At 35.4% G+C, this 121896-nt stretch overlaps 2 protein-coding genes and 1 pseudogene across 5 annotated transcripts; all 3 read right to left on the bottom strand.

Annotated features, from left to right (window-relative positions):
* Positions 1-3168: 3168 nt before the first annotated feature.
* Ccnb2 (cyclin B2) lies at positions 3169-21596 on the bottom strand. The gene is made up of 9 exons (XM_026384871.2): positions 21532-21596; positions 19039-19167; positions 18825-18938; positions 12119-12289; positions 11872-12030; positions 9287-9523; positions 8849-8989; positions 4417-4527; positions 3169-3367 (listed from the first exon to the last, which is right to left on the bottom strand). Exons 1-9 carry the CDS (start codon positions 21553-21555, stop codon positions 3257-3259), a joined length of 1197 nt encoding a protein of 398 aa, XP_026240656.1. The 5' UTR covers positions 21556-21596; the 3' UTR covers positions 3169-3256.
* A 219-nt stretch (positions 21597-21815) lies between these two features.
* Positions 21816-100241, bottom strand: Rnf111 (ring finger protein 111). Of its 4 annotated transcripts, XR_003300412.2 has the most exons (15): positions 99882-100241; positions 64582-65480; positions 61347-61473; positions 59305-59468; positions 57707-57901; positions 51958-52277; positions 47320-47578; positions 41283-41631; positions 39118-39243; positions 37612-37738; positions 33771-33863; positions 32796-32891; positions 31459-31586; positions 28081-29697; positions 21816-21882 (listed from the first exon to the last, which is right to left on the bottom strand). XR_003300412.2 is itself a non-coding variant. In XM_026384863.2 (14 exons), exons 2-14 carry the CDS (start codon positions 65459-65461, stop codon positions 29580-29582), a joined length of 2982 nt encoding a protein of 993 aa, XP_026240648.1. In that variant the 5' UTR covers positions 65462-65480; positions 99547-99600; the 3' UTR covers positions 27502-29579. The 4 variants fall into 4 exon arrangements, 3 of the variants coding, with proteins under 3 accessions (XP_026240648.1, XP_026240647.1, XP_026240649.1); XM_026384863.2 differs by lacking the exons at positions 21816-21882; positions 99882-100241 and adding an exon at positions 99547-99600 and having other exon boundaries at positions 27502-29697; XM_026384862.2 differs by lacking the exon at positions 21816-21882 and having other exon boundaries at positions 27503-29697.
* LOC113180091 (U6 spliceosomal RNA) lies at positions 84461-84559 on the bottom strand (annotated as a pseudogene).
* Positions 100242-121896: the final 21655 nt, after the last annotated feature.

Below are 121896 nucleotides of genomic sequence, written 5' to 3'. Positions count from 1 at the left end.
AGATAGATAGAACAAGAATTGGGACTGGACTTCCAATAGCCACTAGCACAGCACACAGGCTGTTTTCTTGCAGGCAGAAGTGCCAAGGTGGTCCTTCCTTGTTTTCCTTTGACTGGCATTTTAAATTTGTGTGTAACTGGGAACTCTCAGGCTCTAGGTAACAAAACAGGAACCAAGTTAATACCCTACACACCTGAAAAAAGGAACATACAAGGAGATGACAGATGCAGCCCTCATCACTGTAGCCATTGCCTAGGTTGAGGCTCAAAGCTCTTGACTGATTTTGCTTGAATAGGCAAATGGATTCACGTTTACACATGAAGATAGCTTAGATCCTGAAATGGAGAGACTGAAATTCTAGAAAGATTTATTAGAAAGAAAAGTTTGGAGAAAATTGGTTTATTCTTGAAGTTATTTCTACATATTTAGAAATTTAATATGGGGGATACTGGAAAGATCAGTGAGAGATAACCTTTCCCCTTTTTTTCCCTCCCTAATTAAAAAGTCTTCAGAAAAATGCTTTCTTTCCCTTTAGGGTCTTTAATTCATTAACAGGTTTCCTATTGTCTCTGATCTAGTCAGGCCTGCCATTTTGCTCACTGTCTAGTTCAGTAATTGGTTCAGGAATCTCTTACCCTGAGATCATATGGCCATCCATACCTCTCATCTGCAAACTGCCATCCTGTGTAAGTACAGGGTGTCCATGTGCACACACAACCCCAGGATACAACAGTATCAAACATCAGGTGGAGATGCATCAGATCCCTCCAACCAAAGGCCTAAAGTACCAAGAACCCAATGAGCAATGGCCACCCTTGGGTGGCCATGGTGTTCAAACTTCACAGTCTTTGGTCTAAGAACCCTCTTACATTTCTCAATATCATTAAGGACCCCAAAGAGTTAGGCTTTTGTTAGTTACAGCTATCAATATTTACCATATTAAAAATTAAAACTTGGGCTGGGGATGTGGCTCAAGCGGTAGTGCGCTCGCCTGGCATGCATGGGGCACTGGGTTCGATCCTCAGCACCACATAAAAATAAAATAAAGATGTTGTGTCCACTGAAAATTGAAAAATAAATATTAAAAAATTCTCTCAAAAAAAATTAAAAGAAAAAAAATTTGAACACACACACACACAAAAATCACTAGCCACAAGTAATGACATCACATTCTGTAGCCAGCCCATCTGCCCAAACCTGACTCTCTGCTATTACCAAGTCCAGCCTGTGTTAAAAGATGATGATGAGAGTCCTTTCCCTTTAAAAGGCCATTCCCTGGGAATTGTACACATCGTGTCCACTCACGTTCTACTAGTAAGTATGTAGTCATGTGGTCTCAACTGAAGTGGGGCTGAGAGATGAACACTGAGCTATGGAAGCCACTTACCCAGAGCACCAAAGTTATAGCCTTCTCATAGTCACCGCTCCTTCCAGGCAGAGATGCACACAAGAACAAATGAGAAACGTGGATGTGCATCAGTATGACTTACAAACTACTGAATGTCACAGAACACAGCTTAACATATAATCCACATACTTTCTCTCCATAACTCCATCCCAAACTCCTGCCCAGACCTTCCCTGAGTAACACTAGTCAGACCACCTGGCTGTGCCTCTAGGCACATGTTTCACTACCTCAACAAGGCTATCTATAAAACCCTCCAATTTCAATACATAAAGATACTCCACGCCTCTAAATGCTCAAAACTATAGTTAAAAGCATCCTAGTCAGGCAGCACTGGCCTGCTCAAGAAAGGGGAGCGAAACCATTCTCCCAGGCCAAGGGGATTCATCACAGCTGGGTCATAGGACCTGACCAACACTGCAGTTTTGTGTGGGGCAAAAGGAAGCTTTCACTGCACCCTAGGCTAGGGAAGTGTTGAGTTAAAAAAGTTTATTGTGAAGTTCAGAGCCTGTATGAATCTTCAAATTTTGCAATGTTTCCCAATTTTATTTGACTAACATATTTCTGTCAAAAACACCAATTTACATTTATGTACCACTTGAGGAAATTCACATTTATGATTTTTCTTTGTTTTTAGTAGTGGTTGGAGATTGAGGATTCATTCCCCCTTAAAAAACATTAAGCAGGGCATAGTGGTGCGTGCCTGTAACCCCAGTGACTCAGGAAGCTGAGGCAGGAGGATTATGGGTTCAAAGCCAGCCTCAGCAACTTAGCAAGGTTCTAAGCAACTCATTGAGACCCTGTCTGTAATAAAATGTAAAAACAGGCTAGGGATGTGCCTTGGTGATTAAGCGCACCCTGGGTTCAATTAAAAAAAAAATGTGCATATGTGTGCGTGTGTATAATTAAACACATATCCCCTGCCCAAAACAAAAACCCTCACGTTTAAACCATATGTTAGCTAAAGCAGCATAATAGGAAAATGCATTCCAAGTTTTAACTTTAACAGGACTCACTGACACATTTCCTTCCTCTACCTGTGGGCTCCCAGGACTCTGTATCCAACCATGCCTTTGAGAAAGAGATCCATTATGACTAGTGGGCCAGCTGTTCCTATGTAGGAATTAGAGAGCAATTGAGGAGTTTCCAGAAAGGAAATTATCATGCTAATCCCATTTTAAATTTTTTAATGAATCAATGTATTCATATCAAAGTTTAGAAGTGATTTAGTGTTTAGCAAAACCAAATTCAGGGGCCAGGGCTGTAGCTCAGTGGTAAGAGTGCTTGCCTAGCACATGTGAGGACCTGGATTCAATTCTCAGCACCACATGAAAATAAATAAATGGAATAAAGGTATTGTGGAAAAAAAATTCAGGGGCTTGGGGTTGTGACTCACTGGAAGAGCGCCTGCTTAGCATGTGTGAGGCACTGGGTTCAATCCTCAGCACCATATAAAGATAAATAAAGATAATAAAAACTGTGTCCATTTTTTAGTCTACAACTAAAAAATTAAATAAATAAAAACAAATTCAGTTCTTTCCATTTGAGTAAATAGTGTAGGAATTTCTTTCCCAAACCCATGAAGTCAATAATGTACATGCTATTCATAATGGCTCAAAAAAAAAAAAAAAAAAAAAGTCAAAGCAAGCATCCACTGATTTCTTCACTGTAGAATACACAAGTAAATACACACAAAATAGCTTAAGAAAAATCAATAGCTTTATTTTTCTTCAATATACGTTTAGAAAATTTGTGTGAGAAGAGGTTTCTTGAAATAGACCAGAGAACTATGTACAAAAATCAAGAGTTTCACACCAGTAACAAAAAGTGCATGGATGAAGGTGCAGCAGCCTAGGACCTCTCCATCAGAGGGGAGGCGAGGTCTTTGATGGTTTTGGAATTCAGCTGAGGGATTGTGCTGATCTTCAGGAGTTTGCTGCTGGCATACTTATTCTTGATGGCCTGTAGAAGTCATTTGTGATTAAGCACATGTCAGGACCCCAACTTCAGACCTCACTCCTAGCTTAATTCACAAGCATTGAAGGGCTAGAACTGTAATCTCCAGATTGTCTGATGATGTCCAATCACTGAAGCCAGCCAGAGCTGACCACTTCTTTCCATCCCTGGTCACACAGGTGATGGGTCAAGGAAGCAGCTCTCTCTCATGAGCTAACACTGGGATGGGAGGTATGAGCTCTTTATTGTGTCATCACAACTGGGCAATAATAATGAGTGGTATCTAGTGCTTAGCAAATCCCAGATAATACCTTCAGGACTAACAACACTTTACACTTCCAAACCATGCTAAGTCATGCTGAAATTTTGGCAGAAAGCCAGAAAGCAAATCAGATTGTGACGTCACTTGAGATTCTTCTATTGTACAAACACCTTGCAGTTTATCACCAGACTACTGGTTTGCACTGGTATTTAGTGTCACACAGGCACAGGACAACCCCAAAACTCCTTCCATTCCTCCTCATAGGTGGGCTACACAGACATATACCAGGCCCCCAGGAGGCTTCCTCTAGGGGCTTCTTGCCCTCTTGTTTCATCATGCCTACTCATCAAGTGCCTTTTAGTCACTGCTCCAAGAACCTGGAAACAAGGCCCTGAGTAATACTATCTGCTTACGTAAGACCTCCACATAGCCATTCAAGGTGGGCCCTTGCTCTCTCTTCCTGATCATAGGCCAACCAGCCTTCCCTGCTTGCTGCCTCCCCTAGCCAAGATGCTTGTACAAGGATGGAGTAAAAACATAATACTGATCAACTGACTAACTATACCTGGGGCCTACCTAGACAAGAATAGCCTATCTATCTTGTTTCAAAGAAAGTCTTCATCTAGGGTTTATCACTGGTTTCATCTCCTGCTATGCTAGAAAAAAATAAAGAATTTATGCTAAAATAAGATTCTCACATATGCCAATAATACATTTACATGAAAACATAAACACACACACACAAAATCCATAATCTGATGCTTTCCAGAACTTCAGAAACAAAAGTACTTACGATGAATTTAGTTAAGTTTTCATTTACTTTCACCACATTTTTGGCCATGTGCTGCATGACTTCCAGTACTTCATTCTCTGTGTATCCTGTGTAATACTGCTGTTTTAAGTTCTGAAACATAAGACAAACAAAAAGAATACGTGACTGAGGGGCTAGATTAATTCTGTCCCTTAGGAGATCACATCTTACACATACTGACATCACCTATATAAAAGCTGTGAAAGAAAATTCTTACCTTTCAAAACATTCATGGACTAATAATCACTTCATGGTACCAGCAGAGCTAAAATAGCCACAAAATGCAGGATGATTCTAGCCCTGAGACAGGACTAAATCATGATATTGAGGGACTCCTAATTAAATTGAATATGAAAGGCCTCAAATTATTATTAATTTTTTTTTAAAAAAAAAGACAGAGATAATTTTTTTAATATTTATTTTTTTTTAGTTTTCGGTGGACACAACATCTTTATTTTATTTTTATGTGATGCTGAGGATCGAACCCAGCACCCCATGCATGCCAGGCAAGCACACTACCTCTTGAGCCATATCCCCAGCCCCAAATTATTATTTTTTAAAGAGCCTGCACAGGTTAAAAAAAAAAAATGCAAAGTAAGCTTTCAATCTTACTTCTATCCCCTTACTGAAAGAGAAAAATGAAAGTGAAAAATAAAACCAAACAGAAAAGTGCCCCCTTAATCAGGCGTAGTGATGCCTGCCTGTAATCCCAGTGACTTGGGAGGCTTAGGTAGGAGGATCACAAGCTCAAGGCCAGCCTCAGCAACTTAGTGAGGCTATAAGCAATTTAGTGAGACCCTGTCTCAAATAAAAAAGGGCTGGGGATGTAGCTCAGTGGCTAAGTGTCCCTTGGTTCAATCCCCTACTGCCCAAAAAAGTGTCCCCTTTACAGTGTTTAGCACATCTCAAATATCCTTCCATCAAAATCCTACCCAGCAGTAGATGCTCTGTGCTTGAGAGTCCAGTCACACTGTTAGGCAGGGAAGAACTAAAACCACCAGGATTCTCTGCTGGGCCCAGTGTAGTTAAGCACTAGAGACAGAACTCAGAGAAGCCAACACATAGCCTTCCCAAGAAGAAAATTCAAGCAAAAGGATGACTGTTTGTTGATTGATAATAAGACTACCACATGTGAAGATGTACAAACTTTTTAATTTCAAATTCTGTTGTACAAATCTACATGCTTACCTAATTCCTTTTATATGCAGAGTATAACTGGCAAAATCAACCAAATAGTTTTGAGTGGGAAAAAAATGAGCAAGCGTAAACATGAAAATAATGCACAACTATTGGTATTTTGGATGAGCCATTTGAAAGTGAGTTGTAGACATCGTGACATATCACTTCAAAATGTTTCAGAAGCATCCCTTAAAAGAACATTTTTCTTACCTATCCAAAACAGCATTCTCACATAAAAACATTATCAACAATTCCATAACATCATCTAATTAATTTCTCCAAATACCTTTGGAGATATCTTTTATGGATTCTTTTTAGATCCAGAGTCCTATCAAGGCACATGCAGTACACTGGACTGTTGGATCTTTAGTCTTTTTAAATTTAAAAGAACCCTTACTTTCTTGGCTTGAAATAACTTTTTTTAAGTATCCAGGCAAGTTTTAGAATGTCTCACATTCTGGATTTGTCTGAGTGTTTCCTCATAACTGAATTCATGTCAAACCTCTTGGACATGAACACTAAATATGAGAGTGTGTACCTCTTGCTGCACCAGAAAAGCTAGTCCCAAAAAATGGTTAATGACAAACTTATTCACTAATATAAGGTATAACCATCAGACCCTCTATCAGAAAGGTTCATCTTTTTTCTTCAAAATTAGAAATATCTATGAGATGATTTTTTTGAGACCATGTAAATCATGTTTTCTATAATTAGTTTATCTAATGCTTTATGTACCCACTGATAATCCTTGCTTAAATCAATATTCCATTGGGGGTTAAAATATAGAGAAGTTTAAGCTGGGTGCAGTGGTATGTACCTGTAATCCTGGCTACTCAGGAGTCTAAGGCAGAAACCTTAGCCCAAGAGTTCAAGACATAGCGAGACCATCTCTCTCTCTCTCCACCTTGTCTTTTAAAAAACAAAACCTGTTAGCCATGGTGGTACAGGCTTGTAATCCCTGCTACTTGGGAGGCTAAGGCAGGGATCACAAGTTCAAGGCTTGCCTTGACAACTTAGTGAGAGATCCTATCTCAAAAAAATAAAGTGCTGTGGATGCAGCGCAGTGGTAGAGCACTTGCATTCCATATGCAAGGACCTGGAATCCCCAGAACTATAAGCATATAAATGAATGAATGAATGAATATTAAATGAAAAACCATTTAATATTCATTCATTAAACAAAAGCACACATAGCAGATTTCTAAGTCTAGCATTCTTCCTACTTTAATTCACTACTCTCCTGATCTTAAAAACAAACAAACAAAAAAAGAAAACACTAGGGATGTAAGTCAGTGGTAGAGCATTTGTGTAGCACTTGTGAGGCTCTAGGTTCAATCCCCACTACCAAAAAATAGATAAATAAAAGAAAGCTTCCTTTTTACTTTACTTGTTGTAATATTATGGACTCAGATTTTAGATGTTTTGTTTGCCTGTTTTTTTTTTTTTTTTTTTGCAGTACTGGAGATTAAAACTAGTACCTCACACATACTAGGCAAGTGCTCTATCACTGAACTACATTTCCTAGCCCTCAATATATATATATATATTTTTTTGATGTTCAAATTTAGTCAATTAGAGCCTTTTAAGCCAGTTTTTCCTGTCCTTTTGATGTCACCTCAATGGTCTTTAAGAACTTGCTTGCTCTCTTGGCACAAACTAGGCTGTGTCCTTCTCATGACACAGTCCTGAACTCAGCTATTGCTAACTTCTTGTGGGTAATAGTATTTAGTATCTGAAATGTGGGTACCAGATATACTCATTGTACTGAGTTGTCAGTTTCCTTTTTTTAATGAATTTACCATATTTCCAGATTTAACATTACACGATTTTTATTTTTATTTTATTATTTTTTAATTTTTATTTATTTTTAGTACCAGGGATTGAACTCAGGGGCACCTGACTATTCAGCAATATCCCCAGTCCTACTTTATATTTTATTTAGAGTCGTCTCACTGAGTTGCTCAGCACCTTTTGCTGAGGCTGACTTTGAACTCGTGATCCTCCTGCCTTAGCCTCTTTAGCTGCTGGGATTACAGGAGTGCGCCCCCAAGCCTGGCAGGAGATAAAATATTTTTAACAATTAAAAGCAAAAGTAAAAGAGGGTGGGCACAGTGGGACATGCCTGTAATCCCAGTGGCTCAGGAGGCTGAGGCAGGAGGACTACAAGTTCAAAGACAGCCTCAGCAAAAGTGAGGTGCTGAGCAACTCAGTAAGACCCTATCTCTAAATAAAATATAAAGTAGGGCCAGGGAAGTGGCTCAGTGATCGAGTACCCCTGAGTTCAATCCCTGACACCCCCAAAAGAGAAAAGTCAAATTTTACATTGTACTACACCAAAGTCAATAAATAGTTACAACCAAAAGTCCTCCCACTCTCAATCTTCTATCCTGTTCTCCTGGAACCCCATAGTATCTTTCTTTCTTGGTTTCTGGTTGATTCCTCTGAATCTTTTTTAAAATTAGCAAATATACAAATACTCAGGTACACACATTCTTTCTTGTGTAAAATGTGAACTGCTACCTGTAACAGTAGCAAAATAGCTCCAACATGCTGCTCTAGCAACTTCACCTGTATCCAGATAGACCTCAATGGTCAAGGCTTGGATCACATCTGATACACCTAGACAAAAGGCCTTATGGAACAGGAGGGGATGGCAGCCTTAGAAGGAGCTGGCTTCCATCTCCCACTCCTTATCTCCCCTGGGAAACTGTTATGAGATATTCCTCATCACCTCCTATGTTCTGATGATGCTTTCTGCTCTGCTACTATAAAATTGCTGAGTGGTAGTCTAAAATTGGTGCCTCCATGAGAGTATCCCTCAACTCACACTGCAGTCATTGGCTCCTTTTGTTTCCTTGTCATCCTGTTTTGTTGTGAGAGAAGGACTGGGGAGCTGGCATCTTTGTCTACTCATCTGAATCCAAAAGTGGTTAATTCTGTCTTCACTAGCTGAACTGGTAGGCCTGGCCCTTGCTTAGTCTGGTGTGCCTGACAACTTGCCAAAATACCCAAGAAATCTTACATAGCAGTCCTGTGGCCTTCCTCAACGTTACAACTCTGATACATTTGTATATCATGGCATAGTCAGCAGTCTCTGAATTGTTCCATGCAGCTTTCTTTTAGGCCTTTGGACTTTCAACAAATGCCTCAATGATAGAATTGTGAAAATGCTATGGTGTTTCATATCATGAAGTCCTAAAATAAAGACTAATTTCTTCCTGAATCTACCACTTACCCATTTTCCTTGGCCTAGAACCTTCTGAGACAAGCAGGAAGCAGCTGCAGCTACCTTAGAAGGGTGATAATGCACCATGTCATAATCAATGAGAGTCAGCTCCATCAAATATTTGGCTAATGTGTGCTGTTCAACATCAACCTATGAAAGAATAGCCAGGGACAGGAAGAATTACAGTTATTACTATCTTGCAAAATTCTGGGTGAAGACCTAGAAATTCAAATTTACTTATCTCACATCTTTCTCAAGACTCACTCTATTCCACAATGTTACAAATACAGAGCCTAAAGACTTTTCTCAGAAGAATTAACATAATAAGCATAAAGACTTATCTAAAGGAAGTTTCCTATATATTCATAACATTCCCTTAATTAGATCAATGTTTCTGGATAAGACAAAAAAAAAAAAATCATCTCCTATAAAGTTGGAGGCACTTACTTCCCCAGCTTTTGATGCTCGCCTTAAAAAGTGAAGTGGCAAGGGTCGACCCAACTCAAACTTCAGTTCTTTCAAAATTAGAGTTTCCATTTCTCGGATTTGAGAACTGGTATAAGCATTATCTGTGATGTAGACAAAGTCTTCTATATTTGGAGAAAACATCTCCTCATACTTGGAAGCCAAGAGCAGAGCTGTAATCCCAACCAACTGAAGTTTCTTACGAGAGACTGGCTGAACCTAATTGAAAACAAGTGTCAGAAGTTACATTAACAAGAGGTTTGGAACTCTGGGTGGGAGAAGGTGAAAAGAAACCAAGTCCTGGAGAAGTAAGCACCTGTTGTTTCTGCTCATGACCTTCTTGAGGACACAGGAGACCTGTATGTTAGTAGGAACCACCAGTGAGCTTGGTCAATCTGTTCTTGAGTACTGACTATGTACCAAGCACAATGCTTAAAATTCTAACATAACATCTCATCCAATCCACATGAAAATCCTAGAAAGTACTTGCTTTTATCCTCAATTACAATCACAAATAGATGACCTGAGAAGAGATTCAGATACTAGCTCAAGATCACTCAATTGCTGAAAAGGGGAAGAATCTAAGCCTGATGAATAAGGTGCTCATCACTCTTCCTCCCACACTGTCCTGACTTAAGTGTCTGCAGCAGCCTTGACCTGGGCTCAGCATGGTCTAAACTGAGATATAAATAAAAAAATAAAAAGAGAGGGGGGGGGGAGGGAGGGAGGGAGAGGGAGAGAATTTAATGGGTGGCTCAAATATTTCCTTAATCCTCATCAAAACCATGCCCATTGTTCAGCTTAAAAAATATTCAACAATGTTTTAGTTATGAAAAATCTCAATCTATAGTATAAGGTTTCCTTTAATTTCCCTTCTTCCTTCTTCTTCTTCTAACTGGGACTTTGCTTTAACTCTCATTATTCAAAATCTACCTAAAATATTACTGTGTTTTCTGGTCCAATAAGAATTTTATAGTGAGAATAACGGAATCTATGTTTAGTTAGAATTTTGCAGTATTCTCAGGGCCATTATTATAAACATAATTATTACTACATTGTTTGGACAGAATTGATACTGGTCCTAAACCCATATCATGAATGCTGACTTTAAATAAACAAATCTTTATCATGGGGCTATTTGGTAGATAACACACTAGCAGTTAATATCTGGCACCTCGTCTCACCATTCAGTGTCTGTGCATTAAACATTGATAGGTATTTTGAAAATCATCTTTGCTTCTCAGCTTATTTTTTATTTCCTCTTTATGTCTCACATTCTCAGTCCACTCCACACACACTTTTTTTTTTTTTTTTATTATTTTGTTTTTTAAATTCTGCTTTGTCCCTGTTATTTCTATGGTGATTCAATGCCACAGCTAACTGAAACTTTTAAGATTCTCTAGCCAAACTCCTCATGCCTCAGATGAGGAAACACTAAATAGCACCAAGCTTCGGAAATGGTGCATGAAGGTCTGGAAAACCAATATAGAAGACCAGTGATTTCAGATAAATTTCTACACCACTATATTCCCTTTGATAAATGACTGACTACTAAGGAATGGGCTAAGCATCCCTAATCTACAAAATATGAAAACCTGAAATGCTCCAAAATTTAAGACTTTTTGAGTGCTGGTATGACACAAGTACAACATTCCACACCTAACGTTCTGTGTGACAAGTTACAGTCAAAACACATATACACTAAAAAATACTGTATAAAACTACCTCAGGCTGAGCTCAGGTTGTGGCTCTGTGGTAAGAGCGCTCACCTGGCACATGCAAGGCCCTGGCTTCTAACCTCAGCAACACATAAAAATAAATCAATAAAATAAGGTATTATGTCTAACTACAATTAATTATGTATGTATGTGTATATATATATATGTGTGTGTGTGTATGTATGTGTGTGTGTGTGTGAGTGTGAGTGTGAGTGTGTATATATATCTCCATCCTCAGGCTATGTGTAAAAGGTATACATGAAACAAACAACTTTGGGTTTAGATTTGGGCCCTATTTCTAAGATATTTCTTATTTATTTGCTTATGGTACTGGGGATTGAACCCATGGGCACTTTGCCACTAAGCTACATCCCAGTCCTTTTATTTTGACACAGGATCTTGCTAAATTGCTAAACTTGGCCTAGAACTTGAGCTTCTTCTGCCTCAGCCTCCCAAACTGCTGGAATTACAGGTGTATGCCACTATACCCAGCCCATTTCCAAATTATTTTAGTGTGTATGTGCAAATATTAAAAAAAAAAAAAAAAGTGTTTGTGTGTCTGTATAAAGTTTCTCAAACACTTAGAATAAGGAAGACTCAACCTGTATGCTATGGAGTCCTAAAAAGAACTCAGGCACAACTAATAAAATTGCCCAGAGCTGGTTGGCATCACCAAAGATTTGATACATTTGGACTACTTTCCATTTTAGCACTTGAAGTTTTTTTGGCTTCCCTATTAATTTGACTTTTGGCCTTTTCTTCAGAGGAACCCCAACTTAGCTTTCTATCCCAGAAGCTTAAATACACTGTTCAATAAGTCTTGGGCACTAGTCCCTGAAGTAGACTGACCTGTAAAAATCGATCCATGACAGCAATGCACATGTACAGAGTTTCCTGCAGAAGCCTAAACTTGGAGTGGACTTGAACCAGCCAGTCCACCAGGATGGCACGCATACGTCCATTTATATCTCTTCCATCCAAGAAATGTGGGTTTATGGATTGCAAAACCTGTTGGTGAAATTTAAAAGTTTAAAAAATTGACTTCATTTATAAATTCCACATTGCTTATAGAACCCAAACACAAAGGCCTACCCACCTCAAGCTGTCTTAGATACTGGTAGATATCTTTAACATAGTCACTGCAGAGCTGAGGGTTCTCCCAATCCTCATTATCAATGTCCTCAATTTTGCAGAGCAAGGCATCAGAAAAAGCTTGGCAGAGGTTCTCTTCCTTCATGGAGACATCCTCAGGTGTGGGAGAAGGACCCTACAACAACAAATTTAAAAGCATATTATTGTAGCTCAGTGGTAGAGCACTTGCCTCACTTGTGTGAGGCACTGGGTTTGATCTTAAGCACCACTTAAAAAAACAAATAAAATAAAGGTATTGTGTCTACAATTAAAAAAATTTTTTTAAAGCACATTACTGTTTTTCTGTTTTTTTCTTATAGAATATATAATCTACTATATTATACCTATAAGTTATGTATAATATTTTCTATCTCTGCTAGAATGTAAACTCTATATGCTTACATTTATTTAGTTAGCTTTGTCCACTGAAGTATCTCAAATACCTATTTTAGCACTCATACATAGTAGGCACTCAATAAATAAAAGAAACTTGACCTCCTGGGGTCAGAGATTACTGGTGCTGATCATTCACTTTAGCAGTATCCTCTTCCACAAGCATGTTTTCTTCAACTAATTTGCTCTAAACTGAGAAACTGGCAAATAAAAAGCAGAAAAGCATGCCTATGAATCATAAAACAGAAAATAGAATAGGAAAAGTAAGTAAAGACTGAGCAAGTAAATGGACCAGTATTTTATTTTCTTATGCTGACTGGGTGATTGTTATAAAAATTACACAAATTAAAAATTTATAAAGTCAAAACAAGTATTTAGCAATGAAGTATAAAGAAACCATTACTTTTAAAAAGAATAAGAGGTACTTGCAAAGTAAAGCCTAGCAGAATTTTTAGTCTACAAAAGAGTATATTTTAAAGTAAAAAAAAATATATATAAAAGAAGGAACCCATATAATAAAACAGATAAGCAATTTTAATTTACATTGAAATTCAATCATAATTTCTAGTCTTAGAGGAGGATCCAATAAGGGAAAAAACAGTTCAAACCATGCCCTTCCCTCTTAAATCAAAGATCTTAAACTGGGAAGGGTCAAGTGAACAGAGAAGGCAGGAATGCATGCCATTTATTCAAGCATTTGCAATCCTCAAGGATCTGGAATGAATGAGAGGGCTGCATGAAGAACCAGGGCGTGTAAGATCTGAAGGAAAATAGCTAGGCAAAAAAAAAAAAAAAAAAAATCAATTATAAAGTGCCCAAGGAAACAAAGAAAATAAAGGTGGAACTGGGAACTGATTTGGGAAGTGGGAGAAAAGCATGTAAGGTGTGAGAAGATGAGCTGGAAAGGAAAAAAAACCTTGCCAAGGAGCTTAGCTTTTATCCAAAGGAAAAGTGAGACCATGAAAAGGTCAACAGTGACTGGAAAAATATGTGCATTTTAATAAATACACATAGTTCCAGTTTCAGGTTAGCTTTTCCAAGTTTGAGCATTATTACACTTTTCCCATGAAGGCAGCCAGTAGTGGGAGATCTGGATGAAGGAGTCAGAGGTTAGCATCATGAGCTTCATGTGCTGTCTTAACAGCTTAGCACATTTATCTGTTTCCTACTTAGAAGCCTGAGTTTAACCAGGTCCAAACACTACCAGGATAAGACAAGATACTTGCTCTGGCTCTTAATTTTAAATTGCTTGAAAGGAAGCCAATATAATTTAATTTAATTCTTCTAAGAATTTACATGTCTGTATAGGTCATCTGAGTCTGATAGACTGACTGTGCAATCCTCTATCCAGTGTGTCTGCATGCATATAATCAAAACTGAATCAGTTAATTCACTATCAAGACTTTTAAATAAGCCACACATGGAAAGACAAGTACCTCATGATCTCACTCACATGTGAGATCTAAAAATGCTGATCTCATAAGAGTTAAGATTAGAATGATGGTCAGAGGTTGGGGGAGAGAAGGATGAGGACAGCTTGGTCAATGAATTAGAGAGAAGTGAGAAGTTCTGGTGTGCTACTCTGCACAGTGGAATGACAATCGATAATGATACTGCATTATACCTTTAAATACACGACAAGAAAGAATTTTTAATGTTTTTACCATAAATACATGATAAAACATTTAAGGAAATTAATCTGATTTGAATATTATACAATGTATACAGGTTTTTAAATGATATATATAGGTCCCAACTAATAAGCACAATTTGTATGTATCAGTTAAAAAATAAAATTGTGAAAAAAGAAACTGTATGTACCATATAGTCATGCTACATCTTCCCTAAAAGTAGTTATCAGAAACCATAATGATGTAAAGTCTGGCTTAACTGGAAAAGCTTCTATTGTCAGAATAAGAAGCTGGTAGAGGTAAGTGAGGGCCACTCAAGTTCCAGTACCAACATCAACTGAGATGGACCTGTTGACAGGATTGGTTAATTTAACATGCAAATACACAAGTATATTCTTGTAAGTTTTGATTAAACAGTTCCTTTACTGAATTTATGATAATTCAATTAAGTACACAGGGGAAAGACTGTAAGAACTATTGATTCTGGTCAGACAGTCCATGATTGGTAGCAACATAGGCACACACAATTGTAGAAAGGCAAAATCGGTAACTTCATTATTTTCAGAAATGCAACGGATTTGAAATTGGGGAATAGTAACAATGAACTCAACTTTTATTAAACATGTTCTATATACATCTGAATTGTTTTTGCTATTTTACAGCAGTTTCAAATGTAACTAAAAGAAAAAGCTGGGAATAGTGGTTCACACTTGTAATCCCAGCCACTAGGGAGGCAAAGGCAGGAGGTCCACAAGTTTGAGGCCAGTCTTAGCAAATCAGAAAGACCCTGTGTAAGGTAATAATAAAAAAGGGGGAACAGAGGGGTAGTAGTTAAGTGATAGAGTGCCCTCAGTTCAATCCCTAGTACCACAAAAAATAAATATAAAAATCACTCTTTAAAAAAAAAAAAGATGCGAATAGTTGTGCTTATCCCTTTCACATGTAGTTTTTGTGTTAGGGAAAATTAGGCCATAAAACATTCTTAAACTTGAAAAATGACTATAACTGACAGTGAATCATCTGAATTTCTAGCTGTTTACTCCCCAGTATATCTCCTAAACTTGGATCTAGCCTCTGTGATAGCATCTACCCTTTTACTTCTAGACCCCCCAACTTGACTGGAAGCTACATGGGAGCTAAGACGATGATTTATACAACTTGTTTGTTTGCCCAGAGCCCAGCAAACAAGGTACTGGTATTAGTCCTTCTCCTTCTTTTCATACTACTCAGTGTTTACCAAGGTCTCATCAATCAGCAAAACACAGTTTTCTCCAAAAATTACAGAAATAACTTCTGTTAATGATTGGAATTTTAGTCTCAGGGCCCTTTGTGATTCAGTTGTCTCACCTGCTACAAAGCAAGAAGTCTGCCTTCCAGGTTTGCAGAAAGGAAAAAATAGCAATCAGGTTACACTTTTGAGAACATCTGCTTTCAGGGACACATGGTTTATGTTATAAGCTTTCTAGGAAAGTTGCTAGAAACTCATGCTCAACTGGCATTTGCACAACTCCAGGGATTGGCTATAAAGGAATAGTGATGACTCTGCAAAGAGAGCAGGTGAAAAAGCAAAAGCTATAGACAGGCAAGTAGAAGGACTCACTTGCCAGAAGGTGGGGAACTCCACATAAATTGTGGACTTAGTGGTCCCTTCACTGTTTCTAAGACAAATTATTTGAATTGGAAAGAACTGTTGTTCATTAATCCCTGATAACTTCTATTACCAGAACATCCAGGTATATCTTTTAACCACAGAAGTGACTTTCATATGAAATAAGCTCTAGTCCATAAAGGTTTATCTAAAACATGTCATCCCCAATATTGTCAGGAAGTTTAAGATAAAGGAACCTCCCAGGCACTGTGGTACATGCTTATAATCCCAGTGGCTACGGAGATTGAGACAGGAGTATGAGTTCAAAGCCAGCCACAGCAACTCAGCAAGACCCCATTTCTAAATAAAATACAAAAAGGGCTGAGGATATGGCTCAATGGTTGAGCGCCCCTGGGTTCAATCCCTGGTACCAAAAAAAAAAAAAAAAAAAAGGATAAAGTAGCCAGTCAAGGAGATATAGAATAAAGAGACCTGAGAAGATGAAGTTGTAAAAGTCACAGGAAGAAACAATTTTTCCTTTCTTTCTTCTTTCAAAAATAAAAATTTATTTATTCGGTACTAGGGATTGAACTCAGGGCCTTATGCATGCTAAGCACCAGCTCTACCACTGAACTATACCCCAAGCCCTGGTATAGCTGGCCTTTTTTGTTGTTGTCAAATATATCTTTTTTTTTGTTTATTTATTTATATGCGGTGCTGAAAAAAATCGAACCCAGTGCCTCACACATGCTAGGCAAGCACTTTACCACTGAGTTACAACTTTGGTCCATAGTGGGCCTTTTATAATTCACCTTTCTTCTTCTCTGATTTGAATAATTATGTACCTATGTAACTATTTTAAGGCAATAGTTTAAGGAAAATAAAAATCTTAAGCCCAATACTTAAAAGGAACTCCCATAAATATTTCATATATAAATGCACACTTTAAAAAAGCAAGTCTGCTTTGTATTGTACATATTGTTATAATCTGATTTTCCCACTTGATGTTACAAGCATTTTGACATCTAAATGCTTTACTAAAACATGATATTTGTAATACTTCATTAAATACTTCATTTAACTGATTTCCTAATAGAGGATACTTCTCTATCAGGTAAGAGATATTTATTCATTACAGCACTACTTAAAATCCCTCTAGACATTTTCTTGGGACATACTGTAAAAACAGACTTACTGGATATATAGAATAACCATCTGAAATATACTGCCAAATCATTCTTCTGCATTCAAAAAGTCACCCATGTAAAATGCTATCTCATATAAACAGCACTTTTTCCAACCATGGCCCCTAGATAAAAACCCAGAAACCTTCAAGGAAAGGCCTCCTAAAGGAAGGTCAATCTTGAATATTTGCTCTGAGCTCTAGTTCTCAATTTGAAGCCTTTATCTCTTGTCTAAAGGCTTCTTCTTTTTCCAACCATGGCCCCAGGTAGATGCTGGCAAGTCTGTCTCTCCTTCAGATACTGCAGGCACATTTCCAACTGCATTTCAAGGCAGATATCCCTCTGTTGAGGTTCTAATTCTTTTCAAAATAATTTATCTAAAGTATTCTTTCTCCATACTAAATGATATCCTTGAAGTCCTAACACATCTGACGTTTCCTAGAACTTTCATAGATACCAGGATGCAGGCAGGTATTTAGAGGAAACCCAGACTAGTTCAAGATGCATACCAACTTCTTGCTTGGACAATTGTTAATACCTCCCAACACTGCTTCCATCACTTCTCTCCTCCTCAAAACTTTTCAGAGACCTCACTACCTAATAAGATAAAATCTAAATTTTGATGATTTCAAATTCAATTGCAACCTTCTTCTGCTTCCTCAAACAACCTTCCTGACTCAATTTAAACCTGCGGACTCCTTGAACAAAAGACATGACTACAGACCAATTTTCACTTTGGTGCCTTGATTTTTGTTGCTGCCTTGGTTCCCCAAAACATGCTGTTTACTATCAGCTTTTCTGTATTCTTAAAAATCAACTAAGAGCCAAGAACAGGGACACATGCTTATAACCCCAGCTACACAGGAGGATGAGCAGGAGGATCACAATTTGGAGGCCAACTTGGGTAACACTGCAAGGCTTCATCTTAGAAGGGGGGTAAAAATCTACACTAAAGGATGAAGTTACCTCTGACCACTTCATTGCTTAGTGTTCTCTCCCACCTTTAGGTGCTCCTTCTTAAAGACAATAAAAAGGGCTACCCCAGTCATTTGACATTCATTCAGGCATATATTTCCCAAAGTTATCTAGTATCACATATGCCCATTCTAGATAAATCTCCTGAAAATAAGAGGTCTCTTTAGCAGTCTTAATACTATTCGATACGTACAGTAAGTGTTTACTATAGATATTTGTCAAATATATCCAATGTTTAATATTGAAAAGTCTCAAACATACAATAATATGTATTTTCTGAACTGGAAATAGTGAAGTAGTTTTTGTTATACTTCAGCACCTATGATGGTGCCTATAAATGCATAAGTAATCTATAAATGAAAGTGTACATAAACTTGAATGTGGTGAAAGGAGAGCAGGTTGATAGATCCGTTAGCATTGTGGATGATTGAACTAATTAGTCATAGAGAATATAATTTATCAACATAGAATTTCAGTATTCCCTTGCTCTTACATGAATTTGGGTCTCAGAACCGTGGGCCTCCGATTGTGAGCCAGGTCCTCCTCCTTTTCTTTTTTTTTTTAATTGTAGATGGACACAATACCTTTATTTTATTTATTTATGTGGTGCTAAAGATCAAACCCAGTGCTCCACACATGTGAGGCAAGTGCTCTACCACTGAGCCACAATCCCACCCCTACAAGATCATTCTTTTAGGGAATTATTTTAATAAAATCCACCAAATTTCACTAAGACCACTAGATATATTTGGGTATTAAAGTAATAAACATTATTCAAGATCATAATATTAAATTGGGATACCAAGGCAGAGATCTACCTGTGAATGTTCTTCAAAAATTGCAGTCTAACTTAGACTAGGCTACTCCACTAAGTGTGTTTGTAAATTCAGAACTTCCTACCTTTGGAGCCAACATTTCCATCTGTACTGGTTTCACAGAAGCAGTGGGTTTCAGTTGTTTGTTGACATTTGTTGCTTTGGTGGGCTGAACTGATACTTTGGTGTTTTGAGTTTTCTACAAGGAAAATACAGGATAGAGCAAGACAGTTACATGTTGTCCCTCAGGTCTATACAAAATCAGCCTCTAATGCACATTTTTGCCTTATGGTTGTTACCTTCACTACTTGTGCTGCTCTGGTTGTAACTCTATTTCCAATTTCTTCTAAAACCCCACGCCTGATAGTCACATGACTCTTGGCTTTAGGATTAACTCCTATGTCAATATTCTCCAAATCAGTGGACAACTAAAAAAAAGAAAAAAAGTTAATCAGGCATTAAAATGATTGAAAATATTTAACTAATATCAGATATTCAATTTTAGAATTGCTCTGGGAAAGGTGAATATGCTGGGATCCATTTGCAAAAGGGAAAAGGTACATGTTAGGAAGCCTAAATATGCTATTTGAGATTAATAACATCACTCTAAATTAGGCACCATCATTATACATCTTTTTTTTTTTTTTTTTTTTTTTGAAAAGCAAGTTTATTTAAGCTACATCAGTCCAGAGGGGCTAACAAAATCTCTGGACCCCAGGTCTGGAAATTCTTTTGAGATTTATACTCAGTGGGTGGTTACACAACAGGGTGGTTAACATAACAATAGTTACTTTTTGTTCCACATACATCTCATTTATAATAGAGATCCTTCACTAACCTCGAAAAAACTATTTTGAGTATTCAAGTGGGTCTGTAAGAGAACTTCAAAGCTTCACAAATAAAATTATTATTTCTCATGTAGCATCCATGTCACATGCTAGAGATCCCTGTAGATTAAAAACCTATATTTATTTAGTTAAAATTCTTCCTTTACAGAGATGAATAATAAGTGCATTCAAGATGAATTATTAAAAGCTGTAACATCAGTATTTAATAGTAGTTCCGGCTGTTTAAAATCCCAATGCTTAAATCCTAACCTTTAATTAGTATACCATTCTAGAAATAAGAAATGTTTCTGTAGAAATGATCTCTTAGAAATACAGCTATGCTGGGCACAGTGGCACATGCCTGTAATCCCAGTGGCTCAGGAGGCTGTGGCAGGAGGATTGTGAGTTCGAAGCCAGCCTCAGCAAAATCAAGGTGCTAAGCAACTCAGTGAAACCCTGTCTCTAAACAAAATACAAAATAGGACTGGGGATGTAGCTCAGCAGTCCTGTGTCCCTGAATTTAATCCCCAGTACAAAAAAAAAGAAGAAGAAATATAGCTTTCAAAAATATGGTGGTCATAAAGTAGATTTTCTCTTATATTAAGGATATTTAAAATGGAAATAGTTTCCTTGGGTATAACACTTTTAGCTCTCAAATTCTCAGCTTAGGGGCTGGGGTTATGGCTCAGCGGTAGAGTGCTCCCCTAGCATGTGCGAGGCCCTGGGTTTGATCCTCAGCACCACATAAAAATCAATAAATAAAGGGATAAAAAATTATTTTTAAAATTGGGAAAATTTTAAAAAATTATCAGCTTAACCAGCTTTATTCAGAACATACTTAGAAACAAAATTTGCTAGGAAAAGCAGTTCATACCACTTTTATTGTAAAAATGATAAATATTTCATGAGGAGAAAAAAAAAAAAAAAAAACCCTGAGAGTTGGAAATCCTATAGGTTTGAGTGGACCTACCAGGGTAGACAGAAAGGCCAGGGAAAACAATAGCCCTTCCTGAGCAGAAAGAACCTGATTATAAGTTTATAGGATAAAGTAGACCCCCCCACAAAAAAAATTATTGGTTCAGTTTTTCCAGCATCGATTGACAATTTAAAAAAGTGTTTTAAAATTTAATGCTCGTGGATTGAAGCCCGGTAATGTGACTAAGTTTAAATTCATCTGGAAGGGAAAACTGGCAGCTTTTAACTAGAGCCTTGTAGCCAGGAGGATGGAACTCAGCTGTGTCAGGTCCCTCTAGTTTTCAGCAAAGCAAAAGTAAATCCAGGTACAATTCAAGCCCACAGGAGCAATATTAAACACTAATAATACTTTGATTTGTGCAAATATAAATAAATGATTTGGACTCTTTCAGTATGTAATACTGGTTCAAATTATATGAGAAATTTCTACACTTAAGAAATTATTGTTTTAAGAGGACAAAACCATACATCAGTGAAATGGGAAATTCATACAAAGCAAAAGGTGAAAAATCTGAAAAACAGTCATGGCATAACCCTTGACCAACTATGGAATTTCTTCCAGTTCTCCCCACCCCCACCAAAGACTAGCCTTAGTTGGCAAAGCGTTTTGAGAAAAGGGGAAGGAAATCCCAAGAACTTGTATTTAGACATCTCTCTAACAACAAAGACCACTCGCTGAGTAACAGGCCCAATAATGGGGAGGTTCCCCTGACAGATGGCACCTCCCAGGAGCTTTCCTACACCTCCTCCACCAAGGAGGAAGCGGAAACCAGAAAGCTTAATTGAGACCGAGAGGCCCTCCAGAAAGGACCTGCTATATGGACAGGAACGCCAGGGGTTCCGTGAGCCCCGGAGAAAGGAAATGCAGCCCCAGTTGGAATGAAGAAGCAAGAAACAGAAGAGGGAAGCGAGAGGCGGATGGAAGAGGAGGGATGGGGGCTGCAAGTCACAAGCTGCAGTCCCTGTTGAGAGGTGACCGGGCACACTCACCGTCGGGCGTCGGAGCAGCGCCATGAGGGAAGAGAAAGACAAGTGTGCCAGCCCGGCCCAGGGAGGGACACGGACGGAAGCAGAATGGAGCTAGCGTCTGCGGCGCCGTTGGGCCTGCACTCCAGGCCCGCACCGCTGGAATCTTCGGCGAGGTCTCCTTGTTCTAGGATTCAAATACCGCACCTCTCGCGTCCCCATTGGGTGGCCTTACGCACCGCGCGCTCTTCTCATTGGTTAAACCAGGAGACGTTCCCGCACACTGATTGGATGAATTTTCCCAGCCTGTTTGGTTGTCGTAACAACTGGGAAGGGGGATGTGCGTGCTCCGTTGTGGACCTGTTTTAGCCTAGTCTTTAAAAAAAAAATTCTTTAGTACTATGCATTAAACTCAGGGGCACTTTCCAACTGAGCCACAACCCTACTATTTATTTATGGGTAGAATCTCACTAAAATGCTTAGGGCCTCGGTAAATTGCTAAGGCTGGCCTCAGCCTCCCCAGTCGTTCGGATTACAGGCAAAAGCCACCACGCTGGGCTCTTCCTCATTCTCTCCTTCCCTCCCTCCCTTTGTCCCACAAGATCTCACCCTGGATATGTTGAGGTTGGTACTGAGTGGGCAGAAGTAGGATCTAGGAAGATGCCCTTGGCATTCCACATCTGACCCTCATTCCTCTTAAGAAATATCAAGTCCAAGTAGAGATTGGGTTGGCCTGGGAACAGGCACTTCTAGGTTGCTTAGCGCTGTTGTTTTGAGTTGAGACTCAAACTTGTAAATTGGCGTAAATTAGATTATGACTCCCATGAGACACAAATTAAAAACAATACAGGTTGAAATGATTTGTCCGTTGTATTCCCAGCATCCAGTATTGTTTGATAACTGGTCAGGGCCGATAAATATTAACTGAATAAAAAATCCTGTGATAGGCTAGGGTTGTGACTCAGTGGTAGAGTGTTTACCTGGCACATGTGAGGCACTGGGTTCAATTCTCAGCACCACATTAAAATAAATAAATAAATAAATAAATAAATAAAATTAAGGTATGTGTCCATCTAAAACTAAAAAAAAAGAAAATGTACTTAAAAAAAATCCTGTGAGGTGTGTTAAGATTTTTAAATGAAAAACAATACGTGTCCCAGTCTTCAGCATTAGAGTGGGAGAACAAAAATCCCAAGGGATTATTGTTTGTCCTGGAAAAGACAAGAGGGACAGGAAAAGAAGGCTGGAGGTGTGGCTCAGTACTGAAGCCACATGCAAGAGGCCCCGAGTTGACTCCTTAGCATCCCAAAAACAAACCAGGAAAAGGCAGCTGGGCGCCATGGAAAATGCCTGTAATCCCAGCAGCTCCGGATGGAGGATCTCAGTTCAAAGCCGGCCTCAGCAACAGCGAGGAACTAAGCAGCTCCAGGAGACCCTGTCTCTAAATAAAATACAAAATAGGGCTGGGATGTGGATCAGTGGTCGAGTGCCCTTGAGTTCCATCCCTAGTCCCCTCCACTGCCCCTGGCCCCCCCTCCCCCAAAAAAATCAGGAAAAGAAAAACCCAATGCTCACAGCAAAGGCAATGGAATGTGACTAGATAGAAGGATCCAAGAATTTGAACAAAATTTCTCACAATTTTTGGCTCATTTCTCATGTACTTGGTTAATAATAATATAACTACTCAGAATTAAATTCCTTCCTTTGCCCCAATCCTAACTGCTGGCCATCACACATTTCCAATCCCAATCTGAAGGCAGGAAAAAAAGGCAATGTCTCAGCGGGAAAGCTGTCCAGCAGAAATTCCCCCTTACTCAAAGGAGGACTAGAACTTTTGTCTATTCAGGCCTTCAACTGACTGGAGGCGGCTCACCCACACTGGGGAAGGCAAAATGCTTTACTCAATTTCTTTAAGACACAATTTCACTATGTTGCCAAGGCTGGACTCAAACAATTGGGCTCAAGCATTCTTCTCACCTTGAGGATGGGATTACAGGTGCACAACACCACACACAACTAATTCAAATTTTCATCTCATCTAGAAACATCCTCACAGACATACCCAGAATTTCTAATCAAAATGTCTGGTCACCCCATGGCCAGTCAAGTTGGCACATAAGCATTATCACAATACTCAACTATCAAGAAAACTGCAGGAAAAAATCTAAATTGCACAAAGATATAGAAAAGGACCAGAAATACCTATTTTCATCCCATGAATTTCTTTTTCTCAAATATCAGCCTGAGGAAATGATGAAGTTTTTTCACTGCTGATTCCTCTGACAATTATCTTTGAGAACAAAGATCAATTTTTGTATATAGGCTTCTCTCCTCATGGTAAGTATTGGTTTAGGAGCGGGGAAACTAAATGTGTTCAGAAATCTGTGCTAAGCATTCTAATAAAATAATGGAGCTCCTTTTACAAAACTTACTTTGGTGGATTAAAAATGACTACAACTTGGACAGGGGATATAGCTCAGTTAGTAGAATGTTTGCCTAGCATGCTCAAAGCCCTGGGTTTGATCCCCAGCACCACAAATAATAATTATAAAATAATAATAACAACAACTTGTTTATACAGCACCCTTTATTAACAGGTGTATTTTCTATCTCCTTAAATCTGGACTTTGTTGTTCTGACCAACAGAGTGGCAGACGTGATGTTGCTCTGGACATTTCTCTTAAAGGTCTGGCAGTTTCTGCTTTCTCCTTTGAAGCACTTAGCCACCACTGTGTAAATAGGTCTAGTTATCCCTTGCTAGAGAGATGACATTGAAATGCCCAGCAAATCATCAGCTGTTTCTACAATCCCAACCCAAGCATTAGGTATGTAAGGGAGGCCATACTGGGGCATTCTATTCCAGTAGAATTCCCAACCTGAATGTAGGTAGCTACATGAGCAACACCAGTCTTACTATAGTGAGAGATGAGCTGTGTCCACCCAGTCCTGCACAAATTGCATGTATGTGGGCAAATAAATTTTTTTAAGGCAACTAAGTTTTGCAGTTGTTACAAAATAGGTAACAGATACACTTACTTGGGGAACACCTGATCCCTATACACCAAATAAGCCTTTTGTTTTCTAGTATAGTCTTGTCATGTTGGCTTCTCATAGGCTCTTAGTTTAGGAAAACAGTATAGTATTTGAAATGTACAATCATTTGTAAACTCTTGAATTCTCAATAATGCCATCCTAGTATATTTTGCATGGGAAAATTGAGCACATTCCATTTCCAGACATTTAGGCATTTGGTTATCTCCCAAGGGCACAAGAAACCATGTTTATCTGGTATGGAACTATGATTCATATGTAATTCAGAGCCTTGGGAAGCGCTGAGGCCAGTCTGATAGAATTTTTTTCTACAGAAAACCAGTTGTCTGAAGCAGAGTCTTGACACAGGGGATTAAAAAAGTTACTATTTTAAAAATACATACCCAAATCCTTGGCTGAACCTTCCATCAAATGGTAAAACCTAGTTTTACTTCCTCAAGTATACACTGTAGTCAGTGACTTTTGCTTCTAATAGAATGGTGCAGAAGTGACAGAGTATAACTTCTGAGTCTGGTCATAAAAAGGCTTCCTCCTGGCAATCTTTCTGGAAACACTCATTGTGGGAAAACCAGCCATCCTGTCATGAAAACATTCAAGTAACCCTAAGGAGGCCCACATAACAAGTAAATAAGGTCTCTTAGCCAAAAACCTGCAAGGGACAGAGGCCGACTAAACAGCTTTGTGAGCAAGCCATCTTAAAAACAGCTTTACCAGACCAGTGCAATCCTTCAGACAGCTGCAGCTCCAACTATCACATTAATTATAATTTCATGAGAGACTCTGAGCTACAGTTTAGCTCCTGTAGCTTGTTCCTGAGTGTCTGTTCCTGAATGCCTGATCCACAGAAACCGATGGTTCAGTGTTTAAGCTGCTGGCCTTTGGGTCATCCCTGAACTGGCAGGCTGGAAATGTAAGTACCATGAGTTATGCTTTTTCAAACCTTGGCAGAAACCAAGTTCTTACTTTCTGAATCAGTAATAATCTCTAGAATTTTATACTCCCAAGAGTTCCCACCCCCGTGACTCCATATCAAGTATTACTACCTAAAGCAAAACTGATATAGCAGAGCCCACAATGAAAATCATTTAGTTAATCTAATCCATTCTCTGGTGATGACAAAGGATTCCAGCAATGTGTTTGGGCTAAACAAAACTGCTCCTGGAAGCCCACAGCTTCCATGTGCTCTTAGTGATGACTATCACCTAAGAGGGAGCTTACAAGCAACTAAAATACAACATAAGCAGTTCAGTAATATGTATTTTTTTAAACCTTAATAGACTGGGCACAGTGGCAAATGCCTGTAGTCCCAGCTACCTGAGAGGCTAAGGAAAAAAGATCACAAGTTTGAGGCCAGCCTGGGCAACTAAGTGAGAACCTGTCTCAAAAGAAAAAATAAAAAGGACCGGGGATGGATTTGTCGCTGTGGTAAAGCATCCCTCAGAGTTCAATCCCCAGACAAACTCTAATGGTACCAGGTCCCCACATAACAGAGGTTAGTGGAGTGAAAAATTAGAAAAGAACAGGAAACTCTAGATGTTAACTTCTCCATTTAAAAAATAATTTTAGGGAAGAGAGAGTAAATGGTTGCATATCCTATGCCAATTCTGATGCACTGGCAGTAGCTACCTAAATTACAGGAATGAACAATATTGATGGGCAATTGCATATCCTCTTACTGTGATTATGAGAGGAAGAGGAAGAAAAAGCACATAGCTGGAAATCTTTCATCCTAATAGAAAAGAAAAACTCCAACCCCTGAGGTAAGGGCCAAGGAGGATTATTTCTTCTTATTTGGTAATCAGACAGTTATACTCAATACAAGAAAAATGTTAGCACCAAAAATTTGTCTATTGTTCATTACTTTGCAAATGTTACCATCTGTTATCAAAGATGAAAGTATTTGTGTGATGAGGTGAGATAAAGCAAGTATAGGAAGAACTTATATGTATATATACTATGAGCAAACCCCTTCACACTCGTTATCTCATTTAATCCTAAGAGCAATTCTAAAAAGTAGTTCTTATTTCTATTTTGTGGATAAGAAACTTTAGGCTCAGAAAGCTTACATTGTTGAAAGCTGCACAATTCAAAACCCAAATCTGACTAACTCCAAAGTCTATGTTTATTTCGACTATTTATTCCAAAAAAACTCATGTGGCTTATAAATTTATAAAGAATACAGGAGAGAGGAAAGATGGTTCTCAGTATGCCCAATGCCAAAATATAATAACATTTATTTTTCTTACTAAACAATGATTATTTTGAATCTAATTCTTAACTGAAGAAAATGCCTAAAACCTGAGAAAATACTTCAACCTTGAAATATCCAATATTAACATGAAATTTTCAATAAATAAAAATATACTGCATTCCCAGAACTTTTGGAAGTTAGAAATTTGATTGTGTTTTCTATAGATTTAAACTTTCCCATTCATGAACATTAATAATGAAATGTCCATGAGAATTTAAATAATTTCAGTGTTAGAAGTACTTACAAATAACATTTATTATAAAAACAAAACTAGTTTTCTCTGTCAGTTGTTATGGTTCGAATGCTAAAGGGCACTGGTAGCTAAGATAAAGTAACCAGAGTAAAAATAAAGTTTCAAATATTAGTTTATCACTTGCAATATTAACAATAATAAAAATAAGGATTTGCTGACAAAAGAATTTTAGTTTTAAAAGAGTTGGACAGCTATCATTGAAATGTTTGTTTTGACAAGATGCAGCAAAATATGGAAGACACCAAAACAAAGTACAAAAGTAAAAAATGTTCATAATCATTTTCTTCCTTATTTATTTCATCACTAATCATGTTTTTCTGTAATTAGCAGCAGTAGCTTAATGATCTCCTGTGTTAACAATTCAGGTTTATACCACAATTACTTGCATTAAATAAATTAGGTATATATATATATATGCTTTATCAGGATTTAAAAGATCAGTAACTATTATAAAATGGGTCAACAGGCAGTTGTGCATCTAGATCTCAAGTAATATTTAAAAATAGAGAAATGTATTTCTGGCTTGTCTTGTGTTTGGGGGAATATTGAGAGGATTCCAAGGTATAAAATTCTTCCCATCTTTCTTATATGTCTTCAATCCCTTGGTACAGACCCAGCATTTGCCAGTGGATCACAGGCTACTTGAAGAATGACAGGAATAACGACAGGCAACTTGCTCCTTTCTTCAATAAGACATCAGACCTGCATCACTCTGTCTCTCACTCTTCCCTTTCTATAAATGTATCTTAATCATCAAGTATACTATAAAAGATAACATTTTTATTCCTATTTCCTAACAATAATCTACATCTTCCATCTGCTGAATCATATTGATACTGACAATTACTACTATGTAACATTTACTAATATAAAAGGGCATAATTGAATACAAACACCAAATTACACAAATATCAATGAGACCACTATTTTTGAATTCAAAGACATATATTGTTTAAAAACTAATTATGAAACACAAAGACAATAGAAATATAAGTTATTTATTAATCAATCCACTTACAAAGCAGGTGGCTTAATGCAAGCTTATTGACATCTTCACATATGATCCATGGGAACATGTCTTCCACATACAGACAGTGATATTACTGACTGGATGCATTTGCAATCTGGGGCATATTAAGCATATTTAAACAAATAAAATTAGGCTATCCTGTATATGAAAAGTATCTCAATAATATGCATCTTGAAGTGGATTAAAATTCCTCCAAAGGAGAAATGTTAGTATGTTAACTTAACTTTATACTCTATATTATGCAGTAAATCTTAACTATAGAAATTAAAAATTTTAAATCAGTGATCGACTCTTGGTAATGTATGAAGTGGGAGTCTATAACCATAGCAACAGTAGGTTGACAGTATAATTTGTGCCTCACAGTATTTGCAGATTTATTGTTTTCAAGTTTAGAGAGAAATAAAACAAGAGACATGTAGATTCAGCTCACTTTATTTACCTTTAAACTAATAAAAATCCCTTAAAAGTGATCCTGGGACCTTTAGAAGTTCTATGAATGCATAGATACCTGCCATTGACTTGAAATTCTAAATCTTGACTGAAATGTGTTTACAAAATTAATGTAAGCAGATATCTTAACTATTCGTGCTTAGTAGAAGACTGAACAAAATTCTACATGTCTTTTTCAATTTCCCTAAAATTTTGTTAAATCTGCAATTATGTACAATCCAGCTAATTGAAATTAATATTTAGTGTTCATCAAAGCTGTTTCACAGCAGCAAAAAAATCAATCAGGGAAATAAAGTTCTAAACAATGTAGAAAAAGATAAATATAATCAGAACAGCAGTCTAAATGTATGATATCAATATTCAACTCTATCTGCACTGTGCTGGAAGGAAAAGATACACCAAGAAAATTTATATTGATCACTCTGGTGATGCGAATACCACCTGCATCTGATTTGAATATGGGTTGTATTCTGTTCCCCAGTATTAAGGATGGTATTTAATTCAGAACTCCATGTTGTAAATATACAGCAGCCATTTTGTCCTAATTAAGGAATGTCTTAATACACAATATTATCATTTTCTAGAGGATCTTTATACATTAAACTAAAGCACATGATTGATTAAATTAAAGGTTAGTAATGGATAAAAAAAAGTCATAATTTTCAAGGCTTGGTACTACGTAAAAAACAAAAAGACCACAAAATTCTACTTACTAAAGCAGCTAATCTTGCCTGCAAGTTTAGGGTCACAAGCCCATAATATGTGCAAAGAAATGCAATACAAGGAACCATGCAAAAATACAGTAAAATGATACAGGAAAAATGTCAAATCTAGAAAAAAAAATGCTTTTATAAATACATCAAAATCAACTGTATACATAAATTGTAGGTCTAGCATTAGTTGTACCATATAGCAGAGCCAGCACTCTAAGTTCAATGCTTCCAAATCTGCGCAGGTAAGTCATGCCATCTTTGGTTGACTGCAGTACCAGGAAGGATGGGAATGAGAAGGAGGGCAAGAGTTTCTGAAACATGGTGTCAACTTTCACTTGGCAGCTGGGCCTCAATGTCCACTCGGCAAATTGGGCACTTCTTATTGGTAATCAACCATTGGTCAACACATACTTGGTGGAAAAGGTGCATACATGGAAGACGCCTAACGTTGGCAAAAAAGACAAAGCAAAAATTAATTTAATGATGACTACATGTGAAATTTATTTTTAAAGAAATTATAAATGCAATAATTCAGCATTTTGAAATTAGTGGGTCTCAAAAAAAAAAAAAAAGAAGGCATAACCAGACCTCCTCCTCTTTTGAAAAAACAAACAAACAAACAAACAAACAAACACCCTAAGGAGTTACATGTAAATTAAATTAGTACTCTGTCAATATAATGCATAAGTGACCAAGATAATTAAGTATCGCAGCTAAGGAAACAAAATTATATAAGATCATAAAAACCATAAAACAAAAATTACATTGGCAATTATTACAGTTTTGGTTTTTTGTATGAGTGACCAATGTACTATATTATCTCATTTAATGGCCTTTCAAAAACATTAGATCTTATGCTATAAATATACAGTAGCTATTTTGTCCTCATTAAAGAATGTCTTAATATAAAATTATTTTCTGCCTACAGGATCTTTATACCCCTTACTTAAATACATGATTCACTGGAGTCAATAATATTGTTTTTATGGAATAACTTTATATCTACTTAATACTAAACTACTGTTTCATAGGTAGGTTAAAAAAATGTTCACTTTTGGACATCATACCAAATTATTAATTACAAATTGGGAAAGAAAGCTTCCAGATGACATAGGACAACATTAAATCTAAGTGTAAGAATGGGATAAAGGTTACTAATTCAAATGTCCATTTCTACTTCTATTATCATTCATACCTTCAAATTTCCTTACATTTTGTAAAAATAGTAGGTTAAAAAGAGGTGCTCCATGGCTGGGCAAGGTGGTATACACCTGTGAACCCAGCAGCTTGGGAGGCTAAAGATAGGAGAAGTGCAAGTTCAAAGCTAGCCTCAGCAACACCAAGGTGCTAAGCAACTCAGTGATACCCTGTCTCTAAATAAAATACAAAGTAGGGCTAGGGATGTGGCTCAGTGGTTGAGTGCCCCTGAGTTCAATCCTGGTACCAACCAAAAAAAAAAAAAAAAAAACAGGTGCTCCAATTGCTCCTTGAACAGTTATCAATACAATAAGCAATTAACTTTCATATCTATACACCTTCATTGGAAATAGTGTACAGAAAACCTTATTGTGTGATACAGTAGACAATAGTTCATTGTTTTTTTCCTCTCAGTTGAAGAGGTATGATAAACAGACTTTATAAAAACTAGGGCAACAATACGCTATATGATTCGGTTATACGTGTTGAAGAACCTGTTTTGTATGACATTATATTACAGGTTGATAAAACAGAATAAGAATAAAACAATTACTTCAGAGATTATACAATGAAAATATGTATAAGTAATACTGGGTTAGCAAAAGTTGAGAAGGGTGTAATCCTTTGAGTTAAGAAGAAATTCTAGGGGGAAAAAATCAATTTTTAAAAGATTATAAAGCAAGCACCACAGAACTAATGTTAGCCCCTCTTTAAACTATAGAGAAAATATTACTAAGTCTCAAAACCTTCTCATTTCTTCAAGATTTTCAGAAGACAATTCTGACCATAAAATTTCTCCAGCCAAACTTTGGTGCATCCCTAAAATATATTTCCCACCCCCACCCTTTTGTTGGTAATATAAAGCCTTTAATTTCTTTGATTCACTATAAGAAGTCAGTCAGAAGGTAATAACAGAGTATGCCAGGAGTAACCTAAATTTAATTTTTTTTAAATAAAATCCCTTGTACATTTTGACATGTATTCTAAATAATTAATATCTAGTTACCTCACATCTTCACCTTCCTCTAAAATAGACAAACAGATAGTACACTTTTCCTCTGTGTCTTCCTCAGTCCCTTCTTCCCCATCTTGTTTGCAGTGCAGTTTCCTCTGTGAGAACCAATCAGTTGTTACCTTATTAGCAGAGATGACATTATTGAACAACTGAGTAATGTCTGCATTTATTTAAAAACAAAACAAAACAATACCACATATTCACACACAACTTATTTCCCAGGTAAAACTGTCATAAATTAACAGATGCATTAAGTGACTATCAATTATTCTTTTAAGACCTTCTACATATAATCAGCATCAAAAGCAAAATCAAATTAACAGAAATTCGTTAAGTCTGAAATCTAATATTTTTAATCCACAATGAGAATGATACACCACATAAAATTTATTTCAATCCTACCATGAGCAGAGGTAAAGAAATTTTCATTTACTAACAAATGTTTCAAATAACATCCATATAAATTAAAGTTAATTATACAATTTAGCTTAGATGGCTGAAATGACTTAAATTGAAGAGTAATACTTCATTGACACTCTTGGAAAACATGAAAAGGGAAAAAAAACAGTAATTTTCACAATTTATTATTACTTTATAACATAAAGCATTGTTTGTTGTTTATTGTAAGAAACTTATTTGATATTTCTACTCTGTAATTTACAGCTATAATACTACAAACAAAGGTTGGAGGGTAGAGTATAAGAAATACAGATAATTAAATGTCCATCAAAATGAATGACTAATTTAAAAAATTATTATACCATATGATGAAATTTTATGTTAGTAAAAAGAATATGGGTTGGGGCTGAGGTTGGGGCTCAGTGGTAGAACACTTGTCTTGCATGTGTGAGACCCTGAGTTCGATCCTCAGCACCACATAAAAATATAAATAAGTAAAATAAAGGTACTGTGTCCATCTACAACTAAAAAAATAAAAAAAAAAAAAAAGAAGAATATGGGTGGATCTGTGAGCACTAACATTCAATGAATGGCAACATGCAAACTGTGCCTATCATTCCTCTTGCATTCTTTTTAAAAATGGAGGAAAAATACATACATATGTATATTACTATGAAATGCACAAAAATATCTAGGAGAATATCTATGAAATCTTATGATTTCATTTCTGGGAAGAAAGACTAAGGTACACAAGGTAAGAAACTGCAAAGTGTATGTTTTCAGTTTACATTTTTTTTAACCATATGTATGTAATCGTTTTAATAATTAATAATGTAGCTTTTTGACTCTACAAATTCAAAGAAGGTCTATAATACTAAATTTTATGTGATTCAATAACATTCTAGAAGTCTCACAGAATAAATCCTTACCTTTTTGTATTTATGTGGATATGTACACCTTTCAATTGTCCCCTGGGATGCTCCACGATTGACATTTCCTAATCTTTCTTCCAAATGAATCAGTTCCTAAAAATGAAGAAAACTAGTATTAAAAGCCAGGATGATTATTCTTTGAATAATATGTATTATCAATCTTACAAAAGTAATAAACTTCCATATTTATAAATCTATAATACAAATACGATTTAAAAAATGACAAGACAAATAATTTATATATAAAATAGCTTTATATGTATCTTTTCTCATTCAACTGATATATATATATATATATATATATATTATACACACACACACACACACACACACACCCCTCATATGTATATATATTATATCCTTGTATATAAGGATATATATTAGGACACCAATATTACCAGCTGGTACTATAAATCTATGTATGTATACATGTAGAAAATGAAATCACTCTATTAAATTAAGAAAACATATAAATTGGTAATTCTAAATCATACCACTTTCAACCTTCCAAACTGAAACACCACAAACTTTAAACAATATTTAAATGATTTGTTCTTCCTGAAAGTTCAAATGAGAAGAAATTTAGCTACAAACTAAATTACTTAGGTTTCTTTTTCTCGGCAATGTTTTTCTAAAAATTAAGCTCATTCAAAAGCATTAAGCACTTCCATTTAATAGTACAGCTCTTTCTGATATTTATTATGAATTTAATGGATTTTTTAAAAGTCTTTCATATTAACTATTTTCACCAACTCTTTTTCTAAATACTTGGGAAACTTCTGAAACTAAGATTAACTTTGCTTATATATATTTCTGCAACCCCAGAAGTAATATCAAAAAAAATCAGACATTGTACTGCTGACTCCTGACCACTGCAGCAGTCCTATACAACTTCGATTATTAATTGTGTATGTATGCTTTCTCTGCACTAAAGGTACTATATAAAATATCTTCATCGATTTTACTGCATACCTCAAAATTTCCCCTGAAAGGACCTCTGAATGAAGTTCCATCCAATCCTGATGAAATGTAACGGATATGAGGATAGCCTGCCATGTCAGGAACCTATTTTAATACAAGGGATAGGCTAAATCAATTAAGAATAGACTCGTGTTTCACTGTTAATACTGAATAATTCAAGTTCTGCATTTAACTCATAAAATTCAGCTTTAATAAGTACACATAACACCAGCTAAGCATTCTGTAATAAGGTTAGGATCCTCTAAAAATACAATCTCATAAAATAACTTATAGTCAGAAGAAATAAAAGAAACATAGCTGTTTCAAGAGATTAACAAGTTTCTTCTATTTGATTACACTAAAAATTCTATATTAGAGCTGAGTGTGCTGGTTCAAGCCCACCTTCCCAGCTACTCAGAAGGCTGAGGCAGGGGGATTGCTTGATCCCAGAAGTTCAAGCCAGCCAGGGCAACACAGCAAGACACTGTCTCAAAATAAAGAAAAAAAAAAGAACTCTATGTAGAAAATATTCAAACTTAAGCTTAATGCTCTTAGTAGCATAAACTGGAATAAAATTTTCATAAAATCTTCCAACTTCAGAAAGCTTTGTTAAACAGTATTAAAAATACATAGAAATACTGGGCATGACTGACACTACCGTAACCCCCAGACACTCAGGAGGCCGAGGTAGGAGTATCGCAATTTCAAGGCCAGCCTTAGCAACTTACCAACTAGGCCCTAAGCAACTTAGCAAGAGCCTGTCTCAAAGTAAAAAATAAAAAGGGTGGGGATGTAGCTCAATGGCTAAGTACCCCCCTAGGTTCAATCCCCGCATGCTCCCTCCCCCAAATGTATAATAGATATACAGAATATTCCCACAAAATTTAACTCCAAGATAAATTTTATTTCCCTCACTTCCTCATAGTTCCTGACCAAAGGAATCATATCCCCTTCTCTCCATCTTTTTATCTTAATTCTGTCCACGAAAGTATTAATTTTTTGTTAGAATCATTTGTAGATTTCATTATTTGTGAATTGGCCTACAATCTAAAAACTTACTTATGACCCCAAATCAACACTTGAGCTTCAGAGTCATTTGTAGACATGCTCTACCTTCCTGTTGCAGTTCAATTACAAACAAGTATCTTTCTTGTAGTCTATTTAGTATCATGCTTTTCATATTTTTGTTCTTTTTGTTCATGATTTCATTGTTTAATGGCACCCAAAGATAGTGTTCCAGTGCTATCTATAGTGTTCCAAAACAAGGAACCTGTGATATGACTTATGGAGAAAACATGTATTAAGTAAGTTTTGCTCAGACACTATTAGTTTTAGTGTTATTGGCTAAGCAATTCGATGTTAATGAACCGACAATATTAAATAAATTGTCTTTAAACAAAAACACACATAAAACAAGGTTATACACAGATCAGCTGTCAACTGATCAGGCATGGTGGCACATGCCTATAATCCCTGTCACTAAGAAGATCACAAATATGAGGTCAGTCTCAGCAACTTCGCAAGATCCTGTCTCAAAATAAAAATAAAAAGAGCTAGAGATGTAACTCAGTAGTCAAGTACCCCCAGTTTCAATTTCTAGTACCAAAAAAAAAAAAAAAGGCTAACTATATTAGGAAAGGGAGATTATGGGATACACCACTACCATCTTCATAAACAAACCTCCAACATGGCTTCCATTCTCCCCAACCTGGATTATGCTTAATTAACTATTCCTCACTTCTCTCTTTGAAAGAACAAGCACCCTCTCTAACTAATTTGTTTCTCCAAACTTAAATTTTCTCCTTAATACTGGAATTATTATCAATCCTATTTCTCATTTTCCCTTCACAGGCAAGATATAAATCAAGTAGTCAATATTCATGGTCTTCAAATTTCCACCATTCTTAACAGTAATATATGAAATGCCCCAAGAGTTGGGAGTGTATCTCAGTGGTAGAGCACTTGCCTAGCATGCAAGAGGCCCTGGGTTCAATCCCATATAGTAAGGAAGAAGAAAAGAAAGAAATGGGGGGGTGGAAATGCCTCATCTCCATTTCTGACCATTATTTAAACCACTCTGACAAAAGCCATCAATAAATGCATTCAACACTTTCCAAACTTCTTTTAATAATGAGACACTAATGGTATATCTCATTATATATAAGACACTATATGCCATAATATATGGTCAATATTAATTTCTGACATTATTCTAACTTTTTCAACATTTTGAGCCAATTCTCAGTATCATTTGTAGTATAATATTTTCATTTAAATATCCATATTGTATTCTCCATTCCACTCTCTTGTCATTTACTATACCTTTTCCCTCAAAATCTAATCCTCTTCCTTATATTTATTACCACTAGATTTGCCAGATCACAAACATGTCCTTAACCCAGATACTTGTAGAGGTCCAGACCATAAACTTAATTTTCCATTGGACATTCAGCTTTAACAGTTATCTCAGATTCAATATGTCCAAGACCTATTTCACTGAACTACTACTCCAAACCATTTACTCTTTTCCAATACAGTGCACATTACTATACACCTTTTTACTCAAGCTAGAAATCTGGTAATCACGGGTTGGGGATGTGGTTCAAGTGGTAGCGTGCTCACCTAGCACGTGTGAGGCACTGGGTTTGATTCTCAGAACCACATAGAAAAAAAATAAAGATATTGTGTTCACCTAAAACTAAAAATAAATAAATAAATATTTTTTAAAAAAGAAATTTGGTAATCAGCCTAAGTATCATTCAAATGTGGCCTATCATTTTTATGATAACTGCCATTGCTTTTGTTCAAGCATTTATCAACATTTACCTCTTCTACAAAAAGCCCACATTAGTTTCCTTCTCCCTGCCTATAAAATCTATTTTTCATTTAACTCATGACGTATGGTTTTTCTAACTACCATCTAATTAAATCACTCTAAAGCATAAACATTAACAAGACTCTCCCCCTTCAACAGTTCCTAAGTTCTAGTTTCTCTTTATTCTTTTCTTTTCTAGCACTGGGGATGCAACCAAGGCCTCAGCCCCACAGCCTACAGTTTAATTTTTTAGGGTTTCTATCCTCACCCCTGAGATCAAAAAAAACACCAACTTACTTGGAGTTCCTAGGGCTTATACTGTTTGATAACTCTTTACATGATGCAATCTCTTCAACAGTACCATGCCAAAGTCCATAGCCTGGTTAGCAGTCTCATGTACAATAAGCTTCTCTGAAACCTCTATAGAATTTATTCCTTCACCAAGATAAAATCACTCCCTTTTCTGTACCACATCTATAACTGGTATGTATTACAAAGAGCAAACTCAATAAATATTTGCTAAACTTTTTTTAGCACACAACTTATCAACAAAACCTAAATCAGAAGTAGAGAGAAGTACTGTTCTTCCAGAGATTAGAGAAGGAAAAAAAAAGTGTAAATGCAGCAGAACAGAGTCATTACCACTCATGGCAGGTTAACTAAAGCACACATCCTAGTGACAGTAGATCATGATTTTACTGATAGATAAAAGCAAACCCACTTTTTAGAATTTTTTATTTTTTTATTTTTTGTGGTGCTGGGGATTGAACCCAGGGCCTTGTGCATGCAAGGGAAGCACTCTACCAACTGAACTACATTTCCAGCCCCAAAACCACTTTTTATATTTAATTTGTATATTAAGAGTACAATGCACATTATAAACACAAATTTTAGCATATCTAATAACTTTTTATAGCACAATTTCATCTAGAATCATTCTCAAATTCTACTAAAACATAATTAACAATATATTAAAAAATTTTTCAAAATATTTAGTTTAGAAGAACATGTCAGAATTTTGAAAAATTTCCATTTTACCATTAAAGGAAGAGCTCCTAATTGTAAGTGATGAAGTCGAGGAGGTGCATGGTAATGGGCCAAATGAGGATGCAATGCACCAGGTGTATAAGTAGCTGCAGTCACTCCAGCTTCAATTCCCAATTCCCTGACAAAGGACACAAACAGTTTGTCTTTTTCTAATCAACAGAAATGAGTGGATACATTTACATTTTAAAAATAATCTAAAGTTTCTTAACTAATAAAGGCCAGAAAAAAGATAATTTAGCCCCAAAGATATTACCAATAATTTCAAATTCGTTATAGAAATGAAAGTTCAAAAACTCAATTTTGTGACCACCATGAGAAGCAAAGCATCTGTACTTGGTTTGACATCTTACAAAGTAAGATGGCTCCTGGGGTCCCTTCCAATCCAAAAATCTGATTCTGTTGAAGGAGCATACAAAACAGTTTACTTTTTTGGTTTATCTGAATGCTACAGATGCTCCTGGGGCTTTTGTTTGTTGGGTTATCACCTCTGGGTTGTTGGCATCAAAGATAATTAGAATAGCAAACTCTTCTATACCTTATAAAACAAGAGTAAACAAATTTTAGAAAGAGTAAAAATTTAACATTCTAAATCTTCATTATTTAGTCTAATTTATGTTCTGCTTCTAAAAGTTTTTGTTATTAATTATGATCTCAATGACTGCCTACACTAAATGGATTCAGAAGAAAAATTTACTGCAAATCTACTTCCATTTCTTTAGGAAAGACCTTAAGCCTAGGGAAATGCAGGTTGGATTCTCCCTTGGCAGAAGCTGGGGATATTAGAGCAAATCTGAGTACAAAGGTAAGGAATAAAGAAATTGGGGAAAGTAGGATGTAATTATGTAGTTAACCTTGGTGACAGGCACTCATGAAAAAACAAAGAAAGCTCTACTCCTTTCATTTACATGTGAGATCCAAAATAGTCAAACTATACAAAGAGAAAGCCACAGGCTTCAGATGGAGAGAGGAAGGTAGATGAAGAAAATGGGTTTGTACCTTGGTCAACAGGTACAAACTCAGGACTAAGTGCTGGCATTCTATTGCATAGCATGGCAACTGCAGTTAAAAATAACACACTGTATATTTCAAAATTGCTAAAAGAGAGGGTCTGAAATGTTCTCACCACAAAAAATGGCATTTGAGGTAATGGATGGGCTAATTAATTAGCCTGATCTGATCATTCTGCAATGCATACGTTATTAAAACATTACACAGTCCATAAACATACACAATTATTTTGTCTATTAAGAATTAACTAAAACATTAAGCAAACAAAAAAACTTTACTCCTGCTTGTGGTAGTTCCTTGCCCCAGACCTCAAGCTCTTATTCTTTCTTCTTTAGGACTCCACTCACATAGGGGCAGTGCCTCACAATTAAACTTAAATCCTGTTTTCCCACACTACCCTTCTAACATGGCATTCCTCTACAAAACATCTTTTCCCATAGCTTTACCACAAGCTGCCAGGCATATCTTTGAAATAAACAAGATACTAACCAGGCAGATCTCTCTGGAGCCTGACGAGGATGTGAGGACATAGTTTGAGGCACATGAATATGATGCCCATGACCATAATTTGGGTGCATCCTGTGTGGATGGGGTGGGGGGCGTTCATGTGCCCGCCTGGAAACACAGAACACAAAAAGACCACTGGAAATAATTGAATAATTGGTTACTTCTTAATATAGAAAAAAATTCTACTATTCATATTTGAACATTTACAGATCAGTCATAAAATTTATAGCAATAAATTATAAACATGATATAAAATTATTTAATAATAAGTCAAGAAACCATAATCACCTCCACAAATTCTACCTACTCATTTATTCCCATACCTCCAATTCAAATATTCCAGGAAAAGGGCAATTTTATTATCTTGTAAACCTATTTTACAGCATGTATTTTAACTGGGAGAACAATAGGAATTGAATGGAAACAAAATTTTTAAAAATTATCCCAGCAAATGTTGCATGCACAAACTATTTTATAATAAGCATAAAGCAAGAAAAAAGAAACTTTTATTTTGCTTCACTTACATTATAAAACATTCAACCACTTTAATGGATAAAATCTTAAGAGAGAAGTTATTAACCTCGTGTATTTTTTTTTCTAAAACACATTGTGTTTAAGAAACATTTTCTAAAACACATCTTTTACAACACATTGAAATTTAGATCACTATATTCTGCATCTCAGTTACTGTATTTTCACTTCCTATCAAATTGACAAATACAAATGAACATAAATTCTTAAACAAAGGACACTCATTTAAAAAAAAGAGTTCATTCTCAGGATTCATCTTTATAGTGTATTTCAAAAACGATCTCTAACAGACTTGCAAATTTTCAATGTTTACTCTTAATGCATTCAAATAATTCTCTAGGTCCTGGAGGATATAACTGTTAAGTGAGCAATTTTCTACATCAAGGGTTATATTACAATAACAGCAATACTGTTATTGTAATACAAATTCTGGATAACATCTTGAATTATTGAACCAAAGGAAGAATTCACATGAATGCTAACCCACTGGTTAAATTAAGAGCTTTATAAATATTTTTTATATAAAGGAACAAATGGTACTTTTTTTTTTTCTTTTTGGTTCTACAAGCCATATGGTCTCAACTAGACCTTCATTGTGTGAAGGCTGCCATAGACAATATATAAATGAACAAATGTAGCTATTTTTCAATAAAATCTTATTTATGAAAACAGGCAGGGAGAAGTAAATCAACAGAGTTTGCTGTCCTGAAATTAGAAACTCAGATTCAGAATTCTCAAAAGAAAAGCAGTTCATTGTAGTCTTTTCATTAATTCTCAAAGTCTTAACTTTATATAAAAGATTTATAAATATAATTTCTATAAGAAATTTATGTTTATAAAGAAGACTTTTTCAATATAGATTTTTAAAAATTTTTATTTTTTTCTTCTCTTCCACATATAGTAAATCAAATTAAATTTTTGATATCTTTAGATCTTGTTCCTATGGATCAATTTTAACATCAGCCTTTACCATGATATATTATAGAAACAGACAAATTAGAGATTGGCCTGCTTAAAGAATGACGAGTCATACACTGAAAGTGGTCTGATTTCATTCAGTAAGACTGATATATAGGGGCTGGGGATGTGGCTCAAGCGGTAGCGCGCTCGCCTGGTATGCGTGCGACCCGGGTTCGATCCTCAGCACCACATACCAACAAAGATGTTGTGTCCGCCGAGAACTAAAAAATAAATATTAAAAATTCTTTAAAAAAAAAAAAAAAAAAAAAAAAGACTGATATATAAAGTCATTTTTTTGTCAATAAATAAAATTCAGGATAAAGCAGAGAAAGATTACTATTGGTAAAAAAATTAATTCCTGGGCTGGTGATGCAGCTCAGTGATATTGCATTTTGCAAGGTCCTGGGTTCAATCTCCAGAAACTAAAAAAAAGACCAAAAAGAATTAATTTCCAAATGAAATGAGGATTTAACATAATTATATCATTTCTAAAGATTTCATAGTTTAGGCAGGAATGTAACTCAGTGATAGAGTTACTTGCCTAACAGATGCAAGACCCTGGTTTTGATTCTCAGCTCCATGGGGGAAATTTTTCATAGTTTTAAAGACCAATGGAGGAAAAGCAAACATGATTTTTTAAAAAACATAGAACATACGTTGGATGCTGCATCATTCTCCTCCTTTGAACTTCCATCCTCTGCATCACTTCATGAGGATGCAATCTCTGTGCTGGAGGTGCTGTGGCTGGAATATGGTGTGAAATTGGTTGGTGTGTAGGAGGAAGATGCTGAGGGATCGGCGCAGCTGTACTGGCTAAATGAGTTGGGGGTGGGGGTGCCACAGGATGAGATGTTGCATGAGAAGATATTTGAGAATGGAAAGCATGTACAGGATGAGGAATAACATAATCCACTTGAGGTGGAGGCTGCGTCTGAGGAGGAGGGTTTCCATGAGAATGAGGGCAAGCAGAAGCTTGATGGTGAAGTGGTCTTGTCAAAGAAGCATCTGCAAGAAAAACATTCAGGTATGTTACAAAGGCTATGCAGAAGAACTTGCATTGCTATTTTATGAACACATTAACACATAGCTAATTTTTCTGAATATTTTTATCAGAGGCCAAGTCTATTATTCATGCAACAGACTTTTATCTTCTTCATGAATACTTTATCGGTCACTTAAGTCTATTCACAAAATAGACTGTTTTCATCTTTGAATAATCTTGGATATCTTCTCATGTCAATACATACAAAGGGTTTTTCTTTCTTTTCTAGTAGTACTGGAGATGAAACCCAATGCCCCGTACATGCTGAGCAAGTTGCTCTACCACTGAGCTACCTCCCCAGGCCTTTTACTTGGGTAGTGTCCCCATAAATTTGTGAGGCTCTCTTCAAACTTTCACTCTTCCTGCCTCAGCCTCCTGAGCAATTATGATTATAAGCATGCACCACTATGCTTGGCCATATAATTGTACTTTCATTCACAGCTCTGATACACTAATCACAGGAATATATCAAAACTTTCTGAAGAAATCCCATTGATGAAAACTGGAAGGACCAGAATACTGCAGTAGGCCTCTATTCATCTTGTGCTCACTCTTTCATATACAGGCACATATACATACAAATGCGCTCACAGACCATTTTTATAGCATAAAATACTGTAAGTAGTGATGGGTCTGAGAAAATATCAAATTCAGATGCCTGCTGACAAAATATCACTCCTTAAGGTTACACAATTAATATATTCATCAACCACAAGAATGTATTACTATCTCTGCACTATCATTAAATTTTTAAATAAATGTGAATCTGAGAAAAATCTTTTATGGACCACTTACATTTCTTCTTCTCAGCTTTACCTATACATATATTCTTAGTCTTTGGTGTTATTCACCCTTTCTTAGTCCATTTATTAGTATTCTCTGTATGTATGAAAGCTTTGTCAGAAAAAGTGTAAACATTTTTTACAAACTACCTTTTACTTTTTTTTGCCACACACAAATTTTTTGGTTTTCCATAGTCAAATTGTGGGATTGGGAAATAGCTTAGTGATAGATATGCACTCGCCTAACATGTACAAGTCCTGGGTTTGATTCCCAGAACAGAGAGAGAGAGAGAGAGAGAGAGAGAGAGAGAGGGAAGAAGAGGAGAGAAGAGAGAGAGAGACACACACAGAGACACACAGAGGGAGGGAGGGAGAGAGGGAGGGAGAGAGGGAGGGAAGCAGGCAGGCAGGCAGGCAGAGGGAGGGAGGGAAGGAGGAAACCATAAAATCCACAAATAAAAAAAAAATTTAACAACTGTTATTTTATAAAAATACATGAGTTATTGGTTATAGGGTGATGCAGAGAAGAACCCAAAAACTCTTGGGTATATCTATAAAAAGAATTCTTTAATTGCTACTCCAATATTTCCCTGTCCCATGCCACTCCATGTCATTTTTCCTGAGCTCTATATTAAGATGGAGGAGGCATATTTGCCAGGAAACTGCTATGGAAGTTACATCTTAAATACAATGGTTCCTAAGGATGTTGGGGAAAAGCTAAATTCATGTATTGTGCCTGGGACTACAAATTAATACAACCACTTTAGAAAGTAGTATATACCCATACCATATGACCCAGTTATCCCACTCCTCATTATTTCTCCAAAAGAATTAAAATCAGCATATGATAGGGATACATGCATACCAATGTTTGAAGCAGTACAATTCCCAACAACCAATTTATGGAACCAGCCTAGGAATCCGTCAATAAATGAACAGATTAAGAAAATGTGATATATATACACAATGGAGTTTTACTTGGCCATAAGAATGAAATGTCACTTGCTGGTAAATAAATGGAACTAAAGAACATCATGCTGAGTGACATAAGCCAGACTCAGAAAGTTAAGAGCAGAATGTTCTTTCTCTTTCATATGGAGAAGCTAGAGAGAAATAAGGAATTTAAAAATGGGGGTAGGGAGGCACAAGAAGGTTTCATGAAAAATAGAAGGAAGTACAGTGGAGTACATAAAGGAAACTGATAGGGGAGGAGAGGAATAGGAAAGGGGAGAAACATATGAATGAAACTGACCAAACTATGTGATATGCATATATAAATATATCACAATAATTCCACTTTTATGTATAACTATATTGTACTGATTAAAAACTTTTTTTAAAAAATAGATAGTTCCTCTCATTTCTTCATTCTAAATCTTTATATTTTCAGAGACTATTAAAAGATTTCTGAGAAATAGTCATCTCTTTTAACTTAAGAGATCTCCAACTATATGACATGTTAAAAAAAATGTTTGTTGGATCTCACTGGGAAACATTCTTGATAGTCTGATACAGAGGGATGGCAATTTTCTACTTTTATACAAAAGGGTTTTCTGAAATTTTTAATGCTTCTATTTCACTCAGCAGAGGCAAAAGTTAGGTAACCATAACTCAACCATATCTTCAAAGGAAGCCTTGTTAGCATGCATTATAAAAGAAAACTTTCATTAATTTGAATCCAACTTGTAAGGCTAATTTTTAAACCAATTTTCTAAAAATTATGTTTTCAAATCATTGCTTTTCTCTTCAGGAATGCACAATGCTCAATAACTATGATCATAAAAACAGAAGTCACTGTTTTATTAAATTCACAGCATTTTTTCCAACTTAACTTCAACATGAACTTTTATATCTCTATAATCATAATAAACAAGACACAATATTCATAAATATTGCACAAACTTAAAGTTTTGATTCAGATTGAATAGATTTATTTAACTCCAGTCAACATTTTAATTCACTTTTCATTTAAACAAAACAGACTGGTAACCAGCAGAGAATTGACACATTCTATATTCTCACTGACCACTTTTCTTCCCTTTCAATTTTGTGAAGGCTCTTGCTAGTTTTTTAAAAACTGAATAAGGGCTGGGGATGTGGCTCAAGCGGTAGCTCGATCGCCTGGCATGCATGCGGCCCGGGTTCGATCCTCAGCACCACATACAAACAAAGATGTTGTGTCCGCCGAAAACTAAAAAATAAATATTAAAAAATTCTGTCTCTCTCTCTTTAATAAATAAAAATAAAAATAATAAAAATTAAAACTGAATAAAATATACAATTGTCAATTACACATAAAATTTTTTTAAATGGTCTTGATATTGTTCATAAAAGTTCATCATGTCACTTGCAAAAGCATTATTATGATCTGTTCCAACATTACAGTCACTAAATTCTTACAACTTTACAGCACACACTAATCACTTAATGATAAATAATAAGTAGTCTTATTAATATATCTTCTCAGTTCACCTTAATAAGATTCAAAACTTTAAAAGATACCATTTCAAGGACAGTAGCTTTATCACTTCATCAAGATCATACATTTTTCAAAAGCAAGAAAACATTTTCTTATGACACTAGTACTACTGGTATGAATGTAAATGTACTTCTGAAATAGAGAACTTTTCACTTGGGTCAAAGCTTCACAAGTCATAGCCAATTAGAATGATTCCTGTTTTATCAATGTGAAGAAACAGAGGAGCTGCAAGGTCATCTCAGATTTATTTAATTTTAAAGCTAGTTCTCTAAAACCTCACTGTCTACCCCAGTTTAATTTAAATGAACTATATGTTGTTTCACACAAGAATTAAAGCATATTGGAAAGGTTTAGGAAAGGAAATATGGGGAGAGGAATATATATGTATATGTAAAAATAAACTTAAGAAAAGAACTCTAGAGGGTTATCAGTCAATTGTCCCTAACAAAAGGGAATACAATTCAAATTTCTACCTTCACGCTCATTCACAGATTCCCAATGAGGACTATAAACTGGTATAACCCCTTGAAGAGAAATTTAACAGTACTTATTTGGAAGTGTATTTCTTTGACACATCAATCTCATTCCTAGAAGTTAATCCTATAGACGAACAACTACAAACAATTTAAATATCCATTAACAGAGGACTGATTTAATACATGGTAAAATATTATGAGGATATTAAAAAAAAACAATAAGGGAAAGGGGATGAAAAAAGAATGAATACCAGTGAGCTCAATTATTATTTTGGGGGTGGGGGTACAGGGGATTGAACTCAGGAGCACTTAACACTGAGTCACATCCCCAGCCATTTTTATTTTTTTACTTTTGAGACTAGGTCTCACTAAGTTGCTTAGGGCCTAGTTGCTAAACTGCTGAGGCTGGCCTCGAATTTGTGATCCTCCTATCTCAGCCTCCCAAGTTGCTGGAATTATAAACATGTGCCACCCATGCTCAGCTAAGCCTGACTTTTAGGTGCTAATATGGGATATATCCAAGACATACTGTTAAATTTAAAAACAAAAAAAGCAGAATAATATGCTTGATATGGTTCTGTGAGGTTTTTGTTAGAAGAGACATGTATATTCATATTTACAAAGAAAAATTTCTGGAATTTTTGTAAGCTATAAAGGTTGCTACCTCTAAAAAACACAAATTCATGAGGTAGGGAGAAAGGTCATTTGTCATTTTACAACATTCTGCAATATTTGAACTTTTTAGAATGTATACAAGTTACTTTAAAAGTTAAAAAAAAGCTTAAGTCTGAAATATTTATTTTTTATGGAGACATTTAAAAAGGAATGTATTTATATATTGCTTCAGTGTTATCATTTTTTAGAGGGAGAAAAAGGAAATCACATATAACATTCTTAATAAAAGAGGATTCATCCAATTAAAGATAAATAATTATAACAAAACAGCACCTGTATTATCACACCAGTGTTCATACACAGAATTTGCCCATTGGTCAATGCTTTGCACTGTTTCTAAACCTATTTTCCAACTTACACTTTATATTTTAAGAAGAGGTAAATAAATATATCAACAGTTTCACTGTATAAATTCTGGGCTGATTCCAGCTGTGTCTACAGATCTTTAAAGTTATTGGAGTGGAAGAAGAAATTCAAAAATATACATAATTGAAAAATTATTGCTGGCAATATAATTAGAACAAAAGACAAATTTTCTTGTCTACTTCTTGGTTCATTTATCAAAGTATTTATTAAGCTTACATTTGACTATTTAGCTTATGATATAACAAAATATTAAATAGCCTAAGGTTATTTATAATTTCTTAAGATATCTAATAAACTTCAATTTCTATAGAAAAGCTGTGCCCAGTTCTGTTTTAATTGCCTACACCAAACAACCCTTTCTCAGGGGCAGGGGCTGGGACTGTAGCTCAGTGGCCGAGTGCTTGCTTAGTATGTGTGAGGCACTGGGTTCGAACAGAAAAATAAACAAATAAAATAAAGGCATATTGTCCATCTACAACTACAATTTTTTTTTTTTTTTTCAAAAAACCCTTTTCCAAATGGCAAAGCACTCTGTCAAGGAATTCTCTCATATGCCTTAGTTAACCATTGAGAATTTTTTTGTACTTTATAGTGCCTAGAAATACTACCTAACTTTCACATTTCTTCAGTTGCTCCTATAGAATAAATCTAAATTCATTAAAACTTCCTTTATAAGAATCTAAGGTTGTCATTCAATGTACCTTCAGTTTCAGAATTATTAAAATGGGAAAAATAACACCCCACTCTTAAGTCAAATAAATATTTAAAATTATAAATTAGGATTTATGAAAGATGAAAGATTATTTCACAGAGGAATGTACAATGCTTCCTTTATATGCCTCTAGGTTCTTTGCCCACTAAATTTATACTTACAAGGAGGTGGCATATAATGTCGACATGATGAGAGAGAGGGTTGTGGAGGGGGCTGGGGCTGGGGCTGTGCAACCATGCTTGATCCATAACCATCTATTGATAATGGCTGACTTGGGGCAGCAGCAGCAGCCTGATGGCCAAAGATTGCAGCTCGGGAAGAAGAAACAGGGCAGCAGGGGTCAAATGCAGATGCTCCGTGAAAACCACCACTTCCATGACTTCTGATACCACTGTTGCTCAGGTCTACTGGCAATGCCTGCTATATAAAGAGGAACTACATTTTATCTTTCTAAAGTTTTGTCAAAACATTATTTCATGTTATAATTTAAAAGTACTCCTAAAACAACCTAGAAAAATAAAATCTTTGAATTTATTTGAAAATGGTAATTCTAAGTGTAAGGACCTACTGAACACCAAGAAAAATACAGCATAACTCGGACTGTGCAAATAGTGGGTTTATACCCAAAATCTAAAATCGAGTTTTAAAAATCAAGCATAAAATTACCACAAGATGAACAAAAGTTTAGTATATTATTTTAAGATCTATTTCTCTTATATTATCCACATCTTAGAAAAAGAGAAACTTTAAAAATCTTATGTATATATTCTCCTTTACCTTCACATTCTGACCAGTAATTTAGAAAACATATCTTTAGAAAACATATCCTTTCATTAAAAACATTAAGGTACTAGATTAAAAACTCATATGTCCCAAGTTTATAAACTGTCTGATAGCAAGCTTATTCAACTGAAACTATTAATAGTACAAACAAATCTACATTATCCCAAAGAAACAAAGGGCATAAGATTATCCAGGCTAAATCTTGAATTAGCTTTGCCTCACTTGACAAACAATTATAAATTAGCTAGGTGTGATGGTGCACACCTGTAATCCCAGCTACTTGGGAGGCTGAGGCAGGAGGATCACAGGTTCAAAACCAGCCTGGGCAATTTAGCACTCCTCTCAAAATAAAAAGGGCTGGGGATGTAGCTCAGTAGTAGAGTACCCCTGGGTTTCATCCCCAATACCACAAAAAATAACAATTAATTAATTTATTTAATTAAAATTAAACCAATGCTTCTTTTTATCAGGAGTATAATTTTGTGGGAAAGTCTTGATTACTAAATTGGAAAATTAAACTAGAGTACAGAACCCATCTTCATTAATCACTATAAGTTTTTTCCCCAAAAAGCACTTGGAAAAACACAAATAATTCTAGTCTATAACAATCTAAGTTATACTTCAAAATAGAAAGTAGAAGAATCTATAGATTCCCAACAAGTACAAATGAATGTTTCAGGAAATGGAAATGCTTATTATCTTGATTTGATCATTTCACACTGAATACATTTATCAAAATTATTGTAGTACATGCCATAAATATGTACAAATATGTATGCATTAAAATTTTTAATCCTAATTATTACACTTTTAACCTTAATCTAAAGAAGATTATAAAAAAAACAATTGTTTCTTTGTATTTTTAAATATATGCCTACTCTTAGGTTTAGTATTGCTGTGGTTTTCAAAATGTGATCAAAAGATTCAGGACCGGATTTGTGGCTCGGTAGTAGAGTGCATGTGTGAGGCACTGGGTTCCATCCTCAGCACTACATAAAAATAAATAAATAAAATAAAGGTATTGTGTCCATCTAGAACTAAAAACAATATTAAAATAAATAAAGATTCAATGTTACATATGAATTATATATGAACTGTTCAATACTGGAAGCTGAGGTACTAGAGATAAAAGCTGTCAGAGGCCGAGGTCACCCAACAGTCCTCAGAGGAATGATAAAGGTCTTTTCACTTTAAAAGGGCTCCAGAATCACGGACAACAAAAACAAAAATGCTAAAAGGGAAGGGGGAGTGAAGGTGCAAGCAGAAGCTGTATGAAGGAGAAAAGGAAAAGACTCTCTCCTCCATATTATGTGCACACAGTCTATTAAGTAAATGTCTGACTCACTGTATTTACCAATGAGTTGGCAAATGCAATTTATGTCCTCAATTCAGGTAAATAGGGTTTAAGAATAATATTGTGTGACAGTGAATTTGTTTATGACTTACATCTTTTACCTACTGCCCTACTACTTAGATTAAAATTGGCAAATGAAATGGAATATTATCATCCTAAGAAAGTGACGAATATTTTGTCACCAAGAGCTTGTCTTAATCTCTGTTCAAACATTAAGATAATCCCTCAAAAATAAAGTAGGGTGAAGGTCGTCCTCCAAGGGAACTTGGGGTAAAGTTAAAAGTAAAGTCTAAAAGAAGGGGGCTGAGGATGTGGCTCAAGCGGTAGCGCACTCGTCTGGCATGCGTGGAGCGCTGGGTTCGATCCTTAACACCATATAAAAATAAAGATATTGTGTCCACCTAAAACTAAAAAAATAAATATTTTTTAAAAAAGACTAAAAGAAGGAAAAAAACAATAGTGAGAATCCTCTTCTTCACAATTCTTATTCTAGAAAGAAAAAGAGGGTACACAAGATGGGTTCAGAGATGGGAAATATTATTTTACACTGATTATAAAGGATGTATCATACCAATTATTGCTCAAAAGAGAAAGCCATATGTAAGAGAGTAGTAAATTCTCTCAATAGAGTCACAGCCTAAATTTTCGTTGCCTGACCATAATCTGGCACTCAGTCATAAGACATCTTCACAATCACAAGTCCTCAGATTGCCTGTTAGCTTCTTCTATTTCTTAACTAAGCGTCAACTGGATACTATATGAAGTTGTATCTCATGAGGACATGGCTAATTTCAGAAGCTATCCTACATATATTTTGAGCTTTCAAACTGGTTATCTTCAAAATCTCACTCTGTTTACCATAATACCCATTATATCCACCGAATAACTGGGATCCTGCTAATTCTTCTCAAGCTTTATTTGCAGTCCATCTAACCTCTATTTAGAGATGGCCAGATAGGTTATATCTATTAAACAGAACTGAAAGAGATTCTACCCATAATAATTATCTCATGCTGAAAGAAAACATTTTGTATGCAACGGATCTCTCAAACCAACTCTATTATTTATTAACTGAACAACAGAAACTTCTGTGACAGACTCATCTTTTAACAGTTCTTTAACAAATGCAGGAGAAACTAAACTAGTATACCCATGTTTCAATAATTTTTCTGCAATTCTTATAAAACATTCTTTGAACCCAAATTTTCTAGTAAAAGTAAGCTTTACTTTTCAACAGACCCCTTCATTCAGTTCACTGAAGTTTTTCCTGATGCTACCAATCACATATCCAAGAATGGAACAGTCCAGATTATTAGTTAATACTTAAACTGTAACCACAACCAAAAACATCTAACATAGGGGCTGGGGATGTGGCTCAAGCGGTAACACGCTTGCCTGGCATACTCGGGGTGATGGGTTCGATCCTCAACACCACATAAAATAAAAATGGAGATGTTGTGTCCACCGAAGACTGAAAAATAAATATTGAAAAATTCTCTCTCTCTCCTCTCTTTCCTGGTCTCTCGTAAAAAAAAAAAAAAAAAAAATCAATCTAACATCTCAATCATATTTTCTTTTGCTAAACACTTCCAAATGAAGGTAGCTTCATTTAAGGGAAAAACCTCCTTCTTATTTATTTTTAATTGGTCAGACCCAAAACAGACAGCCATCAAAATTTAAAGAGATGAATCGGGTATGGTAAGAAAGGTCAGTATACAGAAAAGCAATTGCTCTGAATTTTCTTTTTGACTTTTTTCCCACCATATTACATGTCGAAGTTACAACTATTCCCTAAAATTACATCTTTTGTTTTTTCACAGCATGTAATACCCACAATTTATAAAACATTATACAGAAATAACCCAGCAAAAGCTAAAGTAGCAATATAATACCTGGCTTCATTTACTCATGTTACCATCAATACTAATTTAATATCATTTGACGTTTTAAGCACTCAACTAATAATATCAACCAATTGACTTAATTATAATTTTTTGCTAGGGACATATTTTAGTTCTCTAAAACTAAGAACTTCATCTGCTTCTGAGAAACTTTGCTACATGTTTGCACCTGAGAAAGTTGTTTATTTCTAGTTGCTTGGAAGTTATAGTGAGCTCTAGAATAGGAGGTACAAAAAAAAAAAAAAAACCTTAAGACTTTTCCAATTTCTCATTAATTAGGGACATTATATCTCAAGACTTTATTTGAAATAAAATGCCAAAGATGTTTTACCTATACTCTAAAAATATCAAAAATCATTTCAGGCAGGCTGGGGTTGTAGGTGAGTGGTACAGTGCTTGCCTAGCACATGTGAGGCACTGGGTTCAATTCTCAGCACCACATATAAATAAATAAATACAAATAAAGGTGCATTGGCAACCAAAAAAAATATATTTTTTAAACATTTCACAATTTAAAAAGTGATTTTTACATTATCACTTCTAATTTTCCATTTTCTTATTCCCCTCAATTATGTTCAACAATTTAGATCACATTAAAAAAATTAAACTTTAAAGTATTTCACAGACCACTAAATTAGGCCATTTCTGCATGCAAAAGTTATCATTAGGGGATTTTTCTACCTCCTGTTGAAAGCATCATGCTATATAAAAGAGAAGAAAGGAGGGAGAGGAAAGAAAGATTAATTCATCAGATTCCATACCTGGTCATGGTAGCTGGTACCAGAACTACTATTTGCTCCACAGGGTGCTTGTACTTGTGGAGGTCTTTCCACAGGGCAAGTAGGATCACTAAAAGAAGGAGAAACTGGGACAGCAGGATGGGGAGTGTGGTGGTGGTGGTGATGATGCTGAAAATGATGACCATGCTGCTGAAAACAACTTGTGTGCGGATGTCCTAATGCGTGGTGATTCTGTGATGACCCTCCACATGGTGAATGCTGAGGACAGCAGGAAGGTAACCTTGGCATTGCAGGAGGGCCAGTTTCTGTTACAGCACTAGATGTAGTTCTCCTCGAGTCATCTTGAAACAGAAAATGCAAAGAATAATTGAATCACTAAATATCACTGTGTAAAAATAAGTACTATGTATACATAATTAACAAATATTTGGTAAATTAAATCTTTATAAATAAGAATGCTATCATGTCACATTCTTAATATATACTTGATATAATTTTGAGCAATGGATTCACTGGGATTTTCCTAAATGTCTATAAATTCTTGAGAAGATTCATATTTACAATTTACCATGATGTATAAATCTGGCAATAGATCATTTTTTTCTAGGTCATAGTGAATTATTAGTTACCAATAAAACTGCATTGTAAAAATTCCAAAATATCATGTGAATTCTTCCATTAAATGCTACAAAGCAAAGAGTCTTCTGAATCCCAGGAATACCTAAAACCACATCATTCTCACGTAATACATACTGTTATGTACTTAAAATGTCTCCAGACAGTAAACCAGAACCCAAAATCTGGCTGAGTCTTATTAACTGCCAACATTCTTTCCTTTCCTTTTGGCCTATAAAGTTAGAACCAATAGAAGACTAACAGTATTAAAAAAATGATATTAGTGTGTGTCTTATAATAATCTAGAAAACTAGTGTCAAATGGTGGAGGTAATTGCATGGAGTCAAGTGGACTTGGGTACTAATTCTGAGGCTAAACATGTATTTAAGGGGTAAAATGATTAACAGTATGGCTTCAAAATGAAGACTGGGCTTAAAAGCTCTGCCTCCTAGGATTCAACTTTGGCAAGGGGAAAAAGACCTGCTCTTTGGCCTGTAAGGAGCTCATTATCAACCATGGAAAAAATTTAAAATATAAATCAACCAGTTGTAAAGATGTACTGGGTTCTAGCATAGTATAGAGGAACGTTGCAAAAAATATCATTCACTAGAATGTAAGCTCTAATGAGACAAAAATTTATGCTTTATTCCCAATGCTTGGAGCAATGCCTGATAACATAATATGTAAATATTTGTTATATAAATGAAAATAAACCTACACATGCATAATTCAAAAAGTACATGCAGAGGTCACAAAATGAGCAGTTTTGAGCCTGATGAGTCTGAGATAAGTGCACTATGGTCCAAGGTGATATTCGAGAGGTAGTTAGATATGAAAATTTAAAACACAGTGACAAATGGAGGATCATCACATCAGCATGTTGGTGATAGTTTGTAAAATCACCTGCAGTTATGAGATGGGCCAATGAAAAAAAGGGATGAGAACACAACTGAGAAGAAAATGAATATGAAACAGAGATTATTACCAGAATTTAAAGACCATGTTTGTTCATTCAGAAAGGAGTCAGAAGCACAAAGCAAAGAGTTTTGGTAAAGAAAATCCACTTCAAATGTACGCAGACATAATACAAGTATACCTTTACATGCAATAAAAATGGAATCAGTGAAGATGCTAAAGACACAGAGAATATAATTGTTAAAGCAATGACAAGAGAAGGGCTAAGAGATAGAGCACAGCTAAAAGAAGGACCAAGAAAGGAGTTGGTAGACCAGGAGTTAGGAAAGAATAGGTATAGATATACAAAAGTTATTATGGAGGAATTGGAAGTTGCATAGTTCATGTTTGATAACCTTCATTTTTTCTTTCTTTCTTCCTGGAGGATGAAAGCCTTGAGAAAAAGAAGAGAGTTTTGGAAAAGCCACTGAGGGGAAGGAAAGGGAACTGATCAAGAAATATTTACCACTGAAAGTCCAAGACTAGATACTATAAATTGATAGAGGTACCTCTCTGCTTGGACGTTTTTATGGGAATCATTTAGGACTTTGGATAATGGCAAAACTAAATGGCATAAGTGATTCAAAGTTGAAAATATGTAAAAAGTGGGAGAGGGTAAGTTTTAGGAGAACATAGTTAAACTGATGCATATGGTATTGGAAGGAAACGAAGAAAGCTGTATTGAGTATATTTAATGTAGTCTGACAACTTATATTGACTTGTACCAGGTTTATGCAGCCTACCAATCTGGCTTGGGACAATGCTGTCCTGATGTAAAAATACAACATGAACAAGTCTATCTCAAAGACAGTCATCAGCATGGAGCAATATCAAGAAAGGGTCATTCCGGGACTGTAGTTCTGGCTCAGTGGCAGAGCACTTGCATGTGTGAGGCACTGGGTTCAATTCTCAGCACCACATATAAACAAACATCAACTTAGAAAAAAATCCAATTTAAAAATTTTTTTTCAAAAAAAAAAGTCATTTATTTAGAACTTAGGTAGAGAAATTATTACCTAAAAAATTAAATGTGAGTTGTAAGTAAACAGATATCTTGAAATAAATTAAGACATATGTAAATGAAAGCTTTGGGACTATTTTGAAATAAAGTTGGGTCTATGTGACATAAAAAGTAGATAAGAATAAAGTTACATAAAACTACCAGGAGACAGAATGAATGAGAAAAGTTCAAATCCTTGTCTCGGAGATTACTGTCCTCCGTCAAGGTATTCAAATTTCTAGATTTCTTCATTTGTAAAATGAGAAGAGTAATGCCAATACCAAGAAATTTTAAAGGATTAAATGATAACATGTAAAATAACATCTAAGTACTGAGGGAAAGAATATATACTCAATAAAAGAAATAAAAGCCCATTTTCATTTCTGCCTACATTTTTCTTTACAGAGTATAGTATTTAAAAGATATCCCTAGGAAATCTAAATTCTGCTATTAGTTTTTCAGAGAAAGGAGTACTTCCCTAATCCAGCCACAAGTAATTTTCCAACTTACTGAATGCAAGTTATAAGAATAGCATAAAATTAAATGAGATATTATTAAAAGAAGAGAAATCATAAATCATAAGGTAGTTTCATCAACAATGGTGATTCAGTCAATCTGAATTGCTACAGGGTCTATGTTGACCCTCTTTTATATATATACATATACATATATATATGTAAATGGACACAATAACTTTATTTTGCTTATTTAGATTTTTTTAGTGGTGCTGGGGAATCAAACTCAATGCCTCATGCATGCTAGGCAAGCGCTCTACCACTGAGCCACAACCCCAGCCCTATGTTGTCTCTCTTAATAAGCAGCTAACAAATTCCTATCTCTATACTATTGTCCAAAAGAGAGTTACCTTGAGGTTCAGTTAAACAGCTAATAAAGAGGGCTAGAAATATAACTCTAAGTAAAAATCAAGAAATAACTTGCAATAGACATAAAATTATAAAACTTTTCAGGGGTAGTATAGCTCTCAATGATAAGAGTGTATACTTAGCATGTAAAAGGCCCTGGGTTCAAAACCCAGCAGCAAAACGAAACAAAGGAATAAATCTTTGTGACCTTGGATTAGACAATCATTTCTCTTTTTTTAATTTGTATTTAATTTTGTTTATTGCATTTACAGCTGTATCAAGTTTTTTGTTGTTGTTGTCTTTTTTTTTTTTTTAAGTTAAGGTATGGGGCTGGGGTGGTAGCTCAGTGGTAGAACGTTTGCCTAGCATGTGTGAGACACTGCATTCGATTCTCAGCACCAAATATAAATAAATAAAATAAAGGCCCATCAACAACTAAAAAAATATTAAAAAAAAAAAAGTTAAGATATGGGGGCTAGGGTTGTGGCTCAGTGGTAGAGCACGTGCCTAGCATGTGTGAGGCCCTGAGTTCAATTCTCAGCACCTCATATAAATAAAAATAAAGGTCCATTGACAACTAAAAAAGATATTTTTAAAAAAATGAGAAAACTTTCTAAAAATAAATAAATAAATAAAGTTCAGGTAAGCATACATATAGATATATACAAACACAGTAGGCACAAATATTAAGCACACAAATATTTAGATCAAAATATAAATTTTTTTTAGTACCTGGGAAGTTTCTCACATTCTCCTCTCAAGCCACATTTGTCTAAATAACCCCCACTCCAGTCTTTATTGCCATAGTTTTTTCTGTTGTTGTTTTTAACAAAGAACTCTTTTTTTTTAATCTGTTCTTTGTAGACATACTTGACAGTTGAGTGTATTTTGACATATCATACATACATGGAGTATAACTTTCCATTCTTGTGGTTGTACACAATGTGGAGTTACACTGGTTGTGTATTCATACATGAACACAGGAAAGCTATGTCCAATTCATTCTACTTAGATAACAGATTCTTAGATACAATGCCAAAACAACAACAGAGAGAAAATGGGCATCATCAAAATACTAAAACTTCCACCCTCATTTTCAATTATTTTGATTGTATACCTTGGAGTGAAATTGATGAGTCATATGTTATCTCTATTTGTTTCTGGGGGTTGAACCAGGGGTGCTCTATATTCTTGAGCTATATCTGCAATTCGTCTACCTATCTATGGAGAGAGGGTCTCACTCAGTTGCCTGAGCCGACCTCCAACCTGTGATCTTCCTGCTTCAGCCTTCTTTATAGTTGGAATTACAAGCAAGTAGCATTACAAACATGAACCATTGCACCAGGCTATGTTGTTCCTGTTTTTGTTTACTTTTTGTTTTGTTTTGTTTTGTTGTGTTTTGTTACCAGGGATTGAACCCAGGGTTTCTTAACTACTAGAGACATCACCAGTCTGTTTATTTTGAGACAGGGTCTCGCTGATTTGCTGACACTGGTTTTACAGGCTTGCACCATCATGCCTGTCTGCTAGGTTAAACTTTTTGAGGAACTGCCCAAGTGTTTTCCTCAGCAGCTATGCCATTTATATTCTTTAGATGCATTTTGCAAGGGTTCCAATTTCTCTGCATCATACCAGCTCTGGTTATTCTAGTTTTTACATTACAATCATCCTAGTAGGTGTTAAGTGATATCTCACTATGGTTTTGATTTGTATTTCACTAATAACTAGCGATGCTAAACACTTTTACATGTGATTCTTTGGAAAAAATATCTACTCAAGTCTTTTGCCCATTTTTAAACTAGATAGTTTTTGTTTAATTTTCATAGTTCTTTACATATTCTCGATATTAGAACCCTTATTCAGATATGATTTGCAAGTATTTTTCTTGCATTCAATACAATGTTTTTCACAAACTTGATAGTCCTTTGATGGATCAAAATTTTTAAATTCTGATGAAGTTCAATTTACCTAGTTTTCTTTTGTTGCTCATTCATGTGTTTGGGTGTCAGTCATTTACTTTTCCCTAAGCTCATTTAGTTATGCTATAATACTTTGGTCACATACAGTACACAAATTCAAATATGAAATCATAGTCTAATTCTAATAAATACTATTTTGCTCACATATGGAAGTTTATTAAAATACAAGAATATGCTAAAGATGTAGCTCAGTGATAAAGTGCTCCTAGGTTCAAATCCCAGTACTAAAAGAAAAGGATATATAACATGTACTTGCTAATATAGCTAAAAACTTAAATTTAAAACAATGTTTTCCCTAACAAAAACAAAACGACAAAAGTCCTCCCCCACCATGCCACCACACACTTTTTATTACATACCTACTATAGAAGTACCAGTTGCACTATTGCTTGTAAGAGTAGTTGAAGTCTCTGATACTGTGGAAGGCTGACTACTGGTGACAGCTGATGTAGTATCAGAGGCCTGCTCAGAGGTAGATGGATTTGAATTGTTAATGGAAGCACTAGTAGTTTGTGACTCCATTCTTGCAGAAGTGGTTGGTACTACAGTAGGTTCTATAAAATAAAATTTTTTGTCTATTTAACATTTTGCAACAAATTAGTAATGGTTATATTTTAATCCATGCTAACATCTTTTTGTTAATTACTAAAGTAAAACAGATTAAAAACATAAACTCTCTTGGAATATATTTTTTAAAAAACATTTTATGTAGAAAAAGCTTTCATAAAGAAAACATTCATAGGGGCTGAGGTGGTGGCTCAGTGATAGACTAGCATGTGCAAGGCACTGGGTTCGATTCCCAGCACCGCATAAAAATAAATAAAATAAAAGTCTATTGACAACTAAAAAATATTTTTAAAAATTCACAAACAAGGAAAAGAGTAAATGAAAAACAAGAGTTCTTCTGCCATGCCTGTACACTTGGTCATAGGCTGTCAAAACACAAACTGCACTTCCCCTGGCACAGTAAATTCCAAGGTCAGACAGTTTGGACTGCAATTCTGATTTCACCACCATAGTATGACTGTAGATAATTTATTTTTACTAGTCTCCACTTCCTCATCTGTAAAACTAGAAAAGTAATAGAATTTTCTTCCTTTTAGAAATGTTAGGATGACCTGAGATCACACATATAATACCCTTTATATAATGCTTTAACATACATAATCCCTTAATAAACGTTAGCTATGGGTTTTAATATCTATTTTAATCTTACTTTCCATGCCTGTTTATATATTTTCAAGTTTTTATAAATGTAAAAAAAAACACAGATAAAAGGTAAATTAAAATCTTTACTAATATTAATATTCATTAAGACTTTTTAATAAAACTTAAAACACAAATGAGTTAAATTTCAAACATAAATATAAAATGGTTGCTTATTTCATTTTGAGCCAGACACAGTGGCATGAACTTAAAATCCTAGCATCTTGAAAGGCCAAGGCAGGAGGATCGCAAGTTCAAAGCCAGCTTTAGTAACTTAGTGAGGACCTGAGCAACTTAGCAAGACCCTGTCTGAAAATAAAAAATTAAAAAGGGCTGGGGATGGGCCAGGGTTGTGGCTCATTGATAGAGTGCTTGCCTAGCATGCATGAGGCAGTGGGTTCAATCCCTGGCACCACATTTAAAAAAAAAAAAAAGGTATTTAAAAAGTAGGGGCGTTGCTGGGATGTGTCTCAGTGATAAAGCCAAAAAATTAAGATATTTCATTTTGCCAGGCATGGTGGTAATCCCATCAGTTTGGGAGGCTAAGGCAGGAGGATCATAAATTCAAAGCCAGCTTCAGCAACTCAGCAAGGCCTGCCTAAGCAGTAACTTAGAAAAACTCTATCTCAAAATTAAAAGTAAAGAGCTGGGGCATAGCTCAGGAGGAAAGCCCCTGAGTTCAGTGCCCAATATTCCCACTCAAAAACAATTAATAATTCTTCATAATTCTACAGTTACTATTCCAACTTACCATCTTCATCAACAGTAAGGTCCACAACTTCTGCAGCATTCTGCCTCAAGGGCTGTATAACAGTAGAAATCCTACTTCGGTTCCGTGGCTCCTGTGGTCGACCTGTATGAGAACTTGAACCTTGGCTCCAATGAGATCTGGAGTGTCCAAGGGTTGAACGAGACCTTAAATGACATCAATATTAAATTATAAATAAATAATTTAGTCACCCCAGAAATCACTTGTTCTTAATGCAAGAATTCTTCAAAGTAATAACGGAAATAGAACAAAAAATTATGACTAGGATAATGCCTGGCACTCTAGTAAACTTTGCTGAATGAATACATCACCAATTGACCAAAAAAAAGTAAAAAATGCTATGTTAGAGCCAGGCACACACCTGTAATCACAGCTACTCAGGAGGCTGAGGCAGCCTCAGCAGTTTAGGCAGACCCTGTCTCAAAATTAAAAAAAAAAAAACTAATAATAACAAGGGCTAGGATGAAGCACTGTGCTTTAATCCCCAATAACAGGGTAGGGAAAAAAAGAAAAATACTATATTGGACCAATAGTATAATATACAGGATTCTGTTTCAAGAACATTGCTCTCTTCAACTATTATTATTGACTATTCACCTTGATTATAATTAACTATTTACATTTTATGGTTAACTCAAAATTACTTACCATAAATAAAGAAATTTAATTTTAAAAAAATACACACTTATGTCCACAATATCTTATATGTTTAGCCCAGGCTGGGTTTGTAAAACACAATTTTGGTAACCCTAAACGATGCTAAGCTTCTGGTATTGTCCTAAGAGAATATAACCGACACCAGAGAGATATCCTGGGGTTAGCATAAGAAAGACACTGTGTGGCTAGTTTATAGTTTGATAGCCATAAGAGCATCACTTGTCTGAGCTGCTTTATCCTTATAAAGTATCTGATCACAAACCCTAAACCTTTTTTGTTTTTCACCTTTTAATTATATGGTACAGTATTCTTCTTAATTACTTATAGGTACACTTACATTTTAAGGATTGACTATGATTCTAGACTGAATATATACATGTATAGTATGTAGATGATGCAATCCTAAGGCCCAGAAGAAAAAATAAATTGCTTTTAGAAAGGTGGGGCCAATAGAACACAAGTGCTTATGCAGTTTGTTTTTTGTCTCCTGCCCAAATTGAATGTAAAACTAATAAAAGCATTTGATCAGCATGTATGGAAAAGTTGAACCAACTCCATTAACACACAATGTCATCAAGGGTGGTGAGTTTGCATACTCAGGAAACAACCCCGAACTTCAAACTGGGATGAAAAATGCCCTTAAAAATTATACAGCCCAGGGGCTGGGGATGTGGCTCAAGCGGTAGCGTGCTCGCCTGGAATGCGTGCGGCCCGGGTTCGATCCTCAGCACCACATACAAACAAAGATGTGTCCGCCGAGAACTAAAAAATAAATATTAAAAATTCTCTCTCTCTCTCTCCTCCCTCACTCTCTCTTAAAAAAAAAAAAAAGAAAAAGAAAGACAGACCTTTTAAAAAAAAAAAAAAAAAATTATACAGCCCAGGAGTTAAAAATTTGAGTTCAAATTTTAAAATGAATCAATCCCCAATACCACAAAAGTTTTTAAAAAAAAATTAGTCCATCTCCAATATTTGTGTATTATTCACATTTAAATTTCAAAGGAATTCACTACTTCTTTTTATCATAAAATAAATCAAATTTTATAAAGCATTAAGTTAAATTATTGGTTACCTACAGCAATGACTCTTAGGCTCTCACTGCTTACTTTAAAAAATTCTGAGCACCAAATTCTAGCTCTGTTGGTCTAGGACAAGGTGTAGGCAACAATATATCTTTATTTTATAATCTTCCCAAGTGAGTCAAACACAGCCTGGTTTGAAAACAACTGATCTAGTATAAGCATGCTTAAATTAGGTCTCTAAGAAAAAAATTATCTGTAGCACAAGTTTAAATAGTAAGTTTATTAATCAAGTTTAAGTAATTATTTTGATAACTTCAAATATACAACTAGGAATTAAAATCTCACCTATAGCTTTCTCCAACTGTTACAATCTCCACTTCACTGTCAGTTGAGGTAACATTAATTTCTTCATTGGCAGTGACCTGGGGAGTGAAGGAAGCTTCTATCACCACAACATCTTCATCAATACTTCCTGAAAACAAACAAAATATTTAAAGAACATCCATTTGTTAACAAATTACAAGGCAGAAATTTTCATTTTTACCTGAAGACTATGAAATTCATGATGAAAGGAGAATTGTATAGTAATTTATTTTGGATAGTTACTCAAAAGAAGAGACAATTTCTGCTATGACTTCAGAAATTTTAAGCATGACTACAAATGCAAGGAGCAGAAACAAAAGCAACTGGCTGCAAAAAGATACTTTTGATAGTTAACTAGCACCTACATGTTGAGTAGTTACAGTACTGTACTTAATATATGTAAAAAATATGAACTCTGAATTGGAATTAGGTCTGAATTACAAATATTGTTTACTGTGTGCCTGGGCAAGTCTTTAGAATTATTGAAGAAGCTTCAGTTTCTTAATAGGGCTTAACATTCAGGATATTGTACATGACAGAGTTTGTGCTTGCAAACCAGAAATATACACTTTAAATAAAGTGGGTGAATTTGTTTTCTACTCTTAATATTCTTATTGTGGGAACATTCTTATCAAGACATTTGTATTATCAGCATTTGATATAACATTTGTATATAACAGAGGATGTTTTTTAAAAAAATCATCAGGTGATAATCCTTTCAGATTTGTGAAAAATCCAGTAAGAAAAAACACAACTTTTATTTTTTAACATTTTAACCATTTTTAAGTTTAGCAACATTAAGTATATTTGAAATGTTATGAAACATCTCTAGTACCTTTTCATCATGCCAATCTGAAGCTATACCCATTATGCCCACCCATCCCCCCATAGCACCATCATCATTCTACTGTTTCAGAGAATATGACTACATTAGATGGCACATAATAGAATTACATAGTATGTGTCATTTTGTGAATAGCTTTTAATGGTTGCATAGTTCCCTTTGTATGGATAATTCCACATGCTGAAAGACCTACAATATTCACTTATCCTTGCATATGTTTCCACGTTTTCTGAGGGAAATGAAAAACTGCCCACACAGATTACTTCTGGATAATAAAGACTGGACCCTTTGAAAAGGAGATAAGTTTTATATCTTACTTTCTCAGTACTTTAAAATTCCACACCATGTGAATGCTATTATTAAATCTTTATTTAAAAAAAAAAAAAAAAGCTTTCAAAACAAAATACTTGTCTAGAAATCAGAAAACATCAAGGGTACTTCATTTAAACTTTTTAGATTTATGTTTCCAGAAATAAACATTTAAGGGTAATGTCTAAAAAATAATGTAGTTGAGCCTGGCACAGTGGTGCACACCTATAATCCCAGCAGCTTGGAAGGCTGAGGCAGGAGCATCACAAGTTTAAGCCCAGCCTCAGCAACTTAGTGAGACTCTTAAAATAAAAATAAAAAAAGGGTTTGGTGGTGGTGGTGTGGGGGGGGAGGTGTTGAGGATATAGCTCAATTGGTAGAGTGCTTGCTTAGCAAGCACAAGGCCCTTGGTTCAATCCCCAGCACAACCAAAAAAAAAGGGAGGGGGGGGCTGGATGTAGCTCAGTAGTTAAACGCCTCTGAGTTCAATTCCCAAAAACCAAAACATAAATAAAAATAATGTAATTGAAATACTTTAATTCTACCAAGAAACATGATTTTTAAATGCTATAATAAGTATTAAACAAGATTTTAAAATGCAAATCTTAAAATTTTAATTTGTACTAAACTTGAATACTTAAGAATATAAAAACCCTTTCCTTCCCAGAAACAGACCTTCATTTACTATATTCTCACTCCTCTACAAATATCAACTCCTTAGAAACTTCTATTCCAATTATCAACCACTCTGCCTCACTAATTTCAAGAAATTGGGCTCTAATGCTCCCTCCCCTAACACTAGAGTCTTCGGATCCTGACCATAGGAAAAAAATGTGACAACTAAGCAAGACAAGTCCTTTTTTTCACCTCCCTCTTTCTCAAGAGACCTCAAGAAGCAATTGCTATACATTTCTCCCAGTTACAAGTGATCTCAATGAAGTCTTCTTAAAACAAATATTCAAATAGTTTTTTTAAAAAAAAATAAACTAAATATGGCCAAATAAGAACAAGGTTACGGATTTTAGGGTTCTGGAAAAAATAGAAAAACAAAAATGAAAAAGGAAGATACTCATATGGAAGGAGAGAGAGACAAGAAAAGGAAAATGGCACATATGGATAGTAGACTAATAGGCTTTGACCCTGACAAACAGAACATCAGGCAAAAACTGGGACAGCTTTGCATCAGTCTTAGAAAACGTATTCCTAGTCCTTTGAAAAGCTCTCCCTATGACCCAATTCCCTTATTCCCTAAATTCAAAAGAAATTAATCTAGTTCCCTCAGTGAAGACTTAGCTCTTTAATATTCATTCCAATACAACTCTTTAAATTACAAGTACAGAAATGATGCATTCTTTTGGGATGGTCTGTATACATGAAAAATACTTATACTTCAGAATTATCTGCACATTCTTAGTGCACTTAAATATAATATCTATTCTGTATGCAAGAGTGCATGAAAGCACATATGCAAGTGCTATTCCTCCATCATCTGCTTTGCTGAGCACTGTCATAATCAAAAGTTTATAAGTCCTAATATTTAAATAAGCTACCAAAAACTTCAAAGTATTTTTCGGCTTGACATGACAAAGTGACAATGGATAATAAAAACAATGTACTTAAAAGAACTATTAAACAGTCTTTTTTAGTAACTAAAGTTTTTGCATGATTAAATGAGAAAAAAATCCATCATACAGTTTCTGGAAAAATATTCACATAAGTTAAACATACTAAAGTACTACAGGGAAAAAATATTAGTACCATAAATCAACAACTCACCTAAAATATAATCTAATTCTATCCAAAATGGTATAAGTAATTAATCTAAAAAGAAAAAAGCAACCAATTCTGATTTTATTTTTGTCATAGAAATATTTTTTATTTTTTTCTTGGAATTAGATAATATTATAGTTGGTAATTTATGTGGTTTTAAAAAATAAGTCAATAGAACTTTATATTCTCTTTAAAGATGATAAAAGCTGTAAGTCATAACCCTAAGTCATAAAACCAAGAAAATAAGTATAAATACAATGCAATACTTTTCATGTTTTACCAAAACATTCTTACCTGAGGGAGCAGCTGGATTGTTTTGGTGGTTTTCACTAGCAGAAACAAACAAATCCTCCTCTCCTTCAGTTGAAGAGCTGGAAGAGGATTCACTGCTGAGGTCATTCTCACTGGAACTACTAGAACTGGGTAGTAATGCGTATTTTCTTCGGGCTAACACTTCTCGTTTTTTCCTCTGCATTAATATCCTCTCTTTTTGTTTCTGTGTCCTCTGTGAGGAATTATTTTTTACAAATCTCTTTCTGCATGGAAGTCTCCTTAATGAACTGCTATGAAAACAAGGTCTTTTCATTAACAATCCCGACACAGATTCTGTCTCAGTTCGAGGCCACTTTTGGGAACGTGCACTATGACTTCTACTTTTAGCACTCAAAATGGTCTGGGAATGTCTTACAGAGACTTCTTTATCCTCATCCGAAGTCACAGTATCAGAGTCTCCAAAATGCAGACTAGATGAAGGAGAAGAAAGACAATCACTGAAGGAGGAATCATTATCTTCATCACTTGGTGTTTCTAGGTGTTGCCTCAATCCTAATATTCCCTGATTCTCTTTCACACAATTCTGCATATATGAAGGGCCAGCCTGCTGGCTTTTGCGTTTTTTTCTCACAACAACACTTTTTTCTTGTTCTTGCTGGTTACCATTCCTGTCCTTTTCTTGTTTTTGCGAATCATCACACAAGTGAGAGAATTCATTCCCCACTTTACTATTAATCATCTCAACTTCTGCAGGAAAACTTTTGGCTGCCCCAATGGGCTCTGGATGTAGAAGGACCCCTTTCAGACTCTCCTGTGTCTTTGGTGCATCAGAAGGAATCTCACTCTTCATATCCACTTTTAAGGTATAAAGCTTGTTATATTCAGGAGTCCATTGAGACATGGGAAACTTTAAGGTAGGCCTAGAAGAAACAATAAGATATTTTAAAGACTTTTAACAGGTTTTATCACACTACTTATTTGAAGAGTTCTTGAATTCCATTAAGAACATCCCTTATAATACAGCAGAATTGTCTTTTCCTTATCAGGATTCAATATGGCCATCACGAGTCATTTTACTGTTCCTATAAAACATTTTTCTGTGATACTTCTGCTTGTGGCCCCAATTTTTAGAAATGCAGAAGCTATCACAGAACATTGGCATACCTGGAAAAGTTGTATTAACAAAAAAACTAATCTTACTGTATGATTTGGTTATAATCAAATACTTTCTTCAAAACTTACATAATAAAAGTAGAAAAAAAGGATTAGAATTCAAAACAGGACCATATGATTCAGCAATTCCACTACTGGGTATAAATCCAAAGGAAACAAAATTGGTTTGTCAAAGAGACATCTGTACTATTATGTTTACTGCAGCACTATATTTGCACCATGGAATATTATTCAGCCATAAAAAATGAAATTCCATCACTTGTGACAACACAGATGAAACAGGAGATTATGTTAAGTGAAATAAACCAGACAGAAAGACAAGTTCTTCATGATCTCATTCATATGTGGAATCCAAAAAAAGAGCTTCTCTCACAGAAGTTGAGAGAAGAATATTGGTCACCAGAAGCTGGGGAAGGAAGAATAGGGAGAGGTTAATCATCAATGGGTACAGTTATAGTTAGATAGGAATAAGGAGTTCTGTTGTGCTAATGCACAAGGTAACTGTAGACAATGATAATGTAATGTATATTTCAAAAAGCTGGAAAAGATTTTGAAGATTTACACCATAAAAAATGATGAATGTTTGAGGAGATACGTTTAACCTTATTTAATCATTATGTAATGTATACATGTATCAGAACATCACAATTTTTAAAAATTAAATTTTAAAAAAGTATAAAAAAGAATTCAGAAGACTGATTATGCCAAGTGTGGTGGCGCACAACTATAATCCCAGTAGCTTGAGAGGCTGAGGCAGGAGGGTTGAGAGTTTCAAAGCCAGTCTCAGCAACTTAGCAAGGCCCTAAGCAACTAAGTGAGACCCGGTCTCTAAATAAAATATAAAAAAGGGTTGGGGATGTGGCTCAGTGGTTAAGCCCCCTGGATTCAATCCCCAGTACGGAAAAAAAAAAAGACTGCTTACACAACATGTTTTTCTCTTGGTATAACTTTTTAAGGGGTGATTTTAAAAGTATTATATTTTTTAAAAATATTAATTTTTGTACATCTGAATGTAACATTAGATGGATTGCTATAAATAATAAACTAATATTAATAAGTTATCTTTCCTATAGTTCTTCTCTTCATGCTACTTTATTCTCTAATAAGAATCTTAATTCTGATAGACCATAGGGCACAACTATTGCATTTCAATTTTAGATAAGGACTAGAGCCTTATGTTGCTGAAGATCATTTAGTTAAGCAAATTACAGGAGGCAGACTGTAAGATAAGAATCATCAACACACTCAAAGGCAAGAAAACCCAAATCTCAATGACAAGGCACATGGCTACAATAAAAAAAAAAAACATATATAGGGGCTGGGGATGTGGCTCAAGCGGTAGCGCTCGCCTGGCATGCGTGCGGCCTGGGTTCGATCCTCAGCACCACATACCAACAAAGATGTTGTGTCCGCCAACTAAAAAATAAATATTAAAAATTCTCTCTCTCTCTCTCTCTCTCTCTCTCTCTCTCTCTCTCTCTCTCTCTCTCTCTCCTCTCTCACTCTCTTTAAAAAAAAAAAAGATCAGCTGAGGCAATTTAGCAAGACCTTCATTTAAAAAAAAAAACATATATATGTGGTAGAAAAAAATGTAAAGGAACTGCAATCCTCATAAATTGCTGATGAGAATGGAAAATGGTGCAGATACTTTGGAAACCAGTTAGGCAGTACCTCAAAAGACTAAACTAAGAGTTGGGGATGTAGTTCAGTGGTAGTACATTAGCTTAGCATGCACAAGGACCTGACTTCAATCTCCAGCACCAAAGGGGAAAAGAGAGATTAAAGAATTATCACAGGACCCAGCAAATCTACTCCTAGACCTACAAACAAGAGAAATGAGAAGATACAGTACAAAATCATAACTGCAAAAAAGTGGCAACAACATGAATTCCATCAAAATGATGAATGAACAAATCCATACAAAGAATTATAATTTAGTTTGCTGTGGGTGTGCCTCTGTGGTTAAGTAGCCTTGGGTTCAATCCCTAGTACCAAAAAAGGGGCAGAGGGGCTGGGGTTGTGGCTCAGTGGTAGAGTGCTCCCCTAGCATGAGGCACTAGATTCAAACCTCAGCACCACATAAAAATAAAAAATAAATATATTGTGTCCATCTAAAACTAAAAAATAAATATTTTTTAAAAAGAATTATAATTTAGTAATCTAAAGAAATAAAATAATGATCCAAGTTATAACATGGATGAACATTTACATAGTTCATTTTAATGGGAGAACATTATATTAACTAATCATAAAAGACTATGCCGGGTAAGATTCCTTTTATATGAAATGTCCAGAATAGGCAAATCTATAGAGCTATATAGAGAGCTATAAAGTAGATTAGTGGTTGCTTAAAACTGAGGATGAAGGGAGATAGGGTGTGATAACCAAAAACTATAAGGATTCTTCTTGATGAACTGACAATGTACTAAAATTGTGGTAATGACTATTCAATTCATGAATATACTCAAATAGAGTAATCTCAAAAAGCTGTAGTCAAAAAGTCAAGAGGAATCCTTTCATATCCCATAATTATGGACCCCATCAGGAACAAAAGAGTCATGATCTTTTGGAAAGATCTAGGATTCATCCAGAAGTTCAAGTCTCCCAGGAGTTTTAGTAGGTTGGATCTCTGAGGTGATAGTCTTTATTTGCTAAAGAAAAAAATGGCTATTTTAGACTCTTCATCATTAATTACTGAGTCACTCTCGAGGTCTTGGAATAGAGACCCTCAGAGGCAATGGAAATTTGCAAAAAGGATAAAGTCTAAGAACACGGATCCATAAATGAATTTGCAAAGAGTTGATTCACAACATAATTTACTAAGCTCAATTTCCTTTCTATCACTTTATGCACAAAACAATGAACTCTTTGTGATTAATTCTGCTCTGGTCTTTGGTCAGTTCTGGTCTTTCCAACAAGACAGGGTTGAGGGGTAGTTAAAAGGAAGGGTGGTTTGGTGTATGATGTGCTGTATGTCTGTAAACCAGTAATTTTTCTCTGAGTTACCAAGACACTCAGTCATTAATAGCAAAATTAACATTCCCATTAACTAAGAGGTTCTCACTAAGGTAATACAAATTTATGTTCTATTTTGTACTGAGAAAATGTAAGTTAGTTCATGAAAATAAATACCAGTAATGCATTTGTAAACTCAAAAGCCATCCAAAATAACAAAGGAGCAATAAAAGATGTCCTGAGCTATTTGTTATTTAATAAAATCATAGCCTAGAGTCTTTTAATTTCTATAAAAAATTACTGGCTGATTTAAGTTACGAATAAGGAGACAAATATTATGAAATATAGCAAATCGAATATTAGTTCTAATAATAAAACCATAAAATACCTGTCCCTCTTTTGTGTTGATTTGATCCCATCCACATATTATTTACTCCCGAATAACTAATTATTCCCTAGTAAACTTTGTTCTAAAAATACATGAAAGCTAAAAATTGCTAATTTTCAACAGTCACTAATATGGCATTATGTAAAAATGTGGATGTGTAACCGATGTGATTCTCTAATCTGTATTTGGGGTAAAAATGGGAGTTCATAACCCACTTGAATCTAATGTATGAAAGATGATATGTCAAGAGCTTTGTAATGTTTTGAACAACCAATAAAAAAAAAAAAAGACTGAAAATTAGTTAGGATTTGCCAAGTTTACAAATAAACTTATGTGGGCCAAAGGAAGGAATCCATTAAGAATACTCCTACAATTTTGAGGAATTCTACTTATAAATTGGCATACGCTATTACTAGTATGACCTTTCACCACCAACAATAAATGTAAAATTTTGTCCCCCCACTCTCTTTTATGGGGGAAGGGGAGACCTAAACTCCTGGGCTCAAACAATCCTAAATAAGTTTGGGATGACAGGTACATGCCACTTCACTCTGCTAAATACTTGTTTCAAGTTTAAATAAAAATTTGATTATTTATTTTACTTGACTATAAAAACAAGATTTTTAAAAAGGGATAGTTGATTTGACAATTTTTCCATAAAAGTTTCAGAAATCACCAGAAAATTAACTAGCAATATGTTTAACCTTTATCTTTTTTCATATAATTAGGTGAAAACATTTTTAACCTAAGTATATTAAATCAATTGCCTGATGCCAATACTCCCTCTGCTACTACCTGAACGCTTTAAAACTACCAGCATTCATATCTAGATGAAGGAGACAAAATGCTTTGTTATACATTCTAAATAGTCAAATTTCCTAGTCAAAATTTCCTTATCAAGGATGGCATTTCCAGGCTAGGGTTGTGGCTCAGTGGTAGGGTGCTTGAATATCATGCATGAGGCACTGGGTTCGATTCTCAGTACTACATACAAATAAGTAAAATAAAGGTCCATCAACAACTAAACAATATTTAAAAATAAAAGAATGGCATTTCCCCTTAAAAGTCATCACTATGGACTCTTACCTACATTAGCAAAAATTAAATCAGACCTAAATCTAATTATTCTCTATTTTGAAGAGGGAGAGAACCCTGCTAAGCTTATTAGCAAATAATTAACTTGCAGTCTAATACCAGGTTAAAAAAAGAAAAAGAGGAAGTGATATTCAGAAACCTGTTTATTTATAGGTTACATAAAAAATTAAAACATAAAAACAGATCAATGATCTTGGCAACCTACCCTGAACAGACAATAAAATTCAGAAAACATACTGTTAGCTAGAATCAAGACTCATTTGGCCTGGCCACTTGAAGGCTCAGGTAAGAGGAGGATGGAAACTTAGCAAGATCCTGTCTCAAAAGAAAAAATTATAAAGGGATGGTCAGGCATGGTGGCACACTCTTGTTAATTCCAGTGGCTCAGGAGGCTAAAGTAGGAGGATTGCAAGTTCAAAGCCTTCCTTAGCAATTTAGTCCCAAAATTTTAAAAAATTATATAAATACTAAAAGGGCTGGAGGCATGGCTCAGTGATTAAAGCACCTCTGGGTTCAATCCCTGGTGCCCCAAAAATAAATAATAAATTTTAAAAATTTTTAAATAAAAAAAAATAAAAAGAGGTTGGGGATGTAGCTCTGTAGTAAAGTTCCCTGGGGTTTTTTGGTACTGTGGAGTACCAAAAAATTAAGAAAAAAACATGCAGATCATATTGGCCACAAAAATCAAACAAATAAACAATTATAGATATTTTACTTATAATAATTTTTTTTAAACTTTAGATAAAATAGTTTCACAACACAGAAACCAACAGAACAAAGAGACTTCCAAGATAAATCACAAAACACACAAAAAAACTGCACTTGAAGCAAAAGTTCTAGCAGGGGTACTACAGTGCATAAAAAGAACTACAAGAGACACTCATCAACTTACCAACATTCTAATGCAAAAAAAACCCAAAAGAGCTCCACAGGACTAAACTTCAAAGAACAGCCTAAGGAGAGAAACAAATGCAGACTACAAGGCACCAAAGGGAAGATACTGCAAGGATATAGGAGAGATGGCTACTGGGAAGGCCCTGAGAAGAAATCCATAGTTTGAAAGATACCTGTAATTAAGAGTCAGGAAGAGGACAACAGTACAAGTAGAGGACAGATGAAGCAGAGGAGGCAAATAATTCTAGAATTTTTTTTAAAATCTTAAACTAGAAAATTAAATCATTAATGAATAAATCATGTGATAATATGAAAAAGGATCCAAAGTAGCTAAAACTGGAGGCATAAAAAAAAGTTAAAAGGGGCTGGGGATGTGGCTTAAGCTGTAGCGTGCTCGCCTGGCATGCGTGCGGCCCGAGTTTGATCCTCAGCACCACGTACAAACAGAGATGTTGTGTCCACCGAAAAAAACTAAAATAAATAAATAAATTCTCTCTCTCTCTCTCCCCCCCCCTTTAAAAAAAATATTGAAAAAAAAAAGTTAAAAGGTTACTACTATATAAAGTGAGGAAATAAAATGATAAGCAATAAGAAATCAATTAGAAGAGAAAGCATAAAATCCAAAGATAATGAATGCATCAACAGGATTTTGGTAACCTTTGGATAGCAAATATATGTTATCATCTTAGTTCAAATTATTATAATCTTTTGCCTGTACTACTGCAACAGACACCTATGTTAGTTTTCTTATTTCTTAATAATCCCTTTTTATATACTTGAGCTTACCCTAAAAATACAAATCAGATCATATCACGTCTCTATTCAAAATCCTCCAGTGGTTTCCAAATGTTCCAAAAATAAAATCCCAATTCTTTGGCATACCTTATAGGATCCTTTCTGATGTCATGTCCCTATCTATATCTCTTACCATGAGAGACTACAGCCAAACTGACTTTCTGTTTTTTTACCATGGTTCAGAGGTCTCTATCTCAGGACCTCTGAACTTTGTGTTCACCATGACTACAAGGATCTTCCCAAAGATTTCTGAAAGGCCACCTAGCTTCTCAAGATCCAGGTCTTGGCTTAAGTGTCATCTTTTAGAGAGGTCTTTCCTGACTCCTCAATGGTAGCTACAAGAATGTGCCTTATAGACTTCCAACCAAAGGGAGCTTAACTGATCAAGGGCTCCAAAGGGAGCTTAACTGATCAAGGTTCTGAAATCCATCACTGCCTTTACCCAAGGTCACACTTCCCCACTGGCTGTTCTGTCCAAAACTGACACAAGGATACTAAATTAGGCCTGTCCCTTGGAAACACAGGACTCCTTTGATGTAATACTGGCTCTAAAACTCTTGATGACCTTGCTGAAACTTACTTATTTGACTTCACCAACTCCACTTACCTCTTTTCCTTCACTCAGGATTGGACTTACAATATGATCTGAAAGCCTCTCATGTCTTCTCTGGCTCCCTTCTCATTTTCTCTCCCAGACATTTCCCCTAATAAAATCCTTACACACTGTACATGAGAGAACACTATGAAGTGAAAAAGCACCTCAAGAAATGATAGAAAATATCTGTACATCATTTATCTGATAAAGGATTAATATCCAGGATACATAAAGAACTTCTAGAAATCAACAAGACAACCTGATCAAAAAGTGGCAAAGGACTTGAATTATCATTTCTCCAAAGAAGATGTACAAATAACTAAAAAGTACAAGAAAAGATGCTCAATAGCATCGCTTATCATTAAGAAATGCAAATAAAAAATATAATATGCTACTTCACACCCATTAGGATAGCCATTATCAAAAAATAAAACAAGTCAGGCATGATGGCACACACCTATAACCACAGCAGCTCAGGAAGCTGAGGCAGGAAGATCACAAGTTCAAAGCCAGCCCTAGCAACTTAGAGAGGCCCTAAGCAACTCAGTGAGGCCATGTCTCAAAATACAAAAAAGGGTGGGGATATGGTTCAGTGGTTAAATGCTCCTGTATTCAATCCCCAGTAACCACTGCCTCACCCCCAAAGAAAATGTTGAAAAGATCATGGAGAAACTAGAAACCTTGTTCACTGCTGATGGGACTGTACATATGTACATATGTACATATGTGAAAGAATTAGCACATAATCCAGTGATTTCAATTTTGGACCTATATCTAAAATGAATGAAAGCAGGTCCATAGCAGATATTTGTACATTCATGACCACGGCAGAATTATTCACAATAGCCAAAAGGTGGAAGCAATCAAAATGTCCATCAACAGATAATGGACAAACAAACAAAATGTGATACACATCAAAAATGGAATATAATTCAGCCTTAAAGGGAAATCCTGATACATGCTACAATATGGGTGAAATCTTGAAGGCATTATGTTAAGTGAAATAAAACAAACATACAAAAATAAATATTGTGTGTTTCCACCTACATGAAGTACTCAAGAGTGATCAAATTCGTATACAGAAAGTAGAATGGTGGCTGCAATGGGCTGGGGAAGAAGAGGATGGGAGTTAGTGTTTAATGAGAACAATTTCAGTAGAGGATAATGAAAAACTTCCAGAGATAAATGGTGGTGATGGCTACACAACAATGCAAATGAACTTAAATGCCAAATTGTGCACTTAAAAATAGTTAAAATAAGCCAGCTGCAGTGGTACATGCCAGTACTCCCCACTACTTAGGAAACTGAAACAGGAGGATCATGTAAGCCCAAGAATTCGAGACCAGTTTGGGCAATACAGCAAAAACCTCTCTTAAAAGAACAAAAAAAGGGGCAGGGGTAGGGGGCTGTAGCTGTAGCTCAGTATCAGAGCGCATGCCTTGCACATGTGAGGCACTGTGTTCGATCCTCAGCACCACATAAAAATAAATAAAATAAAGATATACTGTCCATCTACAACTACAAAAAAATTTTTTAAAGGTTAAAATGATAAACTTTATGCTACACATGCTGTATTATGAAAAAAAAAAAAGGAAAAGAAATCCTTGCACATTTAATCCCATCTGCATCTCGGATGACTTGGACACACACTCCTGTTTAATCATCTTCTCTTCCTAGTCGCTCTGTGTCACAACCTGTTTTCTGTAAAATACTTGCCACTAACTGAAATAACTTTGTTGGCCTTTTTATTATAAGAACCCCCTCACTAAAATGCAAGTTCCAAAAATGCAGAAACCTCATCTATCCTGTTCAGTGCCTGATCTCTAGCAACTAAAATAGCTGTCTTGCACATGGGTACTTAATACATGTTTTCTTAAACTGTATAATGGGTAGAAGGAAAGGAGTAAAAATGATACATTTTGGCTGAAGTAACTAAGACTATAAAGAAAAAGAGAATATGCAGACTAAAAACAATAGTAATGGCAAAATTAGGTAATAATCTAAGATTTCTTGAACATTTGCCATTGTCAACTTTTCAATTTCAGGAGCTCTGGCATCACAAAAGACATCTTATGGTTGGGGGTCAATCATGCCTTTAAAATAGAGAAAGCATGAAAAGACAAGAAGGGAAACATATTTTCTCTATAAAAGCATTAAGTTACTTTTTTTAAAATAATTTTTAGTTGTTGATGAACTTTTATTTATTCGTATGTGGTGCTAAGAATCGAACCCAGTGCCTCACAAAATGCTAGGCAAGCGAGCTACCACTGAGCTACAACCCCTGCCGCCCCAAGCTACATTTTTAATTACTATTTTTAGTTGTAGATGGACACATTATTTTTTTTTTTAAATGTGGTGCTGAGGATCAAACCCAGTGCTTCACACATGCTAGGCAATCGCTCAACCACTGAGCTACAACCCCAGCCTCTACAAGCTACTTCTTTAATACATAATAAATACTGAGCAGGAAAATAACTGAATCCTTCAGAAACCCTATAAAGATCTCTTTTCACATCCTTTAAATCTCAAAGGTTCAAAGTTACAAAGTTCTCTTCAAACCAGAAAACTAGCTGGATTCAGCTCACAGACATGGTTTGTCTGTCCTGCACAATTCAGAAGGGAAAACTGCTGACTGAATGGTGAAACATTGTAGGCAATCTCATTAAAATAAGAAAGGGGAAAAAATGGTCTTCATGGTATATAATATTGTTCTTAAAATGCAAGTCAAGTCATTCAAACAAATGAATGGGCATAAATATTAAAAAGCAGATAATTTTTTTCATTATTTACCAATGAGATCAACAGGAACACCACTGAAAATAGGCCAGTTAGGTTTGTTAATACTCCAAAATCAGTGACTTTATAAAAATAGAGAAGCTAGTTACAAAATACAAAATAACAAACCACTCACAACAGACGTGAAAAGATTTAATAGCTACTATCAAGTTCAATAAGAGAAATTCAGGACCTACATGAAAACAATTATAATGAGACTGATTATGCAAATTTATTTTTATTTTTTTGTTTTTTCAATTATTACTATTTTTTTTAGTTGTCAATGAACCCTTATTTTTTTTACACATGGTGCCAAGAATCAAACCCAGTACCTCACACATGCTAGCAAGTGCGCTACCAATAAGCTACAATCCCAGTTATTATTTTTTGAGACAGAATCTCACTAAGTTGCTTAGGGCCTCTCTAAATTGCTGAGTCTGGCTTTAAACTCATGATCCTCCTACCTTTCGCCTCCTGAGCCACTGAGATTACAGGTTGAGGGCCACTGTACCCAACAAATTTCTTCAATTTTTAAAAAACAGAATTAATTAGCAAGCTATTTATCCTCATCTTCCAAGATTCTGTCATCCATAACTCACCAGAATACTAGATCTGTTTGTAGTTCAGTGTTAAATAGCTCAGAATTTCTTCTTTTCTCAAATCCGAAGTAAATCTAGATACCCTCTGAATACAGAGGAAGAAGAACGGGGAGTTTCCTTATTGAATGGTTCTATGATGACATGATAAAGTATTTCCTACTATTTGCTAGAGTCACTCTGGTTACTCCTTTGGTTGCATCTAAGTCTCTGGATCAAGAATGGCTTTATATGTAGTATGAAGAGAGTATAAAACTCTTGAATGAATCTTAAATGTCCTCCAATGATTTATGTGTTGAAACACTTGGTCCCCAGCTAATGGTGCCATTAGGAGTTGGTGGAACCTTTAGAAGGAGGTGGAACCTTTAGGAGGTGAGGCCTAGTGAAAAGAAGAAAGATCACTGGAGGTGCAACTCAGAATGGGATATTGGGACCCCAGACCCTTTCCCCCCCTACCCCTCTGTTTCCTGGCCACCATGAAGTGAGCAACCTCCTCCTACACACATTCCTGCCACCATGGTACTGCCTTGCCACAGGCCCAAAAGCAACTGGGTCAACCATAGACTGAAACCTCTGAAATTGTGAGTCAAAATAAACCTTTCCTCCTTTATATTGATTTATCTCAAGTTTTGATACAGCAATGGAAAGGTGACAACAACACAGGAACCTAGATCCAAAGATGCTCATTCTATTCCTTAAGCTAAACAGATATCCACAGAAACACTAACCTGTTGAGAGGAACTGGACAAGGACTATTCACACAAGGGGGATTCAGAGTCATCCTTCAATTCATGTTGCTCTAGACATTATTTCTCATGTCATTAAGAGGAATGAAGATACAGAACAATTAAGTTTAGGACAGTCAGATTCAGAAAGTCAAATGTAAATCACTTTATGAGAGAGGTCTGCCTAGGATACATGTCTCTTCTGAAAAGGTAAAAATGAACTGAGGTGCACAGATAGCACCATGATGGCACTTAGATAGACTTACACATGGGTTGACTTTTTTCAGCTAAGGTTTAGTTTGAATAAAGCAAGTCTTTGTTCCTTCTGAATATAAATTTGACCTGAAAAGACTTAAAGAGTAGAGAAGTAATTGATGATCAAAACCACCAAGGGGAAAATTTCAAGACTAAGTAATATTTAAAATATTTTTAAAATATTCCAGGAAGTTAGAGAATATAAAGCCTTATAATAACCAAAAGCTAAAGCAATTCTCAGAACTATTGGAAAACAAAACGTATGGATGGATACTCAGTGACAATGAAGACAAATTTCCATCTTTAAGTGAGATGACTGGTAAATAGCAAAGGAAAGTGAAATTCACTTTGATACAAAAAAAAAAAATCTGAGTTCAAGTCTTGACCCTGCCCCTGGCTAGCTATATAATCTCTGTCATACTACTTAAACTCTCTAAAATTGTTTACAGTCTATATGCTGGGATAATAATAGTACCTATCCTATAAAATTATCATAATGATTATATAAGAGTACCTAGCAGAGCATGAGGCATAATGGTTGTTATTATTTTCTAAAGAAATATGTATACATACAAGACAACATAAGGCTATACACCTTTTCTTATAACCTAAAAAGTAAAGGAAACCATCGAGGACAAGAAAGGCATAAAATCAAGTGTCCCTTCAAAACTCTGAAGTAGAGAAATAAATGACTAATTTTTTTAATATGAAATTTATGAAAGCCAAGAATTCTATATACTCCCCTCTATTATGAATGAATGAGGTTTGGGGAGCTAGAAGTTTTAGCTTTCTAAATTTTAATACCAGACATTCTGCTTTTGAAAAAAAATAAATCTCTAGGGGCTGGGGTTGCGGCTCAGTGGTAGAGCGCTCACCTGGCAGGTGTGAGGCACTAGGTTAGGAAGGAAGGAAAGAAAGAAAGAAGGAAGGAAGGAATGTGTCCATCTACAACCAAAAAAAACATGTTGATTTAAAAAAAAAAAAAGAAAAAGAAATCTCTGTCACACTATTGATTTCTATTTCACTATGAACTTAATGATTTTCTCATTTGTCTTAAGTTTTCTAAAATCCCTAAGTATTAGTCATCAAAAAATACACATATAACACCTCTTTAAGTCTCCTTATCAACACAAACTGGGTGGAGTTCAATATGCTATGAAGTGTCTACTGCTCTAGTCATGATTGTTGTTAATTAAGACCAGTAGACAGAGGGCATTTGATTGCTGGCAAGTTTGAATGCAGTTGTCAAACTTGAGGGCTGATTGTTTTTCATTATTAAAAGTAGCCTATGGTTTCTGAATTTACCTTTGTTTATAAATTTTAATGCTTGGAAAGTAATAATTTATCATCAAACTATTTCACAAAATCTGTCATCAGTAAAAGTATAATAATCAAGACAGATACAATGGCTCATGCCTGTGATGCCAGCTATTTAGGAAGCTGAAGTAGAAGGATTGCAAATTTGAGCCAGCTTGGCAATTCAGCAAGATCCTGTCTCAAAATAAGAAATAAAAAGGTCTGAGAAGGACTGGGGATATGGCTCAGTGGTAGAGCACCCTGCCCCATCCCCACCCACTCCCCACACTCCCCACCCACCCATTCTCCACCCCCCCACCAACTCCCCACTCCCCACACCCACTCCCCCACACACACACCCCCAGTTCAATCCCCAGTATGGGGAGGAGGGGAGTATAATTTACTGTTGAGTTAACTGAAAAGAATCAATGAGAATTCAAAAAACAAAAGTGTGCAAGGAAAACAAACCTCCATATTCTTTAATCAATCTGCCAACATTCAAAGCTTCAAACTTACAAATTACTCTTAGAGACTTCTGTTATTTAAATAATTTCCAGCTCCAAAACTGAACTTTTAGGAGCCTCAGTCTTTCTTCAGATTAGAATTCACTCAGAGAAGAGTTCTTTCTTTTTCAAAGTAGTAACCAACTTAAAGATGATCATTATTTTTATAATATATAGAAAGATACCTACAAGCCTATAACATCGAACAATTTTTAAGAGGTAATGTGGAGGGCTGGGGATGTGGCTCAAGTGGTAGCGCACTCGCCTACCATGCATGAGGCACTGGGTTCGATTCTCAGCACTACATAAAAATAAAATAAAGATATTGTGTCCACCTAAAACTAAAAAATAAATACTAAAAAAAATAAGTAATGTGGAATTAAACCATATAGCTAATAAAATCTGTAGACTTTACAGCAGCACACTTAATCTGGATCTACTTTTTGATAATAATATAAATAGTTTCAGCCGGGCGCAATGGCACACACTTGTAATCTTAGTGCCTCGAGAAGCTGAGAGAGGAGGATCTCAAGTTCAAAGCCAGTCTCAGCAACTTAGCGAGGCCCTAAGCAACTCAGAAAGACTCTGTCTCTAAATAAAACGCAAAAAAGGGCTGGGGATGTGGCTCATCAGTTAAGCACCCCTAAAATCAATCACTGGTACAAAAAAAAAAAAAGAAAGTTTGGTCTTTTTCTTATGAATAAGTATTGTCACATATGCCAAAAAAAATGTTAAGGAAGGAAGAACTCAAAATAACACAGAAAAAGTATAATTATTGTGATATACACAAGACTCTAAGGTGAACAATCTCACTAAAGCAGCAAGAAATAGAATATACAGTTTGAAATAGGTGGGCACCAAAGTATAGCGGGCTAAAAAAAAATCAAGATGAAAAATTTGACTGCATGTATGTTCAATTATTCAAATGACTAAAAAGTAACTATAGGCCAGGCATGGTAATGCATGCCTGTAATCCCTGAGGCTCAGGAAGCTGAGACAGGAGGAGCGAGCCTCAACAATGGTGATACGCTAAGCAACTCAGCGAGACCCTGTCTCTAAATAAAATACAAAACAGTACTAGGGATGTGGCCAAGTGCCTCTGGGTTCAATCTCTGGTACCAAAAAATAATACTAAAAAATAGGGCTGGGGATGTGGCTCATGGTCGAGTGGTCCTGAGTTCAATCCCCAATACCAAAAACAAAAAAAGTAACTTAGCTGGGCACAGTGACACATGCCCAGCAACTCTGGAGAGGCAGGAGGATTGCAAGTTAGAGGCCTGCCTTAGCAATTTAATGAGAGCTTCATCAACTTAGCAAGAACCTATCTCAAAAAAAATATAAAGAACTGGGGACACAGTTTAATGTTAAAGCACCCCTGCAAGCAATCTGCAGTACAAAAACTATATCCTTGATCTGTAAGCAGAAGAAGTAAGACATAGGATCCTATCCTTCAATAAGCTCACAATATAGTATCAAACAGAATTTAAGGAAATAAATAATTAACCAAGCAAAACAAACGATCAAACTACAGGTGCTATAAAATAAAATCACTCTCTGTAGGAACACAAAGGATGTAGCAATTTGTGCCTCTGGAAATTAGTTCATAGAGAAGGTGATATCCAAGTCAAACCATGAAAAATGTATGAGTGATGGAAGAAATATTCATTTCAAACAATGCTTAGTCAAGGCAAGAAATGGCAGCATCTAAAATACTATAATGTTTGAGACGTGGGTTTTCCTTGCCCATACCCCCACCACTGGGGAAGAATAAGCTAGGGTCAAATTATTAAAGAATGAGGAACTACATGTTTCTGCTTCACATAGTTTAAGGAGATTTAACTGAGGAGCTAAAAGGAATAGACTATAGGGAGGAAAAAAAGATCTTCAAGATTGGGGAAAAGAGCAGTTTAAAGAGTTTCATCAGATTAATATGCCAATTGTGACTTATATCCCTCAATTTTTATTAAAAGTGTACATGAAAACTTCAATAATACAAGAAAACTGTACATAAATTTATAAGAGTAAAAATACATCAAATTTAATATGCAAAATATTTGCAAATACATGATGGATAATATCTCTATAAAAGGCTAATATGCAGTGAGATCTTTAAACTGATAAGGAAGAAAACAGGTGGACTTTTTTACCAGGACCCTGTAGCAAAATAAAATTTTAAAAGGGCTGGAAGTACAGCTCAGTGGTAGAGCACTTGCCTAGCATGTGGGGGAGGCCCTGAGTTTGATTTCAGGTATAACACACACACCAAAAACCAAGCACTACAGGAGAAGTAAAGCTGGGAATAACAGCAGTTATGACAAAATGCTACTACTATTACTAATAATGACAACAATGATGAAGAGGAATATGTGCTATAAAAAAATGTGCTATAAAATCTGCAGCTCCTATTAACAGAAGTTATCATATATACCTCCCTTTCTATATCATTTTCCTTGGTATCCTTTCTTTTTTTCTTTTTTGAGAGAATTTTTTAATATTTATTTTTTAGTTTTCGGCGGACACAACATCTTTGTTTATATGTGGTGCTGAGGATAGAACCACATCCCCAGCCCCAGTATCCTTTCTTTTTTCATACAAAGAGGGGTCCTTTATTCATAGGCTCAGAATAAAATACAAGTATTTAACTTTTCCCTACTTGCTACCTCTAAAGTCAGTATACATTCCTTTTTAAGTTTTCTACAGTCTTTTAATGCTAAAAAGTACTTTTAAGAAGCTACTTCCTATGACTTAAGTAACAGAAGATAGCCAGATGAATGGATAAAAAAAAAATGTGGCATATATACACAATGAAATATTACTCAGCAATAAAAGAGAATAAAATCATAGGATTTGAAGGTAAATGGATGGAGTTAGAGAAAATAATGCTAAGTGAAGTTAGCCAATCCCAAAAAAACAAATGCTGAATGTTTTATTTGATATAAGGAGGTTGATTCATGGTGGGATAGGAATGGGGAGCATGGAAGGAATAGACAAACTCTAGGATAGGGCAGAGGGGTTGGAGGGGAAGGGAGGGAGAATGAGGTAATTAATGATGGTGGAATGTGATGATCATTACTATCCAAAGTACATGTATGAAGACACGAATTGGGTGTAAATATACTATGTATACAACCAGAAATATGAAAAAATGTGCTCTATATACATAATAAGAATTATAATATATTATTCTGTCATATATAAATAAAAAAATTTACATAAAAAAACAGAAGATAGCCAACAAGCAGATACTACCAAGTACTGTAAGTGTGTGATACTAAAATCCCTCCATCATTCATCCAAATACTCAGATTCAACTTTCCAGATATTCTGCATAAGAACAGAGAAGTTAACTTTTTAGGGCACCTAGGCCAGATTCTGATTTGTAATACCATTTTCCAATAAATGGAACAAGAGCTCCTTGGATAAATGACTGATTCTAGGGCTGGGCAGGGAAAATCCAAAATGAGCCTGAAGCATCTCTAAGTGCCATAAAGTAAAAAAAACACAAAAAACAAAAGGATGGTGCATGTCAAAGGGATGCTGGAGCTAAACAGAAGGAGCTCCCAATGGCCAAAACTGAAACAATTTAACAAAAAAATAAATAATGTAGTATTGAATTCTAGTCCAAAGTAAAAAATAAAATATCCATGAGTCTATACTGATATAAATAAATCTACTTACAGAAGAATTTCAACTATTTATGTTGATACTTGTCCTTCCACAAGTTGGCACCCAACCACTCATCCACTAATCTCAACTCAAGTGGGCAAGAAGACACAGTAACTTTACAGAGGAGAAACCTGGTAAATACCACCTTGGCCAAAAATTGTAGTTAATATTATCAATGATAAGCTGTGTTGATACTATGTTCCCCTGATATGATATGATATGAAGGGTACTTCATTTCTGAGGTATTTTTCTAAATGTGGTCAAATGGATGGGTTGCAATCCATAACCCCAGTCAAACCATAAGAAAAACATTAGACAAATCAATTTGAGGGGCAGTCTATAAAATCAGACAAGCATTCCTCAAAACTGTTAGTTATGAAAAGACAGAATTGTGAAACCGCAAGAGACTACCTTCAAATAACATCTGGAATTTAATTAGTAGTGATATACCAATGTTGGTTTCTCAGTAGTGACAGACATGCAATGGGTAAGAGGTTATCAATAAGGGAAACCAGGTGAGGAATTCTGGTACTATCTTTGTGATATAAATGCAAATCAATTGCAAAATAAAATTTTTACAAAGGGGGACAAAGAGCACTACAGTATTTATAAAGTTCCCACAATCACTCTGAAAGGTAAGAGCCAAATGAACAACTATGGAGTTTATCTTGCTCTCCGATCAATATTTCCAAAAGTCTTATTACACGGAAGGAAAGTGGAAATCTGAAGCCGGGGCTACCATGGGAAAAGAAAGGACCACCAGGATAGCCAGGCATCTATCTGCTTACATCAAGAAATTATATATAATTCAGGGAAGTGCTATAGGAAAATTATTGAATTGTGTCACCTTTCTAATTACCACTGACAATTTTGCAAATCAACACATTTCTGGGGTTAAAATGTTTAGCGATCATGAATAAAAAGCCAGTATGTACAAAAAGTATACATATACCCTAATGTACATATGTATATGTGTTTTATCTATATTTTTGTGACATGAAGAGGAAAATAAAGCTTACTATTAAACAAGAACACCTAAGTAGTACTTCAAAGCACTAAAGGCAATATAGGGTCTTAATCATTAAGAACTATAATTACCTAAGTGGGAATTAAGACAAAACACTAGAAGTAAGCCACTTCTTATACCAGCAAAGACTCTTTGGTCCTAACTTTGACAACCTCAATTTGGTTTAGAACCATAAGAAATCAACCTCAGCTGGAACATACACTAAATCTAAGTACTGATATGTTATGGACTAATTTGTATCCCTCAGAATTCATATGTTGAAGTCCTAACCCCTAATACTTCTGTATTAGGACTGTATTTGGATATAAAACCTTTCAAGAAGTAACCAATGCTAAATGTGGTCAAATGGATGGGTTGAACCCACTGAGCACAAGGCCCTCGGTTCAAATGGGAGGTTCACTGTATTCTCAAATGATACAATGCTGAAAAAGGGGGCTGCATATAAGCTGAATGACAAAATGAGAACCTGAAAATATTCATAAAGGCTTAGAATAATCAATAAAATTATTTTTAAATAAAAATGTTAATATAAAGCCCTACAACTAAGTTCTGTCCCCCCCCCCAACTCTGTGTCACAGATAGAAAAAAGTCCTTATAAGAAGAAATTTAGAAACACTGGAGAAACACCAGGGATGCCTCCACACTGACAAGACTGAGTGAAGACAACACAAGAAATGGCCCATCTGTAACCGGTGAGAAAGGTTCAGGAGAAACTAAACTACTGACTGATACCTTGATCTTGGACTTATAGCCTTCAGAACTTATTTAGTCTGTGCTACTTTGTTACAGAACCCCAAACAAATTAATACTCTGTCCAATAAACACTTTCTGAATACCTTAAATATTCTAGAATGTTCCAGGTAATATAAACACAAAGATGAATAAGCTATAAGCTATAGACCTGTCTTAACTTTTTTTTTTTTTTTTGTGGAGCTGGGGATTGAACCGAGGGCATTGTGCATGTGAGGCAAGCACTCTACCAAGTGAGCTATATCGCCGGCCCTATCTTCTTAAAGTTAAATAGTCTAGCAATTAGGGAAACATATCAGTAGGTAATTAAAATACACTAGATACTAAGTGTTATGATATACACACTATAACAAAACAAACAGGAGTAGAACCTAATTGTATAATTTGTTATATATGACAGAATGCATTTCAAAAAAATATGGAATGCTTCACAAATTTGCGTGTCATCCTTGAGCAGGGGCCATGCTAATCTTCTATTGTTCCAATTCTAGTATATGTGCTGCCGAAGTGCGGAACTAATCTAATTTTGAAGGTGAAATTGTACAAAAAGGTTTCCAGAAAGAAAAAAAGAACAAAATGAAATGGGAAGAAGGAACACTTGATTGGCCTATTCTCTGTGGCAGAGGTTCACTGAAGAAACCATACACTTAATGATGAAGTACACATAAAAATGTATAAAACAAGTTACCTGAAAGACTAAAAGATAAAACCTGATGATCAGAAAAACAATCTGCAATTCTTCATGATGTAAGTTTTTAAAAATAACTGTTTTCATAAAACATTTAAATCTCATGGGTTTATTTTTTAATTTCAAAAATGATATCTTTTTTTTAAAATGATATATTTCTTAAAAGACAAACATTAACAATGCTAACCTTATCTAGAAGTGCATAGTTAGCAATATTCAAGTAATATATTAATTAAAAATTAATTATAACATGTATTCCAAAATTTGGTTTTAGACATGATATCATGTAAGGGAACAAATGGAAGAAGGTTCACTATATTCTCAAATGATACAATGCTGAAAAAGGGCTGCATATAAGCTGAATAAAAAAATGAGAACATGAAAATAATCATAAAGGCTTAGAATAATCAATAAAATTATTTTAATATAAAAATGTTAATATAAAGCCCTACAACTAAGTTCTGTCCCCCCCCCAACTCTGTGTCACAGACAGAAAAAGGGAGGGAGGACACACATAATAGGGGGTGGGTTTTCTGGGTTTGCCCTATAACTAAGTTCTCCCAGCCACACATAACTCTGTGTGACAGACAGAAAAAGGGAAAGAGGACACACATCATATGGGGGGGGGTGTTCCTGGGTTTTTTGTTTGTTCACTGAATATCAATTTGCCTAGACTCAAAGCATCCAGTAATATTATGAGACACTCAAAAATCCTCTAACTCTGGTACAGTTCTAATAGACTGATTCATGTGTAATAAGAAACAAAAACAATATAATTCTACTTTCTCCTGTCCTTTGTGTTATCATCATACATTTTACTTTTACATGTCATTATCTCCAAAGCATTTTTATGTTCATATTCTGGCAGCATAATCCTTGTGAAAGTGAGGCAAGATCCTAAGAGAACTAACTTTATCTCATTCTGCTTTTTACAGAAGTGACCAGAGATGATGATTTTATAAAGAATCTTTAAAATTTGATAAGAAAGAAAACTTTGATATTCGAATCTGAAAAAGGTGATCAGATGTTAGCAGACCATTTCTCAAAGGGGGGGAGGGGTACACAAAAAATGTTCAGTATCTTTAATCATCAGAGGAATGTGAAATTAATACCATAGTAAGATATCACTACAGGGCTGGGATATGGCTCAAGCAGTAGCGCGCTAGCCTGGCATGCATGTGACCTAGGTTCGATCCTCAGCACCATATACAAACAAAGATGTTGTGTCCGCTGAAAACTAAAAAATAAATATAAAAATTCTTTAAAAAAAAAAAAAAAGATACCACTACATACCCAACAAAAGGCTAAAAGTAAAAATTTTAGACCAAAAAACACTAGATGTTGGCAAATACATGCCGTAATTAGAACTCCACACAAAGCTCTTTGGCAGCTTCTAATAAAGTTAATTTTACATAAATCTAATCTAGTATCCAGTAAATTCATGCCAAGGTCTGAAAATATGTCTACAAAAAAATCTATATATTTGTTTTGTTTTGATTTCTTTTTATGGAGCTGAGGATTGAACTGAGGCCTCACACATGCTAGGCAAGTGCTACAGCACCAAGTTACATCCCCAGGAAGACCTGTTTATGAATTTATAGCTTTACTCATGACAGCCAAAACTGAAGGAAAAATAATCCTCAACAAGTGACTGGATAAACAAATAGCAATGATAAAGAACTACTGATACATGTTATATGTATGGAACCTCAAAAACAAGAAATTAGGGCTGGGGATGTGGCTCAAGCGGTAGCGCGCTCGCCTGGCATGCGTGCGACCCGGGTTCGATCCTCAGCACCACATACCAACAAAGATGTTGTGTCCACCGAGAACTAAAAAATAAATATCAAAAATTCTCTCTCTCTCCTCTCTCACTCTTTCTTTAAAAAAAAAAAAAAAAAAAAAAAAAAACAAGAAATTAGAGACAACTGTGCATGCATGCCTGTAATCATAGCCACTTGGGGGTCTGAGGCAGGAGGATTACAAGTTCAAGGCCAGTCTCAGCAACTTAGCAAGGCCATAAGCAGTTTAGTGAGACCCTGTCTCAAAATAAAATAAAAAATTTAAAAAGGGCTGGGGATGTGATTCAGTGTAAAGCAACTCTGGATTCAATCTCCAGTACCAAAAAAAAAAAAAAAAAGCCAAACCTAAACTAGGGGAAAAAGAAAATAGAACAATGGTTGTATCAATAAGGGTTAGGGGAAAAGATTGATAAGGAAGGAGATTGAGGGAACTTTTTGAGGTGATGATTATGGTCAATTTTCTTCATTAGAATCTGGATAACAACTGACCAAATATATTGTGTCCAGGTATGAACATGTAACAATGAATCCAAAAATGCACCTATAAAAACATATGGAGGGCTGGGGTTGTAGCTCAGTAGTAAAGCACTTGATTAAATAAAGGTATTATGTCCATCTACAACTAAAAATATTAAAAATATATACAGAAAAAAATAATCTGAGTAACACAAATGCATGCATTTAACAAAACAACAAATGGTACACTTAATGTGTACATTTCACTGAATGTAAAATTTACTTTAAAACCAAAGAACTATGAACAAATATCCAACTCCACTTAATGAACTAAAGTTATAGTTTTTGCAGGTAAAATGCATTGATGTCCACCAATTATCTATTTATTTTTATGTGGTGCTAAGGATCGAACCCAGCTCCTCGCACGTAGTAGGTGAGCGCTCTATTGCTGAGCCACAACCCCAGCCACCTAAAATTTATTTTAAAATCAATTTTTAAAAGGCCTGATTGATGGATGGTTAGAGGAACGTAGATGACTAAAAATGTAATAAAGCAAAAAAGAGCAAATTATTACTTGTAGAATGTGGGTGGGAGGGAAACAGGCATCCACTGCAAATTTCTTTCAATTTTTCTAGTGTTTGCAATATTTCATAATAAAATGCTAGAGGGAAAATACTTGATGAAAAAAAGATGACTTACTTATAAGAGCAAAAGTATAAGATTATATATATATATATACATATATATATATGAAGTTTTATTTTTATTTATTCAGATATTGAGGACTTAAGTGAAGGGCACTTTACCATGAAATACATAACCAGCCCCCCCATCCCCTTTTATTAATGCCTAGCATATATAGTTTTAAAACTAATCTATTGTGTCAAAAATCAGATCAGTGGTTGCCTGGGAATGGAGGAAATGATGTCAAAGAACAAAAAACAACTTTCTAGGGTAATGGAAAGTTCTACTTCCTAAATAGGGTGACATGGATGCATACATTTGTCAAAACTCACCAAACTGCACAGTAAATAGGTGCCTCACAATTTATATAAATTATGCATCAATTTAGTTGATTTTTTTGAAAGAGAGAGAGAAAGAGAGAGAATTTTTTAATATTTATTTTTAGTTTTCGGTGGACACAACCTCTTTATTTTTATGTGATGCTGAGGATGGAACCCAGCACTCCGCGCATGCCAGGAGAGCGTGCTACCGCTTGAACCACATCCCCAGCCCAATTTAGTTGATTTTTAAATAAATTCACTACAGAAAATCAGGAATGTAGAGAAAAGCACACACAAAAAATTAAATTCCCCCTAATTTTACCACTCAAATAAAAAAATCACCAAGTTTTTTTTGGGGGGGGTGGGTGGGAGGTGTTACCGGGAGGCACTTAGCCACTGAGCCAAATCTCCAGCCCTATTTTGTATTTTTTTTAGAGAAGGGTCTCACTGAGTTGTTTTGCGCCTTGCTTTTGCTGAGGCTGACTTTGAACTCGCGATCCTTCTGCCTCAGCCTCCCACTTTTCTTTCTTTTCCTTTTTTTTTTTTTTTTTTTTTTTTTGATATGAGGGATTAAGCCCAGGGACACTTAATCACTAAGCCACATCACCAGCCCTTTTTATTTTTTCTTTGAGACAAGGTCTCAAAGTTGCACAAGACCTCAACAAGTTGCTGGGCTGGTCTCAAACTCACAATCCTCTTGCCTCAGCCTCCCCAGTCACTGGTGGCGCATGCCCAGCTCTATTCTCTCTTTTGATAATGGCTATGTCCACTAAAAATAAATACTATTCCCTGGATTGGAAAAGTAGCTCAATGGTATAGCACTTGCCCAGCATGCATAAGAGCCCTAGTACCACTAAATAAATAAACCTTACTGTTTTCCTTAGAAAGCAACAGAGAAATAGTGAATTTCTGAATACTGGAATTCCTTACTCAGGTAACTCAAAACTTACTGACTTAAATCCCTACAATCCTATAGCTGTTGTGATGGTTACTAACCCTCTAAATTGATTTGCTGATAGATGGAAATATTTACTGAAAGGGGGTTGTTGTAAAGAGCACACAAAATATACATGCACATGATAGCTTCTATTTTTTTTTATATTTACTTTGTATTTACAGTTGGACACAATACCTTTATTTTTTTTATTTATTTTTACATGGTGCTGAGGTTCGAACCTAGGGCCTTGCACAAGCTAGGCAAGTGCTCTACTGCTGAGCCACAACCCCAGCCCTCTATTGTTGCTTTTAAAGTTGAAGAGTTAATCAGTTTTTAGAAATAATCCAGGACAAAAAAAAAGTCCACAAAGCTTCGTTCCCCTGAGTTTCTCCCCCTCCCCAAAGGGTAGACCTTCTATTCTCTAGAAACACCCACCTCAGATTAGAGATTAGTCTACCTTCTTCTTTTTTTTTTTTAATGTTTATTTTTTAGTTGTAACTAGACATACAATATCTGTATTTTATTCATTTTTATGTGGTGCTGAGGATCGAACCCAGGCCCTCGCACGTGTTAGGCGAATGCTCCACCTCTGAGCCACAACCTCAGCCCCTAGTCTACCTTCTTATTTGAGTTAACATCAAATCCCTCTAGAAGACCAAACCCCTGAGTTGTTAAAGCCAACGCAAAGGTCAGAATAACAAAACAAAACAAGAAAACTGAATACCTGTCCTAATGTAGGCTCTACCTTGGGGAGCAAAACTGCCCAAGGAAACAATCTCTCTCGAAAGTACTATAACCTTATTTAGATAAAATTTGTTTTTGTTCTGTGTATATGATTTAGGTCAGTCAAAATATGTAACCTAGATAATATTAATTAGAGAACATAATTATAAGAGAAAACAGGAAGAAATACTAACATTGTAATGACTGAAGTTAAAATCATACTGAAAACTGGGGAGAATACCTCTGGATAGAAATCATACCTATAGAATAAACTCAACTACATGAAGAAAACATTCAAACCATTTAAACTACATGTGTTTGCCGTTCTACTCACTAATTATATGCCTGAAATCTCGCACAATAGAAGATAAAATTTTGCTATCCTCTAGTTGGTCTCATTTCTCATATGTCTCTCATGATAGGAGCATCTTCCTGTGCCATCAGACTCTAATGTTTAGTGCCATTTAGTTTCCCCACATCATGGGCCAACACACTACTTCATCTGGTTTTTAACAATGAAAATGTGATTTGCTCCAAGGCTGAAGGAAAAACTGAACTGTTGGACATTACGAGACTGTATGTCTATAATTTATATTTTATAGGCAACTTCAAGATTTCCAAGGTTATTTGTGATTAAATGCCATTTTTGCTTCCTTGGACCAGTGTAATGGGAACATAAAGTGAAAATTCTTGTAGCAAGAACCAAAAATAGCCCAGCACAATAGTGCACACCTGTAATCCCAGTGAATGACTCAAGAGGCTTTAGGCAGGAGGATCGTAAGTTCAAACCCAGACTCAACAACTTAGTGAGACCCTAAGCAATTTGATGAGATCCTGTCTCTAATAAAATATTTTTAAAAGGGCTGTGGATGTGGCTTGGTGGTTAAGTGTCCCCTGGATTCAATCCCTAGTACCAAAAAAAAAAAAAAAAAAAAAAAAAAAGAACCAAAAATAGGGATCTAGAAGATAGGAGCTGGGGATATAGGTCAGTAGTACAGCATTTGCCTAACATGTGCAAGGCTATCAGTCTTATTTAAAAAATATCAAGTCTATGAGTTAGGCACTATTCTAGGTACTGGGGCTAAGCTACAAACAAGATCTAGAACTCAGCTGGAAACAGTGATACAAACGTGAAATCCCAGCTTCTCAGGAGACTGAGGCAGGACAATTGCAAGCTTGAGGCCAGCCTCATCAACTTGGCAAGATTCTGTCTCAAAAATAAAAGAAATAAAATTTTAAAACTGGGAATTCAGCTCAGTGATGGAGCATCCCTGAATTCTGTCTTCTACCATTCAAAAAAAAGAAAATAGTCCTTGTTTTCATGAAAATTTCATACAAATGAGTAGACACAAACATTCAAAATATAATTAAGGAGAAAAATATGTGCTCTTAAGGAAATAAATGGTAAAGGCTGATCATCAACAAGTTTCTCTCGGGCTGGGGATGTGGTTCAAGCGGTAGCGCGCTCGACTGGCATACGTGCGGCCCAGATTCAATCCTCAGCACCACATACAAACAAAGATGTTGTGTCCGCCGATAACTAAAAAATAAATATTAAAATTTAAAAAAAAAAAAAAACAACACAAGTTTCTCTCAAGCTAATAAACTAAATCATAAGAAAAACTAACCACAGGGAAAGAAAAGTTCTAGAGAGGGTTTTACTTACTGGAAGAAGAAAAAGTAAGGAAAGATCTATTACAGGTCTTGGGGAGGGGGATTGGGGGAGGGGGGTAGTGGAAGAAACAGAAATGGGCTCAGAGGTAGTCCAGGGCCTATAAAGAATTGTATGCCATGTTTTTATTTCATGTTATCCTTACTAAAAAACTATTCTCACCAGAAGCAGAGGAGAATGCCTGTAATCTCAGTAGCTCTGGAGGCTGAGGCAGAAGGATCAAGAGTCCAAAGCCAGCCTCAGCAACAAGGAGGCACTAAGCACCTCAGTGAGAACCTGTCTCTAAATAAAATACAAAAAAGAGTTGGGAATGGGGTACAGTGGTTGAGTGCCCCTGAGTTCAATCCCTGGTACCCCAAAACAAAACAAAACACTATTCTCTCCAGGGAACTGAGGATTGCATAAGTTAAACAACTTGCCTATGGCCTGACAACAAAAGACTGGATTTATAATTTACTAGCTTTGATGTATCTATCTCTCCCTATCTCTCTGTCTCTTAAAATTGAATGCATGGTTTCAAGAGTTTTGCTCATAATTCAGCCCCTATAACTTTATTTTTATATAAGATTATTATATTACTCAACCCTAATTTCTAGTATTTATCACAGACATTTCCAGAAACTTGGACTCCACAGCAGGAGAATGTTAAAGGTCTAATAGAATGTAACTGCTACAAGATAAAGTACTAGCTAAATACTATGTGAAGACAGAAGGGATAACTATTGATTCCAGAGATGAAACCAAAGTTTAACAGATGAGTCCTTAAGTGAACAATAAAAATAAAATCATATCAGAGGAATGGCAGGAAGATGGGTTATAAAAATAAAATGGTGAATTCAAGCAATACTAAGGTATTCTGTATTAAAGAACATAGGTGTTCAAGTAGACTCTGGTCTTGCAAAATAAATCTATTCACCAAATATGTAAAAACTGTTTGTTCACTTATTTAAATATGATTTTGCCACCAAGAACTGGGAAGAGAGACCAGACGAGAGGTTCATAAAGGTTAGTTGCCATGTGTAATTCAAAACTATAATAATAAAACTTTTCATACCATTTCATTAAAAATCTATTGTTCTGTCTTATACTTTATATAAATCTTTCACCTATCCATAGTTTTGTAATATTATGCACTAGTCATTCAAAAATACTAAATTATGCACATCTTCTAAGAACACATTTTATTTAACAACAAAACACACATACATATTTGTTATTATCACTTCGAATCTTATCAGAAAGTCCCAAGAAATTGCCAAGCTCCTAGTGGTAAGTAAGTTTTCCAAAATGTAATATTTGCTTCAAAAAATAAATTTTGTCTAGGCAATAAATTGTGTCTGTTGTATTCCTTGAAGTGACAGGCTCACTTACTTTTGAGAAAATGAGCAAATACCCAAGTTTACGTAACTATAAATTTACCATTCTTTCAAATAAAAATGTTCCATGAAAAAAAGTGATACTTTGCTGTTTGAAAGGCAACTCCATCACACAAGTTCTTTTCCTCAAGACAAATATACTTTGAAATGCAGAAGTGTTTTATAGCATCCTTTCCATTTTGCCAAAGGAATGTTAAAAAGACTTGTGAACAAGGTTCAAAATTAACAAAATTAATATTCCTGCTTATAAAGATCATCTTTAATGAAACTGGCATTTTTAAGGCAAACATATAGTTTACGTTTATAACTGAAGAGTATAATAATGAGTGCACTTTTGCCAGTATCTTGATTCATACCACAGCTGCTTTTGCATCATCAGTGCAAATGTCAACTAATGTTGACAACAGTTACACAGTAAATAAGAACTGAGTAGTATTATGAAATACTTTCAACCTGGAAAACTTCCTAAAACATTCCAGGATCTTCTCAAGAGTCCACAGACTATAATTTTAGAACTGCTGATCTGAATACACATACAAAATATTAAGAGAAAATATATCTCTAGGATAAAGAACTGGATAGTAGAAAGATAAAGATGGCAAGGAGCTTCATTTTTCCCTGTACATTCTTTCCATTTTGAAAATTTGGTACCTTTTCTTTTAAAAAAAATTTTTTTAAAAATTAGAAATGTAAACTGATATCAAAAGTAAATAGACAACAAAGCAAGATCCCAAGTGGAAAAAAAAAAAAAAGGAGGAGGAAGCATACTACTAAGAAATATGAAGGTAGGGGCTAAAGGTGGAGAGCTCACTGGTAGAGTGCATCCCTAGCATGTGAGGATGTGAGGCCCTTCTGTTCAATTCCCAGCACTTCTGCCTTCCAAATAGTACGAGGTGCTAGGGATCAAACCCTGGGCCTAGGGCTATAGGCAAGTGCTGTACCACTGAGCTATATTCCCTGCCCCTAGAAAAATAGTTTTTAAAAGGCATGTTTCTACTCATGGAGAACTAGGGAATTAAAAGAATAATAGCATGGGGGGAATGATGTTTTTCATTTTAAGCCTTTTTAAAAAAATATCTTTTAATTGTTGATGTACCTTTATTATTTATTTATTTATATGTGGTGCTGAGGCAAGTGCTCTGCCACTGAGCTACAGCCCCAGCCCCCATTTTAAGCCTTTTGATATGGACTTTTAAAACAATTTATGAATAGCAATTGATTCACTAATAAATTCAAAATATTACTTGGAATAAGCTAAGGGCAGTGGTGTATGCCTGTAATCCCAGCAACTCAGGAGTCTGACAGGAAGATCCAAGTTCAAGGCCAGCCTCAGCAACTTAGCAATGTCCTAAGCAACTCAGTGAGACCCTGTCTCTAAATAAAACATAAAAAAGGGCTGAGGATGTGGCCCAGTGGTAAAGCACAACTGGGTTAAATCCCAGTTAAAAAAAAAATATTGTCATTATTTGTTTCATCCAGCTCATCCCCAGGTTTTGGCACAAAAGTATTAATTTTTAAACGAATACCAGACATTTACCATTTTTCTCCTTCATGCCTCCATTTCCATCTCTTAAAAAAAAATGGGCATTTTCTTACAAAATATGATGTCATTAACAGCCTTATCAAAAAATACACAATAACACCTTGATATCATCTAATACCATTCACATATAGAGTCCGCCAAGTGTTTCAAAAATGACTTTTTACAATTGGTTTGAGTCTGGATTTAAATAAGGCCAATTTATATCAGTTTGCTACACATAAAATAATTTTAATCTATTTATATCATCTACAATTATGAAAAGTCTAAAAGACAAACCAAGCAATTAATTTACACTTGAAAATTCTCCAGAATATTCCAATCTAATGTATCTGCTGTTTCTGTCATCTACAGCCCTCTTCCTCTAGACTGTCACTACAGCTGATTCTTTCCAATCAAAAATCAAAATTATTACCCCTGAAATACTTGGGAATCAACCTAACAAAAGAGGTGAAAGATTTATACAATGAAAACTACAGAACCCTAAAGAGAGAAGTAGAAGAAGACCTTAGAAGATGGAAAAATATACCCTGTTCATGGATAGGCCGAACTAACATTATCAAAATGGCGATATTACCAAAAGTTCTCTATAGGTTTAATGCAATGCCAATCAAAATCCCAAAGGCATTTCTTGAAGAAATAGATAAAGCAATCATGAAATTCATATGGAAAAATAAAAGACCCAGAATAGCAAAAGCAATTCTAAGCAGGAAGTGTGAATCAGGCGGTATAGCGATACCAGATTTCAAACTATACTACAGAGCAATAGTGACCAAAACAGCATGGTACTGGTACCAAAACAGGCGGGTGGACCAATGGTATCGAATAGAGGACACAGAGACTAATCCACAAAGTTACAACTATCTTATATTTGATAAAGGGGCTAAAAGCATGCAATGGAGGAAGGATAGCATCTTCAACAAATGGTGTTGGGAAAACTGGAAATCCATATGCAACAAAATGAAACTGAATCCCTTTCTCTCGCCATGCACAAAAGTTAACTCAAAATGGATCAAGGAGCTTGATATCAAATCAGAGACTCTTTGCCTGATAGAAGAAAAAGTTGGCCATGATTTACATATTGTGGGGTCGGGCTCCAAATTCCTTAATAGGACATCCATAGCACAAGAGTTAATAACAAGAATCAACAAATGGGACTTACTTAAACTAAAAAGTTTTTTCTCAGCAAGAGAAACAATAAGAGAGGTAAATAGGGAGCCTACATCCTGGGAACAAATTTTTACTCCTCACACTTCAGATAGAGCCCTAATATCCAGAGTATACAAAGAACTCAAAAAATTAGACAATAAGATAGCAAATAACCCAATCAACAAATGGGCCAAGGACCTGAACAGACACTTCTCAGAGGAGGATATACAATCAATCAACAAGTACATGAAAAAATGCTCACCATCTCTAGCAGTCAGAGAAATGCAAATCAAAACCACCCTAAGATACCATCTCACTCCAGTAAGATTGGCAGCCACTATGAAGTCAAACAACAACAAGTGCTGGCGAGGATGTGGAGAAAAGGGTACTCTTGTACATTGCTGGTGGGACTGCAAATTGGTGCGGCCAATTTGGAAAGCAGTTTGGAGATTCCTGGGAAAGCTGGGAATGGAACCACCATTTGACCCTGCTATTGCCCTTCTCGGACTATTCCCTGAAGACCTTAAAAGAGCATGCTACAGGGATGCTGCCACATCAATGTTCATAGCAGCAGAATTCACAATAGCTAGACTGTGGAACCAACCCAGATGCCCTTCAATAGATGAATGGATAAAAAAAATGTGGCATCTATACACAATGGAGTACTATGCAGCAATAAAAAATGACAAAATCATAGAATTTGCAGGGAAATGGATGGCACTAGAGCAGATTATGCTTAGTGAAGCTAGTCAATCCCTAAAAAACAAATACCAAATGTCTTCTTTGATATAATGAGAGCAACTATGAACAGAGGAGGGAGGAAGAGCAGGAAGAAAAGATTAACATTAAACAGAGACATGAGATGGGAGGGAAAGGGAGAGAAAAGGGAAATTGCATGGAAATGAAGGGAGACCCTCATTGCTATACAATATTACATATAAGAGGTTGTGAGGGGAATGGGAAAATTAACAAGGAGAGAAATGAATTACAATAGATGGGGTAGAGAGAGAAGATGGGAGGGGAGGGGAGGGGGGATAGTAGGGTATAGGAAAAGTAGCAGAATACAACAATTACTAATTGGGCATTATGTAAAATTGTGGATGTGTAACCGACGTGATTCTGCAATCTGCATTTGGGGTAAAATTGGGAGTTCATAACCCACTTCAATCTAATGTATGAAATATGATACGTCATGAGCTTTGTAATGTTGTGAACAACCAATAAAAAAAAAACAAAAAAAAAATTATTACCCCTGAAAAATGGCCTCAATTCATAGTAGAACCCCATCTTCCATTCATTATTTATTTTGTGATCTTACTTTCTTCTTGGCACTCACCACCACCTGAAACTATTCTGTGTATTTTGTTTCTGCCCAAAAGAATGTCTACTCCATGAAGGCAGAGTGCCTTTCTACTGAAGACCAATGACAGTGCCTAGAATATGAGATACTGAATAAATACTTACTGAGAGACTTAAAAGCATAGTATCTCAATTTAAAATGCAAATTCAGCAAAGCATTTGGTTTTAAACATCTGTAGCTCTCTTCATCTAACGGTATAAATTGAGTACCTGTAGCAACCTGGGCAAGCTGTTACCAAAAATCTATGGGATTTAAGAAAGAACAGAGGTGTCAGACACTCAAATGTAATTCTAGACTTTAAAACAATAATTACAGGTTTCTGAAAGAAAAATTATTCACAATGATCTAAAAACAGTTACTACCTAGAACAACAAACATAGCTTCATCATAGGTTTTATACATATGTAAAATATATACAGGCTGTCTCTCCCTCTAGAGATAGCCCACATTCTCCCTTGAAAGCATATTTCTTGCTTTACCCCAAAGGCCTTTCTCTCGAGATCACCTCCATTCTCCCTTGAATATGTATCAACTTTCCTAAATAAACCTCTATGACTGGGAGGGGTTAGATGGGGAGATAGATATTATTTCTTTCTGGTAATTTGATCATGATTAAATAACCCAAACACCTAAAATACAAGCCACTAAATTTGGGATCTAGAATAAACCAGAATTACCTGTCCTATACTTTTCAACAACTGAGAAAGCTATGAAGACCAAGAAAGCTTTAACAATAAACTCAAAAGATCCAATGTATACCAAGCAAACCTAAATCTAAACTCTAGATCTCAAAAATGAATAAAAAATTCTGATTTCTGTCTCTAGTTCTATACTATTTTTTAGCTGTAGATGGGCACAATATCTTATTTTATTTATTACTTTTATGTGGTGCTGAGGATTGAACCCAGTGTTTCACACATGCGAGACAAGCACTCTACCACTGAGCTACCTACCACCCCAGCCCTAGTTCTATACTTTCATAAGACAATGTCACTCCCAAAGTTAATGTCAATTTATAGCATATTTTAATTACTATCATTTTTTGTACTGTCATCTTTCTACCTATTGAAGTCCTAGCATAAGGTTGGGGGGGGGGGTCAAAACAGGGGCACATATAAATATTTAAGTAAATCATGATACCAAAATCCATCTTTAACAAAAATAAAAGGAATGTCTAGCAATTTAAAGGATTTATAATTTCGTGAGTTTTTTTTACTTCAGTTTTTATTTGAAAATAAAAATAACTTCTTAGGAGTATCCAAAATGATTATTTCTTTGCTTTATACACTTAATCTGCTGTTTTCTTACTTTAAAGATCAATACAGCTGTGCTTCAGTTATGTGTAGAAATAGAGTACCAAAGTGAAATTAACATTTTTCACTGAAATGAGATTATTTTTACTATACCTTTCTTCAAACCAACTCTAAGCCAGGGTACAGTGGTGCACAACTGTAGTCGGGGAGTCTGAAGTAGAAGGATAGGTTACACCCAGGAGTTCGAGACCAGCCTGGGCAATACAGCAAGACCCCCAAAGCAAAAAAAAAAAAAAAAAAAGAGGAAGAAAAGAAAAAGAAAGAAAGAAGGAAAAGAAAAAGAAAAAGAAATCAACTCTATTTCTAGTGAAACAACTAGAAACACACTGGGACCAACACACAGCAACCAAAAGGGAAAGAGACAGAAGGATCCACACACATAAGCTAGTACCTCTGATAATCAAGGAGACTCTTCATAATTGTTTCTAAAATATTGTTCAGACCAATTCATGAACACCCTGGCTAATTCCTGACTAATACTGTAAATCATAAATGTCAAACAAATGAGCAATAGATGATAAAGTCATTTGTTCAAGGTTAAATGGTAAGATTGATCAAAGTAAAATAATTCAAAGCTTAAATAAATTTAAATTATTTTCAGAATAAAAGGGCTTCCTTCTCATTTCTTTTGCCTCACAGATGTAACCAAAAATTATTGTTTAACAGTTATTCAACTGACATGAACATTTTTACTAAAAAATACAAGGTAACAAACTATCAAACAGAGATCTTCACACACCAAAAAAAAAAAAAAAAAACCAAGTAAAACCAGTATTACGGAAAGAATTTCTATATAATCTCAAAATCACATTCAAGCTTTTGCAAGCAATGACACACACACGTACACACACACAATGGGAAAGGAAATGGAACCTTAGCTTATCTTTTTCTCAGTCTGTTCTTTTTGGTTGTAGAAATCCTCAAAATAAGAGAAAAATAAAACCAAATGAAATAAAGTTTGGATTATCAGGTTCAACATCTGTAAGAACTCCTACAAGGAAGTCTATGTCCGCTTGCACATTACTACTCAAGAGTACTAAATTCATACTGCATATAAATCAAGAAACAGGAAAGCTTACAACAATACAATGGAGTCACCCCACACCACAAACATGAACAAATTAAATGAATATCTTACACTTCCTGGTATTTTTTTAAACGCTAAAACTTACACTTGCGTTAAGAAATATCTGTAAGGCGCTACTATAACCTATTTAAGAACTATGGGGGCAAACCTTTACTGCTGCAGTACAGAACAAATATTCCCACTACCGCACTGCTACTGACTAATAAATTATTTTAGGCAATACTAGAAATATTTTTCTTTCTTTAATGACCAACAAACCAACTCCACACAAAATCTGACGCGTCTATGTCTCTGCTGTTCGGCCGACTACGTTTCCTTGATCATAGAAGAAGGCAACTCCCTAACCGTCAGGACTGACCTAGCGCCCTCCAAGTCCCCGGGTCCGGGTTACCTTCATCACTCCATTGTCAAATCGAACTCCCACGCCTCAGTCCTCAGCCCCCATCCCGAGACTAGCGAGAGGCGAACGGGGAAAGAAATCCCGTCGCCCCCAACCCAGCACTGTAGGCTGTGGGTGTGTCGGGAGGCAAAAGCTTTACCCAAACACAATTAAATCTTCTGCTGAGACGGGACCCTGAGTCACTACGGAGACAGCAGGCAGCGGCCGGTCGCCGACCCCAGTCTTCCGCGGCCGCAGCCCTTCCTCTTTCTCCCCTCCGGGCCGGCCCCTCCCCCGTTGCGCGCACGCGCGGCCTCAGCCGCTCCCCTCCCCCCTGTTTCCCTCACCTTAATCATTAGCCACCCTCTTCCCAGGGTCCGGGAAGCACAGATCCAGGAAGGAAGACAGGAAAGGTAAGGAGGGGAAGAGAATGCGTCGAGAGCCAGCGATCTGCGCCTCAGAACTCAGCCTGAGAGGCCCTTGTAGTCAAGCGCAGCGTCTGTCACCGCCACCAGAACTGTACGTGCGGCAGCGTCTGGACTCGGCCCAGGCTAACCCAGCTTGGGTTCCGAGTGCTTAATGTGATCCCACAGGAACTCCCTCTCCGAAACTGCGGGTGTTTCTATGCTGCGCACACAGAACACCTCGCCACCATCACCGTCGCCGATGCCGCTCTCCTACCCTGCTGCCGCCGCCGCCGCCTAACCAATCCCTCTCCTACAGGGCGAGCGCGACACTTGGGGGCCTTTACGACAGTTCGGAAAGCAACAGCGCACCAGCCTTCACGCCTCCATTAACAGCTGTTTCTTTCTGCGCTTGCTCAGATTGCTTCTGACGGCCACGCCCCCTTTCCCCGGCCCTGCCCCTTTGTAGTCGTTTTAACAATCTGTTGAAACCAACCGGTGTTACAAAGCTCATTATTTTATTTTCTTAAACGATTATGCGTTCAGTATTTCAGCATAATTTTGACTGTATCTTGATTAAGTTTTTCCTAACTAAAAATTACAACTACAAAATTAACTAACGTACACTTACAACAAAAACATGGTTTAATGTCTTTCACAATGAATGAAACCCAAATCATCATTACGCGCTAATGACATGAAGATCACATCTCAGTGTTGTGAATTTGCTTCCGAAATTGGGTTAAAGGTGGTAATAAATATCCTGGGAACTCTGGCTGTACAGTCGTAGGAGGCTTCTTAATTATATTATGAAAATCAGTTAAATAGCAAACGTTTCGTTATGTCCACCAGGACGTTGTAGGTACGGTACATATATTCTGACATAAGTCAGACAGACTTTCCTTCAAAAACTCAGTGATATCCCTTAGCAGCTGTCTGATTTATTAAACTTTCATAAATCTCCAATAAATCGGGATAACATTATTTGCCTCAAAATGTTCTTATCTCATGTAACAATTTATATAATGCTCCAAACATTGCTTACCAATTTCACATTCCATAAACATTAAATCTCTCCTTTTGCATCAGCTTATCTTTCTCAGTACTCTTCTGTTCACTTATGTTCTCCATATTATTCATCTATTTTCATGATTTTAACTGCTAGAGCCTAATGACCTCTCAAGCCTTATTTCCAATTCTAGCCTTTTTTCATAAAGTTCTTGACTTGTATCCTCAATAAGAGGACAGAAAGCCAATGAGTATACATGCTGCAAAACAGGAGGGTCATTTAAAAAGGAGACATGCCTGATGCTTCCAAGGGAAGCCATATGATCAGCAAGACCTTGACCCATCCTAATGCAGATGGCACTAACAGAACTAAAATGCTGCTCACAGGTTCCCCAAGAATCAAATTGATGTTCATAGCTGCCCCATCATCCTTTTCACTTAAGACCCTCCTGTTTTGCAGCATGTACACTCATTGGCTTTCTGTTCTCCATTAGTCTCATTAATCTCCCTTATCGGGAGGTTATGTGGCCGGGAGTTGCAAAGCTTTTTCCCCTGTCCTGGGTTCAGGCTGACTTAGAGGGTAAGAGCCAAATATTGGTTTCTTTAGCCCCTTTATTTTCACCTTAAGTGAAAAGTATATTCAATTACAAAAGGTACACTAAAAGAATTGTGAAATTTTTAATGCCATTTAATATTGATTACATCTTGAAATAATATTTGGAATGTATTGAATTAAATTAGTTTTCTCAAGATGGGATTATTCCTCCCCACTCCCCAGGGGACGTTTAATGACATTTGGCCATATTTTTGATTGCCACAACTCAAGGATGATGGGGTAGCTATGAACATCAATTTGATAAAGGCCAGATATGCTGCAAAACATTCTACCCTTACATGATAAGCCTCCACAACAAAGAATTCCCTGGCCCAAAATGCTAATAGTAGAGTTGAAAGCCTGGATTAAATTAAAAAATATTGTCAAAATTAATTTCACTTGTTTTTTTAAAATAATATGGCTACTAGAAGATTAATCATATTTGTAGCTTACCTTATATATCTATTGAGCTTAGCCATTTCTAATACTTCCTACCCATAAGTATATGGATATGAATAAATATAGATTTATTGCATTTACATCTATCCTAAAACTTATTAAACTTATTCTTTATTAAACTTATTCTTTCCTGTCTCAGTCAATAGCACCAGGTTATCCAAACTAGAAATCCAAAAGTCATCTATGACTTTTCTTTCCTGCTTCCTACCTCTAATCAATCAATAAAACCCTTCCAATTTTGCCTCTGAAATACATCAAATCCCTCTATTCCTCCACATATTCTTCATCCATCCAGGCCTTTTAGTATCTTTAATGTTTATTTGTTCAGTAAACATTTATCAAGCACTTACTGTGTTAAACATTATGTGAGACCCAGAAAGTACTAAATATAGTATAGCCACCCTACTTCCAGTGTTTTTACAAAATCCAGAAAGTAAATCCATTATTTACACTATAATGTGGAAGGGTTAAGATGATGTGGTAGTTCTTTCTCAGAGAACACAAAGATGGGACACTATAGACAAATCTACAGGAAGTGATGTTTGAACTAAATTTTCCATCATGAGAGAGGGCAGTTAAATAAAATCAAAAGAAAAATAATATTCTAGGCAGAAAGATCAATATATGCTAAGATATGAACTTCTGTATCTGAAAAAGCATGAGTGAAATTATCTATGAAAATCTACTGAATGTGTCATATGTGGAAAAATCAAGAAATGAGGGAAGAGAATCAGATATAAATGGATCAAATAAGGCTTTTTTGGCTTAGGGTAAGAAGTTAACTTTTTTTACTTAAAACTATGAAAAGTCATTAAAGAAATGAATCAGCAATAACAATAAAATATGACTATTACAGATGCCATTATATAAGCAGAATAGGAGACGGGTCAGAGCCGGGCAAGAATAGTGGAGGGAGACCAAATGAATGATAGATAAAAATTATGAGGATTGTAGAAAGGAGAATGAGAATATACAGAAAGATACAAAAAAATAGGAATACTGGATGACTAACTGTATATACGGAGAAGAAGAAAGAATGTCAGAGGCTTCCAGATTTATGATGACAGGTAAATAGTGGAGTGGTGATGCCATTCAAGAAAAAGACTGTATGGCAAAACTCAACTTGTGGGGTTCATGGGACTTTAGGTCGGAGATGGGACCTGTCTTTTTTGGACAAGTATAATTTGATTTTCCCAAAGTGGAGATTCCAGCAGGTTGTTGGACATATGGGTCTGGAGGTCAGGAGGGAGCACTGGATTAAAGCTAGAGATTTAGACTCCTTTACTTTACATGTGATAATTGAAGCAATAATTTTTATGAGGTCACCCAAAGTATAGTAAAAGGAGACAGTTATCCAGAGAAGTCTTATATTTTATAGGTTTAGAATGAAAATAAATTCCAGGAGGAGATGGATGATGGGCCAGAACAAGAGGGAAAAAAATAATAATAACAAAGTGATACAGAAAATAAGTCAAAGGGGGAAAGAATTTCAACAGTGAATTGAGTAACCAAACACTCATGAAATATCTGTTAATTTATCAATAAGGATATGTGTAAACAAGAGCACATTCATTGTCTTAAATATTTTAAAACAGGGTTTCTCAGCTAGGGGTGATTTTGATTCCCAGGGATTGTTTGACAAACTGGAGATATTTTTAATTATCACAACCAAGGAAATGCTGCTGATATCTAAAGGAATGTGCTAAATATTCCACAATGCATATAACAGTGCCCCACAACAAAGAATCAGCTGGACCAAAATGTCAGTAATATCTCAGTTGAGAAGTCCTAGTATAGAAAGAAAGAAACAGTGTAGTCAGTCAAGGACTAGTACCATTCTGTGCAATTGGTAGTAAATGAAAAAGGGGGACATACCTACGAGAACTTTGAGTCAAGAAGAGTGATACTTAAATCCTCTTGTCATGCTAAAGTGAAAGAATGAGTAGAAGAAGAGAGGTAAATATAGGGATGCTCACTGTAGAAAAATTCCTGTAGGAGCAGAGGAAATGAGATTCAAAGATCATATTGAAGAATTTGCCTTGGATAGTAGAAGAGCTAGTGAATATGAAGGGAAAAGTGATTGTACAAGCAGAATTAGATTTGTTAGCTTCAGGTATGGTATCAGTGGGGAAGAAATCAAGAGTTTACTCCCTTAAAGATCTTGATTTCCTCTGAAACATGAGATAGGACCATCTACCTAGAGAGAAGGTTTGTTAATAACTCAGCAGAGAATGATAAAAAATTACAATAGTTATTGACATAATGGCAGGCAAAACAACAAATATAAGGCAGTAGATCCAGAGCAGAAAAGGGGTGAATTGAAATTGCAAGGGGGTGGGAGATAGCAATCACATATAATTGTTTCCTGATTGCTATGCTTCTTTTGGTCACACCACCATTAATTCAAACTTAAACCACTGTGAGGGTGTGGCAGAAACTGAGACACCAAATTGTTTATCATTCAATGACCCTCCATCACCTTCAGGTTAAAGTCCTAAATCCTCAGCTTAGCAAATAAAGTATTTCAAAATCCAGAATATTCCAGGGTCATTTCATACCACCTCTTTCCACCATCCTGCCCCTGCCCTGCTTAGACTTCAGTGGACTTCTCAAACTCTTACTTGTCTAATTTTTTAAAAGTATTATTCCAATACAACCCTTGGATTTGCCCTTGGAAGCTAACAAACCAAATTCTGTTTGTACAATCCCTTCTTACCTATTTCAGAAGAAGGGATATCTCTTCTATTCAAAGCTAATTTTTTCATCTGAACTTTCAGTCTCAATGCTCACTCAGGTAAGCCTACTTTTATTTCCATTATCTTTTACCTTTCTTTTTCTATTGGATATTTTCCTTCAACATACCAAGAGGATTCAAGTTTCACCCTCTCTGCTAGATATGTGTCTCTTTTTTTCCATTGCTCTGCCTTTGCACCTATTGTCCCTTTTGTCTCAAAATACCTTCCCCTTTCTTTTTTTTTATTTATTTTTTTTATTGTTGGTCTTTCAAAACAATACATCTAACTTGATATATCATATTTCACAGTTAGGATAGAGAGCAGAATTCATCAGACACTAGAATGGCAATATGTAAATCAATGGAAATGTAATTGATGTAACTGATGTGATTCAGCAATCTGTATACGGGGTAAAAATGGGAGTTCATAACCCTTCCCCTTTCCTTTACATTCCATCCATCTATCATCTGCTTAAAAAGTTTGTTGTTGTTGTTGTTGTTTTTGGTACTAGTGATTTGAACCCAAGCTCCGCTCCCCCAGGCAAGGAAAGTGCTCCAAGCTACAGCCTCAGCCCTGCTTAATAAACTTACCCATTCCTCTAAGTCTTCCCAGAGGCATTTCTTTGCCTCTTTCCCCCTTCCTGAAACAATTACTTCCATTTCTGTACACTTCTTTTCAATATATGTGTACACTTCTACTATAAGTATTATACTTATTTACATACACACCTGTCTCTTCTGAAGCACTAAAATCAAAGAAAATATCTTTATCTATTTGGTAGAGAAATAGCATTCAATAAATATTTATTGAACCATACTGAAGGAGATTGGGGTTCCATTCTCAATTTTGCCACTAAGAAACCACAAATTCGCCAGCCATGGTGGCTGTAATCCCAGAAGCTCAGGAGGTTAAGGCAGGAGAACTACAAGTTCAAAGCCAGCCTTGGCAACTTCGAGGTACAAAGCAACTTAATGAGGCCTTGTCTATAAATAAAATCAAAATAGGGCTGGGGATGTGGCTCAGTGGTCAAGTGCCCTTGATTTCAATCCCTGGTACCCTCCCCCCACTCCCCCCAAAAAAAGAAACCACAATTTTTTTTTTTTGTACCTAGATATTTAGGACCTTGATTTTGCTGAGGCTGGCTTTGAATTTGTGATTCCCCCTGCCTCAGACTCCTGAACCACTGGGATTATAGGCAGTGCCACCATACCCATTAACAAATTCTTTTTTTTTTTTTAAAGAGAGAGTGAGAGAAGAGAGAGAGAGAGAGAGAGAGAGAGAATTTTTTAATATTTATTTTTTAGTTCTCGGCGGACACAACATCTTTGTTGGTATGTGGTGCTGAGGATCGAACCCGGGCCGCACTGCATGCCAGGCGAGCGCGCTACCGCTTGAGCCACATCCCCAGCCCCAACAAATTCTTAATCTTAATACAATCATTTGAAATCTCTGAAAATTAACTTTAGTTACTTGTGGAAAGATCAGGGTTATTCAAACATATACTCAAGGCAAATTCTGCTTTCCTGAATCTGCAATAAAATAATGATTACTAAATTGGCCTGCATATATGGGCCAGCAGTGACTAACTATCTGCCAAGCAGGGATCTGAGAAGTTATATCTAAAAATGGAAATACTGAATTGAATTAATGAATCACCTAAAATAAATAGGAAAAAAAGAAAACTTCTACAAATTATCAAAGTCAGAAGGAAAGACTGGGATGCACACAATCCATTGCATATTTCACAACTGCATAAACTTTGCAATAGAGAGTAATTAATTGTGCAGTCAGCTTTGTAAAAAAAAGAAGCAAATTGAAGAAAACCAAGCAAAGTTTGAAGATTTAATGCAATGAGAGAGGGAAATACTCATTGAAAGTATTTACTAAACTATTTCCTCTGCTTTGGAAAGAATTAAAAGGATTCTCAGAGATGTACTAGTGAGAATACTTAGTAATTCACATTTTGCTTTCTTATTGATGTACAAAGATATCATTGAAAATTGAAACTGAAATAATTCAATCAGTTCCATAACTGTTCATTTGGTTAAAGTAGCTCAGCTCCTTGTTAAAATTTTGTTTATATATAAATGTGATTTCAGTTTACATTACTGTAAACAGAGATGATGTTTAGCTTATGAACTATGTATAGTACCATATAATCTTTATTGTACAAAGAGGGAGAGACAGAGGGAAAAGGTAGTCAATAGCCTTTATTTCTTTTAAACTGTTTCAAAGTCAGTGAAATCATAGATTTGAAAAATGTGAGGAGCTATTTGGTATGAGGATAATTTCAATATACAATTTTGATGAATATTTATCAAACTGTATGATTCTCTAATTTATTTGGAATGCAACCTTCAAAATATATTTAAATTATCAATGTGCTATCTGTGGGGCTCAGTTCCTGAATAACTGAGGTAACAAATTATGGTCTAATGAGGGGCACAGAATTTCTGGAATTTTGAAGATGACCATTTGAAATCTTAGGTATCCTAAAATGTTTCTGGTTATTAGGTCAAGTTATGGGCATGTTTGAGGCCATCTAATTCTATGAAAGTATATTTTAAAAATAAAACTAGGGGGCTGGGGTTGTGGCTCAGTGGCAGAGCGCTTGCCTTGCACGCATGAGGCACTGGGTTCAATCCTCAGCACCACATAAAACTAACAAATAAAAATAAAGGTATTATATGTCCATCTACAAGTTGTTTCTTTAAAATAATAATAATAAAACTAGAAAGATGAAAGAGAAAGCCATCATCAATCATTGGCGATAAATGGCTAGAATCACAATTGAGGAGTACCAGCTGAGAAATCACTCTCAGAAAATAACTTATTGTTAATCACAAGTATTTTTATAGTCTAAGTTAATCACAGACTTACCATTGAAATTTTACACTATTGCTTTAATTCTTCTGGAATGATTTCACAATACTATTTTTGAAATTCATAATTTCTGAAGTGTTCCACTTTGTCAGCAACAAGGAAAAAATCCACAAGTTTCTGATTGTTAAAAAGTTAAACTGGATAGCCTCTCCAAAGTCCTTTATAGTTCTAAAATTTTGTTTTGCTTGAGAATTAATTAAGTTATGTGGAAATTGGAAGTATTCTAATTTCAAGTGTGATTTATATACTGCTTGACTTTTTGCAAATTCAAAATAGGAAGTAAATATGCTTCTGTGTATTTGCTTTTCATTATTTATAGGTCATGCAGAATTTTCCAGAAACATTAAGAGTTTCACTCAGCTGCCTTAGTATTAATTTAATTGCATAAAGTGTATCTTGTCTGTGATTTGGGATTACAGGATTGCAGAGACTGTGCTTTGTTTAAAAATTATTAGTAGCTTTAAAAGACTAATTTATTTGGAAAGTATTCAGAAATAACCACATAGAAGAAGAAAGAAGAGAATGAAATGAAACTGCCCCATGTACTAAAAGCAGATTTTTTTACTTGACAACTTGGATCTGAATGCCATTAGTACTCTGGGATCCTGATAAGAGTTAAAATATTTTTAACTTTTGATAAGAGCAATAAGTCACTATTACGCTAATGTTTTAGAAATTTGGAAAGATACTTTGGAGATTGTAATTAGTTTTTAATCAATTTAAGTTATTTGAGATTTTAGTTGATTTTTTTTTTTTGTACTGGGGGCTGAACCCAGGGTGCTTTCACACTGAGCTACATCCCTAGCCCTTTTTATTTTTTTCTTTTGTTACTGGGGATTGAATTGAGGGGCACTCGACCACTGAGCCACATCCCCAGCCCTATTTTGAATTTTATTTAAAGATAGGGTTCTCACTGAATTGCTTAGTCTTGTCTCACTTTTGCTGAGGCTGGCTTTGAACTCTTGATCCTCCTGCCTCAGCCTCCCAAGCCACTGGGATTACAGGCGTTCGTGCACCACCATGCCCGGCCCCAGCCCTTTTTAAATTTTATTTTGAGAATGGGTCTCACTGAATTGCTGAGGCTGGTCTTGAACTTTCTATCTTCCTGCCTCAGTCTCCCAGATTGCTGGGGTTATAGGTGTGTACCACCTCATTTGGCTTTCTTGACTTTTAATCAATTGATTAAAGTTAATGACCAAACTCTGAAAACTTATTTATATGAATCATACAGATAATAAAAGCTTTCCACTCTGAACCCTTCAAACGCTAATTTAGGATTGGGTTAAATTAGGAAAGAGTGCCACCTACTGAATCAAAATTTCTTAAACGTCTCAACATTAAGTTGATTTTGCAGAATATGTAAAAAGAGCTGAGATTTAGGGATTTTTTTCTTTAAAAAATGTACATTTAAGAGGATTTTCATACAGAAAATATTTTTACTAAATTTCCCCTTCATTAAAAGATGAGGCTAGCCACATGTGTTTATCATTACCAACATCACCTTAAAGATAATAAAGGGATTAAAAAGGTACAAATCCAAAACAACAAGAAAATGGGAGGTCATATTTGCAAGCAATTTATTCCATCAAATGTCTGAAAAATAGAAATCAGAGAACGTATGACTATTTAGCTGAGTGACAAAGAGCTATACCATAACCTATTGTCAGATTAGGCTGCATCAACAAGCAAGTGATTCTACCTTGCAGAATCAAGAGAGGATAGGAACTCAGGCCAAAGGCAAGGGAGGCAAAAAAAGTGAAATAAAAAGAGAGCAATTGTAAGTCTCTCTGGGACAGACCTCTCCACCTTCCTCTCTGCCTCTCTTTAGGCATCTAGAAGGTCTTTCAAGTCCTAGGATAAAAACAGGGGCAGAGAGTTTGTTCTGCAAAGAAACAGATTGAACTAGTTGAGAACTAGAGTAGCTGGTGTGACAAGCTGCAATGAATATTTCCCATTCTAACACTAATAGGCTCCACCTGCCCATACCTGCCTGGCAGTGGGCAGCGCCCTTTTACTCAGACTTAACGCTCAGTTTTTATATTACAGCATTTGTAAATATTTATTGACAACCAAGAAATGCCAAATATTTGAGGAAAACCTGTAACATATGAAGGACCAAGATAAACATTTTTTAAATTATTATAAAGAATGAAGATATCATCAAATAGGGGGAAAATATTTTTAACCTCATATATTCAGAAACTAAAAATGATACTGCATTCTTATATCAGGGAAATGATATTATAAAAAAAAGCAAGAAAGAGTGCTTAAAAATTTAAATTATGTTTTAAGAAATTAAAATTCAATAGAAAGGCTGAAAAAAATAAATCAAAATATAGTTAGCAAACTTTTGTCCAAGAAAAGGAATATGAAAATAAAGGAATATGAAAGATCTTATCTCAAATAAATGAGTTAGCAACATTTAACACATACACCTATACTCTCACCACTTATATGTCAAATATTGTGATTCTATAACATTTTTTAGACAGTCTCTTTATTTAATATTTAGTAGTCAATGGACGTTCATTTATTTGTATGCAGTGTTGAGAATCGAACCTAGTGCCTCATACATGCTAGGCAAGCACTCTACCACTGAGCTACAACCCAGGCCTATAACATTTAAATCTCACAAAACATTATTACGTTGCATACCCCACTATTTTCACAGTCAATATGATTTAGATTTGTTCTCATCATAATTATCACTTTCTTTGGTCTTCATGACTTTCTGCACCTCTTATCTTTCTTGCAAGATTATTAATTTTTTTTTACATGATGAACAACTTCCAGAATATCATTTGGTAGTTACCTATTATTGGAAATATCTCTTTGATTTTTCTTGAAACTTAAGGATTGGCTCTCACTACTGAAGTATTTCTAGAGTGGCAGTATTTTCCTGTACTTCTTAAAGGTGTAAGTCACAGTCTGTTGAAGCCTCTGCCATCACTGAGAAGCCTATTTTAAGTTTAACTGTAGCTTCTTCAAAGTTAACCTTTTTTCTGGTTATCTTAGACTTTGCTCTTTGTCTTGATCTACTAAAGCTTTACTTTGATGTATTTATTTTATTTTTATTCTGCATGGGCTTTATAGCAGAATAAATATATTATTTTTTAATATTTATTTTTTAGTTTTAGTTGGATGCAATACCTTTATTTGTTTTTATGTGGTGCTGAGGATCGAACCCAGGGCCTCATACTTGCTAGGCGAGAGGGCTACCACTGAGCCACAATGCCAGCCCATAAATATATCATTCTTGAATCAATGGACTATCAGACATTATATCTTCAAAATATTGTCTCAGATCCATTCTTTTTTCCATAACATTTCAATTAAACATGTTAGACCTTCTTATTGTATCTAGTATATCTCTTACCCTTATATACTATATAACATTTTGGGGGGTGGGAATTGAACCTGGGGCCTCATACATGCTAGCCAAGCACCCTGAGCTACCACTCTACCTAGTCTTTATATTATCTATTATTAAATTATTCTTTGCTTCATTCTGATAGTTTTTCCTGAATTTTATATTATTTTAGCCACCCAATTTTCTCTCAGTTGTGACTAATCTATTGATCCCATTTTTTAAAATCCAATGTTTTATCACTTTTGAACTTTCTTATTTTCCCTCAAATCTACGGTGCTTTTTAATTTTTATAGTTCACAGTCCTCTGCTGCAATTTGTAAGCTTGATTCTGTCCCTTGAACACAGGTATCACAATTATTTTATACAGTTTGTGTCTGACAATTCCAATTTCTGAAGTCCTTGTGAGTCTTTTATATGTTTTTGCTGCTAATTCTGACTCACGGGCTTCTTGTCTCCTTGTGAGCCTCTTTATCTTTGAGTTCAGGACATAGTGCTTGAAATTACTTTATAGACATCATTCGAGAGCTGTCATGATGTTAACTTCCTCCAGAGAAGACTGATTTGTATCTGCTAGTGTAACAGGGATTCACTGATGCTTTGACTATACCCCTTGTACCTTTGAAACTTACATGGGTTTTTTTTTTTCCTTTTTCCCAATCTTCTTTTCCCTAAACTTCTGCTTCCTGATTTTCTTTTCTCTAAACTTCTCCTTTCTGATCTCCTCCCTAATCTCGCTTTCTCTAAATCACCTTTATAAAAGCCCCCTGTTTCTACAGACAGGCAGAATCACAACCTTTGGGACAGGAGTCCCTGTGTTTCTTCTTTGCTAGCAAAGCAATAAACCTTCTTTTTCCTTTTTCTCAAGATCTTGTCTTTGTTACTGGATTGGCGTTGAGGATGAGGGCAGGGCTTTTGGTTACACCAGGTGCTCAAATTGGTTAGCAGAGCAGGAGTGGACTCTAATTTTCTGCACCATCACCTGGTGTGAGAGAAGGCTGCAATCCATATCCTTTCAGATGATAGAACTTCAAGGCATGTCCAAAGTTGGGAGGTAGGTGGCCATCCTTGGGGGCTAATCCTCATATTCCAAAATCCTAGTTCCTTCAGCCCAGCAAGACTACTATAAGTGCAGTTTAGTTTATCATTTGTCTCCCCAGGATTGGTACATGTTTCCTTTTTTTAATATTTATTTTTTAGTTGTAGTTGGACACAATACCTTTATTTCACTTATTTATTTTTATGTGGTGCTGAGGATCGAACCTAGGGACTCGCACATGTGAAGCGAGCACTCTACCGCTGAGCCACAACCCCAGCCTGGTACGTGTTTCTTAATGGCTCATCTCTGGGGCCCAGTCCTATACTGTATCTTGTCTTGACATTCTTCCTTAAATTACAAGCTATTTCATGATTTTTTGATTTATAGATAATTTTGATTTCTTTAGTTATCTTCAATAAAAATGTAGCCATGAATTATTTAGTCCATCATAATTTAATTCTAGATGTCCTGCCTTCAAGGTTTAGACTTAGGGTCCCCCTTTTAGTCCTCACTCCTTTAGTTGTCTCTCCCTAAGTCATTTCATATGCTACTTCACAAATATGTTGATATCTCAAAGTTTTATATTTTTGCACAAGTCTTTCTTTGCACCAGACATATATGTTCAATTGCCTAGTCTACATTTCCATTTAATGACTCATAAGAACCCTAAGCCCAAGATGTACAGAATTATATTTTTACCTATGTGTCAATGATTTTACAGGTATTATTCATTCAATTACTGTGATCATTAAGATCAATGTTATCTCCAAAGTTTTAGTTTGTATTTATCTGATCCCTAATATATTTTGTCAAATATTGTGATTCTATAATATTTAAATCCTACAATTCATTATTATTATGTTGCATACCTCTCTGTTTTTACAGTCAATCTGATTTAGATTTGTTCCCATAATTATCACTTTCTTTGGTCTTCATAACTTTCTGCACCTTCAAACTTTCTTGCAAGATGATTTCATTTTTACATAATGAACAATCTGTTGTTCATCATGTTACCTATCATGTTACATATCATTTGGTAGTGACCTGTTGTTGGCAATATCTCTCTTTGATTTTCCTTGAAAATGTATAGGTTTGCATAGCATCTCCAGAGCTCACACAATGCTGAATATATTTCTTTTTCCATCAGCTGGAATGGGGAAAACATCAGAACATGTGAGTGCATAGAGTCAAGTCCTTGAAGGAGTTCAGGATGAACATAATTAAAATGTTCTGCAAATTAAAGGATGATATAAGAGAGCAAATTTAGGTAGTAAAAGATCATTTCGATAAAGAGCTACGAAAATACAGGAAGCAAAGGATTACTTCAATAAGGAGATAGAGATTCTAAACAAACAAAACAAAAAAACAGAAATCCTGAAATGAAAGAAACAATAAACAAAATGAAAAATTCAATAGAAAGCATCACCAACAGATTAAATCACGTGGAAGACAGAACCTTAGACAATAAAGATAAAATGTACAATCTTGAAAATAAAGTTGACCACACAGTGAAGATGGTAAGAAACCAGTAGCAGAACATTCAAGAATTATGGTTTAGGGCTGGGTGTGGCTCAGCAGTAGAGCACTCATCATCTCACATGTATTAGACCCTAGGTTCAATCCTTAGTATCACATAAAAATAAGTAAGTGAAATAAAGATATTGTGTCCAACTACAACTAAAAAATAAAAATTTTTTTAAAAAAGAATTATGGCTTAACATGAAAAGATTGAATTTAAGAATTATTGGGATAGAGGAAGGCAAAGAGTTATAAACCAAATTAATGAACAATCTATTCAATGAAATAATATCAGAAAATTTTCCAAACATGAAGAATAAATTGTAAAATCAAATAAAAAAGGCTTACAGGACACCAAATGTACAAAACCACAACAGATCTATACCAAGGCACATTATAATGAAAATGTCTAGCATACAAAATAAGGACAGAATTTTAAAAACCACCAAGGGAAAGGAATCAGATTATATACAAAGGGAAACCAATTATGATCTCTGTAGATTTCTCAACCCAGACCCCCAAAGCTCCGAAATAAAATGGATGCCAACCAAGAATCTTATATCCAGCAAAATTAAGCTTTAGATTTGATGACAAAATAAAAACCTTCCATGATAAACAAAAGTTAAAAGAATTTACAACTAGAAAGCCTGAACTATAGAACATCCTCAGCAAAATATTCCATGGGGAGGAAACCAAAAACAACAATGAAAATTAGCAAAGGAAGATATTACACTAAAGAAAAAAACAATCAAAGGAGAAACCAAGTCAATTTAAAAACCAAAAATAAATGAAAATGACTGGGAATACAATAATGTCTCAGTAATAACCCTAAATGTTAATTGCCTAAACTCATCAATCAAAAGACACAGATTGGCAGATTGGATTAAAAAAAAAAAAAGACCCAACAATATGCTGTCTTCAAGAGACTCATAGGAAATGACATCCATAGACAGAAGGTGAAAGATTGGGAAAAAAAACATACCACTCATATGGACTGCGTAAGCAAGCAGGGGTTTCCATCCTCATATCAAATAAAGTAGACTTCAAGTCAAAGCTAATCAAAAGGAATAAAGAAGGATATTTCATACTGCTTAAAGGAACCACACATCAATAAGACATAACAATTATAAATATATATGCCCCAAACAAAGGGGCATCTACATTTATCAAACTCTTCTCAATTTCAAGAGTCAAACTGATGACAACACAATAATACTAGGTAAGTTTAACACACCTCTTTCACCACTGGATAGATCTTTTAAACAAAAGCTAAACAAAGAAACTGTAGAATTCAATAATACAATCAATAACTTAGACTTAACTGTATACATAAAATATTTCATCCTTCAACAAGCAAATACCCTTTCTTCTCAGAAGCACATGGATTCTTCTCTAAAACAGACCATATATATGCCATAAAGGAACTCTTAGCAAAACACAAAAAAGTAGAGATACTACCTTGAATTCTATCAGATCATAATGGAATGAAATTAGAAATCAATGATAAAATTAAAAATAGAAGCTACTCCAACACCTGGAGACTAAATACTATGCTATTAAATGAACAATGGGTTGCAAAAGACACCAAAGAGGATATTAAAAAATTCTTACAGATAAATAAAAATAATGATACAACATATCAAAACCTCTGGGCACTATGAAGACTGTACTAAGAGGAAAGTTCCTGGAGTTTATTCCGTCAAAGAAGAAAAAGTCAAATAAATGACCTAAAGCCCTAGAAAAAGAAGGACAAATCAACAACAAAAGTAAAAGATAGGAAATAATTAAAATCAGAGTTGGAATCAGTGAAATTGAAACAAAAGAAACAATTGGAAAAACTGACAAAACGAAAAGTTGATTCTTTGAAAAATAAATAAAATTGATAAACCCTTATCCATGACAACAAAGAGAAGGAGAGAGAAAACTCCAATTACTAAAACCCATGATGAGAAAGAAAATATCATGACAGACACTACAGAAATACAGAAGATAACTAGAAATTATTTTGAAAATCTGTACTCCAATAAAATAGAAAATATCAAAGGCATTGCTAAATCTCTAGAGTCATATGATTTACCCAGACTGAATCAGAACAGTACACACAAGTTAAACAGATCAATTTTAATAATGAAATAGAAGACATCATCAAAAGCCTACCAAACAAGGAAAGCTCAGGACCAGATGGATTTACAGCTGAATTCTACCAGACCTTCAAAGAAGAATACCAACACTCCTCAAATTATTCCTTGAAATAAATAAAGAGGAAACACTTCCAAACTCATTCTATGAGGCCAATATCACCTGGTTCCCAAACCAGACAAAGACACATCCAAGAAAAAAAACTTCAGACCAATATCTCTAATAAACATAGATGCAAAAATTCTCAGTAAAATTCTGGCAAATCAAATTCAAAAAAAATATTAAAAATATAGTACCACCATGATCAAGTGGGGTTTAATCCCAGGAATGCAAGGTTGGTTCAACATACAGAAATCAATAAATGTAATTCATCACATCAATAGACTTAAAGGTAAGAATCACATGTTCATCTCAATAGATGCAGGAAAAAAGCATCTATCTCAATAGATGCAAAAAAAAAAAAATACAGCCCCCTTTCACGTTTAAAACACTAGAAAAACTAGGTATAGCCAGGCACAGAAGTGCTTGCCTCTAATCACAGTGGCTCAGGAAGCTGAGGCAGGAGGACCATGAGTTCAAAGCCAGCCTCAGCAATGGCAAGGCACTAAGCAACTCAGTGAGACCCTGTCTCTAAATAAAATACAAAATAGGGCTGGGATGTGGCTCAGTGGTAGAGTATCCCCGAGTTCAAACCCCAGTACCCCCGCCAAAAAAAAATAGGGATAATAGAAACATATCTCAACATTATAAAAGCTATATATGTTAAGACCAAGGTCAACATCATTCTAAATGGGAGAAAAGTTGAAAGCATTCCCTCTAAAAACTGGAACACAACAGGGATGCCCTCTTTCACCTCTCTTATTTAACACAGTCTTTGAAAATCTGGCCAGAGCAATTAGACAGATAAAAGAAATTAAATATGGATATGGATAGGAAAAGAAGAACTCAAACTATCACTATTTGCCAACAACATGAATCTATACTTAGAGGATCTGAAAAATTCTATCAGAAAACTTCTAGAACTAATAAATGAATTCAGCAAAGTAGCAGGATATAAAACCAATACCCATAAATCAAATGCATTTCTGTATATCAGTAATAAATCCTCTGATAGAGAAACTAGGAAAGCAACCCCATTTACAATAGCCTCAAAAAAAAAATAAAGTACTTGGGAATCAACAAAAGAATCAACAAAAGAGGTGAAAGACCTCTTTGATGAAAAACTACAGAACATTAAAAAAAGAAATTAGGGCTGGCGCTGTGGCTCAAGCGGTAGCGCGCTCACCTGGCATGCGTGCGGCCCGGGTTCGATCCTCAGCACCACATACCAACAAAGATGTTGTGTCCACCAAGAACTAAAAAATAAATATTAAAAAAAATTTCTCTCTCTCTCCCCTCTCTCACTCTCTCTTTAACAAAAAAAAAAAAAAAAAGAAATTAAAGAAGACCTTCGAAGATGGAAAGATCTACCTTGTTCTTGGATAGGCAGAATTAATATTGTCAAGATAACCATTTAAATTCAATTTAAATGCAGTTCCAATCAAAATCCCAATGATATTCCTTATAGAAATAGAAATAGCAATCATGAAATTCATCTGAAAACATTAGAGACTCAGCCAAAGCAATCCTTAGCAAGAAGAGTGAAGCAGGTGGCATCATAATACCAGACCTTAAATTATACTGCAGAGCAACAGTAACAAAAATAGCATGGTATTGGCAGCAACATAGACTGGTAGACCAATGGCACAGAATAGAGGACACAGAGACAAACCCACATAAATACAGTTATCTCATACTAGACAAAGGTGCCAAAAACATACATTGGAGAAGAAAAGATAGCCTCTTCAACAAATGGTGCTGGGAAAACTAGAAATCCATATGCAGCAAAATGAAATTAAGCCCTTATCTCTCATCATGCACAAAACTCAACTCAAAGTGGATCAAGGACTAGGAATTAGACCAGAAACCCTGGACCTAATTGAAGAAAAAGTAGGCATAAATCTTCATCATGTTAGACTAGGCCCCAACTTCCTTAACAAGATTCCTATAGTGAAAGAAAGAAAATCAAGAATGAATAAATGGGATGGATTCAAACTGAAAAGTTTCTTCTCAGCAAAAAAAAAAAAAAAAAAAATCACTAAGGTGAATAGAGAGCCTACAAATCAGATAGCGCATCAGATAGCGCACTAATCTCCAGGATATATAAGGTACTCAAAAAACTTAACACCAAAACAACAAATAACCCAGTCAATAAATAGGCTAAGGTACTGAATAGACACTTCTCAGAAGAAATACAATTGATTGACAAATATGTAAAAACCTGTTCAACATCTTTAGCAATTAGAGAAATCAAATCAAAACTACTCTCATGATTTCATCTCACTCCAGTCAGAGTGGCAATTATTAAGAATATAAGCAACAATAAGTGTTGGTGAGGATGTAAGGAAAAAGGCACATTCTTACATTGCTGGTGGAACTGCAAACTGTTGCAAACAATTTGGAAAGCAGTATGGGATTCTTTAGAAAACTTGGATGGAACCACCATTTGATCCAGGTATCTCACTCCTAGGTTTATACCCAAAGGACTTAAAAACAGCACACTACAGTGACACAGCCACATCAATGTTTATAGCTAAACTGTAGAACCAACATAGATGCCCTTCAATACATGAATGGATAAAGAAACTGTGGTATATATATACAGTGGAATATTACTCTGCATTAAAAGAAAATAAAATCATGGCATTTGCAGGTAAATGGATGGAGCAGGAGAATATCATGCTAAGTAAAGTAAGCCAATCCCAAAAACCCAAAGGTGGGATGTTTTCTCTCATAAGTGGATGCTGATCCATAATGGGGGTGGGGTGGGGGAGCATGGGAGGAATGGAGAAACTTCGGATAGGCCAAAGGGGAGAGAGGAGAGTGAAGGGGACATGGGGGCAGGAAAGATGGTGGAATGAGATGAACATCATAACCCTAGGTACATGTATAAAGACACAAATGGTGTGACTCTACTTTATGTTCAACCAGAGAAATGAAAAATTGTACTATAAACTGAAATGCATTCTGCTGTCTTGTATAACAAATTAGAACAAATTTTTAAAAAGCTGGTATGAAGTTCAGTGGTAAAGCACACTAGATTCAGTAAAAAATAAATAAATAAATAAATAAATTTTCTCTTTTAAAAAAAAAATGCAAGCCAAGTAGCAGAAGGGATTGTATCTTTAAAGTACTGAAAGAAAAAAAATGCAATTTAAGAATTTCATACCCAGAAAAATCTCTCCCACAGAATTAAGGAAAAATAAAAACTTTTGCAGATATGTGAAAGATGAGAGAAGTCATCATCTTGTAAGATAGTGCTCTAAGAGACATTCATGTCATCCTTTAGGTGGAAGATAAATGATACCAGACAGAATCTTGAATATACATAAAGAAATGAAGAGCATGACATATGATAAATAGAAGGGCAAATATAAAATATTTAAAATTTTTCTTTAAAAAGATATTTGCTGTCTAAAGTACTAGTAGTGATGGGTGAAATGGCACATGCCTGTAGTCCCAGCTCCTTGGGAGGATAAGGCAGGAAGGTTGCTTGAGCCCAGGAGTTTGAGGCCAACCTGTGAAACACAGGGAGATAGTAGCAACTTAGTGAGAAAATAAGTAAGGTTGGGAATGTAGCTCAATGGTGGAGTGAGTGCTTAGCATGTACAAGGTCCTATGTTCAATCACTAGCACCAAAAAACCAAAAATCATATTACCAACATATCATATAGCTTATTATACATTCAAGTTAAACATATGACAAAGGATAGGAGATAAAAAGAAGTTTGCTGGGCACAGTGTGCATGCCTATAATCCCAGCAGCTTGGGAGGCTGAGGCAGGAGGACCACAAGTTCAAAACCAGCCTCTACAAAATGAGGCACTAAGCAACTCAGTGAGACCCTGTCTCTAAATAAAATACAAAATAGGACTGGGGATGTGGCTCAATGGTTGAGTGTCCCTGAGTTCTATCCCCCATACCCCCCCAACAAAAAGTAAAAGTTTGCTTAATAGTTCTTATTCTGTTTATGTAGTGTTTTAGTATTATTTGAAGGTAGACTGTGATTTTAAATATTCATACTGTAAACCCTACATCAACCAGTAAAAATACAAAAATAAAAGCAATAGCTGCCAAGACAATAAAGGAGGTAAAATGGAATACTAAAAATCAATCAAAAGATTTCAGAGAAAGAAGAACAAAGGACAGATAGGACAGATAGAAGACTATATGGGATAAAAAGAAAATGAAATAGGTGTTGGCACTGTATCTCAATGATAGAATATATGCCTTGCATGTAAGAGATCCTGAGCTCAATCTCCAGCACCAAACATAGATAAGCAAAAGATGGTAGACTTAAGCCCAATCATATAGTACATTTGTTTTAAATGTCTATGTTCTAAATACTCTTTTTAAAAGACAGAGATTGTCAGGATGGATAGAAAAGCAAGGCCCAATTATAGGCTGCATACAAAAAAAAAATTCTACTCTAAACTTAAAGATGGTTAGGATAAAAGTAAAAGGATGAAAGCAGATATACTATACTTATACTAATGGAAAGAAACTTGAAATGGCTATACGTGATAATTAGAATTCAGAGAAGCAAATTATACTATTGAAGAAGAAATTCATTTCATAATGAGAAAGGGGACAAATTCATAGACAATAGCAATTCTAGATGTGTATTCATTTCATAAGAGATTTAAAATATGTTAATAAAAAAGGAATTTAAATAAGAAATACATATATAATTAGTGTTAGAGGATTTTAACACTCTGCTATTTATAATTAACAGAACAAATATATTTTAAAAATCAGCAAGGATATGGAAACCCTAAAAAGTCAGTATTAATCAACTTGATCTATGTCCAATAACAACATAATACTATTTTCATCAATAAGGAATGTGGGACATTTACCAAATTATCCTGCATTCTGAGGCGTAAAACGAATCTTAATAAATTTAGAATGATTGAATTCATATGAATTCAATTAGATAACTTAAAGATAATTGGAAAACCTTGCCCAAATAACTGGAAATTAAACAGCACTTATAAATAACTAATGGATCAAGGAAGATCAAAGAAATTTTAAAATATTTTTAACTGAATGAACATAAAACCACATCTATTTAAAATTTGTGGGATGCTATTAAAGCATGTTCTCAGGAAAACTTATAGCATCAAATATTTATATTGGAAAAGAAGAAAGCTTTAACATCAGTGACCTAAGCTTCCACATTAAAAAATTACTAGAGCAAATTAAACCGAAAGCAAACAGAAGAAAGGAAACAATAAAACAAGGCGTGTAGGCTGAATTAACAAAGCAAATGAAAAGGAGAAAGAAGAAAGCAAAACCCTTTATCAGTGACAATATTGCCCTAAAGAATTACCTGTTGGGAAGAATATGTGAAGTTGATCTGGATGATGGTGTGTATTTTTAGAAACACAATGTATATTAATATGAACAACCAGAAAAGGGAAATTGGAGACAGAGAGAGGAGGTGGCAAAAAAAAGTAATCAGCATGACTTATTACAGAAGTTTTGGAGAAAGTTAGTGAAGCACTTCTCTGCTGATTAACTTGTTTTGAAGGGGTTCAATTGATATGGAGCAATAGCTCCCACAGAAGTCAGTACTGTATAATGTAAACTTTGTGTATACATTGTGTGATGTGTACTTTGTACACACTGAGTGTTAATTATGTACTTTGTGTAATGTATATTCATAACATGAGCTCTTCCTTGGAAAACAAAAATAAAATTTTCATGTTTCAGATTAAAAAAAAAAAAAAAGTAGAAATGAATGACCCAGAAAGCAAATACAACAGATGAACAGGGAGCCCAAAGCTAACTGCCCAAGAAGGTAGACAGCACAGATGAACCACCAGCCAGACTGCGTAAGGATTTTTTAAAAAGGACAAGACATGGACTGCCAGTGTTAGGAAAGACACAGAGGACAGCAATTTCCATAAAATAAATTCAGTTTATTTTAAAAAATTTGTGGCCCATATCAGTTCCTGGTGAATTTTATAAAATATATAAGGAAGAATGAACACAAATTCCACACTAACTCTTCTAGGAAATAGAATGAATGCATCTCAATTCCTGTGGACAACATATCCTAAAACCAAAGTCAGACAAAAATATAAAGTGGAAAAAAGATCTAGAGCAATACCA

This window comes from Urocitellus parryii, chromosome 6 (genome assembly GCF_045843805.1).
Source record: "Urocitellus parryii isolate mUroPar1 chromosome 6, mUroPar1.hap1, whole genome shotgun sequence".
Classification (NCBI taxonomy): domain Eukaryota; kingdom Metazoa; phylum Chordata; class Mammalia; order Rodentia; family Sciuridae; genus Urocitellus; species Urocitellus parryii.
This window is presented reverse-complemented; position numbering and strand designations above follow the sequence as displayed.

Coding starts and splice junctions, on each gene's coding strand:
- Ccnb2 (XM_026384871.2), bottom strand. CDS start 21,555: ATGGCGCTGCTCCGACGCCCGACG. Junction 4,528..8,848: donor TTCTAGGCCAAGGAAAATGG/GTAAGTGGTAGA, acceptor CTTATGTTTCAG/AACTTAAAACAGCAGTATTA. Junction 3,368..4,416: donor AAAACTTAACTAAATTCATC/GTAAGTACTTTT, acceptor TGACTTCTACAG/GCCATCAAGAATAAGTATGC.
- Rnf111 (XM_026384862.2), bottom strand. CDS start 65,461: ATGTCTCAATGGACTCCTGAATATAACAAGCTTTATACCTTAAAAGTG. Junction 52,278..57,706: donor AACTGGTACTTCTATAGTAG/GTATGTAATAAA, acceptor TTCTGTTTCAAG/ATGACTCGAGGAGAACTACA. Junction 39,244..41,282: donor AGAATGATGCAGCATCCAAC/GTATGTTCTATG, acceptor CTGTGTTTCCAG/GCGGGCACATGAACGCCCCC.